Source organism: Bos taurus, chromosome 11, assembly GCF_002263795.3.
Source record: "Bos taurus isolate L1 Dominette 01449 registration number 42190680 breed Hereford chromosome 11, ARS-UCD2.0, whole genome shotgun sequence".
NCBI lineage: Eukaryota > Metazoa > Chordata > Mammalia > Artiodactyla > Bovidae > Bos > Bos taurus.
Genome location: NC_037338.1, coordinates 78,485,022 through 78,625,396, shown reverse-complemented (window position 1 = coordinate 78,625,396; position 140,375 = coordinate 78,485,022). Strand labels below are relative to the sequence as shown.

Sequence of the window (140,375 nt, the reverse complement as noted above, 5' to 3'; positions counted from 1 at the left end):
AGTCATATATGGATGTGAGAGTTGGACTATAAGAAAGCTGAGTGCCAAAGAATTTTGAACTGTGGTTCAAAATTTTGAACTGTGGTCTTGGAGAAGACTCTTGAGAGTCCCTTGGACTGCAAGGAGATCCAACCAGTGCATCCTAAAGGAGATCAGTCCTGAATATTCATTGGAAGGACTGATGCTGAAGCTGAAACTCCAATACTTTGGCCACCTGATGAAAAGAACTGACTCACTGGAAAAGACCCTGATGCCGGGAAAGATTGAAGGCAGGAGGAGAAGGGGACGACAGAGGATGAGATGGTTGGATGGCATCACCAACTCAAGTTCTCATCACCAACTCATCAAGGACATGAGTTTGAGTAAACTCCAAGAGTTGGCGATGGACAGGGAGGCTTGGTGTGCTCCAGTCCATGGGGTCTCAAAGAGTCGAACACAACTGAGTGACTGAACTGAACTGAATTTCTTAAATTAGTTTACTTAAATTTATTTACTGAATCAGTGGAGATGCTTTCAACCTCAACTAATAGCTTCCCCTCAAGTAACCTGAATATTAGGGCATTTATTGCACATACCTATACCTGTATTATCTACTCAACAACTAAAAACTCCACAATATGGAAATTTAAGCCTCTCCTACCCTTTGGCTCTGCCATCTCCTTTGTGGGTCCCCACTCTGTATGGAGGCAAGATGGCAGCATTGTTTCTAGCCACCAGAGCTAACACAGCCATGCCCAGAAACAAGGCCGCCTTCTCCTAATGTTTTTCTTAGGAACGAGGAAATAGTTTTCTGAATTAACCCTACCCTCCCTCACCCCTGGGACACATAGCTTCTTTTCCCATCTCACTGGCCTGAAGTGAGCCCCATGCCTTCATGAAGCCAGCACTGCAAGGCGAGTTTCCATACCAACGTGGGTATAGATTAACCTTCCAAGGGCTTGGATTTGGGGAAACTGATGCCATATCCACTAAATATTTTGACTCCTTAAAGCATCTCAGATGTGTGTAAAGGCATTTTTCAAGATGATAAAACATTTTTCATGGTAACTTCTTCCTATCATGAAGCATTTAAAAAGACCATTAATCATTTTATTGTGAAGCATTTGAAACAAATAATAAAAAATAATGTTCCTCAAAAATTAAAAATAGTATTATCATATAATCTAGCATTTCTACTTCTAGATATATATCCACAAGAAGTAAAAGCAGGGACTAGAACAGATATTTGTATACCCACGTTCATGGCAGCGTTATTCCCAATAACCAAAAGGTGGAAGCAACACAAGTGTCCACTGATAGATGAATGGATAAATAAAAGGAAGTTATATATATATATATAGAGAGAGAGAGAGAGAGAGAGTGGAGTACTCTTCAGCCCTAAAAGGAAGGAATTTCTGTTACAGGCAACAATGTTGATGAACCTGGAAGATTTTCTGCTCAGTTAAATAAGACAGTCACCAAAGGACAAATACTGTATGATTGCATGTGATTGGAGTTCCGAGAGCAGTCAAAGTCTTAGAGACAGAAAGTAGAGTGGTGGTTCCTAGGGGTTGGAGAGAGGGGAGAATGAGACTTTATTGTTGTTTTTGGTGGCACCATGTGTCACATGGGATCTCAGTTCCCCAACTAGGAATGGAACCTATACCCCCTGCAGTGGAAGTGCTGAGTCTTAACCACTGGACCACCAGGGAAGTCCAAGGCATTATTGCTTAATGGATACAGAGTTTCATTCTGGGAAGATGAAAGAGGCTCTATCATTGTTGATGGTTGCACAACAATGTGAATGTACTTGATGCCACTGAACTGTACCCTTGAGAAGGTGAAAATGGGGGACTTCCCTGGCAGTTCAGTGGTTAAGACTCTCTGCTCCCACTGCAGGGGGCACAGGTCCCATCCCTTTTCAGGGAACTGAAAATCCTGCACCCTTCTCGGCAAAGAAAAAGGGTTAAAATGGTAAATTTTGTTATGTATATTTTACAGTAAAAAAAGAATGCAAAAAAATCCTTCAACTTAATCTTGAAAAAAGAATAATATAATGAACACTTAGTTTATCAAATCTTCACATGATGTCTTTTTTCCTCTTCTTTTTAATGAAACAAAACATTGTGGATTTAACTAGATCATCTCAATTTATATTTTGAGATTTATCTGTGTTGATACATGTGGCTCTGTGTCATTTATCTTAATTGCTGTATTATAATTCATGCATATGCCACAATTTATTTATCCATGGACATGCAGTTGTTTTCAGTTTTTCAATATTACTCACAGTGCAGCAGTCAATTCTTGTATTTTTCTCTGTAAGTGCATGTGAGGTTTTCTCTAGAAGGATAGATAGATAGAGCTCCTGGGCAGTAGGTATAAGTATCTTTGACTTTCTCAGGAATTGCTCTAAGCAATTTTTCTAAACAAATCTCCAAATCTCTCCTCAGGGCTTACAGCAATTTACACTTCCAGCGGCAATTATGAGAGTTTCCATTTTTCTACATTCTGTGACTTGACATTCATTGGACCCTTTGATTGTGCCAATCTGATGCAGGTAAAATGATATCTCATTGTCCTTTTGATTTTGAATGGCTCTCTTGTTATGAAACATTTTGCTGAGCCCTTTTGTTGCTGACTGTTTGGGCAGATGGTACTGTTTGCTCCCCACAGCTGTTTTACTCTGCTTTTCCATAAAAAAAAAAAACACCTAAATTTCAGTTGGGCTTATGGCCTCCTGAAATAAAGACCACCCTTCCCATCATCTCTTACAACTATGTGTAGCCAAGTGATTAGTGTTTCGCTGATTAGAGTGAACGGTGGCTGTGCACCTTCAGGAAGTGTCAAAGGGAGGGGGCATGCCCTTCTCCTTCCCTTCTTCTTTCCTTTCAGCTGGAATGCAGATACGATGGCTGCAGCTGGAGCAGTTATCTTGGATGATGAAGTGAACTTGGAAACCAAAGCAAGAGTGGCAGAGGAACAGGTTAGAAGGAACGAGCCTGGTGGACCCATGACCCATGATTCACTGCACCAGCCCTGGACTGCCCACCCAGACATACTCATGATGGAGAAAGAGACTTCTGCTTTGCTTCAGACACTGCTACCCTATATTTTCTATCTCTCATGAGGAATCCAATCCTAACAATACACTCATCATTTCAGTCTTATGCACACCACCCAAGGGAGGACATGTGTGTGTCTGGGAAGGACGGAGAAAGGAGAGGTTCTGCGGAAGCACCAATACATCCCTATAGAAGGCAACCTGGCCTGTTTCTGAGGCCTGGACTGTGAGTTAAACTCTGGATGTGACTTGAGTCACCTAACATCCTTCCCTAGAAGAAGTCTAGACAAGAAATATCATTTTGGAGTGAGGCGGTGCTTTCAGAGTCTGAAGTCGGTGCGGCCCCCTCTGCCTCTCGGGGGAACTGCTCCTGGAGGGTGGTCTCAGGAGGTGGCAGGCATGACCCTGACCTCCACGGAGGCTCGGCGTGTAACTCCTTGCCCACACCTACTGTGGGGCTGGGCTTGAGTCCTTTGGGAGAAACGAAGAATAAAAACCTTGGGACATTTTTGTTTCTTCTAAGCAATGGGTGTGCTTGTTCTCATAGAGAGTGAGGACTGTGTGACTGCGTGTGTTCTGTTTTTACTGAAACAGACAACGGGTGATTGGGTTATTACAAGTATACTGGACTTGACACCCTGCTTCTCCGTCCCATCCTCACGCCTACCTCACTACCCGTCTATCTCTAATTTATAGTCTCCCTTGCATTCTTTTTTTTGGGGGGGGGTGGGGAGGGTGAATGGAGAAGGCAATGGCACCCCACTCCAGTACTCTTGCCTGGAAAATCCCATGGACGGAGGAGCCTGGTAGGCTTCAGTCCATGGGGTCGTGAAGTCAGACATGACTGAGTGACTTCCCTTTCACTTTTCACTTTCATGCATTGGAGAAGGAAATGGCAACCCACTCCAGTGTTCTTGCCTGGAGAATCCCAGGGATGGCAGAGCCTGGTGGGCTGCCATTTATGGGGTTGCACAGAGTCGGACACGACTGAAGTGACTTAGCAGCAGCAGAGGAGGGTGAAGTAGGAAAGAACAGCTTTATTGCTTTGCCAGGCAAAGGGGGCCACGGGGGGCTAATGCCCTCAAAACTAAGTGTCCTGACCTGGAGGGGGTAGTGAGGGATTCTATAGTAAAATAATTCAAAGAAGACGTGATCGGCTGGTGGACATTCTTCCGATTGGTTTTTTTTTCTGCTTACTTTCTGTGGTGAAGTAAGTGGGAGTCAGCATCATTGACTTTCCGGTTCCAACCAGTGTGGGGTCTACCTGCTTATGGGCAACATACAATTAACTTCTCCCACTTGTTGGAGGTTTTAGTATCTGCAAAACAGCTCAAAGATATTGTTATGTATATCCCTTGATGGGGAATCCCTTGCCTTCTGAGTTGCCTGTAATATTTGATAGAATATCAGCAGGAAAGAGAGAGACTAAATACATCCTATGTAAATATCATTGGAATTTACCCATCCAAGTCAGAGTATTACTTCCCCAAAGAGGTCCCCTCCAGAGACCCTGCTTATCACCTGATGCTGTTGCTACCTTGCTACCCATCCCATCACTCCAGGGAGGCCTAGAGACTCTAAGAGAATAGCTTTTTTTGGAGGAGGGTGGAGTGTAATAGTTCATGCACTTGATACTTGTGTTCAAAGTAGCAATGTTGCCCAACTCCCAGGAAATACCATCCCCAGTGCCTCCCAGGTAAACAGGATCCCTGGGGATTCACGTCCCATAGCACCTGGCCTGAATGGTGCTCCCTGGAATTGGGCAGCACAGCACTGCAACAGCTTCAGGAGTGCCTGCTGGAGCCAGCCCCCATAAGGTTCTCAAGTTCCAGGGGGTCCTAGTTTGGGGGAAGAAACAGATATAAACAATCATTATAAAGCAAAGAAGAACTATCCTGTCAGCCTGTTTATTGATAGCTTAAGGGAAACATCAATTTGGAACGCAGAGAAGAGGTTCTCAAAAGTTTCATGGATGTGGACTGGGGGTTGGGGAAGCCATTAGAACCTGTTTTTAGATGAAAAGAGGGTTTTGCAGTTTATTAGTTTCCTGTGGTTAGTGTAATAATTACTACAAATTTGGCTGCTTAAAATAGCACATATTTATTCTCTTACAATGCTGGAAGCCAAAAACCCCGATTCAGTTTCTTTGGGCTGAATCTCCCAATTGCTGCTCCCAGCTCGGAGCAGGTCTGAGCTCCCTCCAGAGGCTCTAAGGGAACATGTTCCTTTCCTCTTCCAAGAAAGGGGTGGTTGCCAACATCACTTGGCTTGTGTCTGCCTCACTGCAGTCTTCAGGGCTCTCTCCACTCTGTCTTAACATCACCTTCTTATCTCAGTGTAATAAAATTGCCTTCCGCTTCCTTCTTACATCCTAAAGGAAACCAACCCTGAACATTCATCAGAAGGGCTGATGCTGAAACTGAAACTCCCAATACTTTGGCCGACTCACTGGAAAAGATCCCGGTGCTGGGAAAGACTGAAGGCAAGAGAAGAGGCAGCAGAGGATGAGATGGTTGAATGGCATCACCTACTCAAGGGACATGTGTTTGCACAAACGTTGGGAGCTAGTGAATGACAGGGAAGCCTGGTGTGCTGCTCTTCAGGGGTAGCAAAGAGTCGGACACGACTCAGTGACTTAACAACAAGGATACAAGTGTCTGATTGGCTTTAGGGCCTACGTGGATGATCCAGGATAAGCTCCCCATCTCAAAAAGCTTAACTGAATCGCATCTCCAAATCTGCAGAAGACGTATCTCCATTTTTTTTTTTTTTGGGCCAGGTAAAGTAATATTCACAAGTTCCAGCAATTTTGATAGAGAGAGGACATTCCCAACCTGGTTCCAAGTGCGGAAACCCAGCTAAGAAGAGTCAGGGAAGCAAGAAAGAGGTTCAGAGTGTTCTGGACCTGGAAGGAGTCTGGACTGGCCAGAGCACAGGTCCCCTGGAGAGTTGAGTCAGAGGTCAGAGCTGGAAAAGTTTCCCCAGTCAAGCTTAGGCCAAAGGAGCCACCAAGCAGAGGAGGGACTCAAAGGGGTCGCATGTTAGAAAGATCCCCTGACCCCTGCGTGGAAAGATGGGCTGAAGGGAAGGAGACTGCTGCTTGGGATACAGGGAAAGACAACAGAGAGAGAGGACTGGCCTGTCTGGAGAGGGTGGCATTGAAGAGAGGGAAGGGGCAGGATGGAAAACTAGGAGGAAGTAGATAGACTGTGGTGTGATGGATAGGGAAGAGGGAAGTGGGAGATTCTGAAAATCAGTGGTGGGCATCTTTCCACTTGGTTTCTGTAAATTGCCCAAGTCACTGTGTGAAGTGGGCACCACCGATGAGGTCATGCACTGAACCCCGCTGTGCCTCTTGACTCAGTTCTGGGCCACCTGGGAAGGAGCAGCCTTTGTCAGAGGCTTGGACAGGAAGTTCTCCAGCAGGCAGGTGTGCCAATGCCAGCCATGCCCACCCAGGTGCCGCCCGGTGCAGATTCATCCTGAGCCACTTCCTAGGGTGGGGCCACTTGCCCCCGGCCCTCTCCAGTCCCTCCCCTCCCTCCCTGTGTGTCTGGCTGCCTCTGACTCAGCCCCAGGTGGGGAAGGGGCACTGATGCTGCTCATCGGTGGAGTAGTGGAGGTCTGGGGAGCCAGGAAGAGGCAGGCCAAGCTCATTCTCCCCACCCACCCCAACCCCCCCACCGCCACTTCCTCCCAGCTAAAAACTCTTTGCAGTTTCCTCTGACAGATTCTTAGCACTACTTTAGCTGCATGACCTTAACTGCGTAATTTAACTCTGGAGATCCAGTGGTTAAGACTTTGCTTTCCAATGCAGAGGATGCAGGTTCCATCCCCGGTCTAGGGAGCTAGGATCCCACATGTCTGTTGGCCAAAAAACCCCAAAAATTTTTTTAAAAAAGTAGAACAATATTGTAACAACCAATAGACTTAAAAAATTCAAACAAATTCTAGCAATACAAGAAGGGAGGGATTTATTCAGACCTTTTCCTTTGCATTTACCCACATAAGTAGTACTTATACTAACATCTGCAACTCACCATTTTGATTTAATATGTCTTAGAAATGTCAGTATCTATAACCAGACTCCGTCTTGTGTGGGGATTCCCTGGTTTGGCTCTACATTGATTTTTAACCATCTCCCTTCTGATGGGTGTTTTTATTAAAACTTTGCTAATCAAAAAAATGCCACCGAATATCCTCGCCTGGGCTTCTTCATGGAGGGAATAAACCTTGCCTGGGATGGAAGTGGAGGGGCGGCCCAAGAGATTCTGAGAACCCTGCTGAACTGTGCCCCTCCAGGCTGGGCTTCCACATTCCTGCCCAGGGCTCTCAAATGGCCCCGAGTGCCTATTCTGAGCCAGGTCCTGGCACAGCTCTTGGCTGCTTAGGAGAGGGAGCCAGGGATTCAGTCTTAGGGTCCTATGATGGGGTGAGCCATGGGGGCCCAGGACTGGGAACAGAGAGGAGCAAGGAGGGCTTCCAGGAGCACAGTTTTGCTTGGGCAGAGCAGCAAGTGGAAGAGGGCCAAAGCCAGCCATGCCCTGGTGAGTACTGCTGCCTCCTTAGTGCTCAGGGCCATGGGGGATGGGAGTGGCAGGAGGTGATGCCAAGCTAGGAGAGTGACTGTCGCCCGAGGATGGTCACACAGGGGGTTAAGCAGAGGTGCTTGACCTCTCTCTCACCCACAAGCACATGGTCAAGGCTGATCCAGGAGGGTGGGAAGGGGAAGAGGCATCAATTCCCATCAGCTAAGAGCCCACCATGAAGCAGGCCCTGTGTGAAGGGCCTTCTTTCTTTGCCTTTCTTCCTTCTTTCCTGCCCTCCTTCCTTCCTTTTTTCTAATTCATAGATTTTTTTAAGAGCAGGTTTAGGTTTGTAGGAAAATTGAGGAGAAAGTACAGACATCCACCCCGTCTCCCCATTACTAACACCTTGCATTAGGGGGTGTGCTTCTGTTACAACCAATGAACCAATATTGATACATGATTATTACCGAAGTCTGCAGTTTGCATTAGGATTCACTCTTGGCCTTGTACATTCTGTGAGTTCTGATGAATGTATATGGTCATGTACAAACCATTATAATATCCCAGAAGGTAGTTCCACTGCCATAAAAATCCCTTCCCCTCTGCCTGTTTATCCCACCCACCACCCAACCTCTGGTAACCCCTGACCTTTTTACTGTCTCCATAGGTTGCCCTTTTCCAGAATGTCATACAGTTGGAATCACATAGCACATGGCCTTTTCATACTGACTTCACTGAGTAACATGCATTTCAGGTTCTTCCCTGTCTTTTCATAACTGGAGGGCTCACTTCTCTTTATCTCTGAATAACATTCCATTGTCTGGATGCATTAATTTGTGTATCCATTCACCTCCTGAACGACATCTTGGCAGCTTCCAAATTCTGGCAATTATGAATAAAGCTGCTGTCAATATCTGTGTGCTGTTTCTGGCATGGACATAAATCTTCAACTCATTTGGGTGAATATCTAGGGGCACAATTACTGAATCATATAGTAAGACTCAATTTCATAATACGTGAATAAAGTCACATCACAAAAAATCGAACAATACTACATAGAACTGAGAAGGAAATGGCACCCCACTCCAGTATTCTTGCCTGGAAAATCACATGGACGGAGGAGCCTGGTGGGCTACACCCCATGGGGTTGCAGAGAGTCAGACACAACTGAGCGAGTAACACACACGCACTACATAGAACACGAATGTTGCAGCCTAGTCCTGGGCATACCTTATTTTACAAATGAGGAAAGTGTGTCGCTGGGATCTAAGTGACTTGTTCTGGAGTTCACAGCAGGAAGCTGTGGAACACACACAAGTCCTATGGGCCCTTGGAAGAGAGTCAAGAATACTGGCCAGACTGTAGGTGTGAGGGTGACCAGTGATGGTGGTGATGGGGTTTATCCCCCTCCCCTCCCAGCCTCCCTCCCCTCAATGCTCCTTTTAGAACCCAGTCATCACAAAGTGAGAAAACCCAGGCTACGGGGAGAGGCCTCCGCATGTGGGTGTTCTGGGGGTGTCAGCTGTCTGACAGCTGGCGTCAAGCGCCAGACATGTGAGCAAACTCTCCGTCTTGTGATTCCAGCTCCCAGCCTTCAGGCCGCCCCAGCTGACACCGAGTATAGACACGCTGCCTTCTGATCCTGGCCCACACTACTAATGTATGAGCTTGAAAAAAAGGAAGGGGAAGAGGAAGACGAAGATTCTGCCACTGGATTCAGAGGTGGTTTGCTGCTAAGCTGCTAAGTCACTTCAGTCGTGTCTGACTCTGTGCGACCCCATAGACGGCAGCCCACGAGGCTCCTCTGTCCCTGGGATTCTCAAGGCAAGAACACTGGAGTGGGTTGCCATTTCCTTCTCCAATGCATGGAAGTGAAAAGTGAAAGTGAAGTTGCTCAGTTGTGTGGGACTCTTAGCGACCCCATGGACTGCAGCCTACCAGGCTCCTCCATCCATGGGATTTTCCAGGCAAAAGTACTGGAGTGGGGTGCCATTGCCTTCTCCAAGACACATTAGAAGATGACACAATGTTCCAGGCTCATCCTGGACACCTCCTACCCTAGATCTGCAATTAGCCAATAAGAAATGGAACTTGAAGACCTCAGTCTGAACTCTTTGGATGAATTGAATTTACAGATTAAATTGGGGAGAAGTAACAGTTCGTAGCATTGACTCTTTCTATCTGGGAATATGCTGTCACTACTTAATCCATTTTTCTTTGCCATCTTTCAATGAAAATTATTCTCTTCACATCGTGAATTTATTTTTTTCCACAGTTATTTGAAAGGTTTTTTTTACTATGATGATTTTTTTAAATTAGTTTTTTGGTGTCTAGACAGCTGTAACTACAATCAGTTGATTAGTTTTTGTATATGAATCTTCTGTCTAGCCAATTTCTTGAACTCTTAATAGTTCTAAAACTGTTTTTTCAGTGGATCCTCTTGGAATTTTAGGTAAATCATTCTACCATTCTTTCCTTTTTAATACTTAAATCTCTTATGCTTTACTTAATGCACTGTCTAGGGACCCCAGCTTTATGTTGAATAGCAGTGACAATTGTGGACATTCTTATTTGCTTCTGTCTTTAATGGGATTACTTCTAATGTTTCAACATTAAATTTGCTGTTTGCTTTAAACGTTTGATAGGTATTACTTTTTAGCTGAAGGAAACTTCTCAACATTGTTAGCTTGTAATGAGTTTTTATCAGAAATGAATATCCAGCTGTATGTCCGAAACTAATACTACATTATAAATCAACTACATTTCAATAAATTTTTTTAAAAAAAGAAATGAGTATTGAAATTTATCTATTGCCTTTCTTCGGAGAAGGCAATGGCACCCCACTCCAGTACTCTTGCCTGGAAAATCCCATGGATGGAGAAGCCTGGCAGGCTTCAGTCCATGGGATTACTAGGAGTCGGACACGACTGAGTGACCTCACTTTCACTTTTCCCTTTCATGCATTGGAGAAGGAAATGGCAACCCACTCCAGTGGTCTTGCCTGGAGAATCCCAGGGACGGGAGAGCCTGGTGGGCCGCCGTCTATGGGGTCGCACAGAGTCGGACACGACTTAGCAGCGACGCAGCAGCAGCAGCAGCAGCAGCAGCAGCAGCATTGCCTTTCTTATTATTTGATATATTTTCCCTGCTTATGTGTTAATGCACTAAAATTACATTAATAAAATTTCTGATGTTCAACTATCCTGAATTTCTACAATAAAATTCTGCTGGGTCATGAAGTATGATTCCACTGGGTTTGGTAGATTCACATATTACTTAGGAGCTTTGTATCTATACATGTAAATGAAAATAGCCCATGCTTATTGTTTGTGTGTGTACTATCGTTTTGTTTTCAAGTTTATTACAGTTTTGTAGAATAACTTGGGAACTTTTCATTGTTTTCCATGCTCTGTAAAATTTTACTTAAACTAGGAATTATATGCTCTTTGAAGGTTTACAGTAGACTTGCCTCCAAAACAGTCTGGGCTTGTGCCTTTAAGGGTATATCTTTGATAACTTCTTCTTTTTACTTTCCTTCCTTCTTAAACAAAATATTCTTTTATCGGATAGATTATCGGGAAAACACAACTGTATATTTGCATGTACTTAATAGCATGTCCTTAAAATATACAGGGCAAAAACAGTGAAAAATTAATTATGATGGGATATTTTCAACACTCTCCTCTCAATGGACTTCCCAGATGGTGCTAGTGGTAAAAACTCACCTGCCAATGTAGGAAACTTAAGAGACATGATTTGATCTGTGGGTCAGAAAGATCCCTGGGAGTAGGAAAGGGCAACCTGTTCCAGTATTCATGACTGGGAAATCCCATGGGCAGACGAGCCTGGTGGTCTACAGTCCAAGGGGTTGTGAAGAGTCAGACAAGAATGAAGTGACTTAGCACACACACATTACTCTCAATAGATAAATGATATAAATTTATTTGAATAACAAATTATAAAAATTATTTTTTTTAATTTTTATTTTATTTTTAAACTTTACAATATTGTATTAGTTTTGCCAAATATAAATTATTTTTATAAACATTTTCACTTTCACTTTAACTGCAGAATCCACTTCTTTCCCCTCCACACAAAATATTTATAAAAATTAAAAATATAGACCGATTCATGAATTTGTATGTATCCTTGCTTAGTTCAGTTGCTCAATCGTGTCTGACTCTTTTCGACCCAACGGACTGCAGCATGCCTTCCCTGTCCATCACCAACTCCCTGAGCTTGCTTAAACTCATGTCCATCCATCGGTGGTGCCATCCAATCATCTCATTCTCTGTCGTCCCCTTCTCCTCCCTCCTTCAGTCTTTCCCAACATCAGAGGCTTTTCCAATCAGTCAGTTCTTCGCATCAGGTGGCCTAAGTATTGGAGTTTCAGCTTCAGCATCCATCTTTCCAATGAATATTCAGGACTGATTTCCTTTAGGACTGTCTGGTTTTATCTCCTTGCAGTCCAAGGGACTCTAAAGAGTCTTCTCTAACACCATAGTTCAAAAGCATCAATTCTTCGGCGCTCAGCTTCCTTTATGGTCCAAATCTCACATCCATACATGACTACTGGAAAAACCTCTTGCTTAAGGGGCCATGCTAATTTCTCCGTATTGTTCCAATTTTAGTATATGTGCTGCTGAAATGAGCACTTAAATATTTTTAAGTGTACAGTTCAGTAGTGTTATATATACTCATATTGTCGTGCAACAGATGTCTAGAACATTTTTATCTCGCAAAACTAAAACTCTACATTCATTAAACCACTAATTTCCCCTTCCTACCCTACTTCCTGTCCCCCACCCCCATTCTTGGCAACCACTATTCTGCTTTTAGGATCTAACTATTTTAAATTCCTCATTTAAGCAGAATCACACAGTTTTGTCTTTTTGTAACTAGCTTATTTCACTTAGCATAATGTCCTCAAGGTTTATTCATGTTATAGCATGCGACAAAGTTTCCTTCTTTAGAGGCTGAATAATACTCTATTGTATGTATATAACACAGTTTTTAATCCATTCATCCATCAATGGACACTGGATTTCTATCTTTTGGCTATTGTGAATAATACTGCTATAAACATGCATATGCAAACATCTTTTTGAGATCCTACTTTCTTTCGGATGTTTGTTTTTGTTCAGTTGCTCAGTCGTGTCTGGCTCTTTCCGACCCCATGGACTGCAGCATTCCAGGCTTCCTTGTCCTTCACCATCTCCCGGAGTTTGCCCAGTCATGTTTATTGAGTTGGTGACGTCATCCAACGATCTCACACTCTGTCTCCCCTTTCTCCTTCTGCCTTCAATCTTTCGCTGCATCAGGGTCTTTTTCAATGAGTTGCCTGTTTGCATCATGTGGCCAAAGTATTGGAGCTTCAGCTTCAGCATCGGTCCTTCCAATGAATACCCAGGGTTGATCTCCTTTAGGATTGACTGGTACTTTTGGATATGTACCCAGAAATAGGATTGCTGGATCATAAGCTAATCCTAGTTTATAACTTTTTGAGGAGCTGCCATACTGTTTTCCATAACAGTTGTACCTTTTTACGTTCCTAGCAGCAGGGCACAGGGCTTGTTTCTGTACCTCCTCACTTAACACTTGCTATATTCTGTTTGATAGTAGCCATCCTAATGGCAGGGGGTAATATCTCATTGTGATTTTGATTTGCAGTTACCTCATGTGTGGATCACAATAAACTGTGGAAAATTCTGAAAGAAATGAGAATACCAGACCACCTGACCTGCCTCTTGAGAAACCTGTATGCAGGTCAGGAAGCAACATTTAGAACTGGACATGGAACAACAGACTGGTTCCAAATAGGAAAAGGAGTATGTCAAGGCTGTATATTGTCACCCTGCTTATTTAACTTACATGTATCATGAGAAACGCTGGGCTGGAAGAAGCACAAGCTGGAATCAAGATTGCTGGGAGAAATATCAGTAACCTCAGACATGCAGATGACACCACCCTAATGGCAGAAAATGAAGAGGAACTAAAAAGCCTCTTGATGAAAGCAAAAGAGGAGAGTGAAAAAGTTGGCTTAAAGCTCAACATTCAGAAAACGAAGATCATGGCACCTGGTCCCATCACTTCATGACAGATAGATGGGGAAACAGTGGCAACAGTGTCAGACTTTATTTTGGGGGGCTCCAAAATCACTGTAGATGGTGATTGCAGCCATGAAATTAAAAGATGCTTACTCCTTGGAAGGAAAGTTATGACCAACCTAGATAGCATATTGAAAAGCAGAGACATTACTTTGCCAACAAAGGTCTGTTTAGTCAAAGCTATGGTTTTTCCAGTAGTTATGTATGGATGTGAGTGTTGGACTGTGAAGAAAGCTGAGCACTAAAGAATTGATGCTTTTGAACTGTGGTGTTGGAGAAGACTCTTGAGAGTCCCTTGGACTGCAAGGATATCCAACCAGTCCATTCTAAAGGAGATCAGTCCTGGGTGTTCTTTGGAAGGAATGATGCTAAAGCTGAAACTCCAATACTTTGGCCACCTCATGCGAAAAGTTGACTCATTGGAAAAGACTCTGATGCTGGGAGGGATTGGGGGCAGGGGGAGAAGGGGACGACAGAGGATGAGATGGCTGGATGGCATCACCGCCTTGATGGACGTGAGTCTGAGCGAACTCCAGGAGTTGGTGATGGACAGGGAGGCCTGGCGTGCTGCGATTCATGGGGTTGCAAAGTCGGACACGACTGAGTGACTGAACTGAACACATGCTTGTTGACTGTTCATATACCATCTTTGGAGAAATGTTTCTTAATGTCCTTCACCCATTTTTTTTTAATAAGACTGTGTTTTTTTCTTCTTGAGTTGTAATTCTTTATATATTTTGGATATTAACCCCTCATCAGATACATGGCTTGTAAATATTTTCTCCCATTCTTTTCACTCTGCTGATTGGGCCCGTTGATGCAGGCATTTTGAAGTTTAATACAGTCCCGTTTATCTATTTTTGCTTTGGTTCCATGTACTTTTGGTGTTAGATGCATGAAGTGAAGCGAAAGTGTTAGTCACTCACTCGTATCCAACTCTTTGTGACCCCATGAACTGTAGTCTGCTCGGCTCCTCTGTCCATGGAATTCTCAAGGCAAGAATACTGGAGTGGGTTGCCATTCCTTTCTCCAGGGAATCTTCCTGACCTAGGGATCGAACCAGAGTCTCCTGCATTGCAGGCAGATTCTTTACCATCTGAGCCACCAAGAAAGCCCTACATGCAGGAAATGATTGCTAAATCCAGTATCATGAAGCTTTCCCATATGTTCTCTTTTACGAGCTTTATAATTTTAGGTCTTTAATCCATTTTGAGTTAATTTTTGTGTATGCGGTAAGGCAAAGGTCTAACTTCATTATTTAGCATGAGGATATCCTGTTTTCCCACATCGTTTGTTGAAAACAGTGCTTTCCCGCATTTGAACGTTTTTGGTACTCGTGTTGAAGATAATTTGATCATATGTGTGAAGGTTTATTTCTGTGCCCTCTCTTCTATTGGTTTACATGTTTGTCTTTATGAGAATCCTACATTGTTTTTGTCATTTTGATTTTTTAAAGATATAATTGACATATAATGTATTAGTTTCAGGTGTACAACATAATGATTTGGTATTTGTATATACTGCAAAATAATCACCACAGTTAGAAACATCCAAACACTTTTTATTACTGTAGCTTGATTTAAAAGTTTTGAAATTAGGACACTGAGCCCTTCCTTCAACTTTGTTCCTTTGACTACCTTCTTAATTTCTTTTATTATTAGGTGTATTCAAGTTTTTTATTCTTCTTAAATCAATTCTTTTAGACATATAGTTGATTTACAATATTGTGTTAGCAAAGTGATTCAGGTGTGTGTGTGTGTGTGTGTGTGTGTATATCAGATTCCCTTCCATGATAGGTTATTACATTTTGTAATATCTTGTATGTGCTAAGTCACTTCAGTCGTGTCCGACTCTGTGTGACCCCATAGACGGCAACCCACCAGGCTCCCCCGTCCCTGGGATTCTCCAGGCAAGAACACTGGAGTGGGTTGCCGTTTCCTTCTCCAAATGCTGTACAGTAAATCCTTACTGCTTACCTATTTTATCTGTAGTAGTTTGTATCTGTTAATCCCATCAGTTCAGTTCAGTTGCTCAGTCGTGTCCAACTCTTTGCAATCCCATGGACTGCAGCACTCGAGGCCTCCCTGTCCATCACCACCTCCCAGAGTTTACTCAAACTCATGTCCATTGAGTTGGTGATGCCATCCAACCATCTCATCCTCTGTCGTCCCCTTCTCCTCCTGCCTTCAATCTTGTCCAGCATCGGGGTCTTTTCCAATGAGTTAGTTCTTCACATCAGATGGCCAAAGTATTGGAGTTTCTGCTTCAGCATCAGTCCTTCCAATGAATATTCAGGACTGATTTCCTTTAGGATGGACTGGTTGGATCTCCTTGCAGTCCAAGGGACTCTCAAGAGTCTTCTCCAACACCACAGTTCAAAAGCATCAATTCTTTGGCACTCAGCTTTCTTCACAGTCCAACTCTCACATCCATACAAGACCACCGGAAAAACCATGGCCTTGACTAGACGGACCTTTGTTGGCAAAGTAATGTCTCTGCTTTTGAATATGCTATCTAGGTTGGTCATAACTTTTCTTCCAAGGAGCAAGCGTCTTAATTTCATGGCTGCAGCCACCATCTACAGTGATTTTGGAGCCCCCCAAAATAAAGTCTGACACTGTTTCCACTGTTTCCCCATCTATCTGCCATGAAGTGATGGGACCAGATGCCATGATCTTAGTTTTCTGAATGTTGAATTTTAAGCCAACTTTTTCATTCTCCTCTTTCATCAAGAGGCTCTTTAGTTCCTCTTTGCTTTCTGCCATAAGAGTGGTGTCATCTGCATATCTGAGGTTATTGCCATACTCCTAATTTATTCCTCACCTGCTCCCTTTCCCATTTGTTAATTGCAAGTTTGTTTCTTGTGTCTGTGAGTCTGTTTTTGCTTTGTATTACAGTTCATTTGCATTATTTTTTATATTCTACATATAAGTGATACTGTATTTGTCTTTCTCTTGAATCAGTTCTTGAATTTTATATTGCCCTAGAGAATTACCCATTTTAATTTTTAATTTACAGGTAGACTTCTAATATAAATGGTCTCATAATTAGAAAAATAATTTTATATGATACTGTATTGTCCTTTTTCAAAAATTCAAATTTGACAAAAGCATGTCTAATTCATTATTGGTTTTGATTGAATCTATTCTTTTTTGTGGGGTTTACTAATTCCTTCTACATTTTTTGGTAATTATTTTGTTTTACTAAACAAATTGTTTAGTAAATTAGATCTTCTTGGCTAAACATTCTTCTCTGAATAGCCTTTGGCTCAAATCCCCCAGGCTTTGTACAATACTCTGACCATAATTAATTTTTAAGTTAGAGCAAATTGCTTATTCCAGAGTAGGATTTTTTTTTACCTAGGAGCTATTAAGAATGAATGGTATTTTAAAGATTCCTAAGATATATTTCTAGTGATAGATATACTTCTAAGGAATATTTTTGGTCTCCTTTTCTAATTCTATTCAGTGAATCCTACTGCAGTCCATTCAATGAATGTGCCCTGTATGATTTCAGAACTGAGTTTCAAAGAAGTTGGGGCAGGGAGGGCTCCCAAATATCACTCCTCTCCTCTGGGTGATCCACATGCTTTCCTCCCAACCTTTGCTTAAAAAGGGCCCACCAGATGTTGAGACATCCTGGCTTTTCAAGGCTTCTCATGAAAGGCCTGAGACTGAGGACTTGGCAGTTGTAATGGGAATTCTTCAACTCTGTAACTCGTAGTTGTAACTTCAGTTTCTCCCTACTTCCTACTCCCTTCAGTTTCTCCCTACTTCCAAAGCTCTGCCCATCACGTAGGTGAGTCCTTTACAGCGCTGCACTTGTCACTCCTTGTTCATGAATTTAGGATTCCCTGTTGTTAACCACAGCATTGCTTCAAGGATCTCACTCTTTTAGGTGTTCATTAAACACAACTGTAAGGAAACACGGTAGCTGATGCCAGGGCCTCAACCCCAACTTCCCAGGCCCACCTGCTCATCTAGTGTTAAGTCTATTCGTTTCTCCTTTTCCTTCCTAGCCCAAGGCACTGCATCCTGTGCTGTGCTTCTCACCTGTGGTTATATCTGAATTCTTGATTTCTAAATTTAAAGCTGTTGAGGTATAAACTAATTTTTTCCCAGGCTTACTCTTTCCAAACAATAAATAGGACACAGTGCTTTCTCAGTATCATTTGATCATGCAATGGTTTGCGGTATATTTTTTCTCCACTGTTTACCACTCTTTCCATAAACCCTGACCATGACTTAGGTTCTGGGTTCACAGTAACGGTCTGGTCCTGACCTTTTTTTTTTTTCATTGTGCATATTTTTAGTCAACAGTTCCTACAGGTTGAGGCGGCACAGGCGGGAAAAGGATCAGGACCTGCATTCCAAACCCTTCTCCCAGCCCTGTGGCGCCTCCGCCCATCCTCCGGGTGGTCCTGAACTTTTAATGAGAACCTCCTACTCAACTGCATGGGCCCCAGCACTGCTACTAAAATGTCTGCCGAGGTGCGAGAATCACAATCTTCTCAGGCAGCCCTTGACTAGCCTAGGAAGTTAGATGGCTCTGTCCACTAGGAGTTATCACGTAGACCCTGAAGGCTAAATTCTGTGACTGGTATCAAGACCTGGGTGAGACCCTCTGGTCTGATTTCTACATACCTACTGCTTTGAGAGGAGACTTCCCCTTAACTTTGTTGCACAGGTAGATGCTGGAGGGGTTATTTTAGAAGACCAACAGGGGCACTTTTCTCCATTAAATGCTTTCCTTGCTAGAATAAGCCAAATTGGCAGAAATTACTGAGGAGTGATACTGTGGATTCCTTTAGGTCACATCAGTCACAGAAAGCTTTTCCACACTGGGTTATCACTATAGCTCAGCTCTCAAACCAAGTAGATACCCAGGAATGATCCAGAGCGACTCCTCAACCACTCAGCAAAACATTAATGTATTAGCAGAGCACTCCTCTGACTGAAGCATAATCCCAGCTTAAAGGATTCCTGAATCACTCACTCAGTGAAAATGGTGCGAGGGATGGGCATGAGGAATGGTAGAGACCAAAACCCTCGATGCCTTCTGAGTCTCTTACTATGCTTTTCTAGGTGTGTGTGTGTGAGACGGAGTTCTCTACCACATTGCCTTTCATTTCTTTGTGCTGCTTCCATCCTGGCATCCACTCACCAACAGGCCAAAGCTACTAATACCTCCATTAGTACCAAGGGAAAAAAAAGATTAAATGTACCAAGAAAACAATGAAAATGCTATAAAGTTTCCTACTCATGTCTTCTTCTAGTATTCTTCCTAGTGATTTATCTGGCAACTTGAATCAAGAGCTCATTTGCAGAACCAAGAGCTCCAAGTCAAATATTTTGAGGCTGTACATAGGCAAATTAAAAACAAAACCCCCTTTAACTGTAACAGAAGGCACTGAATATTCACTGCCTCTGCACGTCACATATACTCTCCTTTAATCCTCACAATTTTAGGAGGTGGGTGTTTTTTCCCTTGCCTACACATGAGGAAACTAAGGCTTACAAGATGAAAACGCCTGTCTAAAAATGTAAAACTAAAGGAACTTGGGCAGTCCAGTTCTAGAGTTCAAACACTGAACCATTTACACTCTTAAGCCCAGGAAAATTTGAATCTAAATGTAGCCAATTTCGCTCCTAAACTATCAAACTTTAGGGGGAAAAAAAAGTATGACTGGCACAAAAAGAAACAAGAAATTATCAACAGCATGTGTAGATAGATAATAAAAGTTCAACAAATATTCCACTGAATTTTAAGCTTCCCATAGGATCTACTCTATACTTATTAAGGTTCTTAGCATAAAGTACTCTCAGATCTGAGGTTCTACAGGAAGTCAGGATGTTGCTTCTACTTCAGTTCAGTTCAGTCGCATCCAACTCTTTGCAACCCCATCAATTGCAGCACGCCAGGCCTCCCTGTCCATCAACAACTCCTGGAGTTCACTCAAACCCCTCCATCGAGTCAGTGATACCATCCAGACATCTCATCCTCTCTCGTCCCCTTCTCCTCCTGCCCCCAATTCCTCTCAGCATCAGTCTTTTCCAATGAGTCAACTCTTCACACTTACAGGCAGATAACTTAAGAGGCCTAAACGGTAAACCACACAGATCACACACCTCAGGGCCCAACCCCTTCCTTTCCCTCAGCAGTACCTTCCAGAGGCACACTGGAGCCTCTACTGAGAGCTCTATTCCTTCTGTCTAGAGATGAATTTACCAAATGGCTGCACATTCAAATCCCGTATGTTGATCCAGTCCTTTGAAGTCAGATGGGTAAGGTAGACAGTGAAGATTACTCCTTAGGGTTTTCTCCGTCTTTCCCCCATCCACTTTGGAGAAACCCCTGTTACGAGGGCAAACAGACTACTACCCAGGTCACTTTAGGAAAACACTTTTGTGATGTTTATAAACTAGGGTGGGAGGATGTGACATTTATTTCCCTTGTAGGAACTTTAATTTCATCACTATAATGAGGTATGTGAAACATTCCCAAAGGGCTAACCGTTTAGAAATCAGGATAAAACTAAAATGGAGGATAAACAATGTGTATGAGAAAAATTCCTTTTCCACTTAGTTTTATGAAGATATCCATTTTGAATTCTACCAAATAATCCACATAGATTTAAAAAATCACCTATAGAAGGGACAGGAAAATGGAAACAGTATTAGCACTGGTTGAGAATTAGGTTTTAGATCTCTTTATACATATCAATTCTTAAAACGACTGAGAATTTAAAAATAGCTCCATCCCATACTAAGGGCTTTCCTGTGGCCCAGAGGTTAAAGCATCTGCCTGCAATGTGGGAGACCTGGGTTCGATCCCTGGGTCGGGAAGATCCCCTGGAGAAGGAAATGGCAACCCACTCTAGCATTCTTGCCTGGAGAATCCCATGGACCGAGGAGCCTGGTGGGCTATAGTCCACGGGGTTGCAGAGTCGGATACGACTCAGAGACTTCACTTTCACATACTAAGGATGAGGGCTTCCCTTGTGGCTCAGCTGGTAAAGAATCCGCCTGCAATGTGGGAGACCTGGGTTCAATCCCTGGGTTGGGAAGATCCCCTGGAGAAGGGAAAGGCTACCCACTCAAGTATTCTGGCCTGGAGAACTCCATGGACTATCCATGGGTTCACAAAGAGTTGGACATGACTGAGTGACTTTCACTTCATACTAAAAATGAAGGTACTAAGGCTGAGATAACATAATCAAATTCAAAAGGTTTGTGAAAAGTGAGGTTAACTTTAAATACAGGCCTGAACCTAGACTGTACTTTCAGACAACATAGTCTCCTAAAGTGCATGTATGTGCAAAGGAAAAAAACACCTGTGGGTAAAGATATGTGATTTAATTTAATCCTCAAAAACAACTTTGAAGTATCATTTTATCAATAAAGAAACAGGGTTAAAGTTTCATCATATGAAGTGTGTAATGACTCTATGTAGTTAGACAGAAATTATGAATATTTTAAGACAGGATTCATACCATCAGTGCAATCACTGGCCCCAGACTAGCATCCATGTGATAAAGGTATTTTCGTTTTCCTTAAATCAGAGTAAACTTGAATGGTCAATGGGAATTGTAATTGAGGTACAGTGGGGTATTTTATGTAGAGAAAAACACAAGACCAGATTTATTTCATACAATGTTATTCACACATTTTTCATTTTCTAATTTATACATAATATACAAAGAAGTGAAGATAACATTATTTCATATGAACCAATAAGAGCCAGGACTTAGACAAACTGGTCCAGAAACAATTCATATCAAAAGACAACCAAGAGTAAAGCCTAAGTGGTTCTGCCCAATTAAGTTTATTCTAAAATGTCATTTTCAGATTATACCAAAACCTCATGCCAATTTATTAAAAGGTGGAATCAGAGAGGTGGGCATCAAAAATGGCAGACCAAAATTTCTAGAGTAATAGATATTTTTCTATGATAAGCCCTAAAATACTGGGAAGACTGGGCTGTTAATGAGACACACAAGAACATCAGGAATCCAAGACAATGGTCCAGTTTCCCAATGTGCTGTTCTCTAGGACTTGCTAAATCTGCAGAAATAATTTGCCTGTGTGAACAGAAGATAAAGGAAAACCAGGAATTTAACTGTGCAAATCCAGGAAAGTCACCACCAATCTCCAACAAGGACAACTTTGATCCTGAAACCATGAGCTGATACTGGGAACAAAAGTTCAGCCCAGGGCCAAGACATTCTGAGGCTGGCAAAACAAAACGGGAAGGGCGGCAGGGAGCAGCCCTGTATGGAGGGGAAAAAAGCTCTGTCACTATGGCTGGGACATGCTGATGAACAAGTGTGACTGTGAGAAGGGACAGTGAACAAGTGGTTAAATTTAATGGCCTCAACAAGGAATGTTGGGTTAGAAAACTAGAATAACTCAACATCAAACATGAAAAACTATGCCTGGCACCCCAAACTTCATGCTGTTATTCTTAGGTTCATGATATGAACAGCTATGTGAAAAACCTTTATGTTCACTATTGTGCTCAGAAGACTGGTATTCTTCTGCAGGCTTCCAATAAAAAAAATCCCTTACATATTCAATTGAAAGAGATAGCATAGTTCATTAGTTTTTAGCACTAAACATAAGTGGGTCAACATAAAAGTTTTATACAAAATACTGACTTCAACAAAATACAAAGCACTTTCTTTATCTTTCAGAAACTGAATATACAAAGCAAGTTTTTTCCAAAATATTTTCATAGGCAAAGGATTAAAAACGATTTTAATTATACACATATGGTCACAATTTTGCCTTAAAAAGATTGTTGGGAAATGTACATAAGGCCGCTTGTAAATGTACATCATGTTACTGTTATGTCTTATGTCCAGAGAAAAAATGTTATCATACAGATTTGCTATTACTTGGGAGTAGGCTATTCAAAAATACAGTACTCTTCTGTACAAAGAAAAAAAGTCACATCACATTTAATAAGATGGAAAAAGCATTGGCCTCCATGGTCATCAAATATCTCAGTCCAATACTTTCTATTATGCACAATACCCTGACTTCTTGAAAGTGACCCAAATCCTAGCATGTCCATATTAACAGAGTCAACAACTATGTTATAAAACAAAATGTTTTCCACAATAATAAAAAGAAAGCTGGTTCATACTTCTGAAACCATATAAAGATAAAAAATTTTAAAAAATCACTCTCAATTTGGAGAAATCAATTTACATTATACAACACTATATGCCAGGTCAGAGGGCAGGGACATAAATGTACACCAAAATGCAAATGTTTCCCAAAGAGATAAAACAAATTCCATTTACAGCATTGAGGTTTACAAATATACACCTGTACAACCAAAGAAAGCATCACTACCAAATTAGCAAGGCTTTTATAATAAACATTGAAACAAGATTTGCTTTCAAAGTGTAAACTTACATCTATTACTACACACACAATGCATATATTTATAGGAAGCAAAAAAAGCTATCTGAATATGTAATCATGCTTAAATGTTGAGCTATCAAATTCACTTTTCAGTGGCCCCTTTTCACCTCTATCAGGTTCCTACTTTCTGAATCTACTATGAAAAAGCAAAATAAAGCTCAACAATTTCTCAACATGTCCTTGTAATTCTATAAGCAAAACAATGTACAAATTTCCACTCTTTCTCATCGCAAACCAAACTGAAAAGTTAAAATGGAACTTAACTTTTCGTTTAGCATACTTAACTGGATGGAAGTGTCACCATGATTCTGTTTTTTCTACCTCTTATAACAATTACATATGTAAGTATATACAATACTTCTGTACATTGCCAGAGACATTTTAGGGCAGTATTTGTATTAAAACCATATCCACTGTAAATACTCTTAAGTTCTTTTCCTTTCAAATCACTTAATTCTTATCTTACTGAGTTTTTATTTGCATGATAGTTTGTGAATTACCAAAATACAACTTAACTTTCTTTTTAAAATACTAATTTATGCAGTTGATTGTTAATCTGTTATAAAAGGCTTCACACAAAGGACAAAAAAAAAATAAGGACTATATTTTTATATACATCTCTATAAACCTGTTGTGCTGTGGGGTCCGTAGACCTACCAGACTGCAAGCCAGTTTATTAAAAGAATACTGTACTTTTCCCTTTAAAAACTATTTTTGTGACTTTACAAGGTAAAAATTTACAAAATATGTGACAGCATTTTTTGATACAGTTACATCATATACAGGCATTCTGTGCTTTGCCCACAATTCAATCTGATAGGTCTCCACTCAGGGCTGAATATAATTTATTCACCACCCCCACCCCCAAATATACACAAGAACCTTAAAAAATTTACAAATGGATGAATAAAGTCAATAAATAGTTTTGCTTTAAAAAAAATTTGAAGATTCATAGTTGAGTTGTGTTTTGATAATTCACAAAAGAAACGTTCCTCTCACATGGTTACATTATCTTCTTTTTTTCCTTTACAGCATTCCATTTGGTGGTCCTCCAATAGGCCCTAGATCTGGGCTATTTTTCAAATAATATTTTTCCAACTTGGCCAGTATATGCTTCCCATATGTATATTTGCGTAAAGTAGAAATGTGAGGTCGAATCTGAAAAATAAATAATCTGCTTAGGAAATCTAAGTTATTTTAGTTTCTGATTCCTAAAAAAAAAAACTGCCCCCAAATCTGGGTGATTTGGAAGAAATAACTGAAATTTAAAAATTCAAATCCAAAGAAAGTTGTCTGCAAAAGCAGTTCTGTTCCACTCAGTCTCTCCAAACTTCTACTCTCAAAATTGTCTAATGAACAAAACAAGTCACTATCCCCATAAACTATTACACATGCAAATAACAGAGAAACTCCAAACATAGCAGAGAAGTATCACTAATGAGCTAGTATATTCTTACAAAGTTTATGAGGGCAGAATTCTGTAACTCTAAGCAACTAGACAAAAATTCAATACAAAATGGAGCAAAGACATGAACAAGCAAGATGTGTTAGAGCTAATACGTTTAAGATATTCAATATCTCCCTAGTGGTTTTAAAAACACCTATGAGAAGAATCATATCATTATCTTTCCATCCAGACTGGAAAAGATTTTATAAGCAATAACTGGCATTGATGAGATAATGTAAACAGGTAAACATCAGACAGATATGCAAACTTGTACAAAATTTTTGGAAAGCAACTTGGCAAAATCTATAAAAATGTAACATGTTCACATACTTTGTGCCACCAATTTCCACATCTAGGAATTTACCTTACAAAAACATTTAATTATGCAAAGATGTATAAAACATTGCTAAGAACAGTTACTAAAAAATAAGTAATTGAAATGCCCTAAATATGAAATTGGTAAATAAATAATGCAGTTAAAAATAACACTGAAAAAACTGTTACAGGTATATATTCTTAAACAGAAATATTAAATTTTAAAAACAAAATCAAGAGGGCAAAAATACCACCAGTGTTCATTTTTAACAGTAAGTTTTCCTGTGGAAAGTAATGATTTCTTTGAGAATCATTAGACTGTAGAAAAAGATAGAGAGAAACCAGCTTAATTGATTAGGTAAATGGTAGGTAAATATGAGAAATGAATGTGATTTTATTGAGCTGATTACCTTAAGAACTTAACAAAAGAGTACAGTATACCTACATCTGCCAAAGCTTTTCCACTGATTTTAAACTTTTTCTGTAGTTCAGACATTCCGAGGAAGTTAAGAGTAGCCTAAACAAATTGAATCATCTATTTTAAGTGCTATAAATAGTATTACCTTGTGCATGATTATCTTTCTCTGAGCAGGTTCAGCCATATCAATCATCTTCTGAACGACATAATTGGCATACTGGTCCTTCATCATGGTGTATAAGGCACTGTGAGGACCATCATTCTGGCAGCAAACTTCGTCAATCAGTAAAGCTCTCTCAGCACGGGAGGCATGAGTAACACACTTTTCTACTACATTGCTTAAAAATTAAAATACATAAACAGAAAATTATTTTGTCATTTTTTAACAGAAAACTTTCTCTGGCTTTTGAAAGAACTTGTTCAGTGCACTGGCAGGCAGAAGAGTCAAAATAGGATTCTCTTCTAATTCTCCAGTTACTTCTAAAACAGAAATTAATATCATGGAAGAATCCATATGGGACACATCCCCAAGTTTAATGGCAGGCCTCTTAAAATGATAACTAAATAATAATTAAACTATCGGGACTTCCCTGGCAGTCCAGTGGTTAAGACCCCAAGTTTCCAATGTAGGGGGCCATGTGGTATGGCCAAACAAAAACAAATCAAAGACCCATAATTCAAGGAGGGGGGATGGGGGGTGAAACTAGGTCATTAATAAGGTCTGAGGCTTTCATGAGCATGAACTAAATAAATTAAATGTGCAATTATCCACACATCTTGGGAAGAAATAATTTTCCAAACACAGATTTAAAAAATGGAATATATGTGGGCAAACCAATTTGTCATGCAGATTCTTTGAGAACAAAAGCAACACTCTAGATGTACCTTTTGCCTCTACTAAAAAAAATTAGAGAGATTGTATTCCAATGTTACAGTCTATATGCATTTCTGTGCTTAAAAAGCCAGCGTGTTAAAAGACCTTTCCCTTGGAATGAGAAAATAATGCAATACCTGGCAAATTTGTGTTGACTCAAGGCTAAGACCTTTCCTCGGATTTCAGAAACAATTTTGCTCTTGTCTTCAGGTCGACCATGTTCCAGTACATGCTGAATAACGTAATTGCCATACTGATCCTGAGTGCAGACATTTAAAAATTGATTTCCTTAAAGTCATTCGTTAGGAATAACGGTAGTTCTTAAAAAAGATGTTTATTATTTTTCTAAAAATCCAATAGTACAATCAAGAGAATACAAAAGGCTTTTGTTTCATTGTGTGTTAACTCTATAATGTGTTAACAATAAATTATATTTCCTTTAAAAAATCAGAACCATTTGCAGAAGTATATAAACGTTTCAAATTTTAGGGATTTTATACCTGTACCAACTGCTCCGTATGTTGGTGGAGTTCTTCTAAGATAGGTAAGGTCTGCTCTGCAGTGCAATGCTCCAGAATGCGCTGGATTACTCTGCAGCCATAAGGATGAGTTGAAAGTACAAATACCTTAAAACAATTAGAAGAAATAAACTTCCAATCTGTGACATTTTTGGAAAGACGGGTTTACACAGGTTTTTGATAACATGTTGAGTTAATTTAACATACAAGAACAGGTAATTTACATTTAATACATCAACTGCCACGTTGGCAAAGACCGGGAAACAGGGTATGCAGTTTAGGAGCTAACAGATATTTTGATCAAAAGGAACCTAATCAGAAGAAGGAAGGCATGTAATAATGACAAAGAATGGATTGTAGGGTAGTGGTAGTGCACACTGTAATCAGACACTATTAATTATTATGTATTAGTTACTAATTTATATTTATTTTTCTGTCTTTTATTATACAATCTTAAGTCTTCTTCTCTCCTTCCCCCTCTCCCAGGAAGTTTGGAAAACACTGTCGGGCTTACAACGCTAACAGCAGTTATCTTTATTTCTTAGAGTAATATAATTAAACTCATCTACATTTTTCAGCTGCAAAAATGAAGCTATCTAATGACTCACACTCTAGAAAGAGGCAGAAATTAACACATATTCAGTATTTATTTCCTTGTATGAAAGTACTAGGTATTATCCTGTGATTTATAAAAAAAAATGTGTTAAATTCTAAGTAGATGACAAAAGTCAATCTTACTTGTCCTTTGAAAGCATCAATGATGAACTGTAGTGACTGTGGCTGAACACATTCAATACACTTTTGTACAACATGGTTTCCATTTTGATCTTTCACACATTTGAGTACATGACCATCGAGCTCCTTTACCATTTCACTCTGCAAAAGAGAAGACATTTAAATTACCTTACCAAACAACATAAAAGAAGATGGGAACAAAAGTATATTCAAAAATTTGCTTCCAATTTTTTATATATCAAAGTTTAAAATTCCTGAAAGTGTCAATAAGCAGAAGCCACTGACGGTGACAATTACTAAAATATTTTGGATTATAATGTAAATGATATTTGCTAAAATATAACCTGCTGCTGCTGCTGTAACCTAGTGATACTCAATTTGCTATATTTAAACTGTCTTCACTGTTTGTATCTTCCACTCATCTTTCTCAGCTGACAACTAATATGATGATATCAGAATTCTATACTTTTCTCTACTAAGCATACTCCTTCCCCCCAGTAATCATCATCATCATTTTTTTGGCTGTGCTGTGCAGCATTCAGGATCTTAGTTCCTCAACCAGGGACAAACCTGTGCCCCCTGCAGTGGGAAGTGTGGCGTCCTAACCACTAACTGCCAGGGAATTCCCCCAAGTAGTTATTACTGATGGGTATTTGAGATTATCAAGCACACAGAAAATGGTAAGGAGCTGAATGAGCCCTGAAGAGCCGTGTAATTTTCATGTAATACATCAATTATGAAAAATTATTATTGAGCACTTTTATTCTTCTTTTTAATAATCTTACAGTAAAGAACTTGATTCAGGGAATTTCCTGGTGGTCCAGTTTTTAGGACTCTTCTGCTGCTGGGGGCCCAGGCTCTCCCTAGTGGGGAACTAAGACCCTTCAAGCTACACAATTTGGGGGAGGGGGGTGGGGAGGCAGTGGTGGTGCATGCACACGAATGGGTGGGCACAGGACCAGCCACAACTTGATTCAATATTTTCCTTTAACATTTTATAACTTCTTCAGGGACAGATTCTCAGGAGATTTTAGATCTTTGCTCATTTAATGGGCAAAGATGACATTTTTCCATTTATATTTGCTTAATAAGCTTAGACGGTAAAGCGTCTGCCTGCAATGCGGGCATAAATACAGTGAGTGAAGAAAACAATTAGTTCTTAAAAGGTATTGCTAATTAGTAAGTTTAGAAAGAGATTGACTTTGACTCTCAAGCTACACACATACAATAAATTCCAGAATTAAAAACAATAATATATACGTATGTAATCACAGCAGTGAATATCTGTGAGAAAATAACATTCCTCTTGAAGAAATCCCGAGCTTTAGAGTCACTGAAGTTGTGTCATAATGGAGAAAGATCAGTAGTTTGTATAGATACTTAGAGCTTCTCTGCTCTTAACTCTCAGACTGATAAAGATATTTTGGAAACAGTTTCAGAGCTTTCTGAGATGCTCTTCCCAGGTTATAATCCTCAAGCTTGCCTTGAATAAAATTCCATGGATGGAGAAGCCTGGTGGGCTACAGTTCAGGGGTTGCAAAGAGTCGGACATGACTGAGCAACTTCACTTGCACTCTTCAAAAATAAGGTTAAACTTACTTACAGTGCATTTTCTTTTAACTATTTTTCCCATAAAATTCTAAGACTTCATTAACACACATCTTAACCCTTGGGGAAAAAAATGTAAGTAACTGCACAATAATCTGTGTGTGTACCTCATCAGTGTAATAGGAAATAGGATTATGAAGAAATGGAGTACATCTAGTGTAAAGGTATTCTTTTTTTTTTTCTTTTAACATGCCGCATGGCAAGTGAGTTTTTAGTTACCCGGCACTGAACTCCTGTCCCCTGCAGTGGAAGCACAGAGTCCTAAACACTGAGCCACCAGGGAATTTCCAGTATTTATGTTTAAAATTTCTCTCACCCAAAGAAGTCTCAGTTGTATTCTGACAGAGGAATCCTTGAACTCAAGATATTACACAAATGTTGTTTTAAGAGGACTAAGTTACAAAAGCAACTGTACTAAAGAATCCAAACAGGAGGGAATTCTCTGGCAGTCCAGAGGTTAGGACTCTGCACTCTCACTGCCGGGGGCTTCGGTTTGATCCCTTGCTGCTGCTGCTAAGCCGCTTAAGTCGTGTCTGACTCTGTACAACCCAATAGACAGCAGCCCACCAGGCTCCCCCGTCCCTGGGATTCTCCAGGCAAGAACACTGGAGCGGGTTGCCATTTCCTTCTCCAATGCGTGAAAGTGAAAAGTGAAAGTGAAGTCGTTCAGCTGTGTCCCACTCTTAGTGACCCCATGGACTGCAGCCTACCAGGCTCCTCCGTCCATGGGATTTTCCAGGCAAGAGTACTGGAGTGGATCCCTTGCTGGGGACCTACAATCCTGCAAACCATGCAGAGCGGACCAAAAAAAAAAAAATCCAAACATGAACTGGTTCATCTAAAGCTTACTCCCAATGCTTTATATTTTCAAATTAAAGAGACATAAAATATAATTTTTTAAAGAATACAAAAATTTTGTCTTAACTTACAATTACCTGCTGGTCAGATGAAATAGACTCTAATGCTTTCTGAATAACACGGCAGCCATACATCTGCAATGCTAAGGGTAGAACATGACCTCGAATACGAGTAGCTAGGGCTAATTTTTGATCCAAACTCCCAAACTGATAGAAAAAAAAAGATTTTATTATTACTTTGTTAACTTGAATAACTCACTGTTTTCAGTCTATTGAATCTATTTTTAAATATTACATTTGGCAAGTAGGTACAGAGAAAGCATTTAGGTATTAAACTTCTCATTTAGTGTAAAGGCCATACACTTAAAAAATAAATATATACCATGAAATATGACATTTTAACCATAAAATACAACATTTTGACTTCAGTGGTATTGACTATATTCTCACCATTTGCAATAGTCATCACAATTTGATTCCAAATTTTTTCCATTACCTCAAACACAACAAACACTATACTCATTAAACAATAACCCCACTCTTTCCCCTACCAGTCTACTAGTAGAATAGGAAGCCCTAGTCAACTTTATGTCTCTATGAATTTGTCTATTCTAGGTATTTCACATAAATGGAACCTTATAATGTTTGTCCTTCTGTACCTGGCTTATTTCACTTAGTTTCATCCATGAGTAAGCATGTATGAAATGCTTCATTCCTTCTTATGGCTGAACAATATTCTACTGTGTATATATATATACCACATTTTGTTTATACATTCATCTGTTGGGCATTTTTGTCTGTTTGCATGTTCAGGCTACCGTAAATAATGCTGAAATGAACACTAGTTCACTGAAGTGCTTGTTTTCAATACTTTTGGGTATATACCTAGAATGGAATTGCTAGGCTATATCATAATTTTATGTTTTGTTTTTTAAGGAACCTGCCAAACTGTTTTCCACAGTGGCTGCACCATTTTACATTCCCATTGACAATGTATGAGAGTTCTAATTTCTCTACATCTTCACCAACATTTATTGTTCTCTATATTTTAAAATACAGCCATCCTAGTAGATATAAAAGGAGCTAGCGATGGTTTTGATTTGCGTCTCCCTAATGACTAAGGGTGTTGAACTTTTTTCATGTGCACATTTGAGTATCTTTCTAGGAGAAATGTCTGTTCAAGTCCTTTGTCCCTTTTTTAAACTGTCTTTTTGTTGTTGAGTTTCATACATTCTGGATATAGAATCTGTACATATTTTCTCCCAAGTATATATTTTTATATGAAAATAAAATTTATATGAAGAATAAACTTTCAGAGCTTTTCTAAGCATTGAGCATGAACAAACATGAATGCATGCTTACCTCAAAAAATTTCTGTATGACATAGTTGCCAAAAACATCTGTCATTAATTGATAGGCTGCTTGTAGAATTTCATTAAAAACCATCTGTCGCTCAGCTGGAGTAGCTCTCTCTAGCTTTTGCTGTATGAATCTATGTGGGAAACATTTTAATGTCATGACAGTATATTAATAATAAGCTCCTGCAAAATCCGTGTCTGATTTGAATATAACACACCCCAACATATATCCACATAAAGTCATTTCCAGAAACAGTATTAATACATCCTATACATTTAAAATAAAAAGAACAAAAGTTATGAAGCATATCTTTGTTAACACCTTAATTTAAAACTTCTAGTCAGACTGGCAAAAATCTGGACATATGGATGTTTAATGTGTAAGTTAGTTCTGGCTGTATTGTAATCAATAAAAAAACTAAAAAGATATTACTGGTTATTCATTATTAATAATTAATTATATTATTACTAAGATATCTCAAACTTAGCAAATGTGTTAGAATTTGAATACTATTTTCTTTTCTGTGTATTATCTTGAGAACACTAATTTGCATGTACTTCAAGTATTATAGTACACACAAATCCTGTTTAATGTAAAGGAACACAAAGCATTTAACTTTGTTTTGAACATTTTTTTAGACAAGTATACACATCAGGGACACAAGTCCATAAATGTAATTCAGAGCACTATTTTCAAAAGGAAGTTTAAAGAAATTAAATGTATTCAGTCAATATAATAAAAATAATCCAACAAAAGAGCATTACTATTTATTATAGAAAACTGAAGAACCATAAAAAATAAATATCTGTATTTTTATAGTTTATCCTCATAAGAGAGAAAAATCCATATTGGATATTTATTTTTTAAACAATTCCAATTTTTATACAGGTTAAATAATCTTGGTCAAGAAAAATCTTGGCTCTTTCAAAGCAAAAATGCAGTGGTAAGTACCATAAATCATAATCACCTACCTAGAACCATGCTGGTCTTGAGAAAACTCAACTATGTGTCCAATCAAGTCTCTAAGTTGAAGGTTTGGGAAGCGGTTGTTTCTGAAATCTTCTAATAATCTACTTCGGCCAGAAGGCATAATATCAGACCTATTATACCGAAGCCGAGAAGGAGGAAAGAGCTGGCTGCTGGAGCTAAATAGACTGGAAGTGCCTGAAGCACTTCGGTATTTTGCTTCTGCTCCAGGTGCTGCAGAGATATATCGACCACTACCATTTGTCAGTCCTCCTACAACAAAGCAACTATGGTCAGCAAATATTTTCTACAAATTCATTCCTCAAATAAGTCACTTAAACTAAAAAGGCAGTCAATAAAGAAATATTCATCCTACTAATTCCTATATGGTATAACATAAAATTAAAGTTGAAGGGGAACTCTCACACATTTACTTAATGTGTGTGACTATAATATATGGGGGAAAAAAGAAACTAGAAAAAATGAAAAAAAGAAAAAAAACCAACCCTGTATTTGTTCTTGGCAGTTTAGTTTAAAAACATCTAACATCATACACAAAACCTATATTTGTTTTTGGAAGCTTAATTTAAAACATAATTACAACTAATGTCATACATAGTAGTATCAATACCAGAATATTGAAACCACTAACAAAATTTTCAGTTATATTAACAAACAAGTTACAAATAGCTATAGCCAACTCAGATTTCAAGTCACTAAAAATAAAGGCTGATTGAAATTTATCCACAATGTTAATGGAATACCAACAACTAAATCTACTTTTTTGGAATATATAAAAATTCATTAAGTCATATACACTTGTATGTAAAGAAAAATGATTTCTCAGTTAACCTAATTAAACTTCAAACTTCAAAAACCCACAACATAATAAAACTAAATCACAAGCTAATTATTAAAATTTTTAACTTAAACACTCTCCATAAAACACTATTGTTTTACAGACAAAAAACAGGAGCAGTAAACATATTTATTATTTCTATAGTTTTAACGTCGGTCATTTAAAACAAATGAATAAAAAACCTCTTTAACTTATATCCCATTCCAAAGAATACTAAAGGGCAGTTGATAAAAACAAAAATAAATAGAAGCAGGTAACTGTTCTTATGACAAATAAACACTTAAAAGTACTTGACAGTGTCCTTTTAAAAAAGAAAAATGTATAGAAAATTGGAAAATGCATACTTAGTAGTACAGATAAACAAAATTCACTGTCAGCTTTATACTACTGCGATTTACTTCAATTTAGAGTAGTGTTGTATGTACAATCCAGGCCAGAGTACAGATGGTGCCAAGGACACACTGTCAGTGCAAAGTTATAGAAAGGCATTGAAGGCCAAAAAGATTTACAGGGATAAGGAGCAGTAAAAGAGTTATAATCCTGGAGAGTGAACTGGGTTAGAAAATTCCTCTTTAACTTTCAGTTCCCACTATTCTAGTTTTATTTTTCTTCATTAAATTTCCCATCATCCAGGATATTATACACATTCATTACGTATTTGAATCCTCAGCCCCATTTCCAATGTCAAGTGCCACAGGGCTATATTCACCTACATGCTAGATACCTCATGCCTAAAACAGCATCTGACGCATGGTGAGTACACACATATTTGTAAATATTTAATGTAGTATCAACTGCCTATGGTCTAGTTCTATAATACCTTAGAAGTGTGTAATTTTATACACCAAAGTCATTAACATCAAATTCTCAGGTTCATTCCAGTTCTACCATAAATTTGTGCTCATATATAAAAACTCTAAAAGTAAAAATTCAGTGTTAATACTGTCACGATCTTTTCACTATTATTAATCCTTCTAGTTTCCTATTTTAATCTGTTTATAGAACTATCAGTTGTTCACAGCAATAACTGATCCTTAGCCCATTTGAGTCTAACAATTCTTTAACCTTTTCATAGAGAAGGGGTACTCTGCTTATCATTCCAATTTGTTTTTATAAACAATGATTATGTCTTCCCATTCAAGGACTACTGTGATGATGTCATTTTATACTAAAATCCTACAGCATCCTGCTAGAGTACCTGCTCTACATTCTTCAGCTTACTTTTCAAACCTGTATTCCAGACCTATTTTTCACATGCATTTCCTAACAGTACCCTAATGTTCAATTCTCTCCTTCTTACTCATACACACTTATCCCAGAAAATGATAATTTTATTTAGTACCTTCCAAGTAGCCCTATCAATATCCAACACAAATTCCTCCCGTGTCTAGATATTTCTTGATTATATTCTACCAGCTCCTAATACATCAAACTCCTGATGTACTCTTCGACAACATAAAATGTCCAATAATGCCAAACTGCTTTGAGATTTAAAAATCTTGGAATTTCAGTTCTAGAAGACTAATTATAACTAGCATTTTCATATATAAAGTTGAAAAATTAATTTCACAAAGGGTCAAGCTGCCTTTGTTTCCTTACAAAGTAATTAAATATAAGCATTTAAACTCAATTTAAAATATATGTTTAAACATTTAAAATGTGGTTCCTTTTAGGGAATTCCCTGCTGATCCAGTGGTTAGGATTCCACACTTTCACTGCCAAGGGCCAGGGTTCAATCCCTGATCAGGGAACTAAGATCCCATAAGCCACGCAACCAAAAAAATAAATAAATAGAAGTAAAAATAAAGATGGGGCAGGGGAGAGTTAAACACTGAAAGCATATCATCGAAAACATAATATGAAATTTAGGGACATTTTACAAAATTGGCCTATATCTTTAAAAAATGTCGAGATCATAAAAGGCTGAGAAACAGTTCAAGATTAAGTTTTCAGGACACACATACATACCCTGATATGTTTATGAGTAAGGGACATTGTGTCTGCAACTTCCTTTCCAAAATACCAGGGGAAAAAATGGGTGAGAAGGGACCCGTAATGCAGAGGGGGATAGAGTAAAGGGAAAGAACAATAAAGCAAATTCACTTAATATTTGGAAAACCTGGGATAAACTAGATTTTTAAAAAATTGTTAATGACTTTAAGTCTGAAATCATTTCAAAATTATTAAAAAAGCAAACAAACTGGTCATTTATATTCATACCCCTGCTGCTGCTCCTGTTTGGTTACTAAGTCATGTCCAATTCTTTTGCAACATGATGGACTGTAGCCTGCCAGGCTCCTCTGTCCATGGGATTTCCAGGCATAGAAATCCCAGGCAAGCATACTGGAATGGGTTGCCATTTCCTTCTCCAGGGGATCTTCCCGACCTAGGGACTGAACTCAAGTCTCTTGCTGTGTAGGTGGATTCTTTACCACTGAACCATTTGGGAAAGCCCACCATACTATTGCTACTGGTCATCTAAAAGCAGATGTGTTCTCCACCAAATACTCCCTACAATTTATCAGTGATCTCACCCCTAACATTTATGACTCCTTAATCACTAGCTTAATAAAACATATGGGACACAGAGAGCTGTGCTATTAGTTTCACAGATAAAGTCACTATGGTCCAAAAGTGATGTGACATGTAGCTAGTCAGCCAGGACTCTTAGGTCAGAGGTTATCACACAGCTGTATGCTGCCCCTTATATGCTATTTACACAGGTATCTATCAAGCTCATTCATGACAACTGAATGAAGGCAAACACCTAATAACTATACTAGCAGAAGTAATATAAGTTTTCATTAATTTCCTTGAGAAGTCCATTGTTTTAAAATCCTTCCCTATTAAATATCAGACATCAAAAAGATCTTAAGATACTGACAAAAATACAGAGGAGAGAAATATACAACAACTGAAACCACAAGAAAATAAATCTCATTTTCCACCTCCCTAGGATCTGAGAAGGCAGCTCCTGAACCTATTATTTTTTTCTGTTTTTTAAAAAGCATAGATTCTCCAATCTTTCCCAGTAGATAGTTTTTATTTCAAAAAAGAAAAAAGGTCTACTTCAAGATTACTCTGATAGAAGTTTGGAGGCTAATGGATTAGAATCAAGATAAATTAAGGTTTCATTTTGGATTCAGGCTGTCAACTATTAATTTTGGGAAAAAAAAAAAAAGCTAATCCAACTAGAATCAAGGAGTTTAAAAGGGTACAACTACATACAGGCTTACTAGGCAGAGTCTGTTTCAGAAGGTAAGGCTCTGGAAAGCTCAAGAAGGATAAGATGATAATGAGAGATGACTAGTTAGTTGGAATACGTAAACAATAAAGAATACATAGCTGGAAAAAGTCTAAAATGAGGATGTCTATTTCACTTTAAGGTATTACTTTTAATTACTTCTAACCCATAGCCGATGCACTTAGTACTTTACTAGACTTCAGCAGGAAAAACACTTTAGAGCAGAGCTTCTCAATATGCATATAAATCACTTCAGGATATTGGCTACACACTTCTAATAATACACATCAGTTAGACCTTTATCCTGTGTTCTGGTATACTATCTTAAACAGGTTTTCTATGTTCAATATAATCAGCTTTTTCACCTACTTTAGAAAGCCCATTTAATGATTTCATATTCAGAGTTGATATTACACACTAGATCCTAAGGATGCATGACATGGAGTATTATTTTGTTGAAAAATAAAAAGGCAGCTATCTGTGAGCCCCATTCAAACTGGATCTGCACATTAATATAGAGTTATTATTGTCCTGTACACAGTAACTCCTTTAGAGAGGTAGTAAACTCTTGTTGAGCATTCTTAACTGGACACTGAGAAAGTAGACTCTACATAAAACACTATATCATATTGAACTGTATTTGCCAGAGTTTGTCCTTTTGTTTTAAGCAACCTCAGTTCAGTTCGTTCACTTAAGTTGCTCAGTTGCGTCCGAGTCTTTGCAACCCCATGAATCGCAGCAGGCCAGGCCTCCCTGTCCATCACCAACTCCCGGAGTTCACTCAGACTCACGTCCATCGAGGCGGTGATGCCATCCAGTCATCTCATCCTCTGTCGTCCCCTTCTCCTCCTGCCCCAATCGCTCCCAGCATCAGGGTCTTTTCCAATGAGTCAACTCTTCGCATGAGGTGGCCAAAGTACTAGAGTTTCAGCTTTAGCATCATTCCTTCCAAAGAAATTCCAAGGCTGATCTCCTTCAGAATGGACTGGTTGGATCTCCTTGAAGTCCAAGGGACTCTCGAGAGTCTTCTCCAACACCACAGTTCAAAAGCATCAATTCTTAGGCACTCAGCTTTCTTCACAAGTCCAACTCTCACATCCATACATAACCACTGGAAAAACCATAGCCTTGACTAGACAGACCTTGTTGGCAATGTAATGCCTCTGCTTTTTAATATGCTATCTAGGTTGGTCATTGGAGAAGGCAATGGCACCCCACTCCAGTAACTTTTGCCTGGAAAATCCCATGGACGGAGGAGCCCGGTAGGCTGCAGTCCATGGGGTTGCGAAGAGTCGGACACGACTGAGCGACTTCACTTTCACTTTTCACTTTCATGCACTGGAGAGGGAAATGGCAACCCACTCCAGTGTCCTTGCCTGGAGAGTCCCAGGGAAGGGGGAGCCTGGTGGGCTGCCATCTCTGGGGTCGCACAGAGTCAGACACGACTGAAGCGACTTAGCAGCAGCAGCAGCAGGTTGGTCATAACTTTCCTTCCAAGGAGCAACCGTCTTTTAATTTCATGGCTACAATCACCATCTGCAGTGATTTTGGAGCCCCCCCAAATAAAGTGTGACACTGTTTCCACTGTTTCCCCATCTATTTCCCATGAAGTGATGTGACCAGATGCCATGATCTAAGTTTTCTGAATGCTGAGCTTTAAGCCAACTTTTTCACTCTCCTCTTTCACTTTTATCAAGAGGCTTTTTAGTTCCTATTTACTTTCTGCCATAAGGGTGGTGTCATCTGCATATCTGAGGTTATTGATATTTCTCCTGGTAATCTTGATTCCAGCTTGTGCTTCTTCCAGCCCAGCGTTTCTCATGATGTACAATGCATATAAGTTAAATAAGCAGGGTGACAATATACAGCCTTGACGAGTTCGTTTTCCTATTTGGAACTAGTTGGTCTGTTGTTCCATGTCCAGTTCTAACTGTTGCTTCTGACCTGCATACAAATTTCTCAAGAGGCAGATCAGGTGGTCTGGTATTCCCATCTCTTTCAGAATTTCCCACAGTTTATTGTGATTCACACAGTCAAAGGCTTTGGCATAGTCAAAAAAGCAGAAATACATGTTTTTTCTTGAACTCTCTTGCTTTTTCCATGATCCAGCGGATGTTGACAATTTGATCTCTGGTTCCTCTGCCTTTTCTAAAACCAGCTTGAACATCTGGAAGTTCACGGTTCACATATTGCTGAAGCCTGGCTTGGAGAACTTTGAGCACTACTTTACTAGTGTGTGAGATGAGTGTGACTGGGTTGTAGTTTGAGCATTTTTTGGCATTGCCTTTCTTTTGGGATTGGAATGAAAGCTGACCTTTTCCAATCCTGTGGCCACTGCTGAGTTTTCCAAATTTGCTGGCATACTGAGTGCAGCATTTTCACAGCATCATCTTTCAGGATTTGAAATAGCTCAACTGGAATGCCATCACCTCCACTAGCTTTGTTCGTAGTGATGCTTTCTAAGGCCCACTTGACTTCACATTCCAGGATCTCTGGCTCTAGATGAGTGATCACACTACTGTGATTATCTTGGTTGTGAAGATCTTTTTTGTACACTTTTTCTCTGTATCCTTGCCACCTCTTCTTAATATCTTCTGCTTCTGTTAGGTCCATACCATTTCTGTCCTTTATCGAGCCCATCTTTGCATGAAATGTCCCCTTGGTATCTGATTTTCTTGAAGAGATCTCTAGTCTTTCCCATTCTATTGTTTTCCTCTATGTCTTTGCATTGATCGCTGAGGAAGGCTTTCTTATCTCTCCTTGCTATTCTTTGGAGTTCTACATTCAAATGGGAATATCTTTTCTTTTCTCCTTTGCTTTTCGCTTCTCTTCTTTTCACAGCTATTTGTAAGGCCTCCCCAGACAGCCATTTTGCTTTTTTGCATTTCTTTTCCATGCGGATGGTCTCAATCCCTGTCTCCTGTACAATGTCACGAACCTCTGTCTATAGTTCATCAGGCACTCTATCAGATCTAGTCCTTTAAATCTACTTCTCACTTCCACTGTATAATCATAAGGGATTTGATTTAGGTCATACCTGAATGGTCTAGTGGTTTTCCCTACTTTCTTCAATTTAAGTCTGAATTTGGCAATAAGGAGTTCATGATCTGAGCTACAGTCAGCTCCTGGTCTTGTTTTTTGCTGACTGTATAGAGCTTCTCCATCTTTGGCTGCAAAGAATATAATCAGTCTGATTTCGGTGTTGACCATCTGGTGATGTCCATGTGTAGTCTTCTCTTGTGTTGTTGGAAGAGGGTGTTTGCTATGACCAGTGCGTTCTCTTGGCAAAACTCTATTAGCCTTTGCCCTGCTTCATTCCGTATTCCAAGGCCAAATTTGCCTGTTACCCAGGTGTTTCTTGACTTCTTACTTTTGCATTCCAGTGCCCTATAATGAAAAGGACATCTTTTTTGGGTGTTAATTCTAAAAGGTCTTGTAGGTCTTCAAAGAACCATTCAACTTCAGCTTCTTCAGCATTACTGGTTGGGGCACAGACTTGGATTACTGTGATACTGAATGGTTTGCCTTGGAAACAAACGAACAGAGATCATTCTGTCATTTTTGAGACTGAATTCAAGTACTGCATTTCGGACTCTTTTGCTGACCACGATGGCTACTCCATTTCTTCTAAGGGATTCCTGCCCACAGTAGTAGATAAAGTGGTCATCTGAGTTTAATTCACTCATTCCAGTCCATTTTAGTTCGCTGATTCCTAGAATGTCAAAACTCACTCTTGCCATCTCCTGTTTGACCATTTCCAATTTGCCTTGATTCATGGACCTGACATTTCAGGTTCCTATGCGATACTGCTCTTTACAGCATTGGCCCTTGCTTCTATCACCAGTCCCATGCACAACTGGGTATTGATTTTGCTTTGGCTCCATCCCTTCACTCTTTCTGGAGTTATTTCTCCACTGATCTCCTGTAGCATATTGGGTACCTACCAACCTGGGGAGATCCCCTTTCAGTATTCTATCATTTTGCCTTTCATACTGTTCATGGGGTTCTCAAGGCAAGAATACTGAAGTGGTTTGCCATTCCCTTCTCCAGTGGACCACATTCTGTTAGACCTCTCCACCATGACCTGCCTGTCTTGGATGGCCCCACACAGCATGGCTTAGTTTCATTGAGTTAGACAAGGCTGTGGCCCGTGTGATTAGATTGACTAGTTTTCTGTGATTATGGTTTCAGTCTGTCTGCCCTCTGATGCCTCTCACAACACCTACCATCTTGCTGGAGTTTCTCTTACCTTGGACGTGGGGTATCTCTTCACGGCTGCTCCAGCAAAGTGCAGCTGCTTTAAGCAACTTAGTTGCAGTAATTTGCAGCCTCAGAACAAAAATATATGTTATCCTAACAACTCTCCAAGACAAACATATTGTGTCCATTTTACTTATGAAACAATAGGCTTAGAGAAGCTAAATCCTTATTCAAGGATGCACAGCTAATAATTTGACTGAGTTTTTTAAAACTACATTTGAATAATTCACTTAAAGCTTTCAGTTATATTCTGCTAGAAACTATTATAATTTTTATACTTACATATAAATATTATATTCTGCTACAAACATAAATAAACTATTGTATCTGAATAATTCACTTAAAGCTTTCAGTAATATTCTGCCTCATGAAGAATGTTTAATGCCATATACCGTTCATAAATCTGGGATATGTTTGAGGTTACATGGGGAAATAAACCATGCAAATTTTTTAACTATGAAAATTTAACTAAATATTTGCCATATAAAGAGAATTTTTACTGGGGAAAAAAAATCAAGGCTTCAATGAGTTTAAAACCAACATAATTCTAGTTGAAAGTATAATCTTCCACATCATCCTAACAGACTACCTAACATAAAAGGAAAAAAGCATAACTGTTAAGTGTACTACCTTAAATGTATACATTTTATGACAATAAGTATACAAACAATATAAGGAACAACTATAAACCAAAATAAGTATCTGCTGCTTCCATTTCTACTACCTGTAATTTTTTTCTAATAGCAACTAAGTACCTTTTAGCATCTAGTGCTTCAAACTTTTTAAAAATACAAAGAGGGAGACCATCTTCACAGAAGATAATAATCTATCTTCACTCATCAAAGAGCATTTAAACAGCCTGTTTTAAACTATGCAGTTCATACTAGTGTTATTTCTCATTCCTATCTCTACTCAACTTGCCAATATCCATTATTACATCAAAAAGCCCTGTATGATTTCAAGACCGCCTGAGTCTTACATCTTTAGTGAAAGCTAAATTATCTCTGTGATTACTGAACATGAGGACACTCTAAAAACCTACCCCTACCCCAACAAAACACACACATGCAAAAATAAGAATTCACAACCGTCATAAAGCTTTTCCAAGTGCAGTATTCTACAGAGTATGATCTTGAAACACTCCTCAGACAATACAGTATAGTCAAATAATGCTTTAATGTAGAAATGTAGGATGTTAAAATAATTTTTTAAACAAGAAAGTAGCTAGTATTCAAATAAATTTATCTATAAAACAGAAAGAAACAAAGCCACTCAAATTAAATTACTCATTTTGTTGAGATCAGGATACAGCTGACCCTTGACCAACACAGAGGCTGGAAGCATTGACCCCACCATAAACATATGTATAAATTCTGACTTTCCTCAAACTTAATTACTAATAGTCAGACTGCTGTTGACCAGAAGCCTTAACAGTAACATAAAGAGCTGACAGACACATGTACACAAGTATATTTTTTGCTGTTTGGTGGTCGCTAAGTTGTGTCTGACTCTTTGGGACTCCATGGACTGTAGCATGCTAGGCTACCCTGTTCTTCACTATCTCCCTGAGTTGGCTCAAACTCATGTCCATTGAGTCAGTGATGCCATCCAACCATCTCATCTTCCGTCGCCTGTTTCTCCTCTTGCCCTCAATCTTTCGCAGCATCAGGGTCTTTTCCAATAAGCTGGCTCTCCGCATCAGGTGGCTAAAGTATTGGAGCTTCAGCTTCAGTCCTTCCAATGAATATTCCATTGAATATTCTGATTTCCTTTAGGATTGACTGGTTTGACTTCCTGGCTGTCCGAGGGACTCTCAAAGAGTCTTTTGCAGCACCACACCTCAAAGGAATCTCTTTGGTGGTCAACCTTATTTACAGTCCAACTCTTGCATCTGTACATGCAAGAAAAACTATAGCTTTGACAACAAACCTTTGTCAGCCAAGTGATGACTCTGCTTTTTAAGTACACTGTCTAGGTTTGTCATAGCTTTTCTTCCAAGGAGCAAAAGCCCTTTAATTTCATGGCTGCAGTCACCATCTGCAGTGATTTTGGAGCACAAGAAAATAAACTCTGCCACTGCTTCAACTTTTTCCCTGTCTATTTATTTGTATGAAGTAATGGGGCCAGATGCCATGATCTTAGTTTTCTGAATGCTGAGTTTTAAGCCAGCTTTTTCACTCTCCTCTTTCACTTTTATCAAGAAGCTCTTCAGTTCCTCTTCACTTTCTGCCCTAAGGGCGGTATCATCTGCATATCTGAGGATACTGATATTTCTCCACGCAGTCTTGATTCCAGCTTGTGCTTCATCCTGGTCAGCATTTTGCATGATGTACTCTGCATATAAGTTAAATAAACGGGGTGACAGTATACAGCCTTTCCCAATTTGGAACTAGTCTGTTATTCCATGTCTGGTTCTAACTGTTGCTTCTTGAACTGCATAAACATTTCTCTGGAGGCAGGTAAAGTGGTCTGGTTTTCCCATCTCTTGAAGAATTTTCCACAGTTTATTGTGATCCACACAGTCAAAGGCTTTGGTGCAGTCAATAAAGGAGAAGTATATTTTTTCTGGAACTGTCTCGCTTTTTTGATGATACAATGGATGTTGACAATTTGATCTCTGGTTCCTCTGCTTTTTCTAAATCCAGCTTGAACATCTGGAAGTTCACGGTTCATGTACTGCTGAAGCCTGGCTTGGAGAATTCTGAGCATTACTTTGCTAGTGTGTGAGATGAGTGCAATTGTGTGGTAGTTTGAGCATTCTTTGGCATTGCCTTTTTTGGGGACTGGAATGGAAACTGACCTTTTCCAGTCCTGTGGCTACTGCTGAGTTTTCCAAATTTGCTGGCATACTGAGTGCAGCACTTTCACAACATCATCTTTTAGGATTTGAACAGAAACAATCCATGTATAAGCGGACCTGAGCAGCTCAAACCTGTGTTTTTCAAGGGTCAACTGTACTCTTCAAAGCTGTGGAGCATGGTCTTAACTTTCTTATTTCTAATTTATTAGAGAGCAAATAAAATCCCAAACAACTCTAATATAATCTAGTCTGTGGTTAACTTGGTACAAAAAAACCCATAAAGGAAAGATAATAATTCTAAGGGAGAGGATCACTACGTTAAATAAAATAAGTAAGTCAACAGCATTATAATCATTATACTGCAATCACTGGTTTACTTGTCTGTATTTACCACAAAAAAAGTCAAATTTGATGATGGTGGGCAGAATGTTTTCTTCACCAGTGTCTCTAAAGTCAAGTACAGTATGCCATGTAGGTATTTGACACTGGTTGAATAAGTTTATTAAGTGAATTAAGTAAAATAAATTAGGTAAAAATTTTGATCAGACCTCAAAATTCTTAAATGGAGGCCAGAAACAAAACAAAAACAACAAAACTACACATAAAAGAGAAACATAAAATAGGTATTAGTTTCAGTATAATAAACTTATTACTATTCTATTAATTAAAATAGCATCTGATCAGTTTAAATTTAAAAATCAGTAATAAAATATATTAAGAGATCCTTGAAATAAAAAGTATTTAATTGAGATTAAAAGTCAATTGCAAGCAAGTAAAAAATGCCAATATACTGACATTCAAAGTCACTTTCACCACCAACTCATAATAGGCTAAGTTATATTTTACCACAATTTTATAAGAAGTTTACAAACATTCTAAACTCAGGGAATAGGAAAAGATCCTTTATTTAGTCAGAGAAGTAGTAGACAGAAATAAAAGCATTCTTCAAGGAGCAGTGTCATATCTTGGAATAAACCAGATAGACCTGGGCTCAAAATTTTTGTTCCTTACTAACTTGACAACTACTCTTTGCGACCCCATGGACTGTAGCCTAACCAGGTTCCTCCGTCCATGGGATTTTCCAGGCAAGAATACTGGAGTGGGTTGCCATTTCCTTCTCCAGGAGATCTTCCCGACCCAGGGACTGAACCCAGGTCCCCCACATTGCAGGCAGAGCCTACAATCTGAGCCACCAGGGAAGATCCCTTGACAACTACAAGCAAGTTATTTGAGTGCTTTGAGAATGAAGTTTTATTTGTGTGTGTAGTATGAAAGAGAAGTCAAAGTTAATCTCTCCCTGTCTGGATACTAAAGTGCTCCAGTTCAACTTAACTGAAAAGACTATCCTTCCCAAACACACTAGAATGGCACCATGGCCACAAATCAGGTAACCAAACAAGCAGGTCTATTTCTGGGTCCTTGATTTCACCAATCTATTTTCTCTACCCTTGTGCCAATACCACAATTTTAGTTACTGTAGTTTTAATAAGTTTGATATCCAGCAAATTTATTAAATTTTAAACTTGTTCTTGAAGACTGTCTTGATTAATCTTGGCTCTATTTTTCTATCTACATGAAATAAATCACCTTGTCAGTTTCTTTAAAAAGCTGAAAAACTCTGAGTGTGCTAAATCTGTATATCAATTATAAGACAGTTGCTATCTTTACAATACTGAGTCTTTCAAACCACAAACATGACATGGTCTCTTATTTGCTTTCTTCAACTTCAGTCAGTGCTTTATAGTTTACAGTGTAAAGATCTTGCCCTTCTTCCACTGGACTTATTTCTGGTTAAGGAAACAGTCTTATATAAAAATACCCTAAACATTTAGTCAATTCTCCATATCACCCCATGCGACCCATGCTACTTTCATTCTTAAAGTTTATTTGGCTAATAAAGATGCAGGTTTCTCACGAAGCACATCTGCCTATATTTTAAGAGTTAGTTTCCTGATCCTATTTTACTTAAAGTACATTATTTAGGGCATAAACAGTGAAATAATAGAAGTTCTTGGTAAATTTTTGATAAACTACAATAATTTTTAAGACACATGAAGACTTATTTGATATCGGTAAGAAGGAAAGGTAGATAAACAATTGAGGGAGGAGATGAAATGCAAATATGAAGGAAAGCTAGTGGCAATAAATAAAATGTAAAACAACCAAATGATAGTAAATAACAATATACAGAATTATAGCCAACAAAATTAAAGCCTCCAATTTGCAAAATACAAATCAAGGGAAAGAGTATTTTAAAATATATACAAAAAGAGATCAGACTTTCCTATTTTCTCTCATTCCATAAGCTTTTTTTTTTTTTTTCCCAAAAAATTAAAAAATTTAAAACATGCAATGGTAAGCAGACTTCAGGTAAATGGAAAGAAAAAAAGGCAGGAAGAAAAAAAAATCCATTAGTAACATGACAGGAGACAACATCAAAGGCTCATATAACCCATATCCAGGAATTATGAGTCAAAAAGATGTGTGAATTGGAGTAACCCCTAATGTAAACTATGAATTGTTGCCAAGTGGTCGCTCTCTCCAGGTGAGTACTACTGGAAATTTCAGTGGGATAATCATTTTAAAATGAGTTTAGCATCTGGCTGCTAGGTATTTAATGTCAAGAGAATCCCCATAATCATCATGACAAGCAAAAACTGCTGTCATACAATTCCAAATCAATCACCTCCTCATTCGAACTATTTTAAACAGGCCCAAGTGATTCTGATATGGTAAACCACTGAATAGGACCATCAAGCATTTTCTAGTCTCAAATCTGAGATTATCTTAACTGAATTAACTGGAGAAAACATTTTTCAGTCATCAGAAGCACAAAGTCACAGATAACATAATTAAAGGATAAGGAACAAAATATAAAGCCAAAACTTAATCACTGGGACCCCAAACCAGAACTCAGACTAATGAATTTGTATACAGAAATGAAACATAAAATAATAAATTCTTCTACATAAGTAATAATTAATAGAATTTCTTCACAACATATCTCATACTCATAAACAAATAAGTGACTTTTAGACACACCAGTGGGTTGAAGCAGTGCGTTCATTTAAACTATCATGAGAACCTGTAAATAACATTCCGTTTCAAGCTGAATATGCTGTCTTATCTATTCAGTCCTATATTGTATAATATATTCAGTTCCTGAGTCACCTGCCTTATGAGTAACACATACTCTTTTTCAAAGAGTAGATAATCCTGACCTGCCTCTTGAGAAACCTATATGCAGGTCAGGATGCAACAGTTAGAACTGGACATGGAAACAACAGACTGGTTCCAAATAGGAAAAAGAGTACGTCAAGGCTGTATATTGTCACCCTGCTTATTTAACTTATATGCAGAGTACATCATGAGAAACACTGGGCTGGAAGAAGCACAAGCTGGAATCAAGACTGCCGGGAAAAATATCAATAACCTCAGATATGCAGATGATACCACCCTTATGGCAGAAAGTGAAGAACTAAAGAGCCTCTTGATGAAAGGGAAAGAGGAGAGTGAAAAAGTTGGCTTAAAGCTCAACATTCAAAAAACTAAGATTATGGCATCTGGTCCCATCTCTTCATGGGAAATAGATGGAGAAACAGTGGAAACAGTGTCAGACTTTATTTTTTGGGGCTCCAAAATCACTGAAGATGGTGACTGCAGCCATGAAATTAAAAGACGCTTACTTGGAAGGAAAGTTATGACCAACCTAGATATCATATTCAAAAGCAGAGACATTACTTTGCCAACAAAGGTCCATCTAGTCAAGGCTATGGTTTTTCCCGTGGTCATGTATGGATGTGAGAGTTGGACTATAAAGAAAGCTGAGCGCCAAAGAATTGATGCTTTTGAACTGTGGTGTTGGAGAAGACTCTTGAGAGTCCCTTGGACTGCAAGGAGATCCAACCAGTCCATCCTAAAGGAGATCAGTCCTGGGTGTTCATTGGAAGGACTGATGCTGAAGCTGAAACTCCAATACTTTGGCCACCTGATGCGAAGAGCTGACTCACTGGAAAAGACCCTGATGCTAGGAGGGATTGGGGGCAGGAAGAGAAGGGGATGACAGAAGATGAGATGGCTGGATGGCATCACCAACTCGATGCACATGAGTTTGGGTGAACTCCAGGAGTCGGTGATGGACAGGGAGGCCTGGCGTGCTGCGATTCATGGGGTTGCAAAGAGTTGGACATGACCGAGAGACTGAACTGAACTGAAACTGGACTTTAAAAATGTCTAGATAAGAGCTTTTCTATGAATCTCAAGAATGACTGAAAAATGAAAGGGATCTAGAAGCCTAGTAATCTTTTACAGACATTTAAAAAATCACATAACTTACACCAGTGTTAAATATAATTTGAGAGGCTGATTAGAATCCTGTTATTGGCATACTTTGTAAAACTGTTTAGTTGATTATCGAACAGTGGAACAGAAAAAATAGTAACAGGAGTTAGAACAATGTTCCAGCTTCAGTGCTGTCATTTATGGGTTTGGTCAAGCTTTTGGGGCTCACATGACCAATAACTGTCTCTTTAATGGGCATATTATTCAGCCACTCTATGTTAACAATTAGAATGAAATGAAATCATGAATATGAAGGTGCTTTAGAAAACTACCAAATGCTATTCAGTTCGGAGAAGGCAATGGCAACCCACTCCAGTGTTCTTGCCTGGAGAATCCCAGGGATGGTGGAGCCTGGTGGGCTGCCTGCCGTCTATGGAGTCGCACAGAGTCGGACACGACTGAAGAGACTTAGCAGCAAGCAGCTTTTCAGTTACAGGGAACTTGCTACTTAAAGAGTACTTTCAACGAAAACTTCAAAATAATTCATATTGTTTTCTGCTTCAAGGACCATATATGAAACTCAGCAAAATTGCAGATAGCCTTAACAACTGATTTGGCTATTCTTGTTTTAACTCTTAAACATCTCATTCTGAGAAAAGTAGATGACCAAATTTGCTAAAGGTCAGCAATTTCAACAGATAAACTACCACTAAGCAGGAAAAATGACCTTAGAAGTTTATATTACCCTGTCTACATTTCATATAAAATTTTCTGTGATTAGAAGACAGGTTACAAAGTTTTTAAATCTATTGCACTATTTGATTGCTGAATACACTATTTGATTACTGAATACATGATATTAACAAAACTTTAATAGTTACCTTCAAATTAACTAATTTCCCAGAGCTCATAGCTGTCATTAAGACGTTTTGGCGCCCTTTTCTTAGGGAAAAAAATAAGCCAGTTCAAAAATGAAGAGGTACAGAGAAGAAAACCATTTGTTCGTCAAACCCTAATAAAAATACGGAATACTACTTTATACCCAAGAAGTTCCATATCAATCTAAATATTATAAGAGTAAAGATTAAATAAGAAATCATTAACATGGCAGGAGGAGAAGGGGACGACAGAGGATGAGATGGCTGGATGGCATCACTGACTCGATGGACGTGAGTCTCAGTGAACTCCGGGAGTTGGCGATGGACAGGGAGGCCTGGCGTGCTGTGATTCATTGGGTCGCAAAGAGTCGGACACGACTGAGTGACTGATCTGATCTGATCTGATTGTAAACATTTACTCAAAGAAGAAAAACAAAGGAAACAAGAAAGGAAACAACTAGTTTCTAACTAAACTAGTTAGCTAGCTCCAGGTAGACGAACAATGTAAGACTGGAAATATTTCATCTTCTTTTACTGGGAGTGAACTATCTCAAAATAAGAGACTGACTTCTATCATAGAGAATAATTTAAAACACAACTACTGGTAGAAGATTTTTTCTTTTAACTCTATAAATTAATGTAAATACTTCATTTAATATTCAATGCTGAACATAAAGCCCAGAATTTGACATAGTTTTTTGCATTTCAAAATAAAAACCACTAATCTTAAAGTTGTTCTCTTTGCTTGTTCTTTTCCACTTGCTTCTCTGACCAGTGTTTTAAGTGCTTTTAACAAGTTATGGTCAAGGAGGAGTACCAATCTGCAGGGACTCCAAATGGCTAAAGACAGTAATATAGGATCAAAAAAAGGTATAAAAAGTGTTATCTTCCAGACTACAATGGACTGAAACATATCAACAATCCTAAAAGCTATCAATTTACACTACAATTACCTACAGTGTATGATGATTTAAACACAAAAACAAAAAACCCCTACAAGTCACCTTCAGAAGTTGCTAAGGCATCAACTTATTAAGTTACAAAATACAGGGGAAAAAATTAAGCATTATCCTGATTCCTATATGAACTATGTATTTCAGGGTTAACCTCACAATCAATGAAAGTTCTTTTCCACAGAAAAATTCCAGCTAACCAATGCAAAAGGAGTGACAGAGTTAGAAAATCACAATTTTGCAATCTCTGAAGAAATATTCAGGTGATGATGAAAGGTTGCTAAGCTGTTAAGTGGATCTGGCTGATGGAAACAACCAGATCATGGAAACAACCTTACATGGAAACAACCAGATATATGTCTCCTGATATGGTGCAGCAGAACTATATAACCAAATAACAAAGCAAACAACAAGATCAAAGCACTAAATTTAATTCCATTTTATAGAAAATTCAGAGAACAGAGGAACGCATTAAATACCATGAGGAAGAATTCATCAAAGTCAAGAATGTGGGATATTCAATAGGACAAAGTTTCTTTCACAAATATATGTAGAGAAGAAGAAGAAAAAAAAGAGGATGGAAAAATGGTTCCATATCAAAAGACATATCAAACAAATAAAGGACCTTATTTGGACCTTGAGCTAAACACAACAACTGTAAAAATACATTTAAGTCAATTAGGGAAACTAGAGTAATGAGAATTATAAATGTTAAAAGGTATGATTTTGATATTGTGGCTATAAATGTTTTTTAAAAAGGAATCTCTTAGAAATTTCACATTATAATATGGAATATAAAATTACTTTTTCACGTTTCTGACTTCAGTATATTTAAAAAGGCTGCAAATCTTAACAAAAATGTTTTAGGTTATAAAAATATGGAACAACCAAAATCTATCAGTTGAAATACTGATTGTTCAATCACAAAGTGACTACTAGTCATCCTACTAAAAATATTTATGTTGATGAAATTACAACTATTTTTTTTTTGAAATTACAACTATTTTTAAAAAATGAAATATCTCCTTGAAAACCAGAAGCACACAATGTTATTAGCTTTTTCTGTGAATCAACGTCTTAACATCTCATAAGAAAATCAACTGGAACTAATTAATTCCAGTCAATTTTAATGAAATGGAAAATTTATCTCTATTTTATAGTATTATATTCTTAGTGTGTGACCACAGTAAGATTATTCTTTAAATGGCTATGCAAATTCATTCCTTAGGTATTTTATAAATCAGCAGCCTTGATAGCCTAATTTATGGCATAATCCACTTCAGGAATACACAATTTAAAATATATTTTTTAGACCAGAGAGGATGTAAGTCTTGCATCATGAGTCAATGATATGAAAGTGAAGGACAGATTGTTTTCATGAACACTATGTGAAGAGCAAATTTATGAAATCTACTGAATTATTTCAACTTGGCAGGGTCTATTTCTTCTTACCAAACAAGGCTGCTAGTTATAATATGACTAAAGCTAAAAGAAACTAGGGAATCTCAAAAGAAAAAAATCTACAGACAATTTCAATCAGAGGTGTATTAAAAAATACCAGATTTCAAGGTGAAGCTAACCTAAGGAGTTAAGCTTATACTGTGGGTACAAAAGTATTAGAGTACAATGTAGAACTCCTGGCCCACACGATTACGTCTCATAACTGACTAGAATTCATTCCATAAGCATTTATATGCCTGGATTCTTTATAGTAAAAAAAAATCTAGATTGTGGTTTAACTAGAGACATCTAAAAGGTCATTATAATCCATTTTCTAAGCAAGTTATGTAGAATAATAGTGCCATTTACACAGGCACTAAAGCACAACATAAGCAGTTAACAGTTGACAGAAACCTGATCTGAAACTTACCTATGAAAAAAATGACAGGACATGACAAATATAATCTTAACGAATAAAACACAAAACTCTTATGAAATGTCTATTCTTAGGTATGTTTTGCTCCAAATGTTGGTGTCAATTTCAAAGTCTCAAAGGCATGTTTTAAATGGGAGCAGTAGGAGTGGGTCTGAACAGAAATAATAAAAATCAAGAACTGAATAGTTACTATGACTGAGAAAAGATAAATGAAGGAAGGCGGTAGACTAAAAACTGGTTAAGTTTACACAAACAGTGCTACAAAGCAGGTCTGAGGACCCCACTCAAATAAATTAATTGGTTGCATATAGTTAATATCCCCAAAAGAGCAAAGGCTCAGAACTGGGGTGGAGGACCAGTCTTTTTAAAAAAGAAATCTAGCCCACTTTGTAATAACATAAACCTAAATGATGATCACTGTTAAAAATTCCTTTGTTACATGGACACTTAACTACATTACTAAGCTTTTGGGAAAAACAGCTATAGCCTTATGACTGGGTGAGGGGCTCAAACATAATCACTAACTTATATTTGCTTACAAAAGCAAGCATTACTTTTTAACTCACAAGCTGATTAATATCTTTCCAAGCATATATAAAAATCAGCAATAGAACTCCTCAATTTTAAGTTGAAATGACTAAAATCAGAAATATCCAAAACCTAATTTTAATAAAATACTTTGAAGAGACAGAGATTCGTACACAGCCTCTGATATCCAAAAACCCCTCAAAATATCCTGTTAACTACATGGATAAATACTTCTTGGAGCAGGAAAAAGGTAACCACCAATTCAAATAATACTGGGTTGGGGGCAATTTTAATATACAGATATAAACCAAAGTTCTAAATGTCCCAACTATAAGGGTACATAAAGCCTAGAACATTTTTTCTTAAACCACATATTCAAAAGTAACAGAAGTACATGGACCAAACCCATACATAGTAAGATTCTCTAACTCACAAACATACTCAATTCATATACCCTGATATAACCCTTTGGTAAAAGGCCAAAGCAAAGACCATCATACTAAACTAAATTATTTAAAGTTTAATTTAACTATGTGACTAACATTTTGCTTTTGGTGTGCACAAACTTTTGATGGTGAAATTTATTTCACTATCACATATAAATAACTGACTTTTCAGATGAACTAAAACACACACAAATCAAAAGCACAGACGAGAAAAAACACACCACTGTATTTCATAAAAGGAATAAAAAATACAATAGGGGTCTTTACCTTACTGTACATCAGACCCTCACTTTGAATTTTCACAAAAGTAGAACTTTTTCAAAAGGATAATATCTAAAAGCAAAAGCAATTTGGCATGTTTTATCCAACATTAAATATTTTACACATATCATAAAACATACACACAAACACACTTACATGTATACATACGAATAAAAAGGGTTTTGGTTTTTTTTTTTACCTAAATGCAAACTGGATGAGGATCCATGTGATGAAAGTGATGGCGGTGGCGTAAGTGAATGTCCTGGAGTTTGGCTTGGCAGAGGCATGCCTATTGGACTTGGAGAGGAGGAAAATCCCAGACTATTGTAAAATGGTTGCCCTATGGGTGCTAGGCTGCTACTAGATCTTTTGTACAAGTCAGAGCTAGTAGATAGAGACTCTCTCCTTGTGGCACTACTACTTGCAGAACTGCCAACTGAAGAAGAAATAAAAAAAACCCTAATTACATACAGTGTTAACTGAATAAAACCTATCCCCAACTCTTGCTGGGAAATAACAGAGTGATCACAATAATTATTTTTAGAAACATAACAGAGAAGATAATTACTGTGATAACTATATATACTGTGATAACTATATATACTAACTTATTAATCATAAAAGGGTATAAATGCACCCCAGGAAAATGACCAAATATTTAAGAGCAGTCATATGTTCATTATTTCAAACATATTTACCACTGACACATATGATTTCTGTGCTTTAATACCCTGGTATGATTTATAAACCCTGAAATTTTAAGTTGTCTGCTATGCTAGAGATTAAATTCCATTAAGGTTATATTTTGGTAGTATCCTAACCTTTGGAACCAAGTTCTTAGACTTCAACCCAATGCCAAGAAAAGAATATTAATAAACAGAATATTAATACATTTCCCTTGCCATTCACATTTGATTTGGGTTCCAGCTTGTGTTCAAACCACAGTCCTTTAAGTCCATATTGGCCCGAATATTAGTCAGCTGTGAAATACAGTGGCAGCTTATTCCTCAGTACTTTTCACACTACACATTCTCCTGATTCTTCAACAGCTAAATTACAAAATACATATGGAAAAACCAAACTTTAACTGCTAGCTCTCTGTTTTCAACCAAAGACATGCATTCACTTACCCCTCAAGATCTTCCATTCTTAAGATGATAGTCTGGCCTTGTAAACTGCTTACTCAGGTAAAGATATTACATTCCTTACTGTACTACATAACAATTTTTTGTTTTTCACTTAATCCCCAATTCAATTATTAACTTTCTAGTCCTTTTTATCCCTTTATATTTTATAAAATCATAAAAGAATGGTAGGTTCACATTACCATGTAGCTATGCAACCCGAGATCTGGCTATTAATCAACATATATTTGGATAATCAAATTATTTACAAAGTGTTTTTAAAAGGGTTGTCCAAAACTCCGAATTCTCAAGTCTCACTTATAGCCTGTATTTTCAAGTACGTTTTTTTTTTAACTATCTCTAAGCCTTTTAAACTAAATCCTTTTATAGTCAAGATAATATATTACATTTTTTAACCTATAAAGTTTTTAAAGGACAAGCTCTATATTCGGACCAATATGGTTAATTCTTTTAAAGAAAATTTTAAGAGGTCAATTATAAATAGGTCATAAGGGTATAGATTAAAGAGAAAAATTAAGCAGAGCACATGATGGTAGACCAAGGTAAGCTTATTAATACAGACAGAAAACTTAATTACACTGGTTTTACCAAAACAAAAATCCTATAAAGGAAAAATACCAGGCTTATACCACTGTATTAAGCAAAATATTAAATAAACAGTATTCAACCTTTTAAACCAGTGAATGTGGTTTCTGAAGGACTGATCAGGTTTTAATGAAATTCTCACTTTTTAAGATATATTATAGGGAAATACTAAGTAACTATATGCATTTTTAATACAACAAATAAATACTACTGTAAGAATGGTTTTGGCAAAATTGTCAATGTATGCTATATTAACTATGCTAATTTAAAAGGACACTGTCAAAGTGATTTTTCTAAAACATGGCTACATTTGTAATTTCTATTTATTTCAGAAAACATTTAACTGACAAGGAAAAAGACAAAAGCCCTCTAAATGAGAGCAGCAGCACTATCATTCCCCTGGCAAATCATCAAAGAAACCATAGTTTTGACACATGCAATATCATTTTCCTCTAAAAAGGAAAAGCCAAGCAAAACATTTAAAAGTAATTCAGAAACAGCTTTATTTTAAACGTAAACAAGCTGGCTTCTTAAATTTTACTATCTGCCTAAACTATCTGCAACAGTATGACTATAAAACAGAAAACAAAATATCCCTAAAATATTTAAGAGGCTAGACAACAACAATGGAGTCACTAATCAAATATCAATTGTGGATAAAATGTTAAATCACGAACTTTCAACTGTAAAAGAAAATTTTAAATAACAGGTTGTAGAAATGGTGATTTAATCTCTATATTACAATGGCTAAACTTCCTGGCGATCTGAGTTATAAACCAGGGTATTTAACTAACACTGTTAAAGTATTAATAATTTCACCATATGGGTAAGAGAGTGACTGTGTACATGGTACTGTATATGTACATGGGCATATAAGCATATTTCAGATTTCATATAGGGATGCAATTGCCATAATGTGAAACGGTAATGGGTAGATTTCGAAGGGTATGTAAGTGCAGCACTTCCACTCACAAAATGTCCAAGAGGAGGGAGATGGTAGGTTTTTTACTGGTATTTAGGGATAGCAATTGTTAATGTCCTCTGAAGCAAGGTGAAACAGAGGTACCCCAAGCTGGAAATCAGAATGGAGTAAAGCAATGCTCATAAAGAAGGGAGAATGAAGATGATAATTTTTTGGCAGAGGCATCTGCAGGGGACAACTACAGAGAACAAAATGTTGATGACTAATCAGCTCCTGAATACAGCAGGAAGGGTCTTAACAAATAAAGAAACAGGGGAATTTGGGAGTATACCAGACTATCAGTGACATTTTATTATTACAAAGGGAACAGGATATTTATCTTTTCTCTATTTTTCCTGTATTATTTTCGGCCTACAAATCTACAGAAACTAGTTATTTCCACAAAAGTTTTTTTTAAATTATCTGTTCTTTTGATTTGCTTCAGCAATCTAGGATTATCTGGGGCAACTGCTTGTCAACTGTTAGAAACAAAAAATGAGTCTATGAGAGTGCCTGGGCTACATATTAAAATAGTAAGCTCCAAAAGTAATGAAACAAATCAAATAGGAAAATTAAAAGACTGAATAGTCTCTATGTTCACTAGATTTTTCCTGAGAAGTTCCCATGCCCATTCTTTAGGCAATTTTTTTATTAGGTAAATACGATATTTCCTTTTTGTATCTCATTATATCAAAAAAGAACTATGCACCTAAAAGTTAATAGGTGTTCTGGACCATCCCTATTAAAAACCTTCAAAGAGTTAAGAAGATACTTTCTTAGAAAACTGGCAAAAATAGTTAGTAATGACTGGCATGTGTTAGTTTGGCCATTTTTTCACACCAGAAAAGAATATAATTTCATGTGGCAGGAAAACAGACGAGAAGCAGATTTTAAGACTCAAGGACACCAGAGAAATAAAACATTTCTTGAGGTGTGAATAAATGTCCCTTATAAAGAAAAGGCTGTCCAATTATACCAAGAGAATGAGAGTAAGCTGTTTTTCCCCTAACGTTTCCTGAACACTCTGGAAACACCAGAGACTAATAATACATGTGTCAACAGGGTGTCAAGGTGGGCCTCTTCTGATTTCAGCTCTTTCTCAGTTACAAAATCAGCTTCTATGGGTACATTATTTATTTTGTGAAGCTATTTAAAATTTGGATTTCTTAAGTATTATGCATAAAACTAGGATACGAGGTAGGGGAGTCTTTTTAAATGTATTTTTAGTGATAAAGGCTAAGTTGTTTAACCTAAAATAAAGATAGGCATCCTTATCATAGGGGCTTCTGTTTAGAACATTTCATTATATTTTATTTTTATATATTATACCAAATAGGGACCATAAATATTCATTAACATTTAATCAGAATAAATCATCTGATGAGCACACAGATAATTATTATTTTAAAATATCAGAAACTTAAGATGGCAAAGTTTTTACTGCCTCTAACATTAATATTATAGGGAAAAGGGAAGAGCTAGTAACAAGCATATTTATTAGCCCAAACAAATCTTACTAAAACAAAAATTACAGTAGTATAATTCTTAAGGCCAGGGGAAAATATATTATATTTGAGTAAAGAATGGGCTGCTTGAAATGGGTTAAACATTCATAAACACTGCAAGAGGTTTCCTTCTGTCTACAAAACTAAACCAATAAACCTGTCCTTTCTACACTACTAGCTATTGTTCATATTAATATTAAAAACAAATACATGTACCTCATGTCCACTTAGCAGAGTACACTAATCTTAAAAAGAAACTTACCTGATGAACCAAATCCACTGAGGGCTGAGCCTATAGCAGCACCCAAAGAGCTACTGCTTCCAAAGCCAAGAGATGTACTTCCAGGCTGGCCAGGTCCGTGAGAAAATAAAGAACTGCTCTGGGAGCTATTAGTCAGAGAAGTGCTCCCATAAAATGAATTAGACTGCAGATTAGTGCTTGGCTGCTGCTGCTGCTGCTGCTGCGGTGGTGGCTGAGTGCCAATTGGCCGGAACAGACCATTTGTGCTGCCTGTGAGACTATTTGCAGTTCCTCCAGCTGCTGCTGCCGCTGCTATAAAATAAATTTCAGACACTTCTTAAAACTACCCAGAAAACCATTTTCTATTTTTAAAATATCTCAAACACCACCAGAAAATTATTACCCCAGAAAATGTCAGTTACACTTACCAGCTTGTGCTGCTGCTGAACTAATTAAAACAGGTGTTGGAGCCATTAATCGAACTGGAGCTCCAAGGCCAGTTCTTGCCCCAGGGCCAACCACTAAGGCACCGGTCTGATCATAATAGGCAGTTGGAGCTAGTACTTGATAGCCTAGATAATAGCAAAATAAATGTTTACCAATGAAAACATTAATGTAGAAAGCATGTTATTTACTTTCTCCCACAGTTGTTTTTATCAACCAGCAAACATAGCTATTTTTATTGTGAATATAAAACCATTAGTTACTATATAAAAAACAAACACATCTGAGAAAGTATTACTAAGTAAAAGAAAATCTAACAAAGCCTAAATAAATGTTTTCCCTAAATTTTGACAGCAATGCCTCTTGCTTATGGACCACGGAATGATGAGACATAGTCTTTGCTTTTAAAACTGTAAGTAATCAAGGGCTGATGCTTGAAAATTATTACCACCAATTAGTTCTCCTGAGAGGAGAATGGATAAAGACTAAGGGAAGTGAGGGAAAACAGTAGGCAATTTTAGTAAATTTCTAAACCAAGTGCCTCATTGATAGCATTCCCTTAGATTTTCATTTGCAAGCAATCCTTTAAAGATAAAATCATGATATAAACAGGTAACTTAAAATCATAAAGTTTAACAGTCAATTTGTAAAGGTTCTCAAAAGCTAGAGTCTGAATAAAAATAACTTAGGCATTCGTTGTATTACAGCCTTGACCACAAGGGAGGTGACAATTTGCACTGTTCAGAATTATAGGAAGAGTAGTTTCTCTCTTCACAGACTTTCTCAGTTCTTCATCTGAACCACAGAACAGAAAAGTGACTTTTTTGCCAATTTTCTCAAAGATGATCCAAAATAACAAATACCACTCAAGATGCATGGGCAGAAGTTATCTATCTCTCTATATATCTACCTCTCCCTATATATAGATATACATACATACATACAGTGGATACTTTAAGGCAACAGGTTTATTCTCTCCCAGGACTCAGGTTGAGAAAGGCTGTCTTATATAGTAACAAAGACTCAGGCTCAAAAGTGTGAGGACCACGTGCAAAAATGTACTAGCAACCTCGGATATTTTAAAATTTAAACACCACCTTCTAAACTAGGATCAAAACTTTCACATGTAAAGGCTGTTTTAATAAAATGCAGTAACTCTGATTCACAATTGCAGCTTTATTACAATGGATATGAATTAGGAGGACCAGCCAAATGAAGGGCTGCACAGGGCAAAATATAGGAGGGAATGACCTCTCCTCTCAGGAGAACTAATTGGTAATAATTTTCAAAGACCTCTCCTCATACAATGAACATAATAATTTGAGAAGGTTATCAGATATCCAACTGTAACTGTCATATAGAATATGCAAGTCTGGAGTTTAATAGAGAGGTTCAGGTTGGATTTATAAATAAGGGAGTGGTCAATATAAGCATGTTATTAGCTGCTAAAAATAATCCAACCACCAAGAAAATAAAAGGGTAGGGTACTTCACATTAAGAGGCTGGAGAGAGGAGGAACCAAGGAAAAGACTGAGAGGAAACAGCCAGGAAGAAATAAACCAAATCGGAACACAGGGGTCTCCTGGAGGCCAAAGAAAAAAGAATTTGAATGAAGACTGAGCGATTAACAATGAGAAATGCTGCTAAAAGGCATTAAGAGTTGAGAACCAGACTAATGAATTTAACAATATGGAAGTCATTCTGGTAAGGATGATAGTCACTGTGGTGAGTTTAGTAAAGAATGGAAGAACTGTAACAAGTACAGAAATGCTTTTGAATTTTGCTGTAAAAAGGACCAGAGGGGAGCTACAGAAAAGGGGCTGAGAATAAATTTTTTCTTTACCAGAAAATGTTCTTGTTTAGCAGAACATTATACTTCTTAAGTGTTTAAAACATTTATTATTGTGAAATAAAACATAAAAAGTGCAAAAATCAAAAGTACATTATAATGATTACAACACAAAAAAGTATAACCTCCATGCAAGTCAAGAATAGAAATAGAAAACTGCCTGGCACCCACCTCTTGTAAGTCCCTGCTCTACCACAATCTTCTCTTTCCCTTTGTTGTTTAATCGCTAGGTCATGTCCGACTCTTTGTGACCCCATGGACTTGTAGCCCGCCAGGCTCCTCTGTCCATGGGATTTCCCAGGCAAGAATACTGGAGTGGGTTGCTATTTCCTTCTCCATTTCTCCAGGGGATCTTCAGAGTTACACAACATCCTACTTTCCATAAATGGTCTCTCTCTAAACAATTATTTGGTTTGAATTATTTAAAAAATTTTACATACAATTCATCCATGTTGTTATAGTAGACTTTGTTTCCATTTTCACTATTGTGTAGCACCTCACTAAACAAATACCATGATAAATTTATCCATTCTACATTTACACTGTTCCCAGTTTGGGACCACTGCCAACAGTACTGCCATAAACATTTTCTTATGTGTATACTGGTGTATTCTGTGTACATATTTCTCTAACCTAAGATGTATAGCAGCTGACACCCTGAGTTAAAGGGTATGTGTATTTTCAAACTTTGGTAATAATGCCAAACTGCCTTCAAAGTGGTTGTGTAAATTTACACACTTAACCACCTTGGTATTAAGAGTTCCCATTGCTCCATGACTTTAAAAATACTTGATGAACTATCAGACTTTTAAAAACTGGCCAATCTGAAAGACAGGCAGAAGCATTCGGTTGCGGTTTTGACTTTCTTTCCTCAGAAGGAAGCTGGGTGTCCTTTCATATGCTAATTGTGCCTCTGCATTTCCTCTTGGGAAAACAACTCCTCAAAGTTTCTCTCACCCATTTTCCTACTGGCTGTATTTTGTTATTGATTTATTTTTAATTTATTTATTCTGTAAAATAATTTTATTTTTGGCTGTGCTGGGTCTTTGCTGCTGCAAGAGCTTTTCTCTAGTGGCGTGAGGCTTTTTCTTTGCAGTGGCTTCTGTTGAGGAGCATGAGCTCTATGGCATGAGGTCTTCAGGAGCTGCAGCTCAAGGGCTCAATGGCTGTGCCTCCCAGTTTCTACAACACAGGCTCAGCATCTGTGGTGCACAGAGTTGAGGCGCTCCGAGGCATATGGGATCTTCCCGGATGAGGGATTGAACTAGTGTCTCTTACACTGGCAGGCAGATTCTTTACCACTGAGACACCAGGGAAGCTCTCTTATTGATTTATAATTCCTTATGTATGCTGTAATTCAAGTGTTCCACAGTTTCCTTTTCCATTCCTAGCCTGACCTGTCATTCTCTTTCTGGTGACTTTTGAAGTAATGGGTTCAAATTTATTATTTCTTTTATTTTCATAACAAAATTTCCCTATATTATCTTCTAATAACCTTTAAAATTCCACCTTCCCACACAAGTCTAAAATCTAAAACGTAAATGATTAATGAACACAGGGTAAGTCACAGATCCCAATTTGAACAATTTGTTGCTTAAAGAATCAATTTTCTTTCTTTCACCTTATTTATAAAACAAGTTCTTCCCCCTTATTGTTTTTTGCTGTTTTTTTTTTTTTTTTTGCTACTAATTAGGTAGGTGTCGATTCCTTTTGGGATCTCATTTTTGGGGTCTCTATGTCTCTCCGTGGAGTAATTCCACTGCAGCTTTAGAGTAAAATTTTACCCTAGAGTATAAGTCAGAATAGACCAAGTCCTTTTACTCATTTTTGTCCTTTAGAGTATTGTGGCAAATCTTGACTCGGCATTTTCCTTAAATTTTAGTATCAGCTGTCAAAAAAGGCCACAGTAAAAACCCATTGGGCTCTGATTGGAAATGCATTGAAACTATAGGTTAATATGGGAAGAAGTGACATGTTTAAAGCATTGAGTTGCCCAATGGTATTTAGGTCTCCTTGAACAAAGCTAGTGGAGGTGATGCAATTCCAATTGAGCTATTTCAAATTCTAAAAAGATGATGCTGTGAAAGTGCTGCACTCAATATGCCAGCAAATTTGGAAATCTCAGAAGTGGCCACAGGACGGGAAAATGTCAGTTTTTATTCCAGTCCCAAAGAAGGGCAATGCCGAAGAATGTTCAAGTTCAGTAGTTCAGTTCAGTCCAGTCACTCAGTAGTGTCCGACTCTTTGCGACCTCATGAATCGCAGCACACCAGGCCTCTCTGTCCATCACCAACTCCCGGAGTTCACTGAGACTCACGTCCATCGAGTCAGTGATGCCTTCCAGCCATCTCATCCTCTGTCGTCCCCTTCTCCTCCTGCCCCTAATCCCTCCCAGGATCAGAGTCTTTTCCAGTGAGTCAACGCTTCGCATGAGGAATCCCAGGGCTGATCTCCTTTAGAATGGACTGGTTGGATCTCCTTGCAGTCCAAGGGACTCTCAAGAGTCTTTTCCAACACCACAGTTCAAAAGCATCAATTCTTCGGTGCTCATCTTCCTTCACAGTCCAACTCTCACATCCATACATGACCACTGGAAAAACCATAGCCTTGACTAGATGGACCTTTGTTGGCAAAGTAATGTTTCTGCTTTTCAATATGCTATCTAGGTTGGTCATAACTTTCCTTCCAAGGAGTAAGCGTCTTTTAATTTCAGGGCTGCAATCACCATCTGCAGTGATTTTGGAGCCCAGAAAAATAAAGTCTCACACTGTTTCCACTGTTTCCCCATCTATTTCCCATGAAGTGATGGGACCAGATGCCATGATCTTCGTTTTCTGAATGTTGAGCTTTAAGCCAACTTTTTCACTCTCCTCTTTCACTTTTATCAAGAGGCTTTTTAGTTCCTCTTCACTTTCTGCACAAGGAGGGTGTCATCTGCATATCTGAGGTTACTGCTATTTCTCCTGGCAATCTTGATTCCAGCTTGTGCTTCTTCCAGCCCAGCGTTTCTCATGATGCATGTAAGTTAAATAAGCAGGGTGACAATATACAGCCTTGACGAACTCCTTTACCTATTTGGAACCAGTCTGTTGTTCCATGTCCAGTTCTAACTGTTGCTTCGTGACCTGCATACAAATTTCTCAAGAGGCAGATCAGGTGGTCTGGTATTCCCATCTCTTTCAGAATTTTCCACAGTTTATTGTGATCCACACAGTCAAAGGCTTTGGCATAGTCAATAAAGCAGAAATAGATGTTTTTCTGGAACTCTCTTGCTTTTTCCATGATCCAGCAGATATTGACAATTTGATCTCTGGTTCCTCTGCCTTTTCTAAAACCAGCTTGAACATACGGAAGTTCACAGTTCACATATTGCTGAAGCCTGGCGTGGAGAATTTTGAGCATTACTTCACTAGTGTGTGAGATGAGTGCAATTGTGCGGTAGTTTGAGCATTCTTTGGCATTGCCTTCCTTTAGGATTGGAATGAAAACTGACCTTTTCCAGTCCTGTGGTCACTGCTGAGTTTTCCAAATTTGCTGACACACTGAGTGCAGCACTTTCACAGCATCATCTTTCAGGATTTGAAATAGCTCAACTGGAATGCCATCACCTCCACTAGCTTTGTTCGTAGGGATGCTTTCTAAGGCCCACTTGACTTCACATTCCAGGATCTCTGGCTCTAGGTGAGTGATCACACCATCATGATTATCTGGGTCATGAAGATCTTTTTTGTACAGTTCTTCTGTGTATTCTTGCCACCTCTCCTTAATATCTTCTGCTATGTTAGGTCCATACCATTTCTGTCCTTTATCCAGCCCATCTTTGCATGAAATGTTCTCTTGGTATCTCTGATTTTCTCGAAGAGATCTCTAGTCTTTTCAGAAGAAAGACTGTTGTTTTCCTCTCTTTCTTTGCATTGATTGCTGAGGAAGGCTTTCTTATCTCTTCTTGCTATTGTTTGGAACTGCATTCAGATGCTTATATCTTTCCTTTTCTCCTTTGCTTTTCACTTCTCTTCTTTTCACAGCTATTTGTAAGGCCTCCCCAGACAGCCATTTTGCTTTTTTGCATTTCTTTTCCATGCGGATGGTCTTGATCCCTGTCTCCTGTACAATGTCATGAACCTCTGTCTATAGTTCATCAGGCACTCTATCAGATCTAGCCCTTTAAATCTATTTCTCACTTCCACTGTATAATCATAAGGGATTTGATTTAGGTCATACCTGAATGGTCTAGTGGTTTTCCCTACTTTCTTCAATTTAAGTCTGAATTTGGCAATAAGGAGTTCATGATCTGAGCCACAGTCAGCTCCTGGTCTTGTTTTTGCTGACTGTATAGAGCTTCTCCATCTTTGGCTGCAAAGAATATAATCAGTCTGATTTTGGTGTTGACCATCTGGTGATGTCCATGTGTAGTCTTCTCTTGTGTTGTTGGAAGAGGGTGTTTGCTATGACCAGTGCATTCTCTTGGCAAAACTCTATTAGCCTTTGCCGTGCTTTATTCCATATTCCAAGGCCAAATTTGCCTGTTACCCCAGGTGTTTCTTGACTTCTTACTTTTGCATTCCAGTGCCCTGTAATGAAAAGGACATCTTTTTTGGGTGTTAGTTCTAAAAGGTCTTGTAGGTCTTCATAGAACCGTTCAACTTCAGCTTCTTCAGCGTTCCGGGTTGGGGCACAGACTTGGAATACTGTGATACTGAATGGTTTGCCTTGGAAACAAACGAACAGAGATCATTCTGTCATTTTTGAGATTGCATCCAAGTACTGCATTTCGGACTCTTTTGTTGACCATGATGGCTATTCCATTTCTTCTAAGGGATTCCTGCCAGCAGTAGTAGATATAATGGTCATCTGAATTAAATTCACTCATTCCAGTCCATTTTAGTTTGCTGATTCCTAGAATGTCGACATTCACTCTTGCCATCTCCTGTTTGACCACTTCCAATTTGCTTTGATTCATGGACCTGACATTCCAGGTTCCTATGCAATATTGCTCTTTACAGCATCGGACCTTGCTTCTATCATCAGTCACATCCAGAACTGGGCATTGTTTTTGCTTTGGCTCCATCCCTTCATTCTTTCTGGAGTTATCTCTCCACTGATCTCCTGTAGCATATTGGGCACCTGCTGACCTGGGGAGTTCCTCTTTCAGTACCCTATCATTTTTCATGTTCAAACTACTGCACAATTGTGCTCATTGCACACACTAGCAAAGTAATGCTCAACATTCTCCAAGCCATGCTTCAACAGTATGTGAACCATGAACTTCCAGACTTTCAAGCTGGATTTAGAAAAGGCAGAAGAACCAGAGATCAAATTGCCAACATCTGTTAGATCGTCTATAAAGCAAGAGAGTTCCAGAAAAACATCTACTTCTGCTTTACTGACTACGCCAAAGCCTTTGACTGTGTGGATCACAATTAACTGTGGAAAATTCTGAAAGAGAAATTTCTCCTGAGAAATCTGTATGGAGGTCAAGAAACACCAGTTAGAACTGGACATGGAACAACAGACTGGTTCCAAACTGAGAAAAGAGTATGTTAAGGCTATATACTGTCACCCTGCTTATTTAACTTATAAACAGAGTACATCATGTGAAATGCTGGCCTGGATGAAGCACAAACTGGAATCAAGACTGCTGGGAGAAATATCAATAACCTCAGATACACAGATGACACCACCCTTATGGCAGAAAGTAAAGAGGAACTAAAGAGCCTCTTGATGAAAGTGAAAGAGGAGAATGAAAAAGTTGGCTTAAAACTCAACATTCAGAAAACTAAGACCATGGCATCTGGTCCCATTATTTCAGGGCAAAAAGATGGGGAAATAATGGAAATGGTGACAGATTTTATTGTTTTGGACTCCAAAATCACTGCAGATGGTGACGGCAGCCATGCAATTAAAAGACGCTTGCTCCTTGTAAGGCAAGTTATGACCAACCTAGATAGCATATTAAAAGGCAGAGATATTACTTAGCCAACAAAGGTCTATATAGTCAGAGCTATGGTTTTTCCAGTAGTCATGTATAGATATGAGAGTTGGACTATAAAGAAAGCTGAGTGCCAAAGAATTGATGCTTTTGAACTGTGGTACTGGAGAAGACTCCTGAGAGTCCCTTGGACAGCAAGGAGAGATCCAACCAGTCCACCCTAAAGGAAATGAGTACTGAATGTTCATTGGAAGGACTGATGCTGAAGCTGAAACTCCAATACTTTGGCTACCTGATGCAAAGAACTGACGGCAGAGGATGAGATATATGGCTGGATGGCATCACCAAGTCAATGGAAGCTCCAGGAGTTGGTGATGGACAGGGAACCCCAGCGTCCTGCACTCCATGGGGTCGCAAAGAGTTGGACACAACTGGGTGAGTGAACTCAACTGAACTTAATGTCTAAACAAAGCTGTTTTCCCAAGGAAACTGTACATTTTTTAAGACTTATTCCTAGGTACTTACTACTGTCAAATTTTACATTTCAAAACATTATAGTGTTGGGAGTTCCCTGGCTGTCCACTGTTTAGGACTTGTGTTTTTATTGCTGTGGGCTTGGTTCAATCCCTGGTGGGGAACTAACCTGACCAAAAAAAAAAAAAAAAAAAATGTTATGGCTGACAGTAAAGATTTTATGCTTAATTTCTACATCTGACAACCTTAGCAAAAACACATTAATTCTAATATTGTATCTGCAGATTCAGTTACTATAATCATATATTCTGCAAATGACAATTATTTTTCTCTTTACAAAGCCTTTTCATTTTATTCAAATTTCTCTCATGTTATATAGCACTGGCTAGGATCATTAATACAACATTTAAGAGAAGTATCATTAGCAGAATTCCTTGTCTTTTTCCCAATCCTAGATGGAAAACTTTCAAATACTGAGTATAAATAGGAAGTCTGTCATCCTTTGAAGGTGGGGTGGGTTGTTTAATTCTCTTTGACTTCCCAGCATATTAAATCTTCTGATTCATATCTGTAAGTCAATATATAAATTTATTATAATGTTCCTGCATCTTTTGAGAAATTCTTATGATTTGTCTCTCTTATTTTAATCTTTCAATGTGGAAAATTATACTGTATGAGTTACTAATGCTCATCTTGCATTCTTGGGATAAAATCCAACTTGTTCATGATGTATCATCCTGCTTTATATTGCCAGATCTGGTTTGCTAGTATTTCAGGATTTATAAATCCATGTTCATAAGTCTGATTGGCCTATAATTTTCCTTTTCTGCACGCTTGACAGGTTTTTTTAACATCAAGATTAAGCTAGCACCATAAAATGGCATGGGGAGACCAGTCTTTTTCTATTCTGTACAGTTTTAAAAATTTAAAAACTACTTCTTCCTTGAATGCCTAGTATCATTCACCAAAAAAGTTGTGTTAGACTGGAATTTTCTTGCAAGACTTCTTTTTTATTTTTTTATTTTTTTTGATTAATCAATTGACTTAACAGTAATGAACTTCAGACTTTCTATATATCATTGAATCTTTCTGATAATATTTTTCTCATTATTTGTCCATTTTGTTTACAATTTCCTAACATGAGATTGATTCCTAATATCCTGTTATGATTATTCAATTTTTCTGATATTGGTTATTTATGTCTTGTCTCTTTATCTTTTTTTTTATGAACCTCTAAGAGGTTAATAATTTTATTAGTCTTTTTAAAGAAGCAACTTTTGAGATAACTTGACCCTTTAAATTGTATGTTTGTCATCTATTTCATCTACATCAGTTTCGATCTTTATTATTTCCTTCTATAATTCTTAGAATTTATTCTCTTCATTTTATGGTTCCCAGATAGAAATTTATTTTCTAATGTATGTATTCAAGCCTATATACTCCAGCCATTTTCAGAAACATGGATGGACCTAGAGATTATCATCCTAAGTGAAGTAAGCCAGATAAAGAAAGACAAGGAATCTTAAAAAAAAGATACAAGTGAATTTATGTACAAAACAAAAACAGATCCACAGACATAGAGAACAAACTTACAGTTACAAAAGGGAAAGGAGGGAACAGAGAAGTTTCAGATTAACATATACACCACGTACAAAAAAGATAACTAACAAGGACCGACTGTGTTGCACAGAAACTGTACTCAGTATTTTGTAATAGCCTTTAAGAATCTGAAAAGGAATATACACATATAACTGAGCTCTACATCTGAAACTAACAACATTGTAAATCATCTGTACTTCAATTAAAAAGAAAAGGCCAATATACTCCTCTTCTATGTTTTGCTTTTAGGTGTAGTAAACAAGTTTAAATATGCAGCATTTTCATAATCAATGAGTTCAAAAGTTTCTAATTTCTATTATATTATCTTTGTTACTTAAAGAGCTTGATAAAACACAAGAGATTAAAAAAGACACACTCCCCACACTCAAGAATTACACAATTCATAGAGAAGGTAACGTACTATGTTCTTAATCCTAAAATGCCACTTATTTGCAGACCTGACATTGATCAAATAACTTCCCTTAGGGAGAAATACATAACTCTTTCACTTTAATTTTAAGACACTTTCCACCTCCAAACATGCTAAAATAATTAACAAATCACAAATAGCTAAATGAAACACAAGGCAGACAGAAGTACTAAAGAAAGGAGCAAGTTATGTGCCACAAGAATGACAAAAGCAAAAATGATTATTATTTTATTCCTTTTTTTGCCATGCCGCATGGCAGGCAGGATTTTAGTTCCCCAACCAGGGGTCGAACCCATGCCCCCTGCATTGGAAACACTGAGTTTTAAATCACTGGACCACTAGGGAAGTCCCAAAAGGAATAATTATTCATGAACAAGCACTGGGAAAGATTCATAAAGGCTTCATGAAAAGGATCATATTAAAAGACGAAAAGGAAAGTTAATCACAAGTATAAAGCAAGGCTCTAAAAAGGAAAATGCAAAACTATATATCACAATTTTGCTAAAAATTTATAAAAAGGTATTCTAAAGGAAAAATGTTGGCTAGGGCTAAAAGCATAAAAGGATGTTTGTGGAACAGTCTGTGGTCTAGTGTGTTAAAGTACAGAACCGGGAAACTGTTGATAAGTTTAAAAAGTAGTTTGGAGCTAGATTAATGGAAATGGGGCTTCTGTGGTGGCTCAGATGGTAAAGCATCTGCCTGCAACGCGGGAGATGCAGGTTCCATCCCTGGGTTGGGAAGATCCCCTGGAGAAGGAAATGGCAACCCATTCCAGTATTCTTGCTTGGAAAATTCCATGGACGGAGGAGCCTGGTAGGCTACAGTCCATGGGGTCGCAAAGAGTCAGACACGACTGAGCAACTTCACTAGCAACCAGAATAGTATAAACTAACCTGGAATTTTGAAAGGTAACCAAAAGAATAAAAAGAAATAAACTGAAGAGACTAAAGGCTTACAGAGTTAGTGGGAGGACATGGGAGAGGCTGAACAAGTATAGCAGAGATGAAAAGAAGGGAACATGAGATAGAATAACCAAGAATTGGCAAGTCACTGAAAGTGGGCATAGAAAAAATTAAGACTTAAAGATGACTCTGAGGATGAAGTAAAAAATTTCTAGCTCAAGTAGAGAAGGAAGTTAATAGTGAAATAGGGTAAATAGTAAGATAAGCAAGTCTGGGAGAAGTGAGCTCATTTGGGGACATTTTCAGTTTAAGGAATAGCAGGAACATACACATGGTAATATTTTGTACAAAGGTAGTAATGTGTTACATGTTCAGAAAAGAATCCAAGATGCAGATGTAAACTCACTTGGTGTACTGGCACAGGAATAATAGGTGAAAAGTGAAACCAGTTAAGATTCTCCTACAGAAGGTATATAAAGCATCTCTATTTTTCCAATACAGAAACTGAGGCTCAAAGAGGAAAGCAAATTGGTCAAGGTCACACAATCAAGTGGTAGAGTAATAAGGCAGATCTGACTCCAAAAGCATCTAGTCACTAAACTAGACTGTCATTTACGTTTCACTGATATACCGAGGAAAGGGAGACCGACAAAAAGCAATGAGAAAGATGGGAAAGCCAGGAGAGTAAAATATCACACAAATGTAGGGGAGAGGAGTTTCAGAAAGTTAGACATACAACAAAGAATTAAGAATGAAGAAAAATAAGGATGGAGAGGAAGTCATACTCTGGCACTGAGTTATATAAGAACTACTGAAAAAGAATCATGGAGGCAGGGCTTAAAAAAGCAGTGTGAGATAGAATATAAATTCTCAAAGGGATCAACTGAGTAAGAGGGGAGCACAAGAGAGAAAGTTTTTTAGGATGAAGAGGCAGACTAGTATCATAGTGGTTATAGAAAAGGAGGTGGCAGAGGGAAAAAGACTGAAAATATAAGACTAAGAAACAATGGATGGCATATATAGTCATGCAGAAGGACTGAAAGTCTATAATCAACATAGTACAAGGAATAGGGATTTAATGGATGAGAAGTGAAACACAGAATGTGGAAAAGCTAAGAACTCTGTAAGATTTGAAGAAACAAAAACCAATTTTCCTAAGCAAGATCCTTTATTAGCACATAAAATTTTATAACTATGTAACTATCTGAATAAAGGAGAATTATTTCATCATAGTCCTGGTGAAGCACAGGATGAAGCACAGAAGACAGAGAAAAGTTTCATAGTGAGAGAATGATATAAACAATCAACACGTCACTTGGGAACAACAATATTAATTCTAGTAAAGCCCTTTTTATGAAAGTGATTTTTACATTTGTAGTCATAAAGGAACTAAATGTTGTGGCTCAGAAGATTAGGTAAAATGACCTGATTTCTTCCTAAAAGTTTTACCTGCTTTTAAACTTCTCATCACTCCAAAGATAATCAATTCTTTATAGACAAATATATGGTAAAATGTGGTTTTCTGTTAGGATTACCAACATAGAGTTCACTGGTGAACAAAACAAAACAAAAAAGCAAAAAAGAGCTTTCTTATAGAACGGAAGTGAACATAAAAATAAATTTTGAGAAGATCAAAGTTGATAAAATTAATAGCAAAATACCTTGATGTTTTTAAGTCAACAAGAACATGAGCTGAACATGAGGAACAGGAGCAAAGGCATTTATAGGAAGTAAATAATAGGACCAGCATCAAAAGTCTAAAAAAAATAAGCAACAGTAAAAGGGAGTAGCAAATATACACAGGCCAGAAGCATTCTCTAAATCACAGTCCTATTTAGAATCTAGTAAGGAAGGACTATGGTACTCTGTGACTCTTCAAGAGGGACCCAGAATAGTCGTAGCAGGGGCTTTCATAAACTCCCAGTTCAGTTCTTTTTAGCTTTGTTCCATCCCTCCATGTGCCTATCATTTCAGCTTCACAGTCCATTTCACAAAGGGCTGCTTTTGCCAGGTCTCTAATCTACAGCAGCTCTGGGACAGAAGCGTCCATGAAGCAAGGATATAGCTGGGGTAAAAAAGGAAAATAATGAGAATAGCCCTCTTCTACTATCATTTGTATTTCATAGACAGTATTAACATCCTTTTTCATTAAGTAGGCTAACCAAGACAAAAAATTCTGACTTTAGAATTTCAGAGAGAACAGAATGTAATTGATACAGAATTCCTCAAAACAATATAAAGAAATACTTAGTAGCATCTTAAAAAACCCTCAATCATGTAAGTCGGGACCTTCTCCAATGCATTAAACACATCTCCTACATGATCTGAAGAAAAAATTTATCTACAGCACAATTAAATGAAACTGGAACATGTATTTCATTAATAAGTACAGTTGACTCTTGAACAGTACAGGTATTAGGGGCACTGACTCTCTGTGCAACTAAAAATCTGCATGTAACGTTACAGTCAACCCTACACACCCACTATTCTGCACCTGCAGGACTGAATCAACCACAGACTGTAGTGCTGTAGTACATCTTTACTGAAAAAGATTCAAGTACAAGTGAACCCACACAGTTTAAACCAGTGATTGTTCATGGGTCAGCTGCACTCTACATAGTTAAAGGAGTACTCTTATACTAAAAGTGAAAAAACAGCATGCTTAAAAGTGGGTCTTTAGGAGTACAGAGATATGAAGGAATAGAATAGGAGGTGATGTATTATCTACAGACATTCAAATGTTAACCTTTAAATTTCACTTTAAAAACATAACAAGTGCCACATTATTAGCTTAAGAAAAATACCTTCCATCTTTCACTACTATTAAAGTAGTAATTTTCACACAAATTAACTTCACAAAAAATGTATTTTGCTGGTCTTTTCTAAAAGTTGTACTGCAGCAACGGGCAGAAAATTTACTAAATACTGATGCCATTAGGTTTTAAATACCAATAGATTAAAATACTATAAATGTACTAAATAAGGCTGAACTAAGTCCTAAGTGGAAAATGTTAGCTGTACATTTCTCAACATTAACTAATTAAATGACTAACCTTGTAAGGCAGGAATGGCAAATAGGTTTTGTCTTACATGCTAACAAATGGTTTTATTTCTTAAAGCACTGCATTAAGAATTCTGGGCTATGCTCCATTAGAAAGACGCTATGATTCACACTATAAACAGACTAAGAAAGTTTTTGAGAATTCTAATGCACATTTGTCATCCCTGTCATTAAGTTTCACAAAAGATACTGCTTTCACCTATTGGCACCTGAGTTCTAAATAATTTATTGCAGTGTAGGATTTTAAGGCGTGTTGATTTTTCTCACTCCTCGGTATGACAATCTACTTTAGACCTTTTAAATCTATCCAAATTTCCACAATTAACCAACTATATACCTGGCATGCCGGTAGCAAGACCCTGACCAAAAGCCAAAGTTGGATTTGCTGCTGCAAGTGATTCAGCTTGCTGCCCTTGCTGGCCCTGATTGGGAGTAAGAGGGCGCTGACCTGCCCCAGCACGGAGAACCTACAAAGGACAAATGATTTCCTTAGAAACGATATTAGAAAATAACAAATTAATTTATCTTGGACAACTTTATATTGCAGATAGCCTTTGGGTATTCTTTGAACATATTTACATTCAAAGAAATGTCAGTTTACCATTAAAAAGTACAAATTTATGTAATTCAAGAACATAATCTATTAAGCAACATGGAGATTTTAGAAGGTCTTCACAAAAAATTATTTCTAGTATTTGTGCTTTTTAACTTACCAAAGTAGCATTAAAATGAGAGAGATATTTGGGGGGAAGGGCAAAATTTCAGATGAAGAAAAAAGTTTAAATTTTGTAATTTTCTAAGACTGAAAACTATAAATTAAATATAATGACTCAATTAGTCTCTTACAAGACTGTGATGCAGAGTGAAAACTTCAAATTTAACCAGGTTTTTAGGATTTAGAAGCTTTAATAAAGTGAGCAAAATGCTGCTTTTAACTGTAAAATCTTAGCGTGACAAAAGGAACAAAGATTTCATCAAAAAATGTGAAAACTTAAGAATGGTCAAACTTTACTACTTCATAATACACAGCTCTTCTTGCAGTGATAATACACAACCATGATACACATTAATTTCACAAAGGGAAAGACTTCAACAGTTCAGGACAAGGGGGATTCATCTCAAGTCCAACCACGGAAGCAAGCATCATGCCACAAGTACGGGTCATGTTTAGGCAATGTGATTTTTTTTATGTAGCAGAAGAAGACAGATTTTAAGAGTATTAAATGGTGCTATGGCATAATCTACAAGGACTGAGTCAAAGGACAGCTTTAACAGAACATCAACATAGTTTAAAAAGAAAATTCAACTGCCAAGTAACAAACACTGTACTTGTCATTAAGTTGCTTCTTTGGTATAAATATGATAAATGTGACAACCAGAATTCTGGCATTTTTATCAGAATTTTTTTTTGACATTTACTTACAAAAATAGCTTCAGGAAAGCAGAAACTGGGAAAAAAATCTTCAAGATAAACATTTTCTGTTTTAAGAAATTAAATCTAACCTTTACTGAAAATATTTCATCTTTCCTTGCTTAAAAACAAAGTACCCAGTAACCTCCTTTTTCTGGTCAGAAATATATTAAGTTAATATTTAAAACAGTAATTTAAATACCCAGAAGAAAATGAACTGACAATCACTTTAATAGAAATACTGTGAGTACACTTTAAGAAGTGAAGAAAAAATTAAAAACTGTTAAGACATTTCAAGACAGTTTCAAAAATGAAAATGTAGAAGTGGAATACAACTAAATATTCAAATTCATATAATTACAACTAGCGGGAAAAAAAAACCGTAATACTTGTGTATCAACTATATGATAGGTACTGTGCTAAACACACTGGGAAAATTAAACAGAGAAAAAACACAGAGCTTGAATGCAAGGGGCTCATACAACTTCAAAGACTCTTTAGGTATTATTTAATGAAGGCAAGCCTATACCTGTTGCTGTCCAGGCTGAGCTTGTGATGCTGCTTGTTGATTTGCGGTGTTGTTTGCCGCAGCTGCAGCTTGCTGCTGAAATAAATTGGCTGGATACACCCCCCACGGAACACCATAATACTGAGGTGGAACCACTGCCGGACCTAAACCCCACATCCCACCCCCCCAAAAAAATAAAAAAAAAAAGTCACTACATTTTATAGAATAAGGTTGGTCAGTTACTATTAGATCATAAAAAAGGAACAGTGTATAAGACTTAGAGTAGATGTTCTTACAATCCTATATCCACATGGAATTGCTTTCCCCTTTCCCAATTCTACTAGAGACAAAGTCTACCAAGGCATGAATTATTAAAAAAAGAAAGTATTCAGAGGTGGCAGCAGTGGTATTAATGAAAAGATATGAAGCTAAACTCAAGAGGGACAAATGAACTGACAGGGTACTTAATCACCTTTTCAACATCTATTGAATACTAGTTTATGTACTTGACACTGGCAAATAGGAACATTAGACAACATAAAGACTTCCTATATTCAATTCATCACTCTTTTTAAAAAGGAATTTTTTTAACTGAAAACATTTTTGGCTTTTAATTTGTAAACTGTAACATAAAACTAGGGAACATTTTGGTACTAAGCTTGCTAGAAGTATATTTTATTTGTAAACAGAATTTTAAAATATTTTTCATATCTGAAACAAAATTAGTTACAATTCTCACAAAGCAATTGAAAATCACATAAAAATAAATGAAACGTCAGTGCTTATGTGATTAGGAAACTGGAACCAGTGAGTTAAGACAAGAATGAACTATATTATATAATCATAAAGGGACACAGGCATAAGAAGGCAACTCAGGAAAAACAGAGGAAATTCTTGCTCTATCTACTTTATCCAAGATAAAATTTAATTTCTGGTCAGTATGTAGTATCACACAAAATAAGACCTACCATTAAATTAATAATTAACATGTCATGTTTCCTGGCTGATAAAACAAATATGTCCTAAATTCCATTGATATGATTTTAGTGTATCTGGTGGTGGTGATGGTGTAGTCACTAACTGGTGTCCGACTCTTGAGACCCCATGGACTGTAGCCTGCCAGGCTTCTCTGTCCATAGGATCTTCCCAACCCAGGAACTGAATCTGGGTCTTCTGCATTGGAGGCAGATTCTTGACCAACTAAGCTACGAGGGAAGCATTACATATTAGTGTATCTAACATGTATTTTAGAAAGTCAAACTCTTGGTTTCACTTTGTTTTAGAAGAAAATGAAGTCCAATGTAATTGAACCACTAACATGAAAAGCTTCAAAAAAAAAAAATAATAATTCTAAAGACAGTTTAAGCAAAATCTATAATAAAGACTCTTAAAACATAAGAAAAGGATTTATGAAGAAAGGATACACTGTCACAACAGAACAAAAGAATCAGACATCCAGCTAGAATTTCTCTGTCCAGAAGTAGCCAGAAGTTACCTGTGGCTAAACAGTTGAAAGTTGAATAGCCTGAACTGAGATGTGTTCTAAGTATGTAATACATACTTACTATGGGGATTTTGAAGACTTAGCACTAAAAAAAAAGTACTTATCAATAAAAACTATCAATAATCAATAGTTAAATCAAACAGATCACTGAAATTAAGTTCATGTTTTTTACTTTTATAATATGGTTACTAGGGGGGGAAAAAAAGCTTAAGTTACAATCTGGCTCCCGTTCTATTTCTACTGGACAGTACTGATCTCAGAAATTCTAAGTAAGTCCAGAATGCCAAGAATCCTTATCTTGAAACTAATGATCATTTAAAGTTGCTTCTTTCAGGTTCCATAGATTCACAGATTAATGATTCTCTGTATTTAAGATATACCAGCACTTTACATATTAACATCCAGTTAAATGGTACTAGGAAAGCTCACATCCTTATGGAATCACAGGCAGATCTACACCAGAAGTACTCATTGTGACAGGTTAGTGTCATTTGGCTAACTAAGGGATCCAGCAAGAATTTGAAATTAACATTTTTTTCCCACGTCTTAAAATTCTTGTGTATTAAAAAAAAAAAAAGGTCCACAGATACCTAAGAAACCCACAAATGCCTAAGAAAAAAATACCTGTTCTGCAGGCATGATAATAAATAACTACCAGAAGCGGATTTAACATTAATTGATCAGTGGTAATTCAGTGAGTTTATCACTGACAGCTTCAAGTTACGAAAAGTTAGTCAATCAGCAGCCTCAAACAAGGAAACAGAAACACACTTCCACAGTTGATATATCTCCCTGCTCCTGTCTTGGTAACCAACATAAATCATGCTTAAGACTAATTCATTCCTGTCTCTATAACTGACTCAATGTAAAACAACTTCTCCCTCTAAACCCTAGACAACAAATCACTTTATTCAATAATATTGTGCCAAACCAGTACACAAGTCTTCCTTACTTAAATGGGAAATACAATTTGGTTTAAAAAAAAAAAAAATTTTTTTTTTTTAGCTTTAGTGCAATACAATTGACACATGACACTGTATACTTTTGCTTTTTAGTCCAGATTTTGAGTGGTAGTTATCAGGCTTTGACATTTACTAATATATTCTTTCCAACTCAATCCCACCTTTTCATCCCTCAGCTTGCCTGTTTATTCTGATACTGCTAATTAAACTTTACTTTTTAGATACTCATTCACTCAAGACTGAACCTCTTTACCTTGTCCTATTCCTGACATGGGTGTTTACTATTCCTGATCTGGGGGCAGCTGCGATAGAGGCTCCTGTGAGTGTCCATCTTATTTTCTGAGAAGTAACTTTATTTGCATTGTCTCTGTGGGTAAATGGGATCAATTACAAGAATAAAGATTTGCTAATGCAAGATTTTTCAAACTATAAAACTAAAATGTAAACCAACTATGCACAGGAGGAAAAGAGTTATTAGACTTAGGTTTTCTCCTGTAGCATTATAGTTGAAAAATAAACTAACTCTGGAAACTTCATTTCACTCTGGATATATGTTTCAGTTTTCCCTAGGAACTTCAAATTGCCCCAAAAGACAAAAGTAAAGCTTACCCCAAAATTAAAACTAAATCCAGAACAAGAAAACAAGTATGAACAGTAAGTTACCTGCTAATGTAGCTGCTGCAGCCAATCCTGCTGCAGTATACGGATCAGTCCCTGGAGGAGCAGCACTAATAATATATGGATTTGGCACAAATGCAGCTGGAGCAAGGCCTGCTGAAAATACACCAGCTATATTTGAAAGAGAGAAAAATAATAAAAACGTAAGCATGACTTTCTTCATTAGGAAAAAATTTCTATTCTGAAATTGGAGTTGGGGAGGAGAGAGTATATGATAATTCTAACGCTTATTACCTAAGTGACCTTGAGCATGTAACGCAACCTGTTGCTGGGGTTCTTCATGTATGAAACAGGTATATAACCAGTAATTTCTGTTCAAATTAAATATAAATGATTGTATACTACTAGCACATAACAGGAACACAATAAATGTTTACAGCTAGAACTACTATTGTTCAATAGTGGTTTTTCATTTAATCTTTATTAAGTCAACTATGAGCTAGGGGTTCAAAACTGAGGAGGACAGATATGATCTGCCCTCACAAATCACAATCTAGTCAGAAAAACAAGTAGAATACAGTGTAAGTGCGATGAGCACAGAGAAACAGGATCTCAAAGAAGCTTTTGGTAGGATGGTATGGAGTTGTGGTAAGATAAAACTGGAGCCATAATCAAAATGGAGACTCATGAAGAGCTTCCTGGGTCAAGTTAAGCAGTTGGGACTTTACTCTGAAAGTAAAAGGAAAACAGTGAGTTTTAAGCAGGAGAATAAACCCACTTCTGAGTCTAATATATGCCAAAATAGACTTGGTAAAGGAGGCTAAGGAAGATTTATGCTAGAATTTCCTCTTCTGGAAAGTAAATGTGAAAAGTACAAGGTAGGAAATAGCTAAAGAGAATATGTTTAAAGTTAAAGGAGCTCAAAAATGTTGAAGTTGAAAAAGATGGTGGGGGATGGATATAGACATAAAAAGCAAGTGGACATAAAATAACTTTTATGCTTACTATATTATAGAGATTTTCATGTTTCTGGACTGTGATGCACAATGTAAATATTATTTCTCATGGACCTAGCATCCACACACGCAAATGCCACAAACAAAAATCTCAAAAAAATGTTTACCCTTATGGAATTTTAAGAAATAATGGCCACAACCTACAATAGTGATTTCATGCCCAGGCCATTTGAATAAAACAGAGGGTTCAATTAAATCCTTGCACTATTTAAAAGATCATTTGTTCAAAGCTGCATTCTTAGCTATGCCCTAGATCAAAGGCTTTCGAGATTTCCCTCTAGTGCCTCTACTGTGATTCAGCTCAGTTCAGTTTAGTCGCTCAGTTATGTCCGACTCTTTGTAACCCCATGAACCACAGCACACCAGGCCTCCTTGTCCACCACCAACTCCCAGAGTCCACCCAAACCCACGTCCAGAGTCGGTGATGCCATCCAACCATCTCATCCTCTGTCATCCCCTTGTCCTGCCCTCATTCTTTCCCAGCATCAGGGTCTTTTCAAATGAGTCAGCTCTTTGCAACAGGTGGCCAAAGTATTGGAGTTTCAGCTTCAACATCAGTCCTTCCAATGAACACCCAGGACTGATCTCCTTTAGGATGGACTGGTTGGATCTCCTTGCAGTCCAAGGGACTCTCAGGAGTCTTCTCCAACACCACAGTTCAAAAGCATCAATTCTTCAGCGTTCAGCCTTCTTCACAGTCCAACTCTCACATCCATACATGACCACAGGAAAAACCATAGCCTTAGACTAGACGAACCTTTGTTGGCAAAGTAATGTCTCTGCTTTTGAATATGCTATCTATATTGGTCATAACTTTCCCTCCAAGGAGTACGCGTCTTTTAATTTCATGGCTCCAGTCACCGTCTGCAGTGATTTTGGAGCCCAAAAAAATAAAGTCTCACACTGTTTCCACTGTTTCCCCATCTATTTCCCATGAAGTGATGGGACCAGATGCCATGATCTTCGTTTTCTGAATGTTGAGCTTTAAGCCAACTTTTTCACTCTCCACTTTCACTTTCATCAAGAGGCTTTTATGGTACTTTAATATGCTTTTCTCACTTGCCAGTTAAACACAGATCCCTTTCGATGTCAAGGGATACCTATTTATTATTTTTTTGGTGGTGTGTGTAGCGGGGTGCTGCATGCCACCTGGCTTGCAGGATCGTTTCCCACAACCAGGGATTGAACTCTGGCCCTTGGCAGTGAAAGCGTGCCTCCTAACCACTAGACTGCAGGGCAATTTTAGAGTAATATTTATAGCTACAGAGTTCTGGATCCCACTACATAAAAGGAACATGATTTAACTAGTCTACTACAGATATACAGATGATTCACTTTTTGCTATTAATAATGCTATTATTAAGTATACTACATTACCATATCCTTATGAAAATTCACTTAAATGGACAAACATATATATTTAATCTCCATCCGCCTCTCCAGATTACCCTCCAGGAACGTTTTACCAATTTACACTACTGCCATGAATATACAAGAATACCACCTACACTCAGATGAAATAAGGTATTCTCGAATTTTTTAAAAGTTGACAATGTCAGAAGTAAAGTATTAAAACCAGTTGGTTTTAATCTATGGTTCTTTGGCTATCAAAGAGACAAACTATATCAAATCTTGTATACTTTTATTTTTTCATTAAAATTCTTATCCATCGGAATATGACCCAATTATCTCCAAGTCATTCTCCAAAAATACTTTTATAAAATTAATTTGCAATGTTAAGATTAAAAGTCACACTACCCCTACACCCCAAACACACACACACCCTCACTTCAGAGTATTCTTATCTACTGATCTAGTTATATATCTCTCAGCCAGTGCAACAATGTTTTAACCTTGAAGATAATAATTACTTTGAAATAGGGTTAAGTCCATCTCTCATTTAGGTGTTCTATTAACTTTCTGGTTTTACTTTTTTGAGATAAATATCAAAAGCAAAGTTTTAAGTTTCAAAAAAAGAAAAAAGGTCCTGTTGGGATTCCAATCAATATATTAAATTCACAATTTAAGGAGAATTGACATCTTTAAAGGAAAGATATAAACATTTGAATGCAGAGTTCCAAAGAATAGCAAGAAGAGATAAGAAAGCCTTCCTCAGCGATCAATGCAAAGAAATAGAGGAAAACAACAGAATGGGAAACACTAGGGATCTCTTCAAGAAAATCAGAGATACCAAAGGAAGATTTCATGCAGAGATGAGCTCGATAAAGGACAGAAATGGTATGGACCTAACAGAAGCAGAAGATATTAAGAGATGGCAAGAATACACAGAAGAACTGTACAAAAAAGATCTTCATGACTCAGATAATCACGATGGTGTGATCACTCACCTAGAGCCAGACATCCTGGAATGGGAAGTCAAGTGGGCCCTAGAAAGCATCACTACGAATAAAGCTAGTGGAGGTGATGGAATTCCTTCCAGTTGAGCTATTTCAAATCCTAAAAGATGATGCTGTGAAAGCGCTGCACTCAATATGCCAGCAAATTTGGAAAACTCAGCAGTGGCCACAGGACTGGAAAAGGTCAGTTTTCATTCCAATCCCAAAGAAAGGCAATGCCAAAGAATGCTCAAACTACCGCACAATTGCACTCATCTCACACACTAGTGAAGTAATGCTCAAAATTCTCCAAGCCAGGCTTCAGCAATATGTGAACCGTGAACTTCCTGATGTTCAAGCTGGTTTTAGAAAAGGCAGAGGAACCAGAGATCAAATTGCCAACATCCGCTGGATCATGGCAAAAGCAAGAGAGTTCCAGAAAAACATCTATTTCTGCTTTATTGACTATGCCAAAGCCTTTGACTGTGTGGATCACAATAAACTGTGGAAAATTCTGAAAGAGATAGGAATACCAGATCACCTGATCTGTCTCTTGAGAAACCTGTATGCAGGTCAGGAAGCAACAGTTAGAACTGGACATGGAACAACAGACTGGTTCCAAATAGGAAAAGGAGTTCGTCAAGGCTGTATATTGTCACCCTGCTTATTTAACTTATATGCAGAGTACATCATGAGAAACGTTGGACTGGAAGAAACACAAACTGGAATCAAGATTGCCAGGAAAAATATCAATAACCTCAGATATGCAGATGACACCACCCTTATGGCAGAAAGTGAAGAGGAACTCAAAAGCCTCTTGATGAAAGTGAAAGTGGAGAGTGAAAAAGTTGGCTTAAAGCTCAACATTCAGAAAACGAAGATCATGGCATCCGGTCCCACCACTTCATGGGAAATAGATGGGGAAACAGTGGAAACAGTGTGAGACTTTATTTTTCTGGGCTCCAAAATCACTACAGATGGTGACTGCAGCCATGAAATTAAAAGACACTTACTCCTTGGAAGGAAAGTTATGACCAACATAGATAGCATATTCAAAAGCAGAGACATTACTTTGCCAACAAAGGTTCGTCTAGTCTAAGGCTATGGTTTCTCCTGTGGTCATGTATGGATGTGAGAGTTAGACTGTGAAGGCGGCTGAGCACCGAAGAATTGATGGTTTTGAACTGTGTTGTTGGAGAAGACTCCTGAGAGTCCCTTGGACTGCAAGGAGATCCAACCAGTCCATTCTGAAGGAGATCAGCCCTGGGATTTCTTTGGAAGGAATGATGCTAAAGCTGAAACTCCAGTACTTTGGCCATCTCACGCGAAGAGCTGACTCACTGGAAAAGACTCTGATGCTGGGAGGGATTGGGGGCAGGAGGAGAAGGGGCCAACAGAGGATGAGATGGCTGGATGGCATCAATGACTCGATGGACGTGAGTCTGGGTGAACTCCGGGAGTTGGTGATGGACAGGGAAGCCTGGCGTGCTGCAATTCACGGGGTCGCAAAGAGTCGGACACGACTGAGCGACTGATCTGATCTGATCTGACATCTTTAAGGTGTTGAGTTTCCCCCAAAGGGCATGCGTCCCCATTTATTCAAGCCTTCAGAAAAAGCCTTGCACTAGTTTAGTTACTCCTTACTCCATCCCACATCCTGATTACTATGTGTAACTTTTCAGTGTTCTGAGAGATTTCCTAAGTTTTATCTTCTGGTGTATTTCCTCCTAGATGATAGCTAATTAATTATGCAGTCCACCCCATGTGTGTTTTGTTTTTAATATAAATTTATTTATTTTAATTGGAGGCCAATTACTTTACAATATTGTATTGGTTTTGCCATACATCAACCAAGGGTGTACACGTGTTGAATCCGCCACGGGTATACATGTGTTCCCCATCCTGAACCCCCCGTCCCACCTCCCTCCACATACCATCCATCTGGGTCATCCCTGTGCACCAGCCCCGAGCATCCTGTATCATTCATCAAACCTGGACTGGGGATCCATTTCACATATGATATTATACATGTTTCAATGCCATTCTCCCAAATCATCCCACCCTCTCCCTTTCCCACAGAGTCCAAAAGACTGTTCTATACATCTGTGTCTCTTCTGCTGTCTCGCAAACAGGGTTATCATTACCATATTTCTAAATTCCATATGTATGTGTTAGTATACTGTATTGGAATGCGACACGACTGAAGCGACTTAGCAGCAGCAGCATACTGTATTGGTGTTTTTCTTTCCGGCTTACTTCACTCTGTATAATAGGCTCCAGTTTCATCCACCTCATTAGAACTGATTCAAATGTATTCTTTTTAATGGCTGAGCAATAATCCATTGTGTATATGTACCACAGCTTTCTTATCCATTCATCTGCTGATGGACACCTAGGTTGCTTCCATGTCCCGGCTATTATAAACAGTGCTGCAATGAACACTGGGGTACATGTCTCTCTTTCAATTCTGGTTTCCTCGGTGTATATGCCGAGCAGTGGGATTGCTGGGTTATACGGTAGTTCTATTTCCAGTTTTTTAAGGAATCTCCACACCGTTCTCTATAGTAGCTGTACTAGTTTGCATTCCCACCAACAGTGTGAGAAGGTTCCCTTTTCTCCACACCCTCTCCAGCATTTATTGCTTGTAGACTTTTGGATAGCAGCCATTCTGACTGGTGTCAAATGGTACCTCATTGTGGTTTTGATTTGCATTTCTCTGATAATGAGTGATATTGAGCATCTTTTCATGTGTTTGTTAGCCATCTGTACATCTTCTTTGGAGAAATGTCTGTTTAGTTCTTTGGCCCATTTTTTGATTGGGTTGTCCATTTTTCTGGAATTGAGCTGCAGGGGTTGCCTGCATATTTTTGAGATTAATTATTTGTCAGTTGCTTCATTTGCTATTATTTTCTCCCATTCTGAAGGCTGTCTTTTCACCTTGCTTAGAGTTTCCTTTGTTGTGCAGAAGCTTTTAATTTTAATTAGGTCCCATTTGTTTATTTTTGCTATTATTTCCAATATTCTGGGAGGTGGGTCATAGAGGATCCAGCTGTGATTTATGTTGCAGAGTGTTTTGCCTATGTTCTCCTCTAGGAGTTTTATAGTTTCTGGTCTTATGTTTAGATCTTTGATCCATTTTATTTTTGTGTATGGTGTTAGAAAGTGTTCTAGTTTCATTCTTTTACAAGTGGTTGACCAGTTTTCCTAGCACCACTTGTTAAAGAGATTGTCTTTAATCCATTGTATATTCTTGCCTCCTTTGTCAAAGATAAGGCGTCCATAGGTGCGTGGATTTATCTCTGGTCTTTCTATTTTGTTCCACTGATCTATATTTCTGTCTTTGTGCCAGTACCATACTATCTTGATGACTGTGGCTTTGTAGTAGAGCCTGAAGTCAGGCAGGTTGATTCCTCCAGTTCCATTCTTTTTTCTTGACTGCTTTGGCTATTTGAGGTTTTTGGTATTTCCATACAAATTGTGAAATTATTTGTTCTAGTTCTGTGAAAAATACCATTGGTAGCTTGACAGGGATTGCACTGAATCTATAGATTGCTTTGGGCTGTATACTCATTTTCACTATATTGATTCTTTTGATCCATGAACATGGTATATTTCTCCATCTATTAGTGTCCTCTTTGATTTCTTTCACCAGTGTTTTATAGTTTTCTATATACAGGTCTTTTGTTTCTTTAGGTAGATATATTCCTAAGTATTTTATTCTTTTCGTTGCAGTGGTGAATGGAATTGTTTCCTTAATTTCTCTATTTTCTCATTATTAGTGTATAGGAATGCAAGGGATTTCTGTGTGTTGATTTTATATCCTGCAACTTTACTATACTATGTTCATTGATTAGCTCTAGTAATTTTCTGGTGGAGTTTTTAGGGTTTTCTATGTAGAGGATCATGTCATCTGCAAACAGTGAGAGTTTTACTTCTTTTCCAATTTGGATTCCTTTTATTTCTTTTTCTGCTGATTGCCGTGGCCAAAACTTCCAAAACTATGTTGAATAGTAGTGGTGAGAGTGGGCACCTCTGTCTTGTTCCTGACTTTAGGGGAAATGCTTTCAATTTTTCACCACTGAGGATAATGTTTGCTGTGGGTTTGTCATATATAGCTTTTATTATGTTGAGATATGTTCCTTCTATTTCTGCTTTCTGGGTTTGTTTGTTTGTTTTTTTAATCATAAATGGATGTTGAAATTTGCCTAAGGCTTTCTCTGCATCTATTGAGATAATCATATGGCTTTTATTTTTCAATTTGTTAATATGGTGTATTACATTGATTGATTTGTGGATATTGAGGAATCCTTGCACCCTGGGATAAAGCCCACTTGGTCATGGTGTATGATCTTTTTAATGTGTTGTTGGATTCTGATTGCTAGAATTTTGTTAAGGATTTTTGCATCTATGTTCATCAGTGATATTGGCCTGTAGTTTTCTTTTTTTGTGGCATCTTTTGTCAGGTTTTGGTATTAGGGTGATGGTGGCCTCATAGAATGAGTTTGGAAGTTTACCTTCCTCTGCAATTTTCTGGAAGAGTTTGAGTAGGATAGGTGTTAGCTCTTTTCTAAATTTTTGGTAGAATTCAGCTGTGAAGCCGTCTGGACCTGGGCTTTTGTTTGCTGGAAGATTTCTGGTTACAGTTTCAATTTCGATGCTTTTGATGGGTCTGTTAAGATTTTCTATTTCTTCCTGGTTCAGTTTTGGAAAGTTGTACTTTTCTAAGAATTTGTCCATTTCTTCCAAGTTGTCCATTTTACTGGCATATAATTGCTGATAGTAGTCTCTTATGATGCTTTGTATTTCTGTGTTGTCTGCTGTGATCTCTCCATTGATTTGGTTTTTCTCCCTTTGTTTCCTGAAGAGTCTGGCTAATGTGTCAATTTTATTTATCCTCTCAAGAACCAGCTTTTGGCTTTGTTGATTTTTGCTATGGTCTCTTTTGTTTCTTTTGCATTTATTTCTGCCCTAATTTTTAAGATTTCTTTCCTTCTAACCCTGGGGTTCTTCATTTCTTCCTCTTCTAGTTCTTTAAGTGTAGAGTTAGGTTATTTATTTGACTTTTTTCTTGTTTCTTGAGGTATGTCTGTATTGCTATGTACCTTCTCCTTAGCACTGCTTTTACAGTGTCCCACAGGTTTTGGGTTGTTGTGTTTTCATTTTCATTTGTTTCTATGCATATTTTGATTTCTTCTGTGATTTGTTGGTTATTGAGCAGTGTGTTGTTCAGCCTCCATATGTTGGAATTTTTAAATTTTTCTCCTGTAATTGAGATCTAATCTTACTGCATTGTGGTCAGAAACGATGCTTGGAATGATTTCAGTTTTTTTGAATTTACCATGGCTAGATTTATGGCCCAGGATGTGATCGATCCTGGAGAAGGTTCTGTGTGCGCTTGAGAAAAAGGTGAAATTCATTGTTTTGGAGTGAAATGTCCTATAGATATCAATTAGGTCTAACTGGTCTATTGTATATAGTTTGTGTTTCCTTGTTAATTTTCTGTTTAGTTGATCTATCCATAGGTTTGAGTGGGGTATTAAAGTCTCCCACTATTATTGTGTTATTGTTAATTTCCTCTTTCATACTTGTTAGCATTTGTCTTACATACTACAGTGCTCCTATGTTGGGTGCATTTATATTTATAATTGTTATATCTTCTTCTTGGGTTGATCCTTTGATCATTATGTAGTGTTCTTCTTTGTCTCTTTTCACAGCCTTTGTTTTAAAGTCTATTTTATCTGAGTATTGCTACTCCTGCTTTTGGTCTCTGTTTGTGTAGAATATCTTTTTCCAGCCCTTCACTTTCAGTCTGTATGTGTCCCTTGTTTTGAGGTGGGTCTCTTGTAGAGAACATATATAGGGGTCTTGTTTTTGTATCCATTCAGCCAGTCTTTGTCTTTTGGTTGGGGCATTCAACTCATTTACGTTTAAGGTAATTATTGATAAGTATGATCCTGTTGCTATTTACTTTATTGTTTTGGGTTTGAGTTTATACACCCTTTTTGTGTTTCCTATCTAGAGAAGATCCTTTAGCATTTGTTGGAGAGCTGGTTTGGTGGTGCTGAATTCTCTCAGCTTTTGCTTGTCTGTAAAGCTTTTGATTTCTCATTCATATTTCAATGAGATCCTTGCTGGGTATAGTAATCTGGGCTGTAGGTTATTTTCTTTCATCACTTTAAGTATGTCCTGCCATTCCCTCCTGGCTTGAAGAGTTTCTATTGAAAGATCAGCTGCTATCCTTATGGGAATCCCCTTGTGTGTTATTTGTTGGTTTTCCCTTTAATATGTTTGATATTTGATCTTTGTTAATTTGATTAATATGTGTCTCAGGGTGTTTTGCCTTGAGTTTATCCTGTTTGGGACTCTCTGGGTTTCTTGGACTTGGGTGATTATTTCCTTCCCCATTTTAAGGAAGTTTTCAACTACTATCTCCTCAAGTATTTTCTCATGGTCTTTCTTTTTGTTTTCTTCTGGGACTCCTATGATTCGAATGTTGGGGCGTTTAATATTGTCCCAGAGGTCTCTGAGATTGTCCTCATTTCTTTTGTTTTTCTTTTTTCCTCTCTGATTCATTTATTTCTACCATTCTATCTTCTACCTCACTAATCCTATCTTCTGCCTCTGTTATTCTACTGTTGGTTCCCTCCAGAGTGTTTTTGATATAATTTATTGCATTATTCATTATATATTGACTCTTTTTTATTTCTTCTAGGTCCTTGTTAAACCTTTCTTGCATCTTCTCAATCATTGTCTCCAGGCTATTTATCTATGATTCCATTTTGTTTTCAAGATTTTGGATCATTTTCACTATCATTATTCGGAATTCTTTATCAGGTAAATTCCCTATCTCTTCCTCTTTTGTTTGGTTTGGTGGGCATTTATCCTGTTCCTTTACCTGGTGGGTATTCCTCTGTCTCTTTATCTTGTTTATATTGCTGTGTTTGGGGTGGCCTTTGTGTATTCTGGCAGTTTGTGAAGTTCTCTTTATTGTGGAGTTTCCTCACTGTGGGTGGCATGTCAAGATTTCCTGGTTAGGGAAGCTTGTGTCAGTGTTCTGGTGGGTGGAGCTGGATTTCTTCTCTCTGGAGTGCAATGAAGTGTCCAGTAATGAGTTAAGATGTCAGTGGGTTTGGAGTGACTTTGGGCAGCCTGTATATTGAAGCTCAGGGCTATGTTCCTATGTTGGTGGAGAATTTGCGTGGTATGTCTTGCTCTGGAACTTGTTGGCCCTTGGGTGGTACTTGGTTTCAGTGTAGGTATGGAGGCGTTTGATGAGCTCCTGTCGATTAATGTTCCCTGGAGTCAGGAGTTCTCTGGTCTTCTCAGGATTTGGACTTAAGCCTCCTGCTTCTGGTTTTCAGTCTTATTTTTACAGTAGCCTCAAGACTTCTCCATCTATACAGCACCGCTGATAAAACACCTAGGTTAAAGATGAAAAGTTTCTCCACAATGAGGGACACCCAGAGAGGTTCACAGAGTTACATGGAGAAGAGAAGAGGGAGGAGGGAGATAGAGGTGACCAGGATGAGATGAGGTGAAATCAAAAGAGAGCAAGCTAGCCAGTAATCACTTCCTTATGTGTGCTCCACAGTCTGGACCGCTCAGAGATGTTCACAGAGTTATACAGAGAAGAGAAGAGGGAGAAAGGAGACAGAGGTGGCCAGGAGGATAAACAGGGGAATCAAAAGGAGAGAGACAGATCCAGCCAGTAGTCAGTTCCCGAAGTGTTCTCCACTGTCAGGAACATACAAAGAGATTCACAGAGTTGGGTAGAGAAGAGAAGGGGAGAGGGAGGAAATAGAGGCAACCTGGTGGAGAGAGCAGTCAAGCCAGTAATCTCACTCCCAAGTAAAAATGGGTATTGACTGGGTTCCTAAAAGGTACAAAATTGATAAAAAATACCAAAAAGCAAAGATTAAAAATCTAGAGTAGAAGTTGGATTTTCAAAAATACAATATTAAAGGGAAAAAAAAAGTCACAAAGATTATAAAATATATATATATGAAGTTTGCTTAAAAAAATAGGGTCTTTTTTTTGCAAAGTAATAGGTTATAAAAATGAAAATTAAAGGAGTAATAGAGGACTTAAAATTAAAAAAAAATTAAGGAATGATAGTAAAAACATATTTAGGACTTTCTCTGGTGGTGGTGTGGGCAGTGTATGGTCAGTTCACTTTCGGATAATTCCTGGATCCGGCTTATATTTCTCAAGATCTATAGGCCCCTTCCTATGTAGTAGGTGCTAACTACAGGGTTTTAATCTATTGCACCTGTCACTTCCAAGGAGGTTCCCTCTGTTTTAGCTTCTTCTGTTTGCTGGTCTCTTCAGTGTCTAATTTCCGCCCTGACACAGGAGTGGTGGCGGACACTTTTTTAGGCTCACTTGTTCAGTCGTGCTGTGGGGAGGGAGGAACACTGCAAACAACACTGGCGTGTGCTCGCAGTGACTCAGCCACATTGGGTTTGCCCCCGCTCACAGAGTGTGTGCTTTCCCTGTCTACACTACTTAGGCTCAACCTCTGCTGGGGACTGTCTGAGGCTGGCCCTGGGCTGCATGCACCTCCCAGGTCTAAGCCGCTTAGGTTCAGGCACTCAGGAAGTCCTCAGAGGCGCTGACTCGGTGGGCCTGCATTTTGTGCCCTTCCCAGGTCCGAGCTGCTCTAGTGACCAGGTGTTTGGCAAGTGCGGTAGCCGCAACTTATTGCCTCCCCCATCCCTGCTGCTCGGTTTTCTGGGTGTACAACCAGAGCTCTTACTCAGGAGAATGTTGGCCATCCAGAATCCTAAGAAGTCTTGGTTAGCAACAAAGCCTGATTCCAGTTTGGTAGATAATGCCTCTCTAGGGCCACGATTGCCCCTTTCTGGCTCTGGCTGCCTGTCACCGGAGGGGAATGGTCTGCAGCTGGCTAGCTCTACTCAGTGCTTTGTTCTGTGAGCGGGCCTGCTGGTGTCTTAGGTTAGGGCTTTTCGCGCAGCTCTTGTCAGTCCTTTGTTCTGTGAGCAGGCCTGGCAGTGTCTTAGGTTAGGGCTTTTCGCCTGGTAGCTATCCCACAGTCTGGTTTGCTACCCCAAGTTAGTTCCCTCAGATAGCCCTCGGCATTCAGGCCGGGTCCTTGCTCTAAGCAATGCAGCTACGCCTCCCTGCCCAGCCCGCACTTGCTAGTGGCAGGTGCAGGCGTCTATGCTGCTTCTCTGCTGGGGGAGTTACCGTTGGGCAGGTAATCTGTGGGTTTTAATTATTTATTATTTTTCCTCCCGGTTATGTTGCCCTCTGTGGTTCCAAGTCTCATCACAGACTCGGCAGTGAGAGTGTTACCTGGTGTTTGGAAATGTCTCTCTTTTTTAAGACTCCCTTCCCGGGACGGAGCTCCGTCCCTACCTCTTTTGTCTCTCTTTTTATCTTTTATATTTTTTCCTACCTCCTTTCGAAGACAATGGGCTGCTTTTATGGGTGCCTGATGTTTTCTGCCACCATTCAGAAGTTGTTTTGTGGAATTTACTCAGAGTTCAAATGTTCTTTTGATGAATTTGTGGGGGAAAAAGTAGTCTCCCCGTCCTATTTCTCCGCCATCTTAGGACCGCCTCCCCCCATGTGTTTTTATTTACAAGGTTCTGAAATGGTTTGTTTTCACATCATTTTGATATTTTAAGACCTCTGATCTTTGATGACTTATTTCCTTTATCTCTTAATATTCTAAAAAAAACATTTAAAAATTCTTTTCAGAACTTTAAAGTTCTTATTTCTACATTATGGGTATAAACTCTATTATATGACTACTCTTTGTTGTCTGCATTGTAATTTCTGTTTTAGATACTATCTTATATGAGAGATTCTCTTACATTTATTCATCCCAATTGACAAATACACACTGTAGGGTGAAGTCTCCAAATCAAGTCTTTATTAGTGGTTTGGGCATCTAACCCCTTCAACCCCAGTCCTGGGATGAGCAGGCCATTTTATTTATCCTCTTGCAGTCAGTCCTCTGCAGGCCTCATAGTTTATTTCCAGTTTACTCCTATGGATCACATCTCAATTTCCTACCCTATAGAACCCAGCCATCAAAACAACCCCATCTTTTTCTTTTCTCTCCCTCTTTTCAGTGTGGATGTACATTTTAAAACATAAAATACTCTATATCTATCACGTCTTTCTGGTCGAGTCCATGGGCCAAGTTTTAGCCTACTACCTATTTTTGTATAAATTAGCTAAAAATGATTTAAATATTTTTAAATGGTTGAAAATGGTAATTTGTAACAATTGAAAATTATCCAAAATTCAAGTAACAGTGCCCACAGTAAAGTTGAAGAGAAAACAGTTGTACTCATTTATGTACTGTCTCTGGCTGCTTTGTTCTATAAGAGGAAGGTCGAGTAGTTGTGACAGAAAACATATGGCATGTAAAATTTAAAATATTTGCTACATGGAACTTTATAGAAAAAAGTCTGTCAACCTTCATTCTAGAACATGCACCATCTGCTATGGTAGTTACTACCATATATAGCTACTGAACATTTACAATGAGACTAGTCTAAACTGAGATTTGCTACAAGTGGGAATATGCACACCTAATTTCAAACACTATATAAAAAAAAGAATTTATTACTAAGTTTTATATTGACTACATTTGAGATATTTTCAATATAATGGGATAAATAAAATATTATTCAAACTAATTGCACATACCTCTTTTTACTTTTCAAAATGTGGCTACTATAGAATTTTAAATTCTATGGAGCACATATTTCTATTGGTATAATGTCATGGTAGAGAGTTCTGACAAAACATGGTCCACTGGAGAAGGGAATGACAAACCACTTCAGTATTCTTGCCTTGAGAACCCCATGAACAGTATGAAAAGGCAAAAAGAGGACAATGAAAGATGAACTCCCCAGGTCAGTAGGTGCCCAATATGCTAGTGGAGATCCAGTGGCGAAATAACTACAGAAACAATGAAGAGACGGAGCCAAAGCAAAAACAATACCTAGTTGTGGATGTGACTGGTGATGGAAGTAAAGTCCGATGCTGTAAAGGATACTGCATAGGAACCTAGAATGTTAGGTCCATTGAATCAAGGTAAATTGGAAGTGGTCAAACAGGAGATGGCAAGAGTGAACATAGACAATTTAGGAATCAGTGAACTAAAATGGACTGGAATGGGTGAATTTAACTCAGATGACCATTATATCTACTACTGTGGGCCAGAATCCCTTGGAAGAAATGGAGCAGTCATCATAGTCAACAACAAGAGTCTGAAATGCAGTACTTGGATGCAATCTCAAAATGACAGAATGGACTACAGAGAAAGCTGAGTGCAGAAGAATTGATGCTTTTGAACTGTGGAGTTGGAGAAGACTCTTGAGAGTCCCTTGGACTGCAGGGAGATCAAACCAGCCAATCCTAAAGGAAATCAGTCCCGAATAATCATTGGAAGGACTGATGCTGAAGCTCAAGTTCCAATACTTTGGCCACCTGATGCGAAGAACTGACTCACTAGAACAAGACACTGATGCTGGGAAAGACTGAAGGCAGGAGGAGAAATGACAGAGGATGAGACGGTTGGATAGCATTACCGACTCAATGGACATGAATCTGAGTAAACTCCAGGAGTTGGTGATGGATAGGGAGACCTGGGTGCTGCAGTCCATGGGGATGAAAAGAGTCGACACGACTGAGCAACTGAACTGAACTGAACCTAAATAACTATCAGCCAGCTAAGAGATGACTCAGCAAATCTGGATAAAAGGACTAATGATCAACTCATCTCTATTTAACAATGGAACAAAGATGGGATCCATTTTGGTAAGTTAAGCTTTCTTAGAAATTTCCATTCTATTCAAGTTTTCAGATTTATTTGCATACTTTCCCTGGTTTCACAAAGAAGTTCTAACTTATGCCAAATCTTTTATAAGGTCAAATGTAATTGAAAATACTCCAAGGCATTAAAAAAAATAAACACTTTTAAACTATTTTTAGAAAGTAAGTATACTGATATCAAAATCTAACAAAAAAATGCATACACACACACACAGGCTAAATTCATTTATATGTTGATAAAAATCCTAAATAAAACATTAGCAAATTAAAAGAGCTCAATATATATACAATTATTTTAAATTTTAAGAGCACAGGAATGACTCAATTATTAGAAAACAGCATTAATAAAATTTAACAAACATTAATCAAGAGCTTTGTTCATAGTGATGCCTTGTAAGGCTCGCCTGACTTCCCATTCCAGGATGTCTGGCTCTAGGTGAGTGATCACACCATCGTGATTATCTGGGTCGTGAAGATCTTTTTTGTACAGTTCTTCTATGTATTCTTGCCACCTCTTCTTAATATCTTCTTCTTCTGTTAGGGCCATACCATTTCTGTCCTTTATCGAGCCCATCTTTGCATGAAATGTTCCCTTGGTATCTCTAATTTTCTTGAAGAGATCTCTAGTCTTTCCCATTCTGTTGTTTTCCTCTATTTCTTTGCATTGATCACTGAGGAAGGCTTTCTTATCTCTTCTTGCTATTCTTTGGAACTCTGCATTCAGATACTTATGTCTTTCCTTTTCTCCTTTGCTTTTCGCTTCTCTTCTTTTCATAGCTATTAGTAAGGCCTCCCCAGACAGCCATTTTGCTTTTTTGCATTTCTTTTCCATGCGGATGGTCTTGATCCCTGTTCTCCTGTACAATGTCACGAACCCCCGTCCATAGTTCCTCAGGCATTCTATCTATAGGATCTAGTTCCTTAAATCTATTTCTCACTTCCACTGTATAATCATTAGGAATTTGATTTAGGTCATACCTGAATGGTCTAGTGGTTTTCCCTACTTTCTTCAATTTAAGTCTGAATTTGGCAATAAGGAGTTCATGATCTGAGCCACAGTCAGCTCCTGGTCTTGTTTTTGCTGACTGGATAGAGCTTCTCCATCTTTGGCTGCAAAGAATATAATCAGTCTGATTTTGGTGTTGACCATCTGGTGATGTCCATGTGTAGAGTCTTCTCTTGTGTTGTTGGAAGAGGGTGTTTGCTATGACCAGTGTGTTCTCTTGGCAAAACTCTATTAGCTTTTTTCCTGCTTCATTCCGTATTCCAAGGCCAAATTTGCCTGTTACCCCAGGTGTTTCTTGACTTCCTACTTCTGCATTCCAGTGCCCTATAATGAAAAGGACATCTTTTTTGGGTGTTAGTTCTAAAAGGTCTTGTAGGTCTTCATAGAACCGTTCAACTTCAGCTTCTTCAGCGTTACTGGTGGAGGTGATGGAATTCCAGTTGAGCTATTTCAAATCCTGAAAGATGATGCTGTGAAAGTGCTGCACTCAATATGCCAGCAAATTTGGAAAACTCAGCAGTGGCCACGGGACTGGAAAAGGTCAGTTTTCATTCCAATCCCAAAGAAAGGCAATGCCAAAGAATGCTTAAACTACCGCACAATTGCACTCATCTCACACGCTAGTAAAGTAATGCTCAAAATTCTCCAAGCCAGGCTTCAGCAATATGTGAACCGTGAACTTCCTGATGTTCAAGCTGGTTTTAGAAAAGGCAGAAGAACCAGAGATCAAATTGCCAACATCTGCTGGATCATGGAAAAAGCAAGAGTTCCAGAAAAACATCTATTTCTGCTTTACTGACTATGCCAAAGCCTTTGTGTGGATCACAATAAACTGTGGAAAATTCTGAAAGAGATGGGAATACCAGACCACCTGATCTGTCTCTTGAGAAATTTGTATGCAGGTCAGGAAGCAACAGTTAGAACTGGACATGGAACAACAGACTGGTTCCAAATAGGTAAAGGAGTTCGTCAAGGCTGTATATTGTCACCCTGCTTATTTAACTTATATGCAGAGTACATCATGAGAAATGCCGGGCTGGAAGAAGCACAAGCTGGAATCAAGATTACCAGGAGAAATATCAATAACCTCAGATATGCAGATGACACCACCCTTATGGCAGAAAGTAAATAGGAACTAAAAAGCCTCTTGATGAAAGTGAAAGAGGAGAGTGAAAAAGTTGGCTTAAAGCTCAACATTCAGAAAACGAAGATCATGGCATCTGGTCCCATCACTTCATAGCAAATAGATGGGGAAACAGTGCAAACAGTGTCAGACTTTATTTTTGGGGGCTCCAAAGTCACTGCAGATGGTGATTGCAGCCATGAAATTAAGAGATGCTTACTCCTTGGAAGGAAAGTTATGACCAACCTAGATAGCATATTCAAAAACAGAGACATTACTTTGCCAACAAAGGTCCGTCTAGTCAAGGCTATGGTTTTTCCAGTGGTCATGTATGGATGTGAGAGTTAGACTGTGAAGGAAGCTGAGCACCAAAGAATTGATGCTTTTGAACTGTGTTGTTGGAGAAGACTCTTGAGAGTCCCTTGGACTGCAAGGAGATCCAACCAGTCCATTCTAAAGGAGATCAGTCCTGGGGTTCTTTGGAAGAAATGAAGCTAAAGCTGAAACTCCAATATTTTGGCCACCTCATGCGAAGAGCTGACTCATTGGAAAAGACTCTGATGCTGGGAGGGATTGGAAGCAGGAGCAGAAGGGGACGACAGAGGATGCGATGGCTGGATGTCATCACTGACTTGATGGACATGAGTTTCGGTGAACTCTGGGAGTTGGTGATGGACAGGGAGGCCTGGCGTGCTGCAATTCATGGGGTCGCAAAGAGTGGGACATGACTGAGCGACTGAACTGAACTGAACTGAACTGAATCAAGAGTTTTCACAGATACCAGTTTAAAGATACAATGAAACACAGGAAGACATTTACAATGATAGCAAAAGATAAAATACCAAAGAACAAACCTACTGAAAAATATGCAAACTTATATGAGAGAAACTTTAAAGCACTCATAAACACCACAAAAGCAAACTTCAACAACATTAAAGACACACTAGCTTCTGGAAGAATACTTACTGTCATAAAGATGTTAATTTTCATAAGTTAATTAAAGATTTTAACCTGGTCTGAAAGTAAACAGGGGCTTCCCAGATGGTTCAGTGGTAAAAAAATCCACCTGCCAATGTAGGAGACATACGTTTGATCCCTGGGTCAGGATGATACCCTGGAGGAGGAAATGGCAACCCACTCCAGTATTCTCGCCTGGAGAATTACATGGACAGAGGAGTCTGGTGGGCTACAGTCCATGGGATCACAAAGAGTCGAACACTAAGCACACATGCATATGGGAGTAAATAAGAGGATTTTAAAGCTCATATGAAAGAAAAGGCAAGAGCTGAAAATTTTAAACTACCAAAAGGAAGAGCAATAATGGGTATCCCAGCCTACAACATATAAATCATATGATAAAGTGTCAAGAAATAAAAAGTGTTGTAATGGCCCACGAGTAGACAGGAATCAATGTTTCTAACAATGAGTGAAGAAGCACTATATACAGGGATAAAGATGGCTGGGGAAAAGTATAAAAACACAGGTCCAGAGCGCATGCTGCTATTAGAAGTCATCTAGAAATACGTGGTCACCTATGATTAAAACTGAAAATAAAATTTTGGACCTGGAAAGACTTCTTGGATTGACCCAAAACAGTACAAAGTTAAGGGAATAGAACTAACTTAGCATATCTCATCCCTGGTCTCCAAACATCCTGATGTTGAGAGTGGAAATAAATCAAGGTCAGCCAAAATTAGGTGTTAAGAATGGTTCCCACGAATCTATACACATGATAAAACGACACACATCTATACACACACATTTACCAACGGCTGTGTTACTATACTATAATTATGTTAACATGTAGTCGTTTAGGGAAAACTAGATGGGGAATCTGTGTACTCTCCTTGCCACCTCATGTGAATCAGTAATTATTTCAAAATAAGTTTAAAAAAAAAAAAAGCCAACAACCTCAACAGAAAAACAGGTACTAATAATGCCTAAAGTCTACCAGTAAGACATACGCAATCATAGTATTTCACATTATAGTCTTTACTATAAAGCTCAAAGACTAAATAGCCTAATGAAGTAAGGAAGAAAAAATTAAAAAAATTTTTCTCGGGATTCTTACTTCCAGCCCATTTTAAAAACAAACACTCTGACTTGATATGAACACCCAAAAGGATGCTTGAATTTCAAAGTGTTTAATGCTCTCCATTTCACACTAAGAAAAAAAACTTATGTGCTGACAGCTTTCATCAAGTTACAGATTTTTATTTCACCAAGAATACAAGTAAAAGCCAAACTGTTCTTTCCTAATCTTTACTCTTGCCATGTAATCTACTACTGTTTTATCTCAATGAGATGTTTCAGGAAGTAATGAAATAACACCATTAAATAAGATCTAAACACTTTAATACAAGATTTTCTAACACTGTAATTAAAATGGTAACTTATAAAGACTCACCTATATGTGGCTGCTGAGCTGTGGCTAATGCATACTGCTGCTGCTGAGCTGCAGTTAACTGCTGAACTGTTAGTGCATTAGTCCTCTGAAAAAGCTATTAAGAAAAATATTGAATACAGAGATTAGTCTCATAGCATTTCATTTTTGTTTAGAAAGCTAAGAACGGAATATTACAAATACATATTTTAATCACTTTCTTAACTATAAGGACATTTTATTCAATAAAACATTAAAGTGTTTAAAAATATCCCTATTATTTATGTCAACATCTCACAGCACTTCAGGCTATACTACTACTAGCTAAGAGGAACATTGCTAAAGGAGGAGTATTCTTTACCTGCTGCTGGGAATTGTAGTCAAAAAGGCCTACAGTAGCTCCTGAAGAGTCCATTGGTACCTGATTACCAGGATAGTCAAACTGTAAGGAATCCAGACCAACTTGTTCCATGGCATCCAGATTCTGAGTTTCAGGATTTGAAAATTCTTCAACAAGTGGTTTATTAGATGTAGGATTAGGAAGAGGCCCCAGTCCTTCTGGGGGATTAGTATTGGGGCCCAGGCGCTCAACTACTTCAGTTGGAGAGGCTTGACGACTTCCAGGAGTACGACTATGTAAAAGAAAACAGAAATGAGTAAAAGTAACAAGTATGTCAAAAGGTGAAATCAGAAAGTAGGAAAATCACGGAAAACAAATGGTGGTAAAACACAAAAGGCAAATTAGGGACCCTAGGTCACTAAACATTGCTCTTTATCGCTTTTTTTTTCCTGTTTAATCCAGCTTACACTTAAAAGCTGACATGGTTTCATTGTTCAATTATTAGTGACAACTGTCCCCAATTTTAATAGCATAAAGATGTAATTCAATTTTACAGATAAGGAAATTGTCCAATATCACGATTTAGGCTTAGAGTACTCAAAACTTTTGTTTCAAATCACAAACAAAATGAGCAGTGGGTATGAACAGCAGACTACCATGCAACAAATATGAGAAGACTTGAAACCAAAATCTACCCACCATACTCCCATCCTGTCTACTAGCATAGCTGTCCTAACATCTTGCCTAATACTTCGGGGGGGCGGGGCAGGGTGGGAAACTGGCCAGAAAGCATCATATGGCCTTCAGAACTGAAGGCTGTATAATACAGAATACAAAAGAAAAGGGCAGTGAACCAAGACAGAAAGCTGACTCCTGACTCTAAAACATTATTCTGAGTAAATCATTTCAACACCCAGGTCTCAGTTTCCTTGAGACAGAGGAGGTGACACTGTAGTCCTATAATAACAAAAACAAAAAGACTGTTTGTAAAAACCCTCTATGAGCTCTCCAAAAACAATCTTTATCATACCAAATTGTTTCAGTTTAAATCAAAATAAATAAAAATGAATATTTATCAAAAGTTAAGCATGTACATCAATGAAAAGTATAATTCTATATACAAAAGAGCAACTTTCTCTACCGATTAGTCTTAATTTTCTGAAGAAATTTATTAACACTAAATTTTAAGCACCGACTCTTCTCTTTTTATCATCATCCTTTACAGTCTAAACTATTTTCACTTTATTTCTGGACATAATTGATCCTTATTAACAGTCTCCTTCCTTCTGTGGAAATAATTTATATAAGATCTTTTCCTTCACAAGAAGTAAATTCATTCTGAAGAACTATCATTTCATAGTATATTCAAATATAAGTACGTTAAATAAATGGTAGTAACTATTATAACCGGTCTTTAAATGTCAACGGTTATCCATATGTAACTGCCCCACCTTTAGGTACTTTACAATGGAATAAATCTGCTAACACGTACAGAACATTTCACAAAGCAACTGACTAATTACAAGAATTGTTTTCCAGATACTTTAGGTTTGTGGACTTACATTTTATTTCAAAATTAACCACTGTCCTTGCAACATCAGAAGAAATTTCAAACTCCTTTCCCCTTTATCCACAATTAAAATTTTCATGTGCATAATCCAAAGGCTTTTCATTCAGAATATATGGAAAGAAAAAAAAAAAACTGAAAGGATCTTAAGTCAGTCCATTGAAAAAAAGAAAGAGGTGGGAGGAAGGTCCAAGAGAGAAGGTACGTGTGTGCGCGCGCGCGCGCGCGCGCGCGTGTGTGTGTGTGTGTGTGTGTGTGTGTGTGTGTGTGTATAACTGATCACTTCACTGTACAGCAGAAACACAACATTGTAAAGCAATTATACAACAGTAACAACAAAAAACGAAAGCCTGCTATATTTCTTTCATACCTTTCAGTTCTATTCCAAGAGATGATGTATCAGTTAATGTAATAATGATGTGCTACCATAGTGACCATATGACCACAGCTATTACTTTGAAATATTTTTATACTGTTGAAGACAATATTGCATCAGAAATACTTTATAAGCAATTTAAAAAACCTACTACAAACTTAACAGAATTAGAATGCTATTGAATGTAAAGTTCATATTAATATGGAGAAATATAGTCTTTCTTTTTTTTTTTTTAAGAAATATAGTCTTTCATACAAAACAACTCTAATACAGCAAAAAAAAAAAAAAAGAGGATTCAAAAGAAAAAGTCATTATGCTATGAGTGGTGCTATTTTCTTGCTATAGTTAATGGTGTATTAACACTTCAATTATAAATGTATGTTCTGCAGGGTTTATAATCAACTCAGTTTTAAATGCATGCCCTTGAAACACAGATTAGGTAATAGCAGAAGAGCAAAATCAGAATAAGGTTCTAAAACAAACTGAGTAGCATTAAATTTATTTCTTGTCAAAAGAGGTTTACTGGTTTTGGATGCTTTTTTGCATTTAGAACAGATTTAAATGGCACTGTTTTTAAGAAGTATTGTTACTCTGTTTTTTGATAATTAAAGGTAGGTACATGTTTATGTTTATTAACAACTAACTAATATTTCATGGTTCGTAAGATCGCAAAGAAACAACTATTTTCAGGTATAGGCCCCAAAGCATCTGATTACTGAAGTATATTTCAGTATATGAAGAAACAACTCCCTAATATTTAGATGAATGTGCACTGCCTAATCTAAGTCCAAAGGCTAGAACAAAAGAAATACTTGCCATAAAAAGACAACAAAAAATCTACAACTGAACTTAAATTCTGAACGTAACACTAATTTTTAGAAGTCTGATATGTTCTTCCCATCCTAATTTCAGGAATATGATTAAGTATCAGCACAAACTCAGAAAAGGGGGATAGGATACAATACAGAGATAGAAGGAAGAGGAAACTCTACAGAAAGGTGCTGAAGAGCAAACTCAAGAAGAGTTTGCCAAGAAAAATCACAGATTAAACCTTAAATTCACTAAACTTTAGCAGGGAGAAAACAGTTAAAATTTAGACTACCATATTAGTAGAAAGGTAATAGCAATTTCTAACATTACTTAATGGGATGCACTGTTTTAGAGAATTTTGAAGACTTATCTTTTTAAAAAATGGCACATAATCATTAACTAAATACTCCTTATAAAAAATTTTAAATCTTCCAGATTAATACAAGGTACAAAGGGAAATTAAAAAACCCAAAGTTGGAAAAATACCTAAATCAGTCATATCAGCTAGTAGCAATAATCCCTAAAGAAATATGATTTTCTTCTTGAGAAAGTGAAAATCTTACTTAAAATCTTTGCAATCGGCATCCATTCCATTTGGCAAACCTCTGCCATTTATTTTAGAATCATCATCATCTCCTTGCTTAAGATCTCTGTTTTGGTCCTCCTCAAATGGAGAAGCCTTGCCTTTTTGATCTCCTTTCTCAGGTCCATCTGTTTCAGCATCTCTAGTGCCCTGAGGAAAAAGAGTCTGTTTGATTCTGAATATTTAATAGAACACAAAAAAAGGCACCACAAGGTGACCTAAAACTACACTATAGTGCATGTAAACAATAAAAACATTGAATCTTATTTTAATTTTGTAGTCAACGAATTTATCAAAGGCCAAAAAAATTGAGTACAAACCAGTGATTTATAACAGAAGGGCTAAGGCAACCTTAACTATAGCGGTGCTAGAAAAGCAGTAACACCACAAGTGAAATTAAAATTCTACTTAATGAAAGATGATTTTGTTTTTTTAACTGTCATATCAAGTACTACCATGAATAAGCAATTTTAATCTTACAAACTTTTTAAATTAATATGATTTTTTTGGAAACATGATTAAGATTATAAATATTCCCAGCGGTTCTACCATTTCATGTATTTCAAGAAGGGGCCAAGAGAAGAAAACAAGAGCACCAATAGCTATAAAATTACCTTTAATTCTAGGAAGGGCCAGAATAAGAAACTGACTTAAAGACAACCGAATAACCATCTAGCAACTTAAAAACATTTCTTCATTCAAAATACTTACAAAAGTTCCCTTCCTAAATCGAGAATCCAATTTATCAGCAGGAGAAGAACTTAATACATATTCTACCATGCTCACACCAAGGCCTCCACTTTCTGATCGCGGAGACAATATTGCATTTACTTCACTGTTTCCATGAAAACCCTGTCCAGATCTTCTCTGTACCATAATAGGCTGGGACATTGAATGGTCTGTTTGGAAAAAAGAAAACAATTACAAATTTGTACTTTTAAGCTAACCAAATGTATTCATATCAATTAATACACTAAAGAAAAATCAGCATACTGAATTAATATACTAAGGAAAAATCAGTATATTGTTTTGTTTTGAATGTTACTGTAATCTTTATAAAAACATCTTCAATCTGTTTAGACTCAATGCCCTTTGGACATTTCTTGAGAATACAGATTAAGAAAGTCATTTGGTAAAAAGCAGGTAAAAGGCTATCTGAAGAATAATCAAATTCAGAAGTCACTGGCAATAGAAACAATTTGAAGTCTCCACTGCCTTTAAGCCTCTTATTAATAAGTTCTATTGTCAATTCAGAACAACTCAAACCAAAAAACTTTAGAAATAAAGTTTTTTTTGAAATAAAAATAACTCCTCTTAAACTTTAGAAATAAAGTTTACTTTGAAATAAAAATAACTCCTCTTAAATTGACGGAGGCACTTCTCAGGCTCATAGTCATGTACTGGACAGATTCAGAATACATGGCTGTACTGCTATAAACATAGATGACTAAGTTCATTCAAAAAAGCCAGTAATATCACAGAATTTTCTATTCTTGGTGTAAAGACTAAGAATCAGTTTTTTTAAAAGATTCCTTTTTTAAAGATTAAAAATATTTTTTTAATTAAAAAAAATCCTTCTAGTCTAAAAGTTTACCATTTATTTTTAACAAAAAATTATCCATCTGGTACAAATACCTTTTCTACGTATTTTGTGATAAAAAGGCAATACTTAAGATTTGAAAGCAAATACAAACATAAAAACATTTGAGGCAAGACTCACCCAGATTTGCAGAAAAAAACTTTGAACCAATATGCTAAGCATTGTGATATGTATGTGGGATCTAAGAACACAACAGTCCCTGTACTCTAAGAGATTATAGGTTTAACAGGAAGCAATCATAGTAAAAGCACTTCAATAAAAATAATCCAGGATACTATGGGGAAGAGAAAGAGTATTCATCACTTATCCCCAGTCTTAGAGTGAATCCCAAAGGAAGTGATATGAAGGACAGAGAGCAAAAAATAGGTGAAAATGGGGGTGGAAAGCACTCTGGTTAGAGAAACCAGTATGCTCAAAGACCTAAAAGTGCCAGGAGAACACAATGAAGTTAATAATCATTTTTATTGAACATGAAATAATTCAGTTCAGCTGAGAAGGAAGTATGTGTATGATAAAATTTCCTGTGGTAATGGAAAGAACTGTAGAATGACAATTCTTTTAGGACAAGGAATGTCATTTGCATATTTATACATGCTTGGCACTCAATAAATGTTTACTTAGTAAACAAAATCATCCATCCATTTCTAATTTTCTCATGTCTCCTGGTAAAAACTTACATTCATCTTCAAAATTTTATCCATACAACAAAAAAAGTTGGGAGAGGGAGTGATACAAGGAATTAACTAAAATTATAAACTTGACACTAAAAAGATATATCAGGAGTATATAAACAGTTGCTTAAATGTTTTACTGTTGGTACCAGTTGTCTTCCAAATACAACATACCAAAAATATCTCCCTAACATTCATCTTGAAAGGATTTCTCATTACCATGTTGTGCTCAAGATGTTTTGCTTTGGAATGCTTTTAAAAATATTTGGTTCTGATAAATAAAGCAATTAACCATTTACCTTTCAAAACAAAAATTAAAACATGCTTTTCAACCAAATTTTCAAGCATGTTGTTTTAGCAAACAAAGTGCCTTTTGTGTAGAAAATGTATCCTGGCCCAAATAACTGAATAACTTAAATTATATAAGTTTAATCTATATAGGTTAATACAAATCCAGGAAAAAAAAATTCCAAGGGCAGGGATCACATATCTCATTTATCTTTGTATTCTCCAAAACTGGCACATTATATTACATATTGGTTGAACGCAAATAAAATTCCCAGTATTTTAGTCTAATTTAGTATTTAGCAAAGTTTTCAATCTGTTTCCATTTTGATTATAAATAGTACTAAAAATTTTCAGCTTTTCGTAACTTTTAAACAATTACCTTTAAGAACAAAATTTAAAACCGTAAAGAACTTAAAAATCTTCTTAATGATTTAAGGAGAAAAAAAGTACCTGGCAATTTATACTCAAAATAGAAAGTTAATTCCAGAAACCTGATTTTATATTACTTTGATCATCTTGTGTAGTTTTAATAAGCTGCTTTTAGTTATAAAGCGGAATCTTACTTGTTAAATACATGTTGAAAGTTTCACATGTACATCTCAAATTTTACTGAGAAACATTTAAAAATATAATCAGTAGTATTTTAAGAATATAAGTATGCTCTGTAATTTACCAATAAATACTGTCACCCGCATGAGTTACACTCCTTACATTCCAGTTCCTTTTCCCTTAAGAATTTCTTGGACCTCAGTCTTTGTTTCCTATGGATATCAAAAACATTCAAAGGCTGCTCCCTGTCTGGGAATTCTATCTTACTATGGGGGTTTATTTCCTTTATGGTTGTGGCTAATGTTTAATAAAGCTAGTCTGAGCTGCAGTTAATAGATCACTATCCATTGATACAATTCAAGCTTAAAAATTCCTATGGTTAAATTGTGTCCTATATTTAAATGGAAATTAAGAATTTTATAATCAGAGTTTAACCCCAAATAAAACTTAATAAAATCTTACTGTGACAAACATTTCTAATCAATAAATGAACCATTAGGTATGGCTTACTTTACATATGAAAATGTGTATTATGAGGACACATGAAATCCTCAAAGATACCACAAAGTTTCTCCAGGTATCGTTTGGGAGCAGTAGGGTTTAAAAAAAGTCAAGTATTCAACAAATCCAGAACTCTCACACATACACCAATAACTTACGAGAAGTTCCCCATGCAGTCTCTCTCCATTCATCATCCCCAAGAAATATGCCTTTTTGTCCATCTTTTGTTGAATCATCAGGTTCCCAAAATTTTTTGGTAGGCAAAAGCTATATGGAAGGGAAAAAATTATTACATTTAAATTTCATCCTAAGTACAAAAAGCGAAAACACAGCAGAAAGCAAACTTACCATCAATAGGCACAAGTTAGTTTTCAATGCTAACGAAAATTCAAGAGTGCCCTGTTTCCTAATTTGTCTAGTTAATAATAACTCCCCATTTATGCTTGGATACTGGTTCTAATAACTCTATACCTGAAAAGTCAACTTCATACTTCTGCATTTTTCAAATGGTTTTACTGTCATGTGGTATTTTTAATGAATTCTTTCAAAAGACTTACTAAATTTCTTAAAACAGATAATACAATAAAAATATTTATACAAATGATTAAAGTTTTCTCTTTACTTCCAAGTACTGCCCTTGGAATATCTCCTATCCTACAGCTTCAATGACAGACAATTCTTCTTCTTACTTAACAATTCATTTGAGGTGAACTTCACAATTCTTCCTATGTTCTCAATAGTAACAATCTACTGATCCTAAAGCAGGAAGCAGGATGGTGGAAGAGATACATTAAGAAGACCCTTAAATACTTTTTGAGATAATCTCAAAGCCCTGTGTCCAATTCTATGTTGTAACACACAGAACGATATAAAACTGTGTTGGTATAACCATTTGATGATTAATAAAAATGTACATTTGGTCAATTCCTAATGAGACTTTATAGTATTCATCCAGGTCTCTCCTGTCTACCTTTCCTGACACTCAGAAGAACCAGACTGAGGGTATGTTTGTTTGAAAAGAACAGACTGGTTTTCTAAACAATGCATGTGACATTTAAGTAAGCATCTGTAAGACACTCATTCCTTTCAGCCCATAATTATTAGATCCTCATAATTAAGCTTGTATATACTTCTATTGCTACACTTAAAATACTAAATTACCTGTATCTGCCTCTGTAAGGGCATGGTGACCTTATCTTCAGAGAGCTCACAAATATATAACACCCATACTATAATGAACTTAGTGAAACTTATATGGGGTCTTGAGAGATAAGACTGTGTGTGTGTCAGGGATCTAAAGTGTGAATGGAAGGTGGGGAGGACATAAGAAGTGATGAACAAAGGCACAACTTGAGAAAACGCATAGTTTGTAGAACAGGGTGTGAGATGGACGAACAGATGTGGGAGCTGATGCTGTGAAAGCTATCTAGGCAGATTATGAGGAACCTCAAAGTTCTAAGAATAATGGATATTCTAGACCAGAGGCAAGGAAATCATTCAGGAGAATTACAACAGAGTCAAGACGACAAGAACTGAAACAGGGCACTGACAGAAAAAACTGAGAAAATAAAATAGATTTCAGAGACATTCAGGGGAGTCAATAGGATACTAACAAAAATGAAAGGCTGATTAAAAAGAATAAAACTTTACAATGTGAGTAACAAGGTAAATGATAGTACTACCGACCAAAACAAACACAAAAACAGGATAAGCAGCTTTTGTGGGGAGCAGGGTGGATTCAATTTGGGCGTATGCCTAATCTATGGATCTTTTGCTAAACTAAATACTGTTAATTTTAAAGGAAACTAAGTTGTCTATTTAAAAAAAAAGAAAAAAACTTTTGCCATGTTAGGATCTTCCTGAGCTGCAAATGATTTGTATTTAAAGTACAGACATTTTATTTCTATTATTATTTTAAAAGAGATTTTGTTGATTTATTTTGGCCACAACTACGTGGCTTGTGGGATACTAGTTCCCTGACCAAGGGTTGAACCCTACCGAGGTCAGCGAAGAGCCCTACACACTGGACCAACAGGGAATTCCCTAAAGTATAGGCATTTTAAACAATAATCTATACTAATAAAGATTCCAGTAAAATACAACTTTGGTTGTTTCGATTTTTAAAAAAATCTCACTATAAAGTTTCATGCAAATATTCAAACAAAATGTTAAGATGATAATATAATACTAAAACACTGCTCTTGATATACTTAAATTATTGAACAATTATTCACAGTGAAACCCAAGTTAATCCCTTTAAAGTACTGTATAAATAAGCCATTTTAGGCAGAAGAAAATGGTTCCTATAAGAATAAGATTTTTATCCTATATTTCATAAAGATAAGTGTTTTAATATTAAAATAAGGATAACAAGTAATCAAAAATGAAGTCATAATAAGTTAATTAGAAGCATTTATTAGAAATAGAAGCGGCTGAAACAAACTGATCTTGTGAGGTAGTAGAAGTGAGAATTTTTTGAGGAGACTATTCCAGTCTTTTGGGATAAGATTCCATGTAATGCTATAATAGTTCACAGATCACTGCTTTGACATTCAAACTATAAAACCTGGAGGGAGTCTACACCAAGGACTTATTCAGTGTGCCTACTTTCTGCCAAGCACTGTGCTATGACTATCTCTTCATTTTGCAAGCATTTATAAATTATCATGGACAAACAATTTAGTAGTTAATAAAATTAACACTTCTCCTAACAAAGGCCTTTATCACCATTCCAGAGACAGCTGTGACAATGCAGACACTGATTTCAAATACTGTTAGAGAAACTACTAGCCAAGAATTAAGTTAAAATGGACTAAATATAGGGGAAGGCAATAAATAGAACAGCTTTAAAAAAAAAAAAAAAGTAAAAAATTAAGGGGTACAGTGGTTGGAATAGCAATAAAAAGTGTTTTGCCCCTGGAGACTCTTTTACTGTAGCAGAAATGGGAAAGCACATTACAGAAAAGGCTAAGAGATCTTGAAGATCTGTAAAATACATTATCTAATACTGCTTCATGTTACTTCCCTAATTTGCAAAAGCTCTAAACCAAGGTCAAACAACTTGGTATTTCTTGTCAAGAAAATACTCCCCTGTCCTTCCAACTCAGAAATGATTAGGTGGACATACAGATTCAAATCCCCACTATCCACCATTTCATTAGTTCTTTCTTTAAAGAAGCACTTATGCCTTGCCCTTTTCATCTCCAAAGAAATCAGTCAACACTCTAGTAAACTACTATACTACTTCAAAATAAGTAATAAATAAAATTCTTGCTAGAATTTTTATTATGAGTTACACTTACACGTTAGATTTTTCTAATACAAATTGTCAGGTAAAATCACCAAACCAAAAAAATTAACATAATTCTAAAAATTAAGAGAACTTCAGGGCTTTATGTCTACATTATAGTGTTCATATAACATCCAAACTGGGACAGTTTGAGAAAGAGAGTACTAATAACAATTATGCCATGAAAACATGTATCTGGACTGTCTGAACAAATCAGGATATAAGGTGACTCTATTTACAATGGAAGTTAATACAAGGTACAGATGCTAACAATTAGGCATGTAGAAAACAAAAGCCACAAGGGAGTCCTCTAGAACTGCAGAATGGTGCTTTTCCAGACTTTAGTCCTCTCTGTTAATAAAAGATATCGATACTTAATGTTTTCAAATCACACTACTCTCAAATCTTTTACATTCTCAATACCTCTTAATATCACAGCAAATATTATTAGATGTCATCACTTCCAATGGGAAGCAGTACTGTAAACAGTCAAGGCACTCAAGACTTCAATCTGTTGTTAAAACATTATTACATTGTACTGGGCCAGATAATTAACTCAGCCTCAGTTTCTTCATCTGAAAGGTAAGGATAATAATAAAGCTACTGTTTTAGAGTTTCTATGAGGTTAGAATACAAGAACACAAATAAACTATTTAGAACAGCATTGAGCATATGCCAAAATAAGTAGTAAATATCTTCACGACCAAAAGTATGAATCTTAATATTACCAAACATGAATAACATGCTGTCCAGTAACATTTAACTGGCTGATTATTTTAAATGATTATAATAACATTCATTACAAATATCTTGTCTATAGCTGTTTGCCTTCTTTTTTAGTTTGAGTATCCTAGGGGGACCATGAAACTACACTTATAAAACAGTTGCCTAATAGTTATATTTTGCATAAGGACACAGAATCAGAGATTAAGTAAACTATCCAAGATTACATATAATATTACATACATGTATAGCTAGTTAGGCAGCATTAGGAGTTGAATCCATAACTGCTTAATTACAAAGCCCATATTTTTACACTTAACTACCACAGAAGACGTTTCTTTCCAATAGTAGTCTAATTTATCAGTATTCTAAAAATATCCAGTTATTAGGCCACAATAACCATAATGAAAAAAATAAAAGCTTCAGATATTATCATGATATTCAGACCATATAATGTAGATATTCATTAGAGTGGATAAAGTTCAAGACAGAATGGCTAAGATAGGAATTTACAGACATAACTATAATCAGCTCGGAGAAGGCAATGGCAACCCATTCCAGTACTCTTGCCGGGCAAATCCCATGGACAGAGGAGCCTGGTGGGCTGCAGTCCATGGGGTCGCTAGGAGTCGGACACGACTGAGCAACTTCACTTTCACTTTCATGCCCTGGAGAAGGAAATGGCAACCCACTCTGGTATTCTTGCCTGGAGGATCCCAGGGATGGCGGAGCCTGGTGGGCTGCCGTCTATGGGGTCGCACAGAGTCGGACACGACTGAAGCGACTTAGCATAGCATAATCAGCTGGTTTCCACTCCAGTTATCCCTAACATCTCAGATCAGAGCATTTGAGAGACATATGTGACTCATACAAGTACTATTCTTATTACTACCTTCAAAGAGTCAATCTTTCTCAAGGTCATATAGCACTAGTGATAGACCTGAGAGAAAACGGAAGTCTCCTTAATCTTCTCTCCGATATGTTTTCCACTTCACCATACTACCTGGGATCTAACTACACAAATTTTCTTTAATATTTTCTTTAAATATTACTGTGTCAGAAAAGAAAGGAGAGAGTTTTGCCATACTAAGCTATGAAATACTTCCCCAAAACACATTAACTCAATGATTTAAAGTTAAATTTTGGGTTCCCTAAAGAATTTCAGGCAGGAGCCTTTTTCTTATTTAAAAGTCTATGTACATATACTCACTCACACACTGAATTCCTGTTAATTTTTATATATAAAAATAGGTAGGTATGTGTCTCACTTTTACTTTTCACCTTCCTGCATTGGAGAAGGAAATGGCAACCCACTCCAGTGTTCTTGCCTGGAGAATCCCAGGGACAGGGGAGCCTGGTGGGCTGCCATCTATGGGGTCGTACAGAGTCGGACATGACTGAAGCGACTTAGCAGTAGCAGCAGCAGTATAGTTTTAAAACAACATACTAATGAAAATGAGGTCAACCTCCTATGGGTTAGCTTTGCTCTTTTTAAGCCATGTGACATAATACAAATTGGGGCTTTCTGGCAAAAATGTGCTATGGAAAAAACTGGAAAGGATGAGTTTATGAATGGATGATTACAAAGCTATTCCTATTTTGGATGAACAACCAGAAGAAACTGTCCTTCTGATGATGAGTCAGTAAAAGCTATCATGATCTACATAACCCAATACATTTGGAAATAACCCTATATGCAATGCAGTGCTCTGTACATTAGATTTACAACTTAAGACATAATAAATAAGTAAAGCTTTATTTAAAAAAAAAAGTCAAGATAGGGCAATATATTAGAAAAGGATTTTGCATTGAAAAAATAAATAAGCAATTCTAGAAAACTCAAGCCTGCTTTTAGTTCATTACAATGAATGAATTCTGGCATAAAACAATAAGCCTCACCTGTCAGGAAAGGAGAAGACTGGTGAGAGAGAGACAGACAAAGAAGGAAATCCCAGAAGGTTCCCTGCTGCCTGTGAGATGAGGAAAGATAGAAAGGCTTGTGGGAGAGGGAACCCAGACAGAAACCTCAAAAGGTTTCTCACTATCTCTTAGAGTAACAGAATTAGCTGGTAAACTGTTAAGAAAAAAACTTAATTAGTGAATAACAGCTTATTAAAAAAAAACACATTTTTACTAGATGGTCACAGAAGCATGACCTTCTAACTACCTGCCAAAAAACCAGACAGCCTAACCCTAACCACTTTTATTCTGTATATCTGACATTTCCACTAAGAAATGCCTGGATTTAAGCTTTAGATCATTTAAAAACCCAGCCTCTTTTCCCCAGAAACCTCAAATACCCCTCCACTTATCCCCCAAATAACTGAACTCTCTGTACTACTTCTGATCATGACCCCCTTTTTAAAACTGCAAAAATGTCTTTGGGTTTATCAACTACTACTTAGAAAGGGAGGAAAAAAGTCAATTTGTAAATACATACTCAATGTAGATCTGGAAAGTAAAGTGTAGGATCTAAACAGAATTAAGGTAAGGGTGTGACTCTATTTGGCATTAAAAAAAAAAAGTAAGTTCAAGTCTGTTACAGACTAGGCTGAAACACTGTTCAACTTGCTTTTAAGATATGTTATCCTACTTTCTAAAGACCAAAGAAAACAAGTAACAAGAAAAAAAACAAAAGCCCTTTGAACTGTTTCTTTTTGTTTACCCAGAGTGTAAACAAGGCCTAAGCAGCCACTGCACTGCAGTGAGGCTACAAGGTCTACTTTTAACTAAAAAACTATTTCTTCTCTCAAATTTTCTTAGGGCCCAGAGTTTTACCTTAAGCACTGGACTAACAAGTTTACTTTGGCAATACTTATGCTTAAGCACCTTAACTCACCCTTAAATCAGTCCTCTGAAAATGACAAACTCTTTGGAAAACGCTGTTCTGAAGAAGGGGAGGGTTAGCTAGCTGCAGGGTGCCCTCTTGTGGCCCAGAGGAGTGACTGGACTCTTTTTCTGCATCTGAAGAGCACAGCATTGGATGGAGTGAGTCTCATTGAAGGTCTACCAAAGTAAAATAATCTCCAGGAGCAAGCGGTTAATTACACATCTTAGGTCTGTTCATGGTTATTTTCTATTATCAAAGTCCACACTATGTTAGTACTACAGAACATGACAATTCAAAAATGTGACAAGGGTTTTCATAATCAATTAAAGTTTTCTAAATAGTCATTTAGGTATATGGAAAACTAAGTATTTTTGATGCCTTAAATTATGTAATGATGAAGTTAAATGGGATGCCCCAAAGAAAATCATAAAACAGGACTGATAAAATCGAAAGTATTAGGAGTGCTCACTGTGTGCTAGTCATTCAAAGCTACAATCTACAGAGAAGACTAATATAAAATGAATACACTGTAACCAGTATTATAATAAAAGTATGTATAAAGATCCATGAGAAGTCAGATGAAGTGATAAATTTTACTGCAAATAGCAAACAGATAAAGAGCCTTTTTTCAGTAGAGTCCTGCAGAGGATAAGAAGTTTATTAAGCAAACAATGAACAAGGAGAAATTTTTGTGAGAGAATAGTGAACAATTAAGTGTGGCTAAAGCAAACATAGCATACATATATAAAACAGCAGGACACAGATCAAGGAGAACTCTTTTCTGATCAAAGTTATTACAATCCATTACTAAAATATAACATTATCTAACTGGGTCAATCTAATCAACTAGACACAATAATCCCACTAACATTACTGCTAAAAGTTAAAAAAAAAAAAAAGGCCGAGATTTCCACAACTATAGATTTTAAAAGCCCACATCATTTGGAAGATATCGCCACTATTTTCAAAAGATTTACAGTTAATAAACAAGTTTCAATGGCTCAAAGACTCAAAGTGAGATACACATCCTTAGTATTCATAAATATTTACCTCTCCCATTCCCCGAGATTCTAATGCAAGAGCTTGAAAATCATGATTCATTTCATCCACAGATCAAACCTGTTGAATAACAAAAACAAAATTAGAAAAAAAAAATCTTAGACTGCATCAACTATTTTTATATTACATTCTGCTATTACTGATGTTACAGTATGAGCTGAGATGGACAAGAATACGCTTCTCTATAAAGATAGGTTTTCCTAAATAGAGCACCATAGCAATCAACACTAAAATTTGTGGGAAAACCAGGAGGTTTAAGGGTTCTTGGATTATTCTGGGTGCCAAAAAGAATTGCTACCAGTTTCTTGAGCAAAGGAATACATGGGAAGTAAACAACAGAAAAAGTGAGCTCAAGAACTACAATACAGTTATCTTTTTTGTGTGTGGCTGTGCCATGAGGCATGTGGGATCTTAGTTTCCAGATCAGGGATTGAACCCTGAACCCCTGCAGTGGAAGCACAGAGTCTTAACCAGCCCAGAATCTTCCCTGCACCATCAGGGAAGTCCCAACAGTTATCTTCTTTTTAAAAAAATGTTGTAGTTCCTATTACAAAATTATTACTTTGTACTACTTTTTTTCAGTTTTCAAAATTTCTCAAAATTATTTGTAGATCTTATACCAATGATAAAAAATTAATCAGCTTTGATATTTTTTAATATTCAAAAGTTCCCTTAAAAACAATTCCTTTCCCTACAATTAGCAAAACAGCATGGAAATGGCACAAAAATAAAAACAGAGATCAATGGAACAGAATAAAGAGCCCAGAAATAAACCCATGCATTTACAGCCAATTAATCTACAACAAAGGAGGCAAGAGTATACAATGGAAAGAAGACAGTATCTTTAACAAGCTGGGAAAACTGGACAGTTAGTTACACATGAAACACTGAGGTTAGAATATTATCTCATATCACATAAAAAATGAGCTAAAAATGAATTAAAGACCTAAATGTAAGACTTGAAACCATAAAACTCTTGGAAGAGAACACTGGCAGAACACTCTGACATAAATCACAGCAGTATTTTTTGGATCTGTCTCCTAAGACAAAATAAAAGCAGAAATAAACAAATGGGATCTAATTAAAAGCTTTTTGTATAGGAAAATCGACAGACTGAGAAGACAACCAACAGAATGGGAGAAAAATATTTGCAAATAATATGACTGACAAGGGGTTAATATCCAAAACAAACAGCTCATACACCACACATAAAAAAAACACCAAAACCCACCCCCTGCAAACAAAAAAAAAAACCCCTACACCTCAAATCAAATAATGGGCAGAAGACCTGAATAGACATTTTTCCAAAGAAGAAATACAGGTGGTTAACAGGCACATGAAAAGATTCTCAACACCACCAATTATTAGAAAAATGCAAATCAAAATGAACTATCACCTCACAATTATCAGAATGGCTGTCATCAAAAAATCTACAAATAACAAATGTTGGAGAGGATGTGGAGAAAAGGGAAGCCTTGTACACTGTTGGTGGAAACGTAAACAGCCGCCACTAGGAAAACAGTATGTTGGCTCCTCAAAACACTTCACTCCTGGGTATCTAACTAGAAAATACTAATTTGAAAAGATACATGTATCCCAATGTTCATAGAAGCACTGTTTACAATAGCCAAAACATGGAAGCAACCAAAATGCCTATCAACACATAAATGGATTAAAAACATGTGGTGTTTACACACAATGGATTATTACTCAATCATAAAAAGAACAAAATACTGCCATTTGCAGTAATGTGGATGAAGCTGAGAGTATTATGCTTAGTGAAGTAAGTCACAGAAAGTATTGCATGATATCACTTATAAGTGAAATTTTAAAAATAATACAAATGAATATATATGCAAAGCAGAAACAAGCTCACAGATACAAACTACTGGTTACCAAAGGAAAGGGGGGAATGCAAATTAGGGGTCTAAGATTAAGAGATACAAACTACTATGTATAAAATAGATAAGTAACAAGGATATACTGTACAGCACAGGCAATTAGTCGTTACCTTGTAGTAACTTTCAATGGAGTATAATTTATGAACATAATCAATCACTGTGCTGTACACCTGAAACTAATAATGTAAATCAACCATAATTTAAAACAAGAATAATTCTTGTCCCTTCTCCTCAAACTAAAACTACAGCATATTTTTCTTTTCCCATTTCTAACAGTTTAAACTGCTTTTTACTGTTCATGTGACAATGTGTTCTTAAGTCATAGTCTCTTTGCCTGCTAATGTTAAGTACCGCTGGAGAAAACGATTCAAAACTGAAGCCACTACAAATTCACAGCCTTCAAACTCTGGAGCCTTACAATGTAATCCTATTTAGTATTTTTCCCAGTCAGTCCTCTCTCTTTACAATTTCACAGTATTTGATATTACAGTGCACTTCCTCTCTTCTTGTAAGGCTATTCTGATGTTAGGCATTCTCTTACAATTCTTTTTACTTTCTTATGTGTCTAGTTACTTCTCCTCAGGCTTCTTCACAAACTCCTATTTGTCTACTCAACTCATAAATGTCAGTGTTCCTCAGAATTCTACTCTTTAGCCCAAGCAATCTCATCCACTCTAAGTGCTTTGATACTTAAATGGTATATCCACAGGACTTCACTCCCAGTTTGTATTTATAAATCAAATCTCTCTCCTCTTCAGTATTTCCAAATATTTCCTTTCTTCCATTCCCTGGAGGTACCATAGGAAATTCCAGTCTTACTCTTCTGTATTCTACACTTATAAATTATTTCCTTTCTTACACCAATATCCAATCATTAAAGTCAACCTCCTACCTTATTTAAATCTAATTTTCAGTTGTCTGGTTGGTCAGACCACCACCATCTCTTGCAATCTTCTATCTTCCCACCCTACAATCTAATCTCCAAAATGTGATAAGCTACCATTTTTCTAAATTGTACTCTGACCATATGAATCTTCTCCTTAATGTGGCTTAGAAGGGGAGAGAACTGGATTCAAATTACAGTTTTGACAGGTAGTAGTTCTGTAACTCTAAACAACTAACCTAAATTATTTTTTCTCAATTTCTGTATGGAAAAATAGCAGCAGCAGCTTCCACACGGCACGCTGTGAAAAGTGAATTAGGTAATATAAAACAAAAGTCTGGTTACGTAAGCATTCAAAAGTTAGCTATTAGAAAATTCTTCAATTGTTTCATCAAATGGTACGTGAACAACTGGGTGTCCATATGCAAAAAATACGAACTTCAACACACACCATGATATAAAAATTAACTCAAAATGGATCATACACCTAAATGCAACACTTAACATTATCAAACTTCTAGGAAAACAGCAAAGCCGTGTGACCCTGCATTTGGTAGTGAGTTTTTAGATCAACATCAAAAGCAGAGTCCACAAAAGAAAAACTTATGTCTAAAAACTTGATGTCAGCAATAAAAAAAATGTTCTACAAAAGATGCTGATAAAGAGAAAGAAAAAACAAACTACAAATAGGAGGAAAATATCTGCAAATCATATCAGATACAGGATTTGTGTCCGAGATATACTTAAAACTCTTTAAGAAAAATAAGAGAACAAACAACCCAATTAAAAAATGGGCAAAAGATCTAAACAGGTATTACATCAAAGAAGATATATGGAAGATATATGGATAGCAAATAAGCCATCCTTTTCTCTTAACTTGGTAGAAGAGCTGGATTCATTAACAGTTCTTAGAAAGTGATAACTTTATTCATCCTTCCATTAATAAGCTTTTACTAGGCATATTCAATGTGCAAGATTTTACAGAGAAAAGAATGAATTAAAATATGATCACTGTCCTCAAAGAATTTAAATCAGTCACATTTTCTGGTAATTGGAAGAGTAGCTCCTATCAGGCCAAAACCTCCTGCATTTAACTCTGGACAAAATGGGCTTTCCTAGTGGCAGTGGTAAAGAAGCCACCTGCCAATGCAGGAGACGTGGGTTCAATCTCTGGGTCAGAAATCTCCTGGAAAAGGAAAAGGGTAATCCACTCCAGTATTCTTGCCTGGGAAATCCCACAGACAGAGGAGCCTGACAGGCTATAGTCCATGGGGTCACAAGAGTTGGACACGACTTAGTAAATAAACAACAACTGAAAAAAATATAAAAACAAATTGAAGGCAATGGAAAATAACAAACTGGAGGATAGTCTAGAACTGAATTTTGTGCGTAAATTCAACTCAGATGTTTAAACAATCCCTGAACTGCATTTGTGTGGGGCTGACTCCAAACAGCCCAATTATGGATAAAAGGACTAAGGAGAAATGTCTGCTGCTGATGTCCACAGAAGTTATGGAAATTTGGGGTTTGAGTTCCATGAGAACAAAAACAATCATAAAGACTAAAACAATCCAAAATTACGAGACACATAGAAAAACAGGAACGTGTGACCTTGACTAAGGAAAAAGGCAACTAATAAAAGACCAACCCCAAGATGACCTAGAGGTTAGAATTAGCAAAGATCTTAAAATAACTATTATAAATCTGTGCTCAAAGATGAAAGGAAAAACACACTAATAAATGAAAAAATAAATTCCAGCACAAAGAAAAAAGCAAAACTATATCAAATGGACCATCTAAAACTGAAAAATATCTTTTAAAAATTTCACTGCCTGCACTCAACAGTTGCTGTTGTTCAGCTGCTAAATTGTCTCTGACTGCCTGACCCCATGGACTGCAGCACGCCTGGCTTCCCTGTCCTTCACTATCTCCCACAGTTTGCTTAAACTCAGGTCCATTAAGTTGGTGATGCTATTCAACCATGCTATCCATCTCATCTTCTGTCACCCCCTTCTCCTGCTGCCCTCAACCGTTCCCACCATCAGGGTCTTTTCCAGTGAGTCAGCTCTTCATATCAGGTGGCTAAAGAAGTGGAGCTTCACCATCAGTCCTTCCAATGAATATTCAGGGTTCATTTCCTTTAGGACTGATGGTTGATCACTTAACAGTAAGTTGAAAATAAAAAGTGAATTTGAACACAGATCAATAGTGATTTCCAATCTGACAAGGGGAAAAAAAGGAAAGAGAAATAATTAATGAGGTTGAAAAATTATTTGAAGAAATAATGGCCAGAAATCCCCTTATATTTGATGAAAGCAAAATTTACAAATTCACGATGCTCAATGAACTCCACGCAAAATAAATAGGAAAAACAAAAACAAAACCTCACCCCTATGCACTGAAAAGTGATGAACAAAGAGAAAATCCTGAAGGCAGACAGAGAAAAAAATTACAAAATGGGGAAAAATGATGAATGACCACTGACTTCACACTAGAAGCAATGGAAACCAGAATAAAAAGGATAAGACTTTAGAGGGCTGAAAGAATAAAAAATGCTAACCTAGAATTTTTATCTGGTGAAAATATCCTTTAAGAATAAAGCTTAAAAGACATTTATAGATTAAAAAGAAAAAAACCTGCTAAACAGATTTCCACCTCAGAAAGTCCTTTAAAAATTCTTTTTTTTTTTTTTTTATTTTTTAAATTTTATTTTATTTTTAAACTTTACATAATTGTATTAGTTTTGACAAATATCAAAATGAATCCACCACAGGTATACATGTGTTCCCCATCCTGAACCCTCCTCCCTCCTCCCTCCCCATACCATCCCTCTGGGTCGTCCCAGTGCACTAGCCCCAAGCATCCAGTATCGTGGATCGAACCTGGACTGGCAACTCGTTTCTTACATGATATTTTACATGTTACAATGTCATTCTCCCAAATCTTCCCACCCTCTCCCTCTCCCACAGAGTCCATAAGACTGTTCTATACATCAGTGTCTCTTTTGCTGTCTCGTACACAGGGTTATTGTTACCATCTTTCTAAATTCCATATATATGCGTTAGAATACTGTATTTATGTTTTTCCTTCTGGCTTACTTCACTCTGTATAATAGGCTCCAGTTTCATCCACCTCATTAGAACTGATTCAAATGTATTCTTTTTAATGGCTGAGTAATACTCCATTGTGTATATGTACCACAGCTTTCTTATCCATTCGTCTGCTGATGGACATCTAGGTTGCTTCCATGTCTTGGCTATTATAAACAGTGCTGCGATGAACATTGGGGTACACGTGTCTCTTTCCCTTCTGGTTTCCTCAGTGTGTATGCCCAGCAGTGGGGTTGCTGGATCATAAGGCAGTTCTATTTCCAGTTTTTTAAGGAATCTCCACACTGTTCTCCATAGTGGCTGTACTAGTTTGCATTCCCACCAACAGTGTAAGAGGGTTCCCTTTTCTCCACACCCTCTCCAGCATTTATTATTTGTAGACTTTTGGATCGCAGCCATTCTGACTGGTGTGAAATGGTACCTCATAGTGGTTTTGATTTGCATTTCTCTGATAATGAGTGATGTTGAGCATCTTTTCATGTGTTTGTTAGCCATCTGTATGTCTTTTTTGGAGAAATGTCTATTTAGTTCTTTGGCCCATTTTTTGATTGGGTCGTTTATTTTTCTGGAGTTGAGCTGTAGGAGTTGCTTGTATATTTTTGAGATTAGTTGTTTGTCCATTGCTTCATTTGCTATTATTTTCTAAAAATTCTTAAGCTAAAGGGAAATTCAGATCATCAGGAAGGAAGAGCACCAGAAATGCTAAGTATGTGCATAATAAGTACAAAGGACTATTTTTTTTTTCCTCTTTATCTCTTCAAAATATATACCCCCACTTAAAGCAAAAAATTCATTATGGGTTTGATAACATAATAGTTAGATTTATGAACTATTTACATGCACATCCAATACCTAACTATAATAAATATCTCTAGCCATACCATCATGACATGGATTTAAAACAGAAGTTCGAGATCAAAGCACTCTTTTATCACTCAACATCTACAGCTGGCCCTCAATATCCATCCACATCTGCTTGTTTCACCAACCAGGGATCAAAAGTATGAAAAAAATTTCAGAGAGTTCCCACAATCAAATTCCCTGAGGGCTGGCACCTATTTACATAACGCTGACATTGTAACAGATACTATAAGTAATCTAGAGATGATTTAAAGTACACCCTGTTGGAGAAGGAAATGGCAACCCACTCCAGTGTTCTTGCCTGAAGAATCCCAGGGATGGAGGAGCCTGGTGGGCTGCCATCTATGGGGTCACACAGAGTCGGACACGACTGAAGCGACTTAGCAGCAGCAGCAGTGTGCACCCAGATTATATGCACATACCACACCACTTTGCATAAGGAACTTGAGCATCTTCAGACGTTGGTATTGGGCTAGGGAGGCCCCTGGAACAATGCCCTGCAGATACGGATGAACAACTGTACATTCATAAATGTATTCTGGAGGGACCCCAATTGTAAGTAAAGGGAATCTCAGGCCAAATGTGTCCTACATTTCTCAGTCATGCAATCAAAGTTCTACATCTAACCGTGAACAATTCACTGTAATGTCTAGTATGGTCTGCTCAAACCATCTTTGACTTCCATTGTTTCTTTAAAATTTCCTAAATCGGGGAAGGGTCCATTTTATTTTTTTGCAAGTACTTAAGATCTCCATACAGCCCTAAACTCAGTGTTCTTTATAATCTTTTTTACATCTGTGATTTTACTTTCTCCTATACCATGTATCTTACAGACCTTGTATTTTCAGATCTCCCATCCCATTACAGCCTCAACTTCTTCCAAGCATTAACTGTTTCCCAAACCTAATGGCCAATCATCTGAAAGCTTCGGGATACTGCTAACATACTATCAGGAATCAAGTATTTTCAATCACCTAAAGAGGTGTTCTAATTTCTTAGAAATGCTTCCATTTAAATGCTACCAATTTGACAATGCAGCCATATAACTGACTTCATAATTCAATTTATGAACATACATTAAATGATATTAAGCCCTGAAGTCTGGGCTCAATACACAAATACCATACCAATTACAGGTATTTAAAAAAAAAAAAACTTCTATGTGACATCTTACTTATCTGTGAGAACAGACTGTCCTTATTAAGATTAATTATTCCACTAGGGCCAAAAAATATAAAGATTCTTGTTACTTAGGAAAATAGTTATAAAAATGGATTCATTATTCTGCAATCCTGAAGAAACCATTATGAATAAATTTTACATGCAAGGTAATGTGTGTGCATACTAAGTGGCTTCAGTCGTGTCCGACTCTTTGCAACCCCATGGACTGTAGCCGGTCAGGCTCCTCTGTCCGTAGGATTCTCCAGGCAAGAATACTGGAGTAGGTTGCCATTTCCTTCTCCAGGGGATCTTTCTGACCCAGGGATCAAATCCGTGTCTCCTGAGGCTCCTGCACTGCAGGCAGATTCTCTACCGCTGAGCCACCAGGGAAGTTCCTAAGATGATGTGGTAGAGTACAAATAATACGTGATTTAGATTCAGAATACAGAGTTTTGAGTCTTAAATTCTGCCTAACCTCTAAATCTTATCTGTTGTGAAGATCAAATGTATCCAAGTGTTTTGTGAGTGATCAATAAAAAGTGCTCAACAAGTAACTAGTTGTTATTATTAAAAGCATCATATATACTATTTCTGAAATTCTTAGGTTGCTCAATGTTTGTGTCTCTGGTAGGAAACCTTCTGTTAGTATTTCAGCCTCCTGCCTTGTTTTCAGGTTCAATACTACTTGACTTGGAACATATTACTTCTGACCTTTCTACTTAGGTTGCCTTTAATCTGCAGTAAACTGTAGCCTCAGATAACTATGGCAGATTTTTAAGAGTCAATAAGCTCTAAGAAGGAAACTACCTCTAACAAACACAAACACATATTCTAAAGTTTCAATGCTTTCTTAGGAAAGCAATTTGGTATCATATATATAAGTTCTTATCTCCTGAACCAGTCTCCCTTACTTTGAAAATCAATCAGAAGAATAAAACCTAAATATAAAAAGGTTTTATGTAGAAAAATGTTTGTAGTAGTGTTGCTTACAGATCCTGAAAGTATAAACTGCATAACTGTCTCACAGTAAGTGATAAAACACAAGTATAAATAAAGTATTGTGTAGCTATTAACAATATTTGAGTTTGTAAGGAAATGCTTATATTAATAGCAGCAACGTTAAGAAAGAGCAAAAGGAAATATACCAATATCTGTACAGTCCTTAAGTGATCAGAGCACAATTTGTTCCATCTATTTTTATGTTATTATAATAAGCCTGTACAATATACAAATGAGAGAAGACTTTTATTCAGAAGGAAAAATAGGAAGAAGAGTCTTAACATTTTCTCAGAAGTAAAAGCATCAGAGCTTTACCGAAGTCCCCCTTTCACTTACTTTTACTTCTAAGTTTTCATCTATGGTCCAAATAGATGAGGTCATAAGTTAAAAGAGACTCTAGACTGAGAGATGTCTCTTAGTTCTATGGATCCACATACTTTTGTGGTGAATCATGCCCTAGTGCAGAGGTCAACTAATTTTTTCTGTAAAGAAACTGATGGACAGTATATATACATTTTAGGCTTTACAGGTCATATGGTCCCTCAGCTTCTCAAGATACATTTGTAGCACAAAAGGAGCCATGGACAATAAGAAAATGAATGAGCACAGATGTGTCCTAATAAAACTTTATTTATGAACAGTGAAGTCTGAATACCGTATTTTTTGATGTGTCACAAAATCTTATTTCTTTTTTTCCCCTCAACAATTAAAAATTCTAAAAGTCAATCCTAGAGAGCAGTTCAAACAAAAACAGGTGCTGGGCCAGATCTGACACGTAGGCCAAGCTTTGCTGACCTGGGCTCTACTGCATTTACTCTTGATTGCTCCACAAAACATCAAATGCAGATAATCCACTCTCAAATTCGAGCAAACCCAAATCTAAGCACCAGAGCTTTGTTTTCAACCTTTCCGTTTATACTACCCCCATGAACATTTTTATTTTAATAATGAATAAGGATTTCAGATTACATTTAAACGTAGGTGGTGTTATCATTTCCTTTCAATAACGTGGGTAGGTTACAGGGAAAAGACTTTAAAACAAAACCCACAAAACAAGACTCAAGCTCAGCTTTTCAGTTTAGGGTGTAATTTATTTCAATCATAAGAAAGAGAATGGATGAGAAAGTGAGCAAAATAATGGGACAGAAAGAAAATAAACACTGTTTCAATTCTTCTGCAATAAACTTCATATTAAAATGAAGCTGCAGGAGCAGCGGGTCATACATATGCCACTAAGGAGGACTAAAATTTTTGCAAAACACCAAACTGTTATGTCGAACCACTATGTCTGCTGGAAATCAACTGAGGGCAAGGGAAAACAATCTGGATATAATGTAACAACTCTCCCCTGCATGGTTAGATGTAAGGGAGAAAGCAAACAACCGATTTCTTCCAACAAGCAATGAAGTAGCAGGCTCTCAGTTAAATAACACTGAACTATGTTCCCTTCAGGAAAATGTATCCAAAAATTATGGCACACACTATACTGCTTGGGGGTGTAAAGTCTGTTTTCAATTATTCTGGCTTGCATTAAGCCATGAAGCTTATTTCCTTAAACAATTACAATTTGCTAATACAGAAAATATATAATAGAAACTTATCTAATACATAATAGAAACTTATCTATGGCCAAGACGGTATAATCTTGAGGTAAATATGAACTAAAAAGCTATAATGTTTGAGGTTATGAGTCTTTAACACAACTGTCACAAAAGAGTGCCTTATTAGGTTTTAAAAGTGAACAGTTTTAGCTAATTTTTCTGTGGACAGCATTATTACTAATTATGTAAGAAAAACAGATAAAGTACCATAAATAACAACTTGGTTAAATTTTTTGAGTTTTCGTATGTACTAATGCATAAACCAAAGTTTACAAATAGTCTGCATAATGAACCAAGAATATACATTATTTTCTCACGGAACATCTGATCCAATTCCTTACCATATGCCTACCATAAAAAACTGGAATAGGAAATGGCAACCCACTCCAGTATCCCTGCCTGGAAAATTCCATGAACAGAGAACCTGGTGGGCTACAGTACACAGGGTCACAAAGAGTCAACTGAGAGACTGAGCACACCATAAAAAATAGCTGGGGGGCAAAAACCATTTAGAGCTACAATAAAAGGTATTAAAGCACCAGCACATAATACTAATCACATTTTCACAGCAGTATAATTAGTTCTATTTTAAAACCATAGTAGTTATTAAACTCTGCAATTAAAGGGGTGATGAACTATCTTAGCCACCAAAATGCTCAATATATATTCAATGAAAAGATCATTTTAGGAAATGTAAATTTAGCATGCATGCAGATCATGCATGCTAAATCGCTTCAGTCGTGTCTGACTCTGTGACCCCATGGACTGCAGCCTTCCAGGCTCCTCTGTCCATGTGATTCTCCAGGCAACAATACTGGAGTGGGTTGCCATGCCCTTCTCCAGGGGATTTTCCTGACCCAGGAATCTAACCCACATCTCTTCTATATCCTGCACTGGCAGGCAGGTTCTCTATCACTAGTGCCACCTGAGTTCAGTCATGTCCAACTCTGCGACCCCAGTGACGGCAGCACGCCAGGCTGCAGTTGGTCTATCACCAACTCCCAGAGTTTACTCAAACTCATGTCCATTGAGTCAGTGATGCCATCCAGCCAGCTCATCCTCTGTTGTCCCCTTCTCCTCCCACCTTCAATCTTTACCAGCATTAGGGTATTTTCCAATGAGTCACTTCTTCACATCAGGTGGCCAAAGTGTTGGAGTTTCAGCTTCAACATCAGTTCTTCCAATAAATACTCAGGACTGATTTCCTTTAGGATGGACTGGCTGGATCTCCTTGCAGTCCAAGGGACTCTCAAGAGTCTTCTCCAACACCACAGTTCAAAAGCATCAATTCCTCTCTGCTCAGCTTTCTTTATAGTCCAACTTTCACATCTATACGTGACTACTGGAAAAACCATAGCCTTGACTAGATGGACCTTTGTTGACAAAGTAATGTCTTTGCTTTTTAATATGCTGTCTAGGTTGGTCATAACTTTTCTTCCAAGGAGCAAGTGTCTTTTGATTTCATGGCTGCAGTCACCATCTGTAGGGATTTTGGAGCCCAAAAAATAAAGCGCCATCTGGGAAGCCCAAAATTCAGATCATGAAATCATCTAATAGCTGGATAGTGACTGTTTATACGTGCCTTCATTTATGCACAATGTTCATTTTAACAGACATGAACAAGGCTCTTCCTCAGACTTTATGTACAACTGAAAACATTTACCTGGAGAAGGCAATGGCACCCCACTCCAGTACTCTTGCCTGGAAAATCCCATGGATGGAGGAGCCTGGAAGGCTGCAGTCCATGGGTCGCTGAGGGTCGAACATGACTGAGCGACTTCACTTTCACTTTCATGCATTGGAGAAGGAAATGGCAACCCACTCCAGTGTTCTTGCCTGGAGAATCCCAGGGACGGTGGAGCGTAGTGGGCTGCTGTCTATGGGGTTGCACAGAGTTGGACACGACTGATGCGACTCAGCAGCAGCAGAAAACATTTACCGCATAAAATGAGTGCAACTTCCCATTGGCACTACTTCTCCAAATTGGTCCTCTAATACAGAGAGGCTGTTGCTACCCCAAGAACCAACTACAAGAACAAAGTACATGAAAACTTAATTGATTGACATAAGTCAATATACACAAAGAGTAACTTAAGCTGCTAATAAAATATTCCTATAGTAGTCAAACTCCTTGGACTGATTTTAACAAACATAATCATTTAGCATTAATTAGTAGTATCCAGTGAAAACAGGGGAGAAAGAAATGGCAGCCCACTCCAGTATTCTTGCCTGGAGAATCCCATGGACAGAAAAGCCTGGTGGACTATACAGTTCATGAAGTCACAAAGAGTCGGACACGACTGAGCTTCTGAGCATTGAAAATAGGTACTAAAGTCCTTAATACCTTAGTCTCTTCAGCACAGGAAATCACTTTTGCAAATTTTCCAACAAAATTAATGTTTAGCAATGCCTCTTCTTATCCATATGACAAAGGTAAACTAAATCCAGGTTTGTGTTTATTTCTGGTAGACTATTAGCTTTCACCAACTTAACATTTGAAGTCTCTAGGAATCACCATCAACATCTAGTCATTTGCTATTTATCTGGGGGAACAAACTGAACCACACACTTTTCTAGTGGTGTTAAACAAGTCACTTAGGTGGTGGCTGAACCAAGAGCCACAAATTTTTTTTGATATATGCTACTCATTTGTCCATGTACTTCATGGGGGAATGACATACTTGTTTTACTACCATTAAGAACAGTACTGTATAACTGACTCAAAAATATTAAGGAAAAGTCAAATTTTACCTTCTGAATAAAACCTGGCCCGCTCAGTCGTGTCTGACTCTTTGCTACCCCGTGGAGTATAGCCCATCAGGCTCCTCTGTCCATGGGATTTTCCAGGCAAGAATACTGGAGTGGGTTGCCATTTCCTTCTCCAGGGGATCTTTCCAACCCAGGGATTGAACCTAGGTCTCCCGCATTGCAGGCAGATGCTTTAACCTCTGAGCCACCAGGGAAGCCCCTTATCAATATACAGACTCCCAGAAACTAGATATCTTCAAAGACCCTAGCTTAAATCTTCTAAGATTAGAAATTAAGATTGTCCCAGCACAAGCATTAAGACATTAAATAAAAATTTACCAAATATTTATGTGCAAGAATACTTTTAGCCCTTTGAGGCGCAATCTCAGATATACTCTCAAGGAGACACAATGGGGGGATAAATACATACTTACATACTTGCAGCTGTAGGGCGAGGTATTTTTTCCTTAGAATTCTCCCAAAGGAGAATCTCTATATATAGCCCTTACAAAGTCTCTTATATTACAAGGCATTCTCTCAGTTGGTTAAGAAATAAAACACTGATTATTGAAATTTCTTTCCAAAAAACAGAATACTGCTCAGAGAAAAACTACACACTAAAACAACCTCAGTGCTAGTTCTTGATACTTTTACATATCACCTGAGAGCAGTAGGTCACATAACTTAGATGGAAAATGAAGATAACTATTAGATAACTCAAAGTGGTTCTAATCAGTCCAAGATACATGTGAAATATCCAATGTAAATTATTACATGAGTGCCCTCAAAAAGCAGTATTTCTAAGTTAACATTTTTATATATAATATAAATTCTGAAAGTGGAACAAGCATTTATATGCCTCATGATATATGTAATAAGAAACAGCACCACCACGAATGAAGAAAAGTGCTTTTTTAAAAAAAAGTTAATCCGTAAACATCAATCTAAGAAAGCTGCTAGATCTAAATACTGATTTATTAGAATACGAGAAAGAGAACACGTAAAATCAATAAATAACACAAGGACATAACTGCCCAATCCAGAATACAGAAAAAAGAAAAAAATTCACCTCATTTCACTATCTATGAAATTTTGTTATAAGGAGGGGAGAGGAAGGACTATTATATAAACTACAGGTTTAAAAGTCAAATATATTGTATAAACCTTGCTTGAATCCTGATTCTAACAAACCAACTATAAAAAAAGACTTCTGAGAAAATCAGAGAAATCTAGATATAGAATGGGTATTAGATGGTATTAAGGAATTTTGTTAGCAGTAATAATAGTAAGATTGTATTTTTTACTAAGTTCTCATAAGCATGAGAATTTATGCTTAAACTAGCTATTGTCTGGGATTTCCTTTGAAATACTTAAAAAAATTAAAATACAGGTACAAAGATTTCATACAATGTTGAACATGGATGATCTAGTAGTCCAAGGTATACTATACTATTTTACTTGAGTTTGAAAATTTCCACAGTAAGTTTAACAAGATTAACAATATGACCAGCAGCCTTGTTAAGTATTTAAGCTGGGCTCTGAGGGATAGGCAAGTTTTGGACACCCTCCCACACACCTTGAAACAAAACATTTATCAACTGCAGCTTGTAAAGGGGGTTACATTCTACAAGGTTAACTGACTTATGATCCAAGCTGTTGTTTAAACCTAGTATCACCTATTTCCTCAATCGTAGTTTTGACAAGGAGTATATGAAATTAAAAACAACAACAACAAAGAACTATTTCCAAATGAGTATAAACCTCTCTGGACTAATTTCTATCAGACACCATCCCTTAAAGAGAAAACAGAATTTACTGAGCACTTGATTTTATGCCAGTGATCATAGTAGGCATGTTATATTTAATTCTCACTGCATTCCAGCAAAGTAGGTATTATATTAATTACAAACAAGGAAACTGTGCTCAACTTCCCTATCCTAGTAGACAAAGCTACTAAAATGGCAGAGGATTTAATAATATAAAGACTCCAAATGCTCCATGCTATTTTCCACACCAACCAAGCATAAACCATCACTCTCTTCCCCAACTTTCCTTTTGTTGAACTATTCCAGTCCCTTGGACAGCTCTGTCATCTTATCTCTTCATGTGCAAATCCTACAAACCTCTTTGGATTTGTCTGGCTCAAATGCCACTTTCTCCATTAAAACCTCCTCCAAATAATCTTTTTCTCAATTCTCCCAACATTTAATTTGTGTTTTTCAATATATTAATATCATCTTATCCCTGAGAATTTAAAACCTCATCAGAATTATGTACCAAAATTTTGCATACTGTTCTGGTTGTGCCAGTGTTGTGTGAAATGTTAACAGTCATGAGGGAGAGAGCAAAAGGATCCTAAATATTTTAAAAGGAGGGAAAGCAAATGATAAAATTATCAACTATACACCCATTAAAAGCATGAGATGGGTATATTTATGCATACATGAAAAAAATTTAGACTATTAAGTGAAAAGGGAAGGTAAAAACCAGTGAGGAAGGTAAAAACCAGTGATTCTATCATTCCACTTCTGTAAAAGCAGCACACACGCATACGCGTGTATACATGGCAAATAGAGTGATACAACCGCTAATAGTGGTCATGTCAGGAAAGAGATATGCATGATTTGTATTTTATAGTTCTATACTCTTTGCATACCTATATTTTAAAAATGTTTAAAATATATACATATTAAAAATCACTAGGCAAGTTAGCTTGGAAATCAATGGTTTTTATATGGTAGAACTCAAATATACATACATCTATACATGAAAAAGGTATCATGAGTTATAAAGAAACATAACAGAAAAACAGCTTTTCAGTAAATTAAGCATCACTTAAAAGAAAATATTCTCCATAATTCCCTGAAGAACCAATGGTTATGACTTGGTGTTTTCACTGCTCTGGGGCCCAAGTTCAATCCTGCCCCTTATCTGTAAACTTCTAAGGGTTTTAAAGATGTTATGATGCAATTTACATGTATAACCATACCTACTATAGCAATTACCTCTAGACACACTTTCACAACATTTTGGGTTAAAAAAAAAAAAGGAAATCCAATTTGTAAATCTAAATATTCTATCATCTGATTTAAAGGAATTGTACTTGTGGTTAGCACTTATTTTTACCCTAATTCTTCTATATACTCCTCCAAAGTGTTCAAAAAAATGGAGCAAAAAAATCCATACATTTAAATTCAACATATTTTACAGTCTTATTTACATATTTCTAGTTTTCAAAACATTTCACAGTATTGTTCTTTGTAAGTATTCTTTGACAAAAGGTTAGGGAAGAAGAAGGGAACTGGCTTAAAAAAAAATCACAATTACTCCTACCACTCAAGACTATCATTGATCTAATTCAGAAATTCCCAAAGAAAGTCAAAACACTCCAGTTCTTGGCTATTATCTCATTCTGTCATCAATGTGAATCAATAAGGTTAATCACTACAGGAAGCTACCTCTAAGTTTGGAGTCTCAAAGGCTTAATTACCTGGGGTGTTAATCTTTCACTTGTGTCCTACTGTTTGCGATCCCATGGACTGTAGCCCGCCAGGCTCCTCTGTCCATGGGATTCTTCAGGCAAGAATACTGGAGTGGGCTGCCATTCCCTTCTCCAGGGGATCTTCCCAACCCATGGATCAAACCCAGGTCTCCTGCACTGCAGGCAAGATTCTTTACCATCTGAACCACCAGGGAAGCCCACCTGGGGTAAAATACACCACATGAAGACCTAGGGTCAAAGATGTGCTTTTATCAGTACATACAGCAAGGACCTGTTAACTGACCCTCAGAAAACTAAACGTGCTAACATTTTGAAAATTCGTCATGTACCCCTCAGGGATATGAGCATCTCAATGTTAAGGTCACTGATTATCAAATCCGCATAAGTGCATGAGAATCTAGATAAAAGGTTCGAAAATTAAAAACACATCCCACCTAAGACTTATCTGAATTAGTCCTAGAAGGGAGACAGGCATAGATTTGGCGGGGCTTTCCTGGTGGCTCAGAGGGTAAAGCGTCTGCCTGCAACGCGGAGACCCGGGTTTGATCTCTGGGTTGGGAAGATCCCCTGGAGAAGGATATGGCAACCCACTCCAATATTCTTGCCTGGAGAATTCCAAGGATGGAAGAGCCTGGTAGTCTACAGTCCTCGGGGTCACAAAGAGTCGGACACGACTGAGCAACTTCACTTTCTTTCTTTCTTTCCTTCTACTCTCCAAGTAATGCTTGCCTTTGCAGATATGGTTGAGACCCTAATACATACCAAACCACCTGTATCAGTATCAGTTCAGTTTAGTTGTCTCCTACTCTCTGCGACCCCATGAACCGCAGCACGTCAGGCCTCCCTGTCCATCACCAACTCCCAGAGTTTACTCAAACTCACGTCCATCGAGTCGGTGATGCCATCCAACCATCTCATCCTCTGTCGTCCCCTTCTCCTCCTGCCCACAATCTTTCCCAGCATCAGGGTCTTTTCAAATGAGTCAGCTCTTTGCATCAGGTGGCCAAAGACTGGAGTTTCAGCTTCAACATCAGTCCTACCAATGAACATCCAGGACTAATCTCCTTTAGGATGGACTGGCTGCATCTCCTTGCAGTCCAAGGGTTTCTGAAGAGTCTTCTCCAACACCACAGTTCAAAAGCGTCAATTCTTTGGCGCTCAGCTTTCTTAATAGTCCAACTCTAGCATCCATACACGATCACTGGACGAACCTTTGTTGATAAAGTAATGTCTCTGCTTTTTAACATGCTGTCTAGGTTGGTCATAACTTTCCTTCCAAGGAGTAAGCGTCTTTTAGTTTCATGGCTGCAATCACCATCTGCAGTGATTTTGGAGCCCAGAAAAATAAAGTCTGCCACTGTTTCCCCATCTATTTCCCATGAAGTGATGGGACTGGATGCCATGATCTTAGTTTTCTGAATGTTGAGCTTTAAGCCAACTTTTTATTCTCGTCTTTCACTTTCATCAAGAGGCTTTTTAGTTCCTCTTCACTTTCTGCCTTAAGAGCGGTGTCACTTGCGTATCTGAGGTTATTGATATTTCTCCCAGCAATCTTGATTCCAGCTTGTGCTTCATCCAGCCCAGCGTTTCTCATGATGTACTCTGCATAGTTAAATAAGCAGGATGACAATATACAGCCTTGATGTACTCCTTTTCCTATCTGGAATCAGTCTGTTGTTCCATGTCCAGTTCTAACTGTTGCTTCCTGACCTGCATACAGGTTTCTCAAGAGGCAGGTCAGGTGGTCTGGTATTCCCATCTCTTTCAGAATTTTCCACAGTTTATTGTGCTCCACTCAGTCAAAGGCTTTGGCACAGTCAAAAAAGCAGAAATAGATGTTTTTATGGAACTCTCTTGCTTTTTCGATGATCCAGCAGATGTTGGCCATTTGATCTCTTGCTCCTCTGCCTTTTCTAAAACCAGCTTGAACATCTGGAAGTTCATGGTTCACGTATTGCTGAAGCCTGGCTTGGAGAATTTTGAGCATTACTTTACTAGCGTATGAGATGAGTGCAACTGTGTGGTAGTTTGAGAATTCTTTGGCATTGCCTTTCTTTGGGATTGGAATGAAAACTGACCTTTTCCAGTCCTGTGGTCACTGCTGAGTTTTCCAAATTTGCTGGCATATTGAGTGCAGCACTTTCACAGCATCATCTTTCAGGATTTGAAATAGCTCAACTAGAATTCCATCACCTCCACTAGCTTTGTTCATAGTGATGCTTCCTAAGACCCACTTGACTTCATATTCCAGGATGTCCGGCTCTAGGTGAGTGATCACACCATCGTGATTATCTGGGTCATGAAGATCTTTTTTGTACAAGGGTTTATTCACAAGGACCCTAATGATTTTCCAACTAAAAGTTTTGTATCATTCATCATGGCATAACAGAAACAGAAACCAGAACTAAAAGATCTAGAATATGGCACCATGTTTGCCTCTAAGTAGCTAAATGAACTCAAAGCACTTGAACTGTTTCTCTTTCCCCATTTGCAAATGAGAGTAACAATGTTTCCCTCATAAGGTTATGGAGGAGACTAGATAGCATGTAAAATTGCAATATAAGTCCTCTCTAGTGTATTAACTCATCATAATGAGTGAATATATTTTTTGTGTGTTTGAGAATCAATATATAATCCTTTGACACAGTTATTTCTCTTCTGGTAATTTAACTTACACAAACAACATAAAAGGATGAACTGAATAATGGTTATTTACTGCAACATTTGCTTGCAGTAGTTCAAAAATAAAACCTAAACAAACAAAAAAAATGGGTTAGCAAAAATAAAAAGTCATGCACTATTACAGATTAAAATTAAAGTTACATGTACTAATAAAATATCCATAATATTAAATAAAAACACCAAGTTGCCTGAGGTGTGTAATCTGATCCAAGTTTTAACAAAAGAGGGGCAATGTATATGTTTGTGTGGAGTATGAAAAAATAAACACCCAAGTTTGGTAGGAGACTGGGTACTGCTGGCTTCATGCTTTTGTATTTCTGTGTTCTAAGGCTTGTTAGCGAAATAAATTGTTTTTAAAAAATAGGTTCTATATTAATACAGTTTAAATCTATTACAGTTTAGAAACTTTATCACAAAACAGAGAACAAGCAATCTTGTGCTATTTTCAATTCATTTTAGTACTAGGTTGAATGCCCAACAAATGAAGACCTGTCTCTAATGGTGATCTAGAAATTTTCAATTGTTACACATTATCAATTAGAAGCGACATAGCACCAAGTGGAAATAACTCAAAAAATCTTAATTAGGTTGTAACAGAGAATTAAAGGAAATCATTTGAATTCATGGTATGAGACAACTGGAAAAGGAAAAACCATTTTAAGCAGCAGATTTTAGTGCAACTTTTAAAAGATTTTCTTCTTCAGACAAAAATTTTCCAAAGTGTGTTTCTTAATCACCAACGCACAGCATTCTTTAAAGTAAGAGATTCCTTGTCCAATACACTTAGAACTCGCTGCTCCCCAGCACCCATTTGTTCTTTTGCAAGCTTAGCAGATGGTCATTCTGGAATCCATTCTCTGTGATATTAGCATAGTAAAGGCTCTGAGATGTCCCACAATTAAAACTGCTTAACTGGGAATCCCCTAGCAGTCCAGTGGTTAGAACTCCGCACTTCATCTGCTGAGGGCCTAGGTTTCATCCCTGGTTGGGGAACTAAGATTCCACCAGCCCTGAAGTGTGGCATGTACACATGCATAAATAAATAAATCTGCTTCACTTTAACCTAGTATGATTGTAACTTTCTATAAACATGTTAACACAAAAGATGATATTTTGAGAAGCAGTCATTCTGCTGCTGCCGCCAAGTCGCTTCAATCGTGTCCGACTCTGTGCGACCCCATAGATGGAAGCCCACCAGGCTCCCCGTCCCTGGGATTCTCCAGGCAAGAACACTGGAGTGGGTTGCCATTTCCTTCTCTAATGCATGAAAGTGAAAAGTCAAAGTGAAGTCGCTCAGTCGTGACCGACTCTTAGGGACCTCATGGACTGCAGCCTACCAGGCTCCTCCGTCCATGGGATTTTCCAGGCAAGAGTACTGGAGTGGGGTGCCACTGCCTTCTCCTGCAGTCATTCTAGTCTAGCCACCCCCCCCCCAAAAAAAAGAAAGAAAAATGAACGAGTTATCTATTTCGATTTTCTTTTCTCTAGGAAAAGTCATAACCTGTGACAGTTAAGTTTTTAAAATGTTTAGTTTATTATGACTATCATGAATAGTGTAAGAAAAATATGAGCAGTACAAAATTTTGAACTAAATATAAAGAAATCTTTTAGGTGATGAGTATGAATTGTTATTTTTTTAACAGGTTCCTCAAATATTCAAGAACAAGCCTTGAACTGGTGATCTGCTTCCCAATCACTTTAAATTGAGATGACCATACCAATTTCCTAAAGATACATAAGTTAAGAAGCAAAACAAAAAACCTAAGCTCTCACTTAGAAAACAACAAAAACTCAAAAACACTTACACTGCAGTGTCTGAAAAGAGAAACCAAATGTATGTTAGTTTCAAGGACTATGAAGGTACATTTGGAGAAGGAAATGGCAACCCACTCCAGTGTTCTTGCCTGGAGAATCCCAGGGACAGGGAAGCCTGGTGGGCTGCCGTCTATGGGGTCGCACAGAGTCGGACACGACTGAAGCAGACTTAGCAGCAGCAGCAGCATGAAGGTACATACCAAAAAAAAGTGCCTGTGGTAGAAATAGTCAAGTATAATCTAAATGAAATTCACTCTATACAAAATAAAAAATTTTGGAAGACACACCAAGTGACTCATAGGAAATATACACAACAAAAACTAATTAGGAAAATACCTAAACAAATATTAAATAACAAAAATAGTAAGGAAACTCAAGTTTAACTTCTAAAGTCATAAAGATGGCGGGACACAGTATATTATACAATGAAATTCTCTGTATCCAATTCCTTGGAGACAACCTTATTTCCTTTTTTTTTTTTTTTTAAAGATAACCTTATAACCTTATTTCTAACACTAAGCTTTAAAAGAAAATTCTTACAAACAGTATTATAGAGAACCCAGAGTTGTAATAGAAAATATACTCAATGACTTGCTTAGCAGATGCAAGGTTTCATAATCTCATTTTTTAGTCAATCCTTCAAGGAAAGTCATGTGTCTAACTCCAACACAATCCAGGGAAAGCGACTCACAGTAATTATGTTAAGGGTTCCTGGACAATAATGTTCTAAATCTTTCCAAGATATTATCTCCAAAGTCTTCGTAGAATTGTTCAAATTTAAAATGGCCCTTAAATCCAGTGGGTCTCTACCTGTATCTGCAGTCAAATCTTTTCAATTCTCCTCCCTACCTCCCCTTCTAGCTCTGCCATTCTCCCTATCTGGGTCACTACACACACTAATCCCTCTGGCTAAATGCCATTTCACCCATCTCTTGACTAAATTAACATTTCTAAGTCTTTTTACAGTCCACTTTACCTCTTCTGGAAAGCTTTTCCTGACCCCCTGCAGTGTCTACCTACCTGAGTCCACAGCACTTGTGCAACACCACCTAGGGTGGCACTTAGTGTACTACACTGTGTAAACATGAGTTTTATCAATTTCCTCTCCACTATAAACATAACCTTATAGTTGCAGTAAACAGTAAGGACAGAGACCACTGCCCCGCCAACATCTAAACACTGTGGCACATGACAGGCCTATAAACCTCAAAAAATGAATGCAAGTTTCTGATACTCTAGCTTGATGAAATGATACAACTTAGAATATCCAGAGTAACAAATGGACTGAATGGGAACTAATACGCCATAAGTACCTTCTTAACCAGACTTAGGATAAAAATTAGCAATCGATTTATCTTTGAGTACTCCTATTTTTGCTTGTATAGGCACCATATAATTTAGAGTTTAAATAAAGACTGAGCATGCACAAACACAAATTGGATGAAAAGCAATCAATTATATTTATATTAAAAGGTGGTCCAAGAAAACATCGTAGGAAAACCTGAATTTCTAAATTCTCTACATTTTAAATCTTAATTCTGGTTATGTTGAATCAGTTTATATGATGAGGTTTTGCCATGGAAAGTGTAATGTTTTTGCATTTAATCACGCTAAAAATGCTAATAAAATACTATGTGTGTGTGTCTTAGTCACTCAGTCGTGTCCAACTCTTTGCGACCTCATGGACTGTAGCCCACCAGGCTCCTTTCCATCCCTGCAATTCTCTAGGCAAGAATACTGGAGTGGGTTGCCATTTCCTTCTCCAAGGGATCTTCCCCACCCAGGGATCAAACCCATGTCTTCTGCATTGGCAGGCAGATTTTTTTTTTTTTTAACCACTAAGCCACCCGGGAAGCTTTTCATCTACTTTCATTTAATGTCAGAATGAAGAAAACCATTTTATACAGTTAAAGACTATCTCCCACTGATTCCCTAGTAAGCCTTTCAGAAACAGTGCCTAAAATCAGAGATCACCACTTAAGAGATCTAGAACTTACTACTCTTGACATAAAATGTCCCACAAACAGAAACCACAAAGACATCTCTAAAATTAAGTCTCACATACTTTTTGGGGGGACTTAAAAAAAAAAAAAAAAACCAACCCCTTTTCACACTATTTTTTACATACTCTGGAAGTCAGCTACAGATTTTATTCTCCTAGGCAGGCACTGAGTAGATGGCTTCGTACTGTCACTTTATAGTCAATTTCACCAGAACTCCTCCAGGAAGCAGAATTTTGCGATCCAAATACACATATCATCCTAGATAGGTGAAAACGACTGCCTTTTTTTTTTCTGTTCCATTTCCAGTTAAAGTGTTCTGACACCCTAACTATCCCTTTTCCCTTCACATTTCTTATCCGCTTTTGTATCTAGCAGCTACGGTAAAATTCTGGAATATGTATGTAAGGTGGACACAATCTGGATGTTTTCCAATACTGTAAAATCTTTTATCTCTTCACCAGATAATGGTAAGAGAATAAGAAGTGAAAATCGGTGATATGTCTCTAAGCATACTGCTATGTGAAAATCTGAGAAGCAGCAGCATGTATCATGCACCTACCTAGGTAAAAATTCTATACAGCATTTCACTGGAAAAGTGTGAAAATATTTCTCTGTAAATTCACTTTTTCTACTACAAAAGCAACAACTTTTAAATACAAATGTCTTCTATCTATATTGCTAAATATAAAAATCACTATTTAAGTATTAGTTTCTAAATAATAGGGTTTGAAGAAACCTTTTTCCCACCACATCAGAATTCAGGAGTGAGAGACATAGGAGTGAAGATTGATGGTAATCCAAATAGCTCCTTTATTTCTGAAAAGCAAAATCTAAACCTAGACCAAGACAGCGTCCTAACAACCACACTCCATAATTATCCTAACCCTGTCACAGGTAGCACTGGACAATCACAGTCCTCCTTCAGAAATGGACAGAGTCTATCACTGGTGGCCTCGGGAAGAAGCAAAGTGCTTTCTTCGAGGGGCAGGCTCCCAAAGAGAAAGAGGAAAGGGGCTGAGCCATACCTAATCAGTTCCTTCTTACAAACTCATCCAAAGGAAGAGTGAGAAAGTGGGACAATAGGAGCAAGTCAGACTATTTTCATGCTTTCTTAAAAAAACAGTAAAAAATCTACTATGTAGCAATCTAGTATGTAACAAGTGTACCTGTTACACTGTTACAGGTACAATTATTATCTTAATCATACCTGTCTGTAAAATGGCCTCAAACTGTGAATGCAAGCTGAACAAAGCCATGAGGTACAACCATTTCAAGTATGTATCCACAAGTTTTAAAAACAAGAAAAAAATACAGAGTGTTTTCCTTGTCTTAGAAACCCAACAAATTCAAAGGTTGCTGAATTACAAAGTACAAAGAACTTCAGTCCAGGAAACAGAACCAACCTCCACTTAAAACTATGAAGATCCTATCAGTATCAATAAAAAGGAGGCAGTATGGTCACAGAGAAGATTGGCTTTGGATGTCACACCTGGACTTACTCTCTGAAGTAATGACTTCTGTTAACTTGGATAGTACCTACACAGGAAGTAACTACATAGGAAGATAAATTATCTTTCAACACTGGAAAGATTTATAAACAAGTATGGAAGGTTTAAGAGAAACAAAATCCTAATATTAGTATCTGTGTTAAGACTGCTTATTTGGCTTATTATATACTTGTAATGCCTTAAAAAATTGACCTATTAAAGTGACAACCTTTATGACCAATTTAAATATGGCAGTATTTAGACTTTAAAAAGCTGAAACTTCATTAATATCAAACATCCAAGAGAACTTTAGACTCAAAATAAGAAAATTAAGTATTAAAAAGAAGTTTAAATTGTTTGAAGATATTTGTTAATTGCAAATGTAACTTGAAGATAAGAGTTACTGTGCAAATAACAAAAATGAACTTTAAAACCTGAAAGTCTGAAGAACCAGGATTCTGAAATATAATTTTATTTTTTAAAATATGGCGTATTTCATACAAAACCCGCTCTCTGGGACACCAAAAGACAATTCTAAACAACTCAATGTTACCAGAAATTCGACTTTTAAAAGACACGCTTGAAATAAGGGAAACGCCAGTAACTATTTAAGGACGACTGTGCAGATAAAGCAAATCATTTTTTTAAAAAGCAGGGTATTAAAAAACTAAGAATAGAAACTTAGCCATTTAAAACTATTTATGCTTGTGTTTTTAACCGGATTCCTAGCCAGAAATTCTTAAATCATCCTCCAATGCTCCAGGTCACATGGTGAAAGAGTCACCTATTAAACACGAATCTAAGCAGTAAACAAGTCTTCTGAAATTCTTAGGTAACACCCTTTATTAAAATTTTCTTGATATACAATACCTTTCCAAGTACTACATTTCTCTCAAACATTTAAAAGCTTTTTTCTAGTACAGCTTCCCCCCCAACACACACACACAAAAACCTTTGCCCCAAGTCTGTCACCAATTTTTAAGCTAAAATCTCACAAAAGTACTAAGTCCAGATTTTAACACGGTTGTCTTATTATACATGATTAACTCCGCAATTCCCATCCCATTAAAACGTTTAAATGTGTCAGAATGAAAAGCTAAGAAAAGTTGGTTTTCCCTAGCTGTGGTCTCGGAAGTTAACACTAACTTTTACACGTGTGTTTGGGCAAAAAAAAATTTTAACATGTTCCCCAAACTTGGCCTAGGACAGATACAAAAGGCTGACTACAATGTGTGAAGTTTTAATCTGTTTGATTTTAATGTTTACACATTTCCCTGAGTCTCGAAATCGGTTACAGTTAACAAAAACACAACACTCCTCACCAGTGGCACCTAACACAACGAACCCAAGCCGCCGTCTCTTTCGTCCCTACACCTGTCTACCGGAAGCTTTTCCTGGACACGCTCGGGACCTCAAGCATTCATCCCCACACTTGTTTTCATAAACCCGCTCCTTCCTCTTCGCCCACTTCCAACTCGCATGCTTCTCGGGATCCACCCGGCCTCTCTCCCCCCGCACGTTCTGAGCGCTTAAGGGCTGGGCAGGCGGACAGCTCGATCTCTAACCCCAAGAGCGCCGGGAAGGCCCCCCCGCAAGCTCCGCGAGGCTCAGACGCGGGGAGGAAAGGAAGCGAGAAAGGCATGAGCACCCCCCTACACACACACACGCCGGGCGCACACCCCCTTCCGGCACCCCTCCTCCCCCTGCATTGTGCGAGCGGGCAGCAGGCCGCGGCCGTCCTGGGTTGCCCGCGGGCCCCGTCCGCCCTCCCGCCGGCGGGTTGCCCGCAGCCGAGACCGCCACACAAAGCCCGGGGAGCCGCCCCGCGGCGCCAGAGCACGGGGAGAGGGGTGCAAGCGCGACTGACTTACGGGGCTGCTGCGGCCGCGCTGCCTCAGCCGGGGACACCGACCGTTGGGCACACGGCGGCGTCGCTCTTGGCCGTCCTCCCCCTCCTCCGCCTCCGGTGGCGGCAAGATCTTCTTTCTCCACCTACCTCCCTCCCCCCCACCCCACCTCCTCCTTCTCCTCCCCCTCCTCCTCCTCCGAACCACCGAAGTACCGAGGCTGAGACAGAGAGACTCACAACAACATGGCTGCCACCGCCGCCTCCCCTCCCCTCCCCTCCCCCCCGCCCACCGGGCGCGCGCAAAGCACTCCGGGAGAAAAGGGAAGGGAGGGCGGCGGCGGTGGCGGGGGGGCGAGGGGGGAGTGCTCACCAAGGTGCCGCTCCTCTCAGTGGCTTCCGACTTTTCTCCCGCGCTCCAGGCCCTCGCCGACGGCAGCTCTGCGCTTGCGCACTCTCTCCGCGCTCGCGCGTTTCGGCCGTCCCTCCGGCGTCTGCGTCCCCGCCCTCACCTTGCGGGCTCGCGGCTGATCCTGAGCTCGGCTGTGGCGCCGGGCGGGAGCGCGCTCCGGTCTTGGGTGGCGCAGGCGTGGTGTTTTCGAACGCTGCTTTCGTGTCCGTCTTCCCGCGTGGGGCCTAGTCTTCCGAACTCGCTGGCCTTGCGCTTCCTGTCCCGTAGTTCATTGTTCTCCCCCACACACCCCGACTGCCTGTGAGGGTGCCAGCGCCCTCCCCACCACGGTGTAGTCCTCTCACTTCGTCTTTCGGGGTGCCGGCACCCACAAGACCCGGACCAGTAATCCAGGCCTTTAGGTTTCACCCTTATCCTCACCCCGAAGGAAGACGGTGGGGGGTGGGGCGGGGACACAAGTGTGGAAAAGTGAACCCCTTAAGTGGACTTATGCGGGGGCTGCCCCCCACCTCTGTAACCTCTGTGCTTTGCCCGGTAAACACAAAGGAAACTCGGGTGTTCTGCTAGGCCAGGGATTCTCGCGCGCGGCTGCTTCCCACGTCTGGATTCCTGTAGCAGGCTCTCTTATTAGCCTTCCTGTGTTCAGCCTCTGTAAATATCAGGTGTGCTTGATATTTAAGGTGGTCATTGTACGTGTCACTGACAGTGATGCCTGACAGTTTAATCATCTGGAAGCTTATTAGAAATGCAGAATCTTGGCCCCACTCCAGACAAATCTGCATTTTAACAAGATTCCCAGGCAATTCCTCTACACAATGAAGTTGAAGAAGCATTGGTGATCCAATCACAATAATTCCATCTCAATAGGAACTGTTTCTGCAATGGGTGTGTCATCCATTTAAAGCCAGTGAGACACAAACTTGCCAACTCAGAGCTTTGGCGGGGAGGTCTCTGTAAGGAGCCAGTCCCTCCTTCTGAATGTAAAAAAGACAGCAAGAAAGCATGTTGCCTCAGTTCCTGCTGTCAGGCATCTTACGACCACAAGGGAACCTAGACTGCGGTCAAGTAGCCTACTCAGAGTGTTCATTCTCCTCTTCTTCAGTAACTAACAGATCCAGTGGACGTTCTGGTGGGACAGAGGAGGCATAGGATGAACAATTGTCCTTCGCTTTCCAGCCACACGCATTGCATCTGAGGGTTATGTCTATATGGCCTGTTGAGACAAGTGCTTCTCAACCAGAGTTGCATATCAGAATCACCTGGTCAACATTTTAAAGATCTCGATTTCCAGGCCCCATCCCAGAGATTTTTATTTAATGGGTCTGAGTGGAGACACTGATGTTTTAAAAAAGCTCTTCAGTGGTTATGCTGTGGAGCTATTGAGAACCACCAGCTTAGATCACATTTTACAGCATAATGCTATTTCAATATTCCCTATGCAAATACCAGCTTTCCACTGGGACTGCTCACTCAAGAAACTTCTTGTAAACTCCTTTTAGAACTTTGTGGTTTTAATAAAAATCATTTAAGCCTTTTATAGAAGCTTCAAGAAATAAGAAAAGCTCCAGGAAAACTGGAGTGAGTAGTCTATCCCTTCTCCAGCAGATCTTCACGACCCAGAAATCAAACCAGAGTCTCCTGCATTGCAGGCAGATTCTTTACCAACTGAGCTATCAGGGAAGCCTAAAGAAAAGCTCAAATCACCCCAATTTTAATATCTCAGAAATACTACAAATAACCATGGTTGATGAATGCCATTATTACATAGATAAATACAGA

At 37.7% G+C, this 140,375-nt stretch overlaps 1 protein-coding gene across 17 annotated transcripts; it reads right to left on the bottom strand.

The window, feature by feature from the left end:
* Positions 1-21,019: 21,019 nt before the first annotated feature.
* On the bottom strand, positions 21,020-138,650 carry PUM2 (pumilio RNA binding family member 2). Of its 17 annotated transcripts, none has more exons than XM_005213096.5 (21): positions 138,558-138,650; positions 111,577-111,645; positions 103,843-103,951; positions 100,787-100,974; positions 100,056-100,225; positions 96,761-97,031; positions 96,424-96,517; positions 76,767-76,892; positions 73,659-73,801; positions 72,056-72,185; positions 57,459-57,602; positions 57,052-57,342; positions 52,793-53,029; positions 32,213-32,480; positions 31,245-31,374; positions 29,955-30,089; positions 27,421-27,558; positions 26,665-26,790; positions 26,302-26,423; positions 25,436-25,628; positions 21,020-24,268 (listed from the first exon to the last, which is right to left on the bottom strand). In XM_005213096.5, exons 2-21 carry the CDS (start codon positions 111,625-111,627, stop codon positions 24,137-24,139), a joined length of 3,198 nt encoding a protein of 1,065 aa, XP_005213153.1. In that variant the 5' UTR covers positions 111,628-111,645; positions 138,558-138,650; the 3' UTR covers positions 21,020-24,136. The 17 variants fall into 17 exon arrangements, with proteins under 17 accessions (XP_005213153.1, XP_024855292.1, XP_005213149.1 ...); XM_024999524.2 differs by having other exon boundaries at positions 29,961-30,089; positions 138,558-138,577; XM_005213092.5 differs by lacking the exon at positions 138,558-138,650 and adding an exon at positions 138,210-138,452.
* Between the last annotated feature and the right edge of the window lie 1,725 nt (positions 138,651-140,375).

Coding starts and splice junctions, on each gene's coding strand:
- PUM2 (XM_005213096.5), bottom strand. CDS start 111,627: ATGAATCATGATTTTCAAGCTCTTGCATTAGAATCTCGGGGAATGGGA. Junction 103,952..111,576: donor AATCTCGGGGAATGGGAGAG/GTAAATATTTAT, acceptor CCTTCCATATAG/CTTTTGCCTACCAAAAAATT. Junction 26,791..27,420: donor TTGATGCTTTCAAAGGACAA/GTAAGATTGACT, acceptor AATTGTTTTAAG/GTATTTGTACTTTCAACTCA.